This window comes from Urtica dioica, chromosome 11 (assembly GCF_054948205.1).
Source record: "Urtica dioica subsp. dioica isolate 48M chromosome 11, U.dioica_male_clone48M_v1_H2, whole genome shotgun sequence".
Taxonomy (NCBI): domain Eukaryota; kingdom Viridiplantae; phylum Streptophyta; class Magnoliopsida; order Rosales; family Urticaceae; genus Urtica; species Urtica dioica.
Genome location: NC_142766.1, coordinates 9048021 through 9161904, shown reverse-complemented (window position 1 = coordinate 9161904; position 113884 = coordinate 9048021). Strand labels below are relative to the sequence as shown.

Sequence of the window (113884 nt, the reverse complement as noted above, 5' to 3'; positions counted from 1 at the left end):
TGAGTGCCTCAGCGGTTTGAAGTTCCTTCATGAGCTCGGTAACAGTGTACTCCAGCTTGTTCATGGAGTAATTCAGCTTGAAGGTATCAAAAGTTTCGGGGAGAGTTTCCAAGATCATATCTATTTTAGTCTCCCCATCAATCTCAGATCCAAGGATCTCCATTTCGTTTAGATAGCTAATAATCAGCATCATATGATCTCTAACGGGAGTCCCAGCCTTCATGCGACAGTTCATAAACTGTCGGACCGCTTGTTGCCTAGCTTGACGCCCTTGCCCTCCAAACATCTCATGGAGATTGTAGAGCATATCGGTGGCAGTTTCGTAATCACGATGTTGTTGTTGCAACACATTGTTCATAGATGCCAGAATATAGCACCTCGCAATCTCATCGGATCGAAGCCAGGCCGCCAGGGCGTCTTTTTCCTCTTGCGTCGAATCTTCATTCGTTTGAGGACAGGGGGTGGTGAGAACCAATTTGTGCTTGTCGACAGTAAGGACTATGTCGAGGTTACGTTTTCAGTCGACGTAATTGTCGCCTTCGAGTTTATTCGAGGAAAGAATGGTTGAGAGACATTTTGCCTATAAAAGTTGAAACAAGTTTATGATTAGTCTTTGGTTTAGGATTTAAGTTTTATTTAAGACTTGATAAAATCCAAAGGTGTTATAAACCAAACGATAATTTACTCCCTCAAGAGAAGGCCGCAAAAAATCTCCATTTATAAGTAAATGACACATCATTAATGCTTAGCAAAGATGTCAATACACCAATTTTGACTAGCCACCTTTTAAATTGGTTTGATCACTCACATCATTTCGCAGAGCCTCAAGGGAGGATTACTAGGGATTGAGCCTAAGTGTGCAACCAACCACTTAGTCCAAAAGGTCAACTTTGAAAAACAATCCCCCAAGGGGAGGCCTTGCCTTCATTGTATCACTCTCGGACGTAGCTCATTGAGCAATGATCGAAGCAAAAACGCCTTAGAGTACTCCCATTTAAGAGAGGGTCGCAAGAGCGGCTCTTAGTCCCACGTTAATTGCTTCTTTCATTAGTGTTGGGGATCGTGGGTTACAAACAACAAATATAACCCTCCCACTTAGTTTTTGGAGTTGGTTCACCGACTCTTATAAGTTCGGAAACGGATTTCCTAGTTAGAGAGCGACAGAGCGGACAACTAGAAGAGAATCCTAGATTTTCATGTTCAGAGCAGTGTTAGTGCATAAAGGCACAAGGGACATACTCGGATCTTTTCCTATTTTCTATTTCGGGAAAGTGCATGAGGGAAGTGTGAACTTCAACTCACTCGAACACTTGAAAGTTTGAGATTACACATCTTTTTATTTTTCGGCTTGTCTACAAGGAGACCTCCCACTCAAATTTTCAAGAGCATATAGATTTTGAACATATGTGATATAGATATAGTTTTGAAAACATTTTGAAAATTTATTTGATTTGGATGACAAAATATTTTCAAGTTTGAAAACGAAAACGGTTTTTCAAAATTCAAACTAGTTTTGTAAAAATTCAATTTCAATTAAACTTTCAAAAATAAAAACATTTTAATCTTTCACATCATGTTTATAATCTTATGAAAAACATTTTTTCTCAAGAAAATTTTCTCATTTAGGGTTCTATAACTCATGGTAGTGGGGCTGAAAATCCGGATTTAAAAAAAAAACTGGACTTTCGGAACTGCCGCGTACCTCGGAGTAAAATCGCCATAACTGACGGCTCCGATGTCCTTTTGACATAAAACCGGTGGAACTTGAGAGAGGACAGACAGAGCTTTAATTTGATTCAAGAATCATTAAAGTTCGATTTCGGAGCAGAGAGTTATGCCACTTTTACTGCGGGTTTTATTCCAGCTCGACGAAAAAGAAATAATTAAAGTTCGGTCTTTTTTAGGTGCGAAAAAGAATCGAGTGTAACGGAACGTTTTAGGAAGTTGTTAAAGCTTTTATTTGTGTTTTATTAGCAAGGTAATAACATGGTATAAAAGAAATAACAACAAGCATAAAACGATTCAAGTAAAAATAAGAAACTAGTAAGACAAGAAAACTAGTCACAAAATTTACTCGAAATTTTCTCAAACTTAAAAACACGTTTTTTAATATAAAAAATTAAAAACTTTTAGAACTGATTCTAATGCCATTTAATAACATCCCAAACTCATAGAAAATCAACATGATTTTTAATTTAAAGGCAAGAGCAATAAATTAAAAAAAATCTAAGAAAACAATTCTAACTTATCACAAAATTAGTAAACTTTCGAAAACGATTTTCAAGCTCACAATTTTAAATTACATGTACATGCATATCTTTGACCATAGCTCTGATACCATTTGTTGGAATTGATCTAGAGTTTAAGAAAAAGTTTAACGCTTCGGTAAGCGGCGGAATTTTAAAAATTTTCTTTTTCAAGTAAAACGTTTTTACTAACCTAGACAAAGAGCAATCACATGTAAATAAAAACTAATATGAGCATTAAAGATTACTAACCTTCTTAGAAGCTTGAACGTTGAGAAGCTTTTGGAAAAGGTTGCAATGTTCGTCTCCCTCGCAGCACGTCTCTCTTCCTTTCCTCGTTAACTCGAGCAACCACGAAAGTTTCTATCACTAAATCACTCAAGATAAAAAGGAATTAGTGTGTGGGCACTTTTAAACACTACGACTTAAGAACGAGTCTTGAAGTCGAAGAGCTAAACACTAGGTCAAATGAGGACCTAGGTGCCAAAACAAAAAACCGAAATTGAATAGGGAGAGAGAGGAGAGGGGCGGCCAAGGTTCTAGAGAGAGAGTCTCTCAAATCTCTAAAACTTGGATGATTGAAATGTGTGGAATGAGGCTCCTATTTATATGAGAGGTCTCACCTTCAATAAGGTAGTTTCCTCTTCTATAGAATATCACATATTCATGAGCCAATTTCCCCTTTTCCTTCATAGAGTCACACGGCCAAGACTTGCCAAGCAAGTCCTTGGATTTGTTTCCTCTTTTATTTGCTTCTCCCTTGACCCATATGGCCGAATTCCCTCTTGCCTCTTTGAGGAAATTTGTTTCATCTTTTTCTTTTGGCAAGTATCTTGATACATTTATGCACACAATATTCTCTCTTTCTCTTGGGTAGTAGGCACCCAACATGCTTCTAGAAAGGGCTTCTAGAAGCTTTTCCACTTGTTCATGACAACATGAAAAAGGCTCATTATGAATTTTCAATAAAAATTCTTATGAAATGAAATTAATCCACAAGGCCCAATAAGACTAATATTGGCCGAGTGATATATGTCATTAAATGACATTGTCAAAAAATTTATTGACATTCATTTCATCCTATGTCTCAAAAGACAAAAATACATTTTTTGACAATTTTCGTAAAACTTGTCTCGTTTTGTTTTGACTTAGCTTCTAGTTAAACTATTCCTACTCGATGTGATTCGTGACAGTGACCTCATGGATCCAAATGAACAAAGCTTGAGCTAAACACTTGGACTCAAAAGTTCACAAACCTTTTCCAAGTTTAGCTTAATGTCAACTGACTCCACTAAAGAGTTGACACTGAAAATCTCTCGGTCCAAATGAATTTATTTTCTACTCAAGAATTCAACCTAATTGTAATGACTGGATCCACAGAATATTATCAGTGTTTACCCTTCATGAATATCATCAGCTAGTCGGGATTTACAAAATTACCATTTTACCCTTCCAGCTGTTATTTCCTCAACTCCTTTGTAGCTTGTGAATAAGTTAGAAACAATGTATTGACGAGGAGCTAACAAGTCACATTGTTTCATCCAAAAGAGTCAAGACTCAATTTGGACACTGGCCAGTTCATTTATTCACATTCCAACGAACAAAGCATGAGGTGATATACATTGCATTTCAGCAATCTTGTACATGAATTCCATATCTATGAGAACTTCACAAAGTTACTCATGACATTCTCACAACTTAGTATTTCACCAATAGGCCTTGTTCGGAATCACATAGTGAGTCCGAACTCTGACTTTCTCAAATGAGAATACATAAGGTGTGAAATGACATGTCTCATTTCAGGATTAAGGTAAGCACGATGCAATTCATACGTAGTGAATTTGAGACATAAGAGGTTAAATGGTTTGTTCTTATCTTGTCTCTAGAAGTGCACTGGTCAATTCAGTACCTTCGGAAGATACCTAGAAGAACTATAGAGTCTCCAACTCTCAATGCCTCATAACCAGACATCATAGATTCTTCTAACAATCATACTGAGGTCAATAGTCCTATGACCCTTAGATTGCGAATATATCGTTTTAAGCAAACTAAGAAAAGTTTGTTCATGCAAATCTACATTTGTCTCTTCGTAAGTTGTTTAGTTTGTTTATGGACTAAAGACTAATGTTTTCTCATAAAGCTTCAAACAGACAAGGAGGAATGAATGAACGTTTCAACTTTTTATTAATGAATAAGCAATTACAAGCAAGAGTCTTCATGATACTTTATTACATCAAATGTACAAAATAAAGACTACAACTCTTCTTGTGGGCACCATTGACAACAGGTTAAGCCACACATATATCCATACAGCAATTTCTTGACTCCAAACTTGCTGTACAGCCCTCCCAAGCTCGAAAAAAGCTCATCCACCCTTTTCCATCTCATGAAATGAGCTTCAAACTTATCCAAAACTCCCAAGGCACCTTTTTATATCTTTAATCACCCTAAGGAACATTCCTAACACTTTCCTCACCCATCTAGGGCACCCCAACACTTTGAAAACTCTATAAAAACCCTTCATTTCACCACATGAAAGGGGCCCCAAAATTTTCATACCAAAACTCTACACAAATCACTCCTCATCCATTCTCTCTCAAACCCATACACAATTCCCAAGAAATTAGATCCTAGAAAGGACACTCTAAAAAACATTTCCTCATCCATCTCTCATCTTTCCCACATATATCTTCTTGCATACCTTATATCTTACCCATTTCTTCCATATCTCACATCATCATACCTATTTCACGCGCCCAAATACCACCATCTACACCTATCATTTACTATTTTTGCTACAACTTCCTTTACAATTACATCACTTATTTACCATTTACTACATGTTTCTACATATTTCTCTGCATCTCTTATCTAGTAATTTCTCTACATCTCTTCTCTACCATTTTTACTACATATCTCCCTACACATCTCTCTTCATCTCAAACCACAAAAAGAGAAATATTCTCTTTCATTTCTCTCTTGAATTGGAGGAGATTCACTCTCAAACCTACTTTCTCCACATATTTCTTCACATATATAGGCTCAATGCCATATTATATGTCCTCTCATGGTGTCTAAGGGCTAGTATAAATCTATTCTCTAGTTCTTCACCTATTTGAGACGCATATCCCAATATTCCTTGTCTAACTTTTTGACTTAGGAAAGAAGGAGCCAAATCACCAAAGAAGGCCATTTGGAAGTTCATCGCCAAAAGGACAGTCTTTTTCAAAGCTCCTTGAAAATCATGACCCATTGTTGGGCATGTTCCCATAGTCGTGGTTCCTTGCGACCTAAGAATCGACATCCTCCACCACCACCACGGTTGACCGTTCCGAAGGAATCATTGGATTTGTTGCCTTTATCAGGTCTCGATCCCATAACGACATCTCCTTCGAGACCGAAAGAAAAACAACCGCCCTTTTTCATGGCGTACGTACTCGGGCTCCATCGCAATGCGTGCGTCGCAAATGTGATGCAAAAAATCGCATCAACACAAAGTTTGAGAAACGTTGAATGAAATGGAAACCCTTTATCTATATCAACAAAACACCTCAGGACGCCGAGACTCACTTGCCATCAAGAAGGTTGTCCCGGTGGTAGTTATATCCTCTTGATAACTTTGACTATAATTCCAGTGATACATTATCACAATAATGACTACACAACCACTAAGAACAGTCCTCTCAAGTCCAAATCAATTTGAAAGATTGACTAAACGGGCTATAGAACTTAACGAGTATATCATTGAGTATGAGGGGAGAACCTTCGCTAAGTTAATCAAACTCCCAAGTGAAAGCTCGGAAATTTCAGCCTCAAGAGAGAAATGGACATTAAATGTAGATGGAACCTCTTCAGAGCACATATCAGGGATAGATATATGGCTTGTCTCCTTAACCAGGGAAGTAATTGAGCAATTTTTATTACTTGCATTCAGTGTCTCCAACAAGGATGTTAAATATAAGGTCCTCATCACTGGGCACAAGCTTGGTAAAATCGCTGGAGCCAAAAAGAGAGTGTATTTTTACTCATATCTCGTGCAAACCAATTGATTGACGAGCTTGAAACAAAAATAAGTACGAATGTAAGCGTACCTAAAAGTAGTTCGTGACCTTGCCAAGCAATTCAAACAATTCAAATTAACTTCCATATCACCATGAGATTATACGTCTACACACGCATTAGCTGTATTGGCTTCTACCTCATATTTTGAACTTAAAAACGTCATACTGGTAGAGTTCATAAATCATCCTAGCATTTCAATCAAAATAACTTGATTGACATTGAGGAAGCACATTGGAAAAACTTAACCACATATCCAAGATAGATAATTACCCCAAACAAGCAATGAACACAAAAAAATGAAAACTACAAGCGCAAAATATTACATTATAGACTTGAGGTTGTTCAATCGAAGCATTTCAGGACCATATGTAAGATGCCTGAATGAAAATGAAGCACATTACAGTCCAGGTAGCATCCACAAGGGAGAATGTGGAAAACACCCCATCTTACGACCACCAAAAATTTATGCTCGATCTCACTCTTTATCCATTTATGAAATAGGCAATGGACATAGTTTGAGCTATGTCTGTAGCCATTGGTAGAGTGAGGTTTCTACTAGTATTGACAAACTACTTTTCGAAATGGATCACAATTGAGGCATTTTCTCTTATGAAGGATGTTCATGCGGAAACACATCATCTTTTGCCACATTGTCTCAAGGAAAATCGTGGCTGATAATAGCTTGCATTTTATCTCGACGCGATTTGAAAACTTATGCGTAAAGTGAACGATCGAATTTAGTAAATCTACATCAATATTTCCTCAAGGGAGTGATCATGTCAAAACATCTAACAATATTATCACCAAATTTTTATAATAATGAAATTTCTAAAATAAAAAAAAAGGTGAAATCGATTTTCACAACTTACGACCAAGGATTAAAATCTCGCATCTCGCGGTCGTACCGCACTTTCAATTTTGGGGGTATCTCGTCTCGTACCGTGGTATTTGATGAACGTTCGGGGTATTTCGTACCGTGTGGTAAACAACATTTCGCGGGATATACCGCCCAAAAAAGGATATTCCGCGAGGTATTTAAACAACTTTTTAATTAAGATTTTGTTTAAATTTAGGATACACAAAAAATTAAATTTTAAAATAAAGTTTTCAACATTTCACACATAGAATTCTAATTGAGTACAAATCAATACACATTTAGATCAAATTAATTATAAATTACATCTTAATCAACAAAATAAATATTTAAATTCGGATTAAAAATAAACTATTTCAAAACAACATCAACATTAACAACAACATCTAATTATTCAAATAACTACCTAAATTCGGATGATAAAAAAATCCATATAAAATCAAATGAACAAGTACTCAAAAATCAGAATCTATGTCTTCTCTTCGTACATCATAATTTCATTAAAAACCATTCAAAAATCAACATTTAAAGTCTAAATCGGACAGAAAATCCATTCAAAAATCAACTAAAAAACATTAAAAATAAGACATGAACACTTACCTCGCGGAAATTGCGGAAAATGGCGAGATTTGCGCAAAAATGAACATCCGGCGGGCGGTAAATGAAGATCTCGCGCGAGATCAAGGGAGACGCGAGAAATATGGCGAGATTTCGCGAGATTTAATATACTTCGCGAGATATTCACGTACCCTTCTCGCACTTCTTAAAAACGCGAGATCTCTATCTCGCGCGAAATTTTAATCCTTGCTTACGACTCACAAGTTGGGACGGAGGCAGCATAGGCCTATCAGGGTCTTAATTCTCCCTCAATTTATTTATTTACATTTTTTACTTAATTTTTTTTTATTATTTTTTTATTTTTCTTAAAAATTTACAAATTTGTCCTCTATAATAATTTTTTTAACTTCAGTCCACCCACCACCCTAAGGATTTTGGAGACGTTAGCTCCGTCTACTTAGAAAAGTAAAATTATCCCGCTTTTCACGGCGGTTGACCACAACAAGTAAAATTATCCGGCTCTTCACGGCAGTTGACCCCAATACACCCCTGTGTAATTCACGTCGATGTTTATTTTATTTATTAAAGAAAACTGAAAATTTGTCGTGTGAGAGAGAGAGATGGAAGCGAGAGAAGACTTGAAATCGATGTTGCCGTACTTGCCGGTGGTGGCAAGGTCTTCGACGCTGTTCTGGCCTCCGGCGACTGTAGAGATTCTCTCGTGGCTGGAGAGAGGGCCACGCCACAGCCGCGTAGACTCCGGCGACCTCCTCTCCGCCGCCATTTCCGACCTCCGTCGCTCCCTTACCATCACTCCCGACTCTCTATTTTTTAGTGCGGGTCAAGGTTACGCTCTCTATTTCGACCAGGTAATCCATTTGCCAGTCATATATACTGTCTCTGACATGCAAAATTTTGATTGATCGCATACCGAATGACTGTGATCGCCGTTTTCGACTAGAATCTTGAGAGCGGACTTTTGAATTTCATAGAACTTAATGTTGTTCCGAGGTTGATTTATGAGACCAGATTGTTAAACACAAAAATTAAATCACAGAGAATTGTTGTTAGGTGAGTATATGATACCTGTTTAAGCCAGGAATGTGGAAGTTCGACAAGTAATTTGTCAAACCTGGGAACTGAAACAATGCATAATTGTTTTAAAAAAAAAATATGCTTATTCATTTTTCGCAATTGTACCCCACGTTATTTTTTGCAGTTAACTATAGTAGGGTATAATGTCCAATTAGTATTGTTGCTTGAATGGATTGACATCCTTGATGTCCAAGAATCTGAAAAACCCTCTGATGTCTGATTCGTAGTTAATATCTTCAGAAGAGTCGAACAAGTGGTTTGACGAGGTTGTTCCAGCACTGGCAAAGTTACTACTGCGGTTACCTACTTTGTTAGAGTCGCACTATCGGGATTCAGATGGCCTTGTAAATGGAGTTGAAGCCAAGTTTGGTCTTCGCATTCTCAAATCTCAAGAATCTGGCGTAGTGCTCCTCAGCCAGGTAGCTTTATATATATAGTTTGCAAATTTGTCGTCAGTTTATGCCAAGTGGGATTGTATTTTATTCTAACTTTAGATTGTTTATTTATTATTTATTTTTAAATGTCTGGATTTATGTTCTATTTGATTTAGTTAAGATGCTTATTTCTATATTTCTTTTAGGAATTGATTGGTGCACTTCTGGGATGCTCTTTCTTTTGCTTGTTCCCAGTTACTTTCAGAGGTCACGAATTTCCAACAATCAACTTCGATCACTTGTTCGCGTATGTGAGCTTAACTACAATTTTGATGGGGACCAAAGGGGTGATTTGAATATGAGTATGATATTCACAGCTATAGTTCTCATATATATATATATATATATATTTTTTTTTTTCAAAAGTAACTATAGTTCTCACATAAGATATTCCTATAGTAATGATCCTTGCGGCCTAGGTCGAATCATCAGACTCATGGTTTGCTCCCATAAGCTACCTACCTAGTTATAGACATGAGTTTTATCCATCAAACATTGAAGGTTTTGATGGATGGGCATATTTAAAAAGAAATATATATTTCGGAACTTTTTGTCTGCTGGAAGAATTTACTTCTATCAAGGAAAAGGTCGTTATTCTCATTTTTTTTTTCAATATGCTCATTGGGCTCAAAAGAGAGCAATAATTCTAAATTGAAATTATACAAATGAAACAGGTTAATGGTATTCTAGTGTTTTGGTGTGTTTCTCTTTCCCAATACGGATTGGCTAATAATATATATGATTTATCTTTATGCGAACTATTGTCATTTGTTATTTAGTACTTCTTTTTAATGTTTCAGAACTAATGTCTAATTTTTGTATGGCCGTAGGAGTCTACATGCGAGACATGACCAAAAACAGCAGAGTAAGATAAGATGCATTGTGCACTACTTTGAAAGAATATGTGAAACAATACCAGTGGGCTCTGTGTCATATGAGCGAAAGGTTCTTCCTCTGAAGCATCGTCATTTAGGAATTTCATTACCGGATGCTGATATCTGGAGAAATTCTCAAGTTCCTCTTTGCCAATTTGAGGTAATGATGAAGTAAAATTGGAACGACCTAGATGTCAATAAGAAACAAATCATATCTTGTTGAAGTCTGATAAGCGTGTAGTATTTCATGTTACTTTCGTTATTCTGAAATACCAGTGCGCGTGCCTGTATTTTTTTCATGATATTTAATCTCCTGTTTTTCTAATTATTAACATATTTATTCTCTTAATAATAAAAAACAAAAAAGATTACCTGCGATCCTCTTACTAACCTATCCACAAGTATGCAGGCCCAAAGTTCAGGGTTGATAGAAGATCAATCCAGGGAAGCTCTTGAAGTTGATTTTGCTAACAAGTATCTTGGAGGCGGTGCTCTTCAGAGGGGTTGTGTGCAGGTCAGCTGCGTAAAAAAAAAAAAAAAAATCAGAAAATAGAACTTTTTATAGACCACTCAGAGGTCCTTATTTTACTTGCTCGTACAGTATCTAGATTTCTCCGCAATCTGATTTGTATAATAATTTCATGTAGGAGGAGATCCGTTTTATGATTAATCCTGAATTAATTGCTGGAATGCTTTTCCTGCCCGCCTTAGCAGATAACGAGTCGATAGAAATAGTTGGCTCAGAAAGGTTTTCAGATTATACAGGGTAAGAACTCATGTTCTATTTCTTACATTCTAACAATACTTCTATCGTGTGAGGTTCGCCAACATGTCAAGTCAAGGATAGGAAGGAACAAAAATCAATATATCTACTATTTTGAGAAAATAGCTTGGAGGCATACATATCACTTAGATCAGATTTGTGCTGATACCATCATAATCTTTTGCATGTATATAGAAGTTAAAAAAAAAAAATAAAATTTGCTAGCTTTCTATGTTGTAATTAAAACATGTGAACATTGTTTTGCACCTCTTTCCTTTGCAATTTTATTTTATTTTTTTGAAACAGTTTTCTGTTGCAATCTAATGACCATGAAACATCTCTAAATATAGCTATGCTTCTTCATTCCGTTTTTCTGGTGAACACTTTGACAAGAAGGAAATGGACTCTTTCAGAAGACGTAAAACCAGAATCATTGCAATTGATGCACTATGCTTCCCGGGAAAGGGACAATACAGAATAGAAAACCTACTCCGGTATATTTACTATTATTTTTTAGTTGCCACCTAGCAAAGTTTTCTGTGTGTGTCTGTATTCAAAGAGCGATTTGTCAATATTTATTCTTCTGGTTGTTTATAGCCTGGGTTCATTTCATATTATCAGGAAGGAAAGCTCAAATACGTTACCTTACCACTCTTCTCAAAATATTTTTTTAGCTAATGACCCCAAGCGTTATTTACGTTTCAAACCAAAGCCAATTAAATCTTGAATAAAGCATTAAACCAAACATGATCAATAGCTTTCTAAATCACAAGAATTATATTATATCTCGTCTTTGCTCCCGAACTCACAACCTTAAATACCCTCAAGCCTAAAAACTTAAGCTTTATTAAATGCCTTCTGCAGTTCTTCCCCCCTTCTTTTTCGATTTTTTTCTTTCTTTCATGGTAGGGTATCCTAAATTTAATCTCTGAGTTATACGCAGGATATGTTAGTATTTTATTTATAAAATTGCTTTTTCGATTCTTAGAATGTTGAGTAAACTATCACATTTAAGTCTCTACAAAGGAAGAAAAACAAGAAGAAAGAAAGTAAACAATATTGCATAAATGTTTTAACGGTTGTAATTTATTGGTTTCAACAGGGAGTCTAACAAGGCTTTTTGTGGCTTTTTTGATCAATCCAAGTATCACCAATATGCAAATCTATTTCACAAGAACGGGGTTGACGGAGGCCGATCTGACCAAGATGTTAAAGATCCAAACAATACCAATACTCTAACAGTAAAGTTCTATTGCATCCCTTATATTTATTTATGTTTAAAAAGCATTCTTATTTTTCCTTGGGCTCTTCTCGGCTTGCTAAATGAACTAGAATCATTAAAGATCCAAACAATACCAATACTCTAACTGTAAAGTTCTATTGCATCCCTTATATTTATTTATGTTTAAAAAGCATTCTTATTTGGGTTATTAAGTTATATAGCCACACGGATATAGTGGATTGAGATATAGCCCACCTTTGGTTAATTTCTTGTAAATAGCCAAGTAAACTTATTAACAGATTAATAAAAGCCTTATTTAACACAACCAAACATATATTTTAGGTAGTTAATAGGCTGCCACGTATGCAAGTTGGCTATTTACAAATTATTTACCAAAGGTTGGCTAATTTACAATTCCTATAGTTTAAGTGGTTTACGTAACCAATTTTTTGTTCTTATTTTTCCTTGGGCTCTTCTCGGCTTGCTAAATGAACTAGAATCATTAAAGTTTTAGGTTAGGTGGAACAATTGATATTTGAACCACAGTTGACTATGAGCCTAGATTTTTAAGCTCGAGATGAACTTATATTATTCGACTATTATGTACACAATTTGTAACTGTACTCGATAGAATGCCCTTGAAATGAAACATGTCTAAATGTCATTCCGATTGAATCAGATCTTTATCTATTTGTGCCTATAAAGAGTTCAATTAATTTTTATAGCATGCCTAATAATCTTTTGCTATTTTAAAAGGTGAATGAAGCTACGTTGGGCTCTCAACATTTTATGTACGAGGACAATATCGGGATTGCAACTGGAAATTGGGGGTGTGGTGCTTTTGGGGGAGACCCTGAGCTTAAGGCCATTATTCAGTGGCTTGCAGCTTCTCAGGTACTTACTTATATAGCATATCTGGTACCATTTCTCACAGTTATCTTGTTTGTAGTTTATTCATGATCTTTCAAGGGTCTTTCTCTTTCAGGCACTTAGACCTTTTGTTTCCTACTACACATTTAGTCTGCCTGCTTTGAAGAACATTGACCAGGTTACTTGCTTTTCATTGTGTGCTTATTTCTGTGACTAGCCCGGGTATATTAAAATTCACAAAACGCCGGAACTGATTCAAGATGATTGTCTTAGATGTTATCTTCTCTGAATTATTTTTTAAAGTTTATATTCTGGTACAGTTGCTTCTGAGCTCAGCTCAATGACTTCTAATAGTTTCTGTTTTCATTGTTATAACATTCTGGGGTGATATAGGTGACTCGATGGATTATGTTGCACGAATGGACGGTTGGAGATCTGTGGAATATGATGGTCGAGTACTCGCTACAGGTCGTGAACGGACAAACGCGAAGCGGATTCTTTGCTTGGCTCCTTCCGTCTGCATGATTTTTGGCCGTGATATGTATGATCTAAATATTTCCAAAACTAATCGCAAAATTGCTTCTCATTGTTTTATAAAAAAGGAAAAATGATATGAAATAGCCAATTCAAACTATGACTTTTGCAAAATAGCCATAGTTTCATTAGGTATAGCAAAATAGCCAATTGAGAGTACTACGACTTTTAATCCTGCCTCGATTAATTTTAATCCAGCCTTCATAAAGCTTACATTTTGTCTTTATAGTTCGTTGGGATTAAATTTAATACAGCCTAGATTAATCTTACTTTGACTAGTTTGCTTATAGTTGGCAAACTATGGTTATTTTGCAAAAGCTTAAGTTCTATTTGGTTATATAGCCGCTTGACCCTATAAAAAAAGTCCATACGAGTAAGGAAATAATTTTATGGCTGCTACTTGTTCTCTTAATGTGTAATATATATGATGTACATAAATTAGATGAACAGATTTTCTTTGCTCTATTTCTGAGATAATTGTTGTATAATTCCCTTTTAACGAATGTGATTAATTGTATCAAGTGTTGCCCATCAAGCATCAACTAATGAAGTAGCTGATTTCTTAAAGCTCTCCGTTCCCCAGACTCCTACATGGCAACACTAGATTTTTTAACTCACGAGTCAAACAAATTTACGAGAGTTATTTGTATTTGAATTGTTGTAACTTGTTATTATAGCCATTTTAACGTAGCCAGAGGACCCAAAAGTGCACATATTAAAATGAATTGATTTGATTTGATTTGATTTTTTTTTTTTTATTTTTTATTTTTTATTTGGTGAGTTAAACTAAGATAGATATATTGAATGTGCAATGTCATAACACTGTGAAAATTGATGGAGAAGTGCGTAAATTCAGTGTTCACGTTCTACTTAAAATTTTAAGATCTATACACAATGGAATTGAAATTCTGTTCAGAGTGAAAGACAAGATGTCGTACACAATGTGTAGTCAATGTGTCGGACAACTTGCTTTAACACAAATAATGGATAAACAACAAAGAGTGTGCGTAAAAGTAAAGGACACACAATATGGTTACCCAGTTCGGTGCAACGTTACCTACGTTTGGGGGCTCTCAGCCAGTGAAAAAGATTTCACTATCAAGTAGTCAATAGTACAAACATGACTTATATGAATACAACAAATATCAATGCCCTAGAAACTATTACTACTAGTGATTACCAAGGACAGGGACTCCCCCTGAATTTGAGACCCCTCTCAATTCCACTCTTCAAGCACGTGCCTATGCTTGGTCGACTTCAATCTCAACGCACGTGAAGACTTCAATCACGTAATCACAAAACCGTAATCTCACAAACACTCAGACTTCTGGAATAGTGTTTAAGGAATAACACCGCTCTAAACAAAACAACTAGTTTCCCAGTTCGCCGATCGAGCACGTCTAGAAACGAGAACTGAAGAAAACAGCAGATAAACAACAATCACCACAATCTGAACATAGTCTGAACAAAACATACCAGAGAAGTAGCAGAGACTGAACACAAATAGAAGTCAGGGTGTTTCACACCAAAAGAAAATAAAAGCCACAATTCAAAAGTTACAGACCACATAAAAAACAGACTAGAGGGCAGCAGTCTTGGAGGAGTCATCATCACTCTCATCTTCGAAACCGTCCGAGTCACTGCAGCCAGAAACCTCATTATCTTCATCACCACCAGTACCTTCAGCATCACTGTCTTGAGACGTCTTTTATAGCAGTCATACATCTCTGGAAGTAAATCTGGGGTTTCCTTACCCATAAGCGCGAGAAGATTACTAAGGAAAGTCTTCAGCGATACGATCTGGCAAAACAAGAAACTTGTTAGAAAAACAGTCTACGCACAAGGAGAAGGATGTCTCGACAGATACTGAAGCACGTAGACCGACATCTTTCCTTAACAACTTGCACTAAAAAATAATGCGAGACCTCGAACGTAACAAAAATCTCCCCCTTTGGCTATTTTTTTAGGAAAGCACTTCCAGAGCAGTTCTCAGTCAGATAAAGTCATAAACAGAATGGGCCAAAATAAATGACCAAATGATGACCTGTCCCCCTGATTGCCTAAAAAACATACCAAAGGCAATGATAGACCAAGACAAGGGGAGGAAACAAAAATCCGAGCACAGAAACGAGAACTGAAGAAAACAGTAGATAAAAAACAATGACCACAATCTGACATAGTCTGAACTAAACATACCAAAGAAGTAGCAGAGACTGAACACAAATAGAAGTCAGGGTGTTTCACACCAAAAGAAAATAAAAGCCACAATTCAAAAGTTACAGACCACATAGAAAACAGACTAGAGGGCAGCAGTCTTGGAGGAGTCATCATCACTCTCATCTTCAAAACCGTCCGAGTCACTGCAGCCAGAAACCTCATTATCTTCATCACCACCAGTACTTTCAGCATCACTGTCTTGAGACGTCTTTTATAGCAGTCATACATCTCTGGAAGTAAATCTGGGGTTTCCTTACCCATAAGCGCGAGAAGATTACTAAGGAAAGTCTTCAGCGATACGATCTGGCAAAACAAGAAACTTGTTAGAAAAACAGTCTACGCACAAGGAGAAGGATGTCTCGACAGATACTGAAGCACGTAGACCGACATCTTTCCTTAACAACTTGCACTAAAAAATAATGCGAGACCTCGAACGTAACAAAAATCTCCCCCTTTGGCTATTTTTTTAGGAAAGCACTTCCAGAGCAGTTCTCAGTCAGATAAAGTCATAAACAGAATGGGCCAAAATAAATGACCAAATGATGACCTGTCCCCCTGATTGCCTAAAAAACATACCAAAGGCAAGGATAGACCAAGACAAGGGGAGGAAACAAAAATCCGAGCACAGAAACGAGAACTGAAGAAAACAACAGATAAACAACAATCACCACAATCTGAACATAGTTTGAACAAAACATACCAGAGAAGTAGCAGAGACTGAACACAAATAGAAGTCAGGGTGTTTCACACCAAAAGAAAATAAAAGCCACAATTCAAATGTTACAGACTACATAGAAAACAGACTAGAGGGCAACAGTCTTGGAGGAGTCATCATCACTCTCATCTTCGAAACCGTCCGAGTCACTGCAGCCAGAAACCTCATTATCTTCATCACCACCAGTACCTTCAGCATCACTGTCTTGAGACGTCTTTTATAGCAGTCATACATCTCTGGAAGTAAATTTGGGGTTTCCTTACCCATAAGCGCGAGAAGATTACTAAGGAAAGTCTTCAGCGATACGATCTGGCAAAACAAGAAACTTGTTAGAAAAACAGTCTACGCACAAGGAGAAGGATGTCTCGACAGATACTCAAGCACGTAGACCGACATCTTTCCTTAACAAGTTGCACTAAAAAATAATGCGACCTCGAACGTAACAAAAATCTCCCCTTTTGGCTATTTTTTCAGGAAAGCACTTCCAGAGCAGTTCTCAGTCAGATAAAGTCATAAACAGAATGGGCCAAAATAAATGACCAAATGATGACCTGTCCCCCTGATTGCCTAAAAAACATACCAATGGCAAGGATAGACCAAGACAAGGGGAGGAAATAAAAATCCGAGCACAGAAACGAGAACTGAAGAAAACAGCAGATAAACAACAATCACCACAATCTGAACATAGTCTGAACAAAACATACCAGAGAAGTAACAGAGACTGAACACAAATAGAAGTAAGGGTGTTTCACACCAAAAGAAAATAAAAGCCACAATTCAAAAGTTACAGACCACATAGAAAACAGACTAGAGGGCAGCAGTCTTGAAGGAGTCATCATCACTCTCATCTTCGAAACTGTCTGAGTCACTGCAGCCAGAAACCTCATTATCTTCATCACCACCAGTACCTTCAGCATCACCGTCTTGACAAGGCTGAGAAGTAGAAGCTCCATCTTTTCCAAGAGAGGATGTCATCTCTTTGACAAGCCCTTCACAAATAGACTTCATGCGAAATGTGGTCTCTATGATCTCTTTGAGAGCATCAATCTCTTCATAAAGTCCCTTCAGTAGATTGCTCAGCACAACATCTGAGAGATGAGCCATTCTTCAGTGTGCTGCCAGTGGCGACAGATGCCACAACATAAGGCCTGACAAGATCACCGGCATGTTTCCCTTCAAAGAGCTTGTGACTAAAGGTAATGGCGCTAGTCTTTTTCCCTGCAACATCAGTACTCCGCAATATGTTCTGGTTTTTCTTGAGCAAAATACCTGTGATGATCGAAGGAAAACCATTGGGAAGCTTCACAACATATGACTTGGCGTGCTTTGCCAAGAGATCAAAGACAAACTCTCCAAAGTCAAAGGAGGAGCGTGTACCTATCTGGTAGATCAAACAAGCCAGCTCTGCCTTGATGCTAGAACCATGCGAAGAAAGAGCCCAATTTGCAATGCCGATGCGATAAAGAACCGAGTACTTTGCAGAAAGATTAGAAGAAGGCAGTGTACCTTTGGTAGGCCAGACCTTGGTCTCATCACCAGAGTTTTCCTTACCAATGATGTCCAAGGAAGGAACACGATCTGCAGTGATGATTTTTCATCGACCAATGAAGTCGTTAATAACATCAGGAGAAATCTCAAAACAGTGACCTCTGACATACACTTTCCTAAATTCAGCGTCATCAGAAACATCGAAGGATGATGAGAGATTGACTATGAACTCTCTCGCCAAAGTGGGGTAGTAGACGCCAATATCAGTGACCATTTTGATCAACTGAGCATCATGGAGAAATTCCATAATGACTCCAATCTTCAGAGCTTCGTTGGATAGCTCTTTCTCATGAAAGAACGCACGATGATAAACCGCCACTTGAGAACACCATCTTCCTTGTGAAAGGAAACATTGTCCAGGGGAGCAGCCAAGACATTCTTGGGAAGCTTCTGTCCTCCTACATACCTTCTATTCTCAAGGGAGCGAGAAAAAAGAGGTACCTCTTCTTCAACATCTGCAGAGTCGTTAGAGGGATTGACCACATCCTCCATTATAGCTTTCTTCATCAATTTCTTGTTGAGGCCGACCTTGGCCTTCTTCTTCTTCTTGGACTTAATAGGGGCGTCCTTAGGCAGAAGAGCAGCAATGCACACATCATCGTCATAGACAACTTTTTCTTTCAGGGAGGCAAGAACAGCCTCACATGCAAATTTCTTATTTAAGCATCCATCTCAGCGACCTGAGCAGAAGATGTCGGAACAATGCTCTCGACATGTTGACCCAGCCCCGAAATTCCCCCGATCACATCTACATTTGGGGGTTCATGATCAACAAGGAGGGATTCCAAATTCTTACTATCTCTTAGATTCTCATCTACAATATCAGAACGCGTGAGAGGAGCAGGGTTACCTTGAATCAAGACATGAGGGCTTTCAAGAGGAGAGACATGTATGATTCCGATGGCTTCTGCTGTTTTGAAGAACGATGATAACGTTGAATCAAGACATGATGGCTTTCCTTGAATAGGGTTACCTTGAATCAAGACATGGGGGTTACCTTGAATAAAGACATGATGGCTTTCCTTAACAACTTGCACTAAAAAATAACGCAAACTCGAACGTAACAACATGTATGATTCTGATGGCTTCTTCTGTTTTGAAGAACGATGATAACGTTTTGTATTATATGAAGTACACAAATCGTAAGAGATTTCCACTTTGTGTAAGCTTGGTACCGAAAGAAATCATAGCATCAAGTGCATATAGAGGAGTAGGTAAAGAGAAAAATGTGATGATTGGAGAATTGCCTTGCTTCCATCATTTAGCTTGTACGTGCCCTACTTTGTTGCAATATTCGCCAAAAGGACACTCTGGTCGTTTCGCTGATCGGTTGGGCTCAGATGTGGTGGTAAATAAAGCCGCGGTTTCCATTGGGAAGAAACTTTCATTACCTCCTGATCCAAACATGATGTGGCGACTACTTTCCTCGCGGCGAACCTCAACAAAGACTTCTCTTGTATTGTGAAGGGGTTCAGGGTCTAGGATCCTGCCTCGCACTTAATCAAGTTCTTTATTCGGGCCCACTAATTGGTTATCCAAAAAGTTGCATAAAAACCTGGACTTTTGAATGCAGACTATTGAATGCGACTTTATGACTTTTAGATGCGACTTTTGTCATATCCAAAAGTGTTATTTGTCCTATCTTATGGACAACTCCATTCGTAGTTGCTGTAGAGATCCAACTCTTGCCACATCTTCTTGAGGTTGGTGTAGTATTGTGTAACACTCTTCTCTCCCTGTTTAGCTTTTCATAGGCAAGTCTTGATCTCGAAGAGGTGACATGCATTACCATAAGTTTCCTTTTTTTAAAACAAGAATCTTACATTAATAAGCTGAATGCCAATTTACAAAAAGAGAGAGCAAACCACTCTCCAGACCGAATCATAACCTCTCACAATAAACGGGAGGTTGGTCAGTAAAGGTACCAAAATTACAAAAGAAAATCCTAAATATTTATATCCAAAAGAGTTCTATATGAATTAAGAGATCTATATAGCACTACTCTAGTCTCTCTGAAGGTCTGCCAATGAGAAATTTTTAAACTCCTTGCAAGCATTGTGAAGCCAAAGAGCAATGTTCTGATTGAGAATTTCCAGGACACCTTCTTGACACCACCCCTCGTTCTCAAAAACATATTTGTTCCTGCTTAGCCACAGAGCCTAAAAGCCTGCCAGCATCCCCGTTTTAACCGCTGCCTTCCAACGATTGTTCTTTCCCACTGTCTCGTGAAGCAAGAAAAAATCAGATAGGAGAAGTATCGATGATGCATTAATGTTTAGCTTCCCGAAAAGCCAATTCCATATGCTTGAGGCTGCTGGCATTCTAAGAAAAGATGGTGAATGTCCTCCGCTGCTCTGGGACAGAGGATACAGTAGCTCGGGGAAAGGGCTCGGTGAGGATTCTGCCTTTCAATGACGTCCGCTGTGTTTATTCTTTTGCATGCTAGTTTTCACCCGAAAATTTGTATTTTTTCTGGGGCAGCGCACTTCCATACTGTTTCATGGAATGACACTGAAATGATCGGTCTCGGAGACGCGAGTGCAGCATGCATAACTTTTACCGAGAACTCATCCGAGTCATCCAACCAAGCCTTCCAATCCTCTACCCCGTCCCCGAGGGAAACTGACTCTAGAGAGTCGATTAGCTGCGCATATTCCGAGGCCTCTCTATCTGTTAAGTTTTGTGGGAAGTTGAAATTCCACTCGATAGTAGGGATGGCAATTTCGTATTCGTGTCGTAATCGTGTCGTGTTAATCGTGTTTGTATAAATAATTGCTAGAACCAAATCCGACCATTTATTAATCGTGTTTGAGATCTAGATCCAAATCCGACCGTTTAATTTTTTTACAGATCCATAACCGTTTAAATTAAACCGTTTAATAGTCGTGTTAAATGGGTATTTAACCGTGTTTTAACCGTGTTTAGACATTCGAACTCAATTAGTTGCGATATAATTATAAAAAACATAACAGTCATAAGATCATAATTGTCCTCTTTCTTTTTGTACTAACTTCCGATACATCGACACTGTTTGTTCAACTGATTTAGAATCACAATTCATTTATAGCATGTAAAAAAATAAAAATAAAAACACTTACACCCACAACAAACACACTTTAAACTCAAGCCAAAATCAGAAGTTCAACAATACCGAAAATCAAAAGCTCAACAAGTACATAATCAATACCAAATTCACATTCACATATTCAACAAATACACTACGAGTGACTCTTTAACCAATACTAATACGATTTAAAGAAACTGAATATGATACGTTATAATGAGACTATAATTATTGTGACTGTCAATTATAAATTATGATTTTTCAATATGAATTAAATTGAATTGAAATCAAACAAAATTAAATATGATACGTTATTATGAGACGATAGTTATTGTGATTGTGAATTGAATTGAATTAAAATCACATAAAATTGAATATGTACGTTATTATGAGATTATAATTATTGTGATTGTAAATTGTAATTGTTCGATATGAATTGAATTGAATTGAAATAAAATAAAATTGAATATGATACGGTATTATGAGACTACAGTTATTGTGACTGTCAATTTCAAATTGTGATTTTTCAATATGAATTTAATTGAAATCCAATAAAATTGAATATGATACATTATTATGAGATGATAGTTATTGTGATTGTGAATGAAAATTGTTCGATATGAATTGAAATAAAACAAAATTGAATATGATACGTTATTATGAGACTATATTAATTTTGATTGTTCGAAAGAAATTGGGATTCTTATTGCTCCCGTTAAGTCAATTGGTATATTATTGACTATATGTTATCATACATGAATTGATATGTATACGAATATACTTTATTTATTACATCATGTTTTCTAATATCAATTTTATGTTTATAATTATAATTTTATGTTTATAGTTATAAATTTATAATTTTACATATATAATATTAATCGTGTTTAAATGGATCGTAATCGTGCTATTACTCGTAATCGTGTTAATTGGATCATATTCGTGCGGGTCGTAATCGTGTTTCGTGTCGACCATTTAATAATCGTGTTATTTGGCTTTTTATCGTGTAACCGTAATCGTGATCGATCCAATTAAGAATCGACCATTATTGAGATCCAAATCCGCTATAAATCGTGTCGTAACCGTTTCGTATTTCGTGTCCGGACCAAATTGCCACCCCTACTCGATAGTACGTGTAAGAGGGTTAGAGACCATTTGTAATTGACACATTTTTAAGAGAGCATAAACGAAATAAACCAGTGAAGCGTGATTCCAGAGCCTCACTACCGCACCAAACATCCTCCCAAAACTTGACCTTATTACCGTCTCGTACTATCCACGTTTATCGCTTAAAAAATTATTCTTGGACAGAGAAAATGGATTTCCAAGGACTCCTTAGGGTGCATCCTGTTGCAGGCCCCGGATCCCATCTATTTTATTAAATACCGTAGATTTCTTTTATCACCTTATGCCGCATCTCGTCCGGCTCAATTGGAAAGCGTCAAAGCCATTTCACGAGCAAAGAATTATTTTTCGCAACTAGTCTCCAAATCCCCAAACCTCCCACCTCTTTTGGCTTGCAACACTAATCCCAAGAGACAGTTGCCCGCCTTTTTTGGTTTTCGAATCCTTCCCAGAAGAAACATTTCATAATTCTCTCCATTTTGTCGGGTACCCTTATGGGCATTTTAAAAACTGAAATGAAATAGGTCGGTAGGGTAGATAACACCGATTGTATGAGGGTCAATTTCCCGCCTTTTGAAAGAAAGCCTCGCTTCCAGCCAACGAGTTTCTTTGCAACCTTAAGAAGCATGGGGTCCCAGAAAGATTTGCTCCTTGGGTTGTCTCCAAGGGGTAATCCGAGATAGGTGATCGGCCAATCCAACCGAGAGAAGTTGCGAGACTCTCACTTTCCTCTGCTTCGCAGTTAATACCAACCAAACTACTTTTCTCAATATTGACTTTAAGGCCCGAGTCTTTGCAAAAATCACGAATGATATCGAAAAGGTTTGCCCAACTTTGAATATCGAAATCTCCAAAGATGAGAGTGTCGTCCGCGAATTGTAGATGAGAGAGACTCAATCTCGGGGAGCCTACCTAGAGGGGTCTAAAATATTCATTTTCCACACCTCGAAGTATTCTTCTGGACATCGCATTCACAACTAAGATGAAGAAGAAAGGCGAGATAGGGTCTCCTTGGCGCAAACCTCTCGAGCTCGAAAAATGATTCTATCTTTCCCATTTATGATGATAGAGAATGAGACCGAGGAAAGACATCCTTTAATCCATTTTCTCAATCTTTTGTCAAAACCTTTCATTTCCATCACAAAGTCGATAAAGTCCCATTCCACCCTATCGTAAGATTTCTCGAAATCTATTTTATGGACTGCTCCTTTCACCCCCGACCTCTTGGTTTCCTCAACCACCTCGTTTGCAATAAGGATCATATCTACGATTTGACGTCCTTTAACAAAAGCACCTTGGAAAGGGGAGATAATTTTGTCCAAATTTTTTTTTAATTCTTTCCGCCAATACTTTTGCGAAAATTTTGTATAATCCTGTAACCAGGCTAATTGGTCAGAAATCCTTGGCTCTACTGTCATTGAGCTTTTTGGGTATCAAGCATATGAAAGTCTCGTTTACACTTTTGTTTATTATGCCCGATTCCCAAAACTCACTAAGGAATTGAAGCACCTCGGCCTTGAGAATCTCCCAAAAATCCTAGAAAAACGCCATGGAGAAACCATCTGGTCCGAGTGATTAATTCCTCATACAACCAAAAACCGCTCTTCAGCGATTTCTGCCCCGTTGACTGTAATGGTCTCGTCCGCCTTTTTCAACTTCCAATTGGAATTCTTTGCCTTTCTCACACTTAGGAGAGAATGGAAGAGACTCGCGTTACCATCTCCATGTTTGGCCCATGCAACTTTCGACTTTATGCTTGCTATCATCTCCTTATTCTCGAGAATACTATCCAATTGTTCTTTCAAAAAGGCCCTTTCGAAGAGGTTTTCTTCCGACCGGTCGGGACCAGCCTCATTTCTATCTAAAATGTGAATCTCTCTTTCGATTTTCAATTTTTGGCATATCTTTCTTTCCTTTTCACTAGCCGCCCATGCCTTGAATTTCTTTTTTAATCCATAAAGCTTCCCCATAATACGGTGACCTGTCCAAGCCTTCGGGACAGGTTCCAACCACGAACTGGCGACCAAAGCCTTGAAATCGGAGTGTTCCATCCTTTCATTGTCCAATTTGAAGGGGCCCGAGCCCAATTTGACCGATTCCGTAGTAATCGTGATTGGGCAGTGGTCTGAAACACCCCTAAATTAGACCTCTTGTAAACAGAAAAGGGAAGATACCCCTCCATCCTGTTGTGAAGAGGAATCTGCCTAGACGTGAACATGAGGGGCTTTCCCTGAAATTTGACCATGTGAACTCTTTGTTGTGGAGCAGAGGATCAATCAGGGAAAAGTCGAAGATGATCTCGTTGAAAAGTATCATGCTTCGTCTAGCTCTTACTGGTTTATTTTTCTCCACCGCGAATCTGATGACGTTGAAATCCCCTCCGAGACACCAACAGGATCCACATATCTCACCCAGCCCTACTAACTCATCCCAACAGTCCGATCTTCCAGCAGATCGACTCGGTCCATATATCCTAGAGAACCACCACGGAAGGTCGCCATTCTCTATATTAATTGAAACCGAAAAATCCCCTACCAAGCTCTCCAATACCAACACTTTTCTTGAATCCCATATAATTACGATGCCGGCCGCTACTTTGATTGACGGAAGAAAGACTCATTGTTTGAACCTAGAACTCCACACACTTCCTACGAACCGTCGATCGATGTTAGATCTTTTGGTCTCCAAAAGAACAAGAATATCCGGGTTGATCTTGCATACCAAAGATTGTATTCCTCGTCTCTTATCGGGGTGACCAGTCCCTCTGACATTCCATGAGACGATCCTCATTTACAACTTGGCTTCCACCCTGAGCTTATAGCTTTACCAAAGCTCATATCGAATTTCAATTTCCTCAGTTCTCTTTTTTCCTTTTTGAGATCTTGGAACTACTTTTCTTTTGAGTAGACCCTCCAACCTGATAATCGTTATTATGTCGCTGAACTCGTCCACCACTTCTTGCACTAGAGGATAGTATAACCAAAGTAGATAGGAGAGGTGATACCTGAGAATTTAGGTTCGGTTCCATGGGAGGCGAGCCTTCGGACGATGACGTTGAAGAACCCGATCCGAGCATTTCAGAAATACCTTCTAGCCATTGCGAAGAGTCATCGCTCATGATATCCTCGGAGGGACCGATAGACTCCTTTGAAGAGCCTTCTGTCGGAGACGAGACCACGTCCTGAGATTCCACAAGACTATCTTGTATTTGTTCAATTTTGTCGTCTTCGTCAAGACCAAGAGGCGGAGGATGGAAAGCCGACTCCACCTCCTAATTGCCGAGCCACCATCGATGCAAAAAAGTCTTACCGAAAGCTTTTTTTTCCTGCCTTCCACCTCACTGTCGCTAAAACAATCGAGGCAATCCCTTCTAATGATCGACGATCTCTTCTTTTGAGTCGTATAAGCGTTCCACCTATCGATAACCCTTTTACAGAAAAATGCTCTTTCTTTTGGACGACATGTCTTTGCGTAACTACCCGTACTCCTCGCTCTTACGAATATGGCGGAGACCACTTCTACTAGAGAGCAACTTAGTTCAGAATGGATTTCTTTTGGAGCCTCCACGGAGATGGCCGAAGTTTTTGGAGAGAAGGATTTGACAAAAGATTTGCAATCGGTTGTGTGAATGCGTGCGATTTGGTTAGCTATGCATGAATGAAGGTCTTTGGAAAACAGCCCAAATCGAAACCTATTAGGTTAGCAGAATAGTCAGCCTTGTTGTGCACCGTAACCTCATTTGACTTCGCCTCGACGAGGGAATTCTCTTGATTTGACGCTGTCTTTTCTTCATCCGTTTTAAGGTTTTCACTCGACCTCGAGCCACTCGACACCTCTTGAACTGAAGACTTGCTGATTTCATTTCCTTCCATCTTCTTTTTTCCTTTATCCTCTTGGTTTCTCACCGGTTGGAATGGCTTTTTCGGAGAAGAGATGATCGGAAAATCCGTCTGGAGTACAAGAAGAGGATGGAATGTTGACACCAATAGGGCCTCTCGGCGACTCCTCTAAGTTGAAGAGGCCAACGTGGACCGAGTGCTCTCTGTAAGGCAGCTCCAAAGAGTGCGCGATGAGACCACTCTTAGGACCTTCGATCTTAATTTTCGCAAATCTGATATCTGAGAGCTCCAACGTCTCCTTTACGATTTGAATCGTCCCTCCGCATTTTGCCCCAATTGTCTTCAGCGCGTGAACATTCCATAAATCCAAAGGAAGGCCTTCGATACTAATCTAATCGTTATTTACCTTCAATAAGTTACCTTCCCATTGTTCCGAGGCCTTCCATTCTAAGAGAAACGCCACGTTCATCCTGTTGATAAAGATCAAGCCGATTTTGAGGATTGCATTTTTTGCTTCCAAATCTCAGCAACAAATCAAGCCTTTTTTTCCGGAGAAAGTTGAGGTAATCACTTCATGTGAAGAAAATTTGAGTATTGTTCTATGAATCTCCTCCCAGTTGTTAAAACCGTTAAACCTTCGGACCACCACGGTCAAAGCCACCGTTTTGGGGTGATCTAGTGTGACAACTGAGGGTGTTTATTCCACAGCCTCATTTCCATTCTTCTTCCGGTACCCTTTAACCACTCCACTTTAACTTGGCCTTAGGTTGTACGTTGAAGTTTCTTCAACTTTGCGTTCGCCGACCTTTTGGTTTGCAGACCATCGTCCAAGGACTGCATCCAAAGATCTCGAAAAAATCTTCCACCCTTGCCTTCTCTCGCCCTCCGAAATCAGTATCAGTCGTCTTTGTCTCTGTGCGATCTTCGGAATTCTTAGACAAGAGCTTCTTTTGTTGATCAATACATCCACGATGATTGAGAAACCGTTTCCCACGAACCTCCTCCATAACATGTATTCGGGAGAGTAGCTGAGACTTCCATCGATGACTTTTGCGAGCTATACAGCTGTTTCCCTGTTTAAGAATAAGCTGAAAGAGGACCTCTTAATTTCCTCCAGAAGACGGACGATTCCACCATCTCGGCCAAGAGACACCGAGAATCGCTTGTCTTCTATGAAAAAGCTATCTAGAAAAACGTTTTCTTTTAGAACAACCATGATCAAAATCCATGGTGGGAGCTAAGGAGAACAAATGTATCAACGTTATCAACTATGGTCAGAATCCCAACTTAACCTCTACTGCAGAACCTGAGAGCGCAAACCAGTATCGACGTTCGAGGAAAAGGTCGAGAAGAAAAAGACGAAGCAGTGGGAGTCGAAAAAATCGAAAAAAATCAATCGGGGGTGGCGCGTGGCCTTCAGGTGCGGCAGAAGATGAGGTGCATGGGCCGCGTGTGGTGGCACCTGGGTTGACGCCCGGGCCTGAAACTGACACAGACCTAGTCGCAAAAGTAAATCCGGTAGATCTAAGGGGGTGGTGAGACGTGAAAACCGTTCTCTCCGACCATTTTCGGTGTTAGAAGTGAGAAATAGGTTTAGGGTTTAAGAGAGAGAACAGAGAAAAATAGAGCCGTTAGTCTCTTCCTGCTGTGTTTTAAAGGGGATAAATGACAGTGTGAGAGCAAGAAAAATATCGGAATAAGTTTCCTTCACTGCAGACCAGATTGCACTTGCCGTCGAGAGGAATAAGTACGTCCTTCCCAGACTTGGCTCCATTGAATCTACGAGCCATGACATGATCATGTAATTTTCAGCTTCCCATTTATCGTAGCCTTCATCCTCAGCTTTTGGTTTGATCACAATTCCGGAGAGAGAGAGCCAAATTTGTACTTCCCTTGGACATATAGCTTAACGGACTGCGATCATTCCATGAAGTTACCCCCATTAAGTTTATGAGAGGTAATTGAGTAACTTTGAAGGGATATAGATTGAGAAGAAGAAAAGATATTTGAACTGTTCGTTCGAACAGATTCACAAGTAGAACTGGTACTAGTATTACTCGGATCTGCCATGAGAAATTGACAAGTTCCATATATATTGGTGTATAGCTCTAAAACCATAATAGCAGAAATAATATTGCGGAATAATTTTTCTCATTACTGGATCCCATCAGATAACAATATGCTAACTACTCAATAAAAGATATTATTTCTGCCTAATAAATAAATATAAATAATAATAATAATTAACACTAACAATCAGGAACTAATTCTGACTAGTTACACGTGTGTTTGACTAACTAAATTCCAAGTATTTCAACAATTAGGTACATATTTTATCAACTAGAAAACCGCATTTATATGTAAATGCTTCAATCATGCAAGGAAATCTGCTCAAGCAAATTGTATTCTTGAGGGAAAAATAATTGTATCACACCCACCCCAATATCAGTTATTTATTTATTTTATCTGTAACTCTTGCAATCAGCCTATATAAATGTGAAGTTAATAATAAGGATATCAGAATTTCCTTTCCTCTCACAACATATGTCTTCTGCGATTCATTGACTTAGTTGAAAAAAAACAAGGGAGAATACAAAAGAGAAATTTCATTTTCTAGACCTAAAAACAATGAAAATATCAAGATTAAACCCATTAGTTTAATAATATCTGAAATTGGACTTTTGGACACTTTTCGGACAAAAATACCATTGAAATTCAAATAACCCATATTCCTCTCATTTTTAAATCATCTTCATCACAATTCTTGTCACCTTCGAATTAGTTGCGCTATGATTAGAACTTTCGGTGGTCGAGCTTCAAATAATCCATAGTTTTTGAGGGTTTCGAAAACTCGTCGGAACGTGTCAGAATCCATCGGAACTCGTCGGAACGTGTCGGAATCCATCTTTGGAGGTGAATTTTTTTTTTTTTTTTTTTTTTTTTTAAATTTGGGACTTTCCGATGAAGATCATCGGATTCGGTCGGATCCGACCGAATCCGATGGATTCCGATGGTCTTCATCGGAAATTTCCAGATTTAAAAAAAAAAAAAAAAAAAACTCACCTCCAAATCTCATTCAAATCAACCTTAAAAAAATAAAAAAACTCACCTCCAATTCGATCGAATTTGGTGTGGTGGGCGTTGAAACTCGTCGGATTTGGTGTGGTTGGGCGTTGGAATGGGGCTCACGTCGGATTTGGTGTTCTTTGGTGTGGAGAGAAAGTGAGAGTGAGAATGAAAGAGATGAAAATAGATGGAGAGATGGTTTATTTTGAATTAAGGGTATTTTCGTCCAAAATTGGTACAAAAGTCCAATTTTGGATATTTTTTAACTAACGGGTCTAATTGAGATATTTTCATAACTTTTGCGTCTAGAAAATGAAATTTCTCATACAAAAGATACTCATTTATTTCTTTATTAATGAATGACGTTTTTGACCCATCACTTAATTTGCCAAGATAAATATATGTATAGTAATACTTGACTTGTATACATGATATAAGGCAAAAAAACAATGCAATAAAATCTTACTAAATCTTGCTTCACTTTCTGCTCATAGTCCACTCCAAGTATCTCTCGACCATATCCAAACCGCAGAGCTCCTTGACAACCGGCAATGTTGCAGGAACATCCAAATGCTGGAACTTCACTGAATCAGTTTCCTTTGCAACGCCGCCCCATGAAAGGTACTGCCTCCGAGCTTCTTTGACCGCGGCTCTTGTGGCACAATGAACCGAACTTGCTAGAAGTAGTGGCGGTTCACCAGAAGCTGCGCACACAACACACTTTAGGTTATTCATCGAGACAGACCTCAGTGCTAAGTTGAGATCTAAAAGGCAATATGCGTAGTATACTGAGAGCCAAGGAGCCCTACGAATTTGGAATTTAAACAATATGAACCAAATTCTCATGTAAGGAGCTATGATTTTATCATCCATGTCACTACTTCGGTTTCAACTCAATTGTTTACTCTAGCGACTACTTTGAAGATTGAAAAACAACAATTAATTGAGTAAATAAGTCGAACTCTAAATGGGTAGCTAAAAACATTTTGAAGAGGCAACATGTGTAGTATACTAAGAGCTAAGGAGCCCTATAGAATTTTATCATCCGTGTCACTATATTGGTTTAACCTACATGGTTTACTGCAGGCTGTAGCGACTACTTTAAAGATTAAAAACCAGAAGCAATATATTTGGTCAAAATATTTCGTTTCACCTTTTGAAGAGAGAATGCGTTTTTTGTGATGACCACTATTCAGAACTTCGACGTTGAACTGTCGTGGAATGTTGTCCATTGAAGGTATCTTATACGTCCACGTGCTGTCAGAAACTACCAATCCCTTGGAATCTGTCACATACTCTTCGTGCATGAAAAACCCGATTCCTTGAACGAAAGCTCCCTCAATCTGGCAACAATTCCGCCAACCGGATTACAAATTATAGCACTGAACTCATTCATAACATGCTGTCTATGCATAAACGGATAAAAGACAAATCATGCTCACCTGTCCCAGATCCACCGCAGGGTTTAGACTCTGTCCACAATCATAAATGATATCTACTTGCAATATTACAGTTTCCCCAGTCAGAAGATTCACCTTAACCTGTGAAGGGTAACATTATTCAGGTATCAGTGATTACAACCAGTTGAATATTTACTGCAAAAAGAAGTGGATGAACAAAATGCTGTAATGATAGTAGGCTTGCCTCGCTCACTGCAGCACCATAGATTAGGTATTGCATGGAAGACGAATCAGGGACGTATAAAGAATTTGCTGACATGTTCACAGATGTCATGTGACCCTGCATGAGTGAAAAAGGAATCAGATAGCTTTAATAATATCAGTAGTTGAAGTATTTAACAAACATATGTATAATTTTTAATTTCAGTAGCTCATTAAGGCACTTGGATTTAAATAATCGCTGAAGACGGAAGAACCGAATTGTTTTAAGTACATGCATGTCAATTCAATATCACAAATTAGTTAAGAAACAAAAAATAAATAAGTGTAAAACTTAATCAAACATTCAAATCCTGTAACCTGAGCGACAAGAGCCTCCCATTTGACAGAGCCCGTTTGCTTCTCCATGCTTTCCTTGAGAGGTATTAACCTTTCAACAAGGGCATTGCAACAGAGTCGAACCGCCTCGCAGCTCGATTCGGAAGTAGTACTGCCGGCCGTATAACCTCCTTGAATCAAGCTCAGCGTATCAGCCTGTATGACCCGCACTTTATCTAACAAGTCATTGCTTCCGTCGCAGCCGATCAATCCGAGAGCATAAGCGGCCGCTTGTTTCACCTTTGTCCAAAGCCCCTGCCCGATCTCGACCCCCCCGACCTCAACAGCCACGGACCCGTCGTTTAGAATGCTAACTTTTCCTGGAGTCGCTCTGAGAGTCACTTGATGCACGATCGGTACTCTAGATATACCTCTTTTCACCCATTTACTACAATTATTAAATTGATCCACGAACTGAGTCCGTTCTTCAAAGCTTGTAGACACGGCCAGCTTATCCCACATCGAAGGCAAAGTGTACTCGGGGGATTCTCCGGCGCTACCCCCATAGAAGAGCCTGAGGCTCTCAAAGGAATGAAGATTTCGGTGCCTGACTGAGTCGACTTCCACTGATAGGAAAGAAGCAACGTGTTCGATTATGCTTTCGGCGATGAACGATCCCTGTACCTCACCCGGGGCCCGCATCGAGGACTTGCTCGAGAGGTTTGTCTTGCAGACCTTTATATCGAAGGAGAGAGCGCCCCAGTCGTATTTCTTGATCGTACCCATCATATTGGACGGCATTATCGGGCTTATATCGGGAGAGAAGCCCGCGTTGATCAATATTTTCAGGTCCAATGCCGTGATCTTGCCGTCTGATTTGAATCCGACGGTGTAGGTTATTTCCATGGGATGTCTTCCTGAGGTCATTATCACATCAGACTTGCGATTCACGTATGTCCTCACTGGGCGCCCTAATTTATGTGCTGCAAGTGCACATGCTGTTGCAACCTGAATAAATGTAAAATTAATTAAATAAATATAAATTATCATGAATGAGTAGATGCATTTCCTGACAGCGCATATAGAAATACTCATCGAACTTTGTTTTTCTTCTTTTGTGAGGAACAATCACATACAATCCATCAAGCATCGGTATCGCAGGTGATGGGTATGAAACAAACAGGAACAACAAACCTACAGTATACAGCGGTTCAGAGTGAACCTTATTCTTGTCTAAAAAATAACCCATTTTCACAATAAGAGAGCCAAGACTCTGAGACTTCATTTTATTTTTTATTTTTTGAAGGGGAACATTGGGTGTAAGTGGAGGTGCTCACCACCTGAGCTATCCCCCATTTGGTCTAAGATTATGACTCTCAAACAAATGCTTGAATTAAGAAGGTCAAGCTCATTATTTTCTTAGTTTAAAATTTATAATGACGAACGATAAGCCTAAAAATCTCAACTAGTATTACTAGAAACGCTGGGTTTTACTGAATACTTACAGGCATGGACTTTACGGCCTTCCCACCAAATCCACCACCAACCCTTCTTGTTATAGTTCGGACATTATGTTCAGGTATTGCCAAACATTTTGAAACGATGCGGTGCAAATATTCAGGAGCCTGACTCGAAGTATAAACCACCATACAGTTATCTTCATCTGGTATAGCAAGGGCACTTTGCGTCTCCATGTAGAAATAGTATTGTGAGCCGAGTTTGAACTGAAATGTCACCAAAAAAAAAAAAAAAATAGCATACATTGATGTATGAGCAAGAGAATGACCCAATAGAAATAGAAAAACTAAAGAAGCAGTTAACAAATACCTGGGCAGAGACAATTTTGTGTTCGGCTTCAGCAATTCCTTTCGATACATCGCCAACTGGTTTTGGCATTAGATAAGAAGGGACCTCGAAAAAGCTTGATCTTTCAACTGCCTCTTCGACGGTTAAAATGGGCGTTTGTACATTTTCAAATCCATACTCAACCACCGCTAATTTTGCAGCCTCATCCGCATGTTTTTGGGTATCCGCAACCTGATAAAGTTGTTATCCTCATAAAATAAAAGACTAAGGGATAATGACCATTTAGCAAGGAATGACTCTGTCTATAATATTACCAGAAGAGCAATAGGCTGACCAGCGCACTCAGTGATGTTGTCAGAGAACAATCGTTCAGCGCCAAACATCGTCAGAGATCCCACATTCTCTCCGGCTTCAGGAATGTCTCTGAAAGTAATAATCTCAAGAACGCCACCTGGTTGGTCTTTATGGTTCAAACTTATACCTTTGACTCTTGCAACAGGTTCCGTGCTGTAAATAAACGATCCGTATAGACAGCTCGGTGGGGAAGGAATGTCATCTACATACACAGCTTCGCCTACACAGTGGAAAGAAATGTGTTACATGAATGTAGTAAATAACAGCAGTCATCGAGTCATCATATAAAGAAAGTTTTGCCAGACAATTTTTAGACGCGAAATCATAAACTACAATAATGCAACGCCTTGTGAGTACTTGTTCTATGACTAATAGTAGAGGAAATCATGCTCTTAATTAAGTTGATACAAACCAGAAGCTTGAAGGGCTGCTCCGGATTTAGTGACCGGCTCTCCTACAGGATAATACTTGCTGCTTGATCCGATAACTTGTTTTCCCGATGATAAGAATACGTTATCCTCCTTTGGTATAATCTCAGCTGTACCATCAATGACTGGACTGAACAACTCAAACAGATAAGCCACGGCCAAGCTCGACCTGTAAGCAGGATTGGTAGTGCCTTCTTCGGGAACAACAGAAGCTCTTACTAAATTACACGCTTCGTATAAGGTTTCGTGGTTCAAAACTTTTCCAGACAAAAACTCCTCGACCTCTCTTGCTCGAATCGCGTGGTCCGTTCCGTATGCTCCAAAAGCAAGCCGACAGCTTGTCACCATCGAGACTCCTTCGTGGTTTCCGCACGGAGAGACTTCGGCCAAGAAAGCGGCGTTCAAATATGGCAGCGCGTTCCCGAGGGGTCTCGGGGCAGCACGATAGGTTTCGAACAGCAGAGAATCCTTTTCGGATGAATCCCAGTTCGGAATCTTGACACTCAGAAGAACACTATCCAAATCCAACGGAGGGCTTTCTAGAAACTCCTCCAACGTGATTCTTTTATGCCCGGGACAATTGCCGCTCGTCATCACCTCCACTGTGGCGTCTGCTGCGAGAAGTATCGTAGCGAGATCCGAAGGAAATTTCCTCCTCTGAGCCATCACCAAGTTCCCTCCGATGCTAGCAGAGTTTCTGACAAAAGGCGAAGCAATCTTCTCCATATGGCGACGAAGTTGACGAAACACCGTCTCACCCCCAGAGCAAAATTCACCTTGTCCATCGCTCTCTCTCAATGCCTCAATGACTTTGGCGATCGAAACCGCCGATCCGATCTCGAACCCGGATGAATCCTTCCTTATGGTCGAGAGCTCAGGCAAATGCTTCAAATCGATATACCTCTCGTATCGCTCTATCTCCTTGTAGTAACCAGTTCCCGTGTTACCGACCACAATCTTAGTCTTCGTCCCTATCGAGGCTGATAGTGCGTTCTTCAGTTCATCGATGGTCCGAGGAGATAACCATCGATCCGTTCCGAGAGCCACACCAGTTTCTTCCTTCAGAAACTCCGGGAACGCAGGTACCGGTTTTGAACGGTCGTAAAAGGGCAGGCTTTTCGCTTTCTCATCCTTAGACTGGTCCTTTGTCCAAAAGGCGTTAAAGCCCAAATCCTCGATGTCGAGATCGGCGGCGAAGCTCTTGCAAACATCGGCGATGGAGCGATAGCCGGTGCAACGGCAGAGATTCCCAGCGTTGGCTCTCTCGGCCTCTGAGACGGTGAGCTTAGAGAAGCCATGGGGAGGCTCGGGACGGTCTTCTTTTCTCTCGGCGGCAGCGATGGCGGAGACGAGGGAAAGGCACATCCCGGGAGTGCAGAAGCCGCACTGGGACGCGTGGAAGCCGGCGAACCTCTCGTGGATTGGATGGAAGCCGTCTCGGAGGTTTCCCAGCCCCTCGGAGGTGGTGATGGAGCATCGGTTCACGCTCCGCACCAAAGTCAGGCACGAGCTCACCGTAAAGTCTTCGACCTTATCGCATTTCGGGTTGTATTTCGACACCAGCACCACACACGCACCGCAACCCCCTGGAACGGAAAACACAAATCAATTACATTCACATAAAAACAAAGGTAATCTCAAGGTTCGATGGTCAGAACTAAAGGGTTTTGTTTCTATATTAGCAAGTGATTTAGGAAATAGACTGAAAGACAACATGACTCTGTGTGTTAGTAAAAGTCAAAAACTCTCCTTTCCTGCTGGAAAGAATCATCAGGAATAAGTAAAGCAGAAGATTAGAGAACAAAGCAATGGTTGGATTGGATAAGAGTGTGAATGAGACGATTAAGAGTCAAATTCTCACAATTTCATAACATCGAACAATTATGACCATCACAGAACGAACTTACAAGCAAAAAATACAGCCATTACACAGGATAAGATTAACAAACGGCCAATTGAGAGAGAGAGAGAGAGAGACCTTCACCACAGCCGAGCTTGACACTCTTGAAGCGAGTGCGAGTGCGCAGGAACTCGAAGAGAGTGGTGGAAGGGTCGAGATTTGGAAGCTCGAACCTCTCTCCATTAACAGCAAAGATTAAGCCTTCACAAGCTGTTGATTCTGCGTCGACGTCCATTATCGAAAGTAAACCGTGTTGAAGCAAAGAACTCCAGAAAAAAATAACCACCGCTTGAGTCTGAGCTTGTACATCATTCTTGATTTATAGTTGTTCTACATATATAAAGCTCGCTTCGGAGAATGAGTATCTAATGATTGTGACCTCATCTTGATTTGCGTCGCACGAGCTAGACATCGTTATCACAGTGCCAAAAAAGTCGGGCACGACTCAACTACAAATAAACGACCCATGTCTATTTTTCTTTCCAAAATTAAATTTTACTTTTGTCACTGTCCGTTGTTGTCTACACGTATTTCGTACGTTCGTGATTAAAGCGAATTTAGAGAGCGTATATTTCCAATTGAGCAAATTGCGTAAAAAAATATCTACATTTTTTGTTTGGATACATTTAAATATCTATACTTTTTTTTTTTTATCGGGATAAATACCTAATGTTAATAATTGGTTCCTCCATTATTACCAGTTCTGTTAAGTATAAACGTAAAGACACGTGTCTAAATCCTATGAAACCAAACATTTGTTTTACCAAATATGTTATTAAAAAAGAGGAATGAATTAATTGTTTGTCTGAGTCTTAAATAGGAATCGAATTTATTTCATACCTACTCAAATATTAAAAGCCCCAAACTTCTTCTCAGAAATCGTCTAACGCCAAAAACGCCCAAAACACCCAAAACGCTAGATCGAAAGAAATCATATTCTAACCAGAATCTTCAACTTCAAAATCGTGAAATAGCTCTTGTTGGAACCGTAGATCGATTTCGATTTATCTCAATCTTCTTCTAACCAGAATCTTCTTCTCACTCGTCTTCTTCATATTGAAATCGCGAAATCCTCATGGAAGAGGAAAAGTGGAGGTATGCGTGTGACTATAGCGTTCCGCCGGTTGTGTGTTGTTCATGGACCAATGCAAACCCTGGTATGAGGTTTTATATGTGCAAGAAGAAAAAGGTACACAATTTCATTCTGAACCTGATTGTGGAATACTTTCATTTTTTTCTTCTTCTTATTTGTTTAAGTTTTGGTTCGTAGAATGAAAGCGGGTGCACTTTTTTTCAGTGGAAAGATTCTGAAATGTGTGCAAGATCCAAGTAGATAATTCTTGGATTGCTCAAGAACAAGAACAAGCAGGAGTGTGAGATTAAGTTGCTTCGAACTAGGATTTTCAGGCTACAATTGGTTTTAATTATTGTTGGTCTTTTGAGTGTGGCGTTGTTTGGATTTGCTTGAGTGTAGTACCTTTTGTAATGAATGTGAAATGAAGACTTGGTTTTAATATGAAGGCTCTGTACTGTGAAATGAAGACTTGGTTTTAATGTGAAATGAAGACTCGGTGGAAATGAAGGCTGTGGACGTTGTTTATGTATTGAGGAATGAAATGAATTATATTTTATTATGTAGTGTGATATGTGTTGAATCTAAAAGAGGAAATCTAAATTATGTGTTGTAAATGAATTATATTTGATTATGTGTTGAATCTGAAAGAGGAATGTATGTTGAATCTAAATTATGTACTGTAATATGTGAACAAACTGCACAATATTTTCCAAAAGAAACTGTAATAGTGCACAACTCTTGGCACTAATTTTTGTCCAAAACAATCTGCACAATTTCACAGTGTACATTTCCAAAACAAAACAGCAGTAGTGCACTAATATTTTCCAAAACAAACTGCACAATTTCAGTGCACAACTCCGAAACAAAGTGCACAATTTCACAGTGCACTAATATTTTTTGCATCTGAAATGAAGTATCAGGGCATGGACGTGGCTGAGAAGATGAGGCGTTGGACTTGGATTTTTGTCTCGCCCGTCATTCATTTCTTTTCACAGTCTCTGGGGTAGGGTTACTCTTGGGTGGTCTTCCTCTTTTCTTTGTTTCTTTTACCTGCGACGTATTATGCTATGTGTTATGAGTGTGAACAAGTCAAGTGAACTGTGAAATATGATACAGGTTACCTTCTCGATACTCGCATTTTTGCAAGTTGGTCTTGAATGTCCAGCTTGTCCACACTTGCTACAATTGATGACTTGTCCCTTCCTAGTATGCTTCTTATCAGAATGCCCAGGAGGTGGCTCGTCGGAAGCCTTGGTCCTCTTTTTTTTTTTTTTGGTCTGCTCGGTAATGCTGAATCCGGTGGTGGTAAAATGTGATTTTTTCCAGGTTCCGGCCATTTTTCCGGACTGCTCATGGGCTCTATAATGCCACTATACGCTGCAGTGAACGCCTCCTTTTTATACCAATCGTCGATGAATGCCATGATATCTAGTCCGGATGCCCAAATACAAGACAACGCATGAGGGCAAGGAATGCCATTTAGTTCAAACCCCCGACAAGTGCATTGTTTGGCCCTCAAGTCAACGACAAAGGTCTCGGCTCCAAGAAAGGTGACCTGAAATTTGGCATTACCTACAATATCCAAGATTATTATCAAATAATTAACTCAACTAAAAAAAACCAAAATTAATTATACTTTCAACAATACTAACTCAACTACTAACCTGCTAATGTAGATTGACAATGTCTTGCAATATTATTGTGCTTCTCAATGATCCTCGCTTGCCAACTGGGTGATGCCATTTCTCAACTAAGTTTCTTTTCGTTGCAAATCGACACATCAACCAAAATCTGATCTTCTCAAGGAGAGTCACTATCGGCTTGTCTCTTGCAGGTATAATAACTGAGTTGAAGCTTTCACATAAATTGTTTAAAAGCATATCACATTTCACTGTTGTCCTGAAATGTCATAAACCTTTACATCCTCTTCTTTGATAGCATTCATTTTGTGATTGAAATCTGGCTTTGTTGTTGCTCGTGCACAAGACCATAACATTTGTTTTAACAGCAGCCCATTATGCTCGTTTTTGAAGTTTGCATGCAAATGACGAACACATAACCTTATCTCAGCACCGGAAAAAACGTCACCTAAAGCTTTCTCCAATCCTTTTTGTCGGTCACTCATCATAGTGAACCAACTTTCATTCTGAACTTCAAGATCCTCATGAAGAAGCTTCATAAACCATGTTGAGGTCTCTGTGTTTTCCTTCTCAATCACTGCAAATGCTACAGGATATTGAGAACTATTTGGATCAATCCCTATTGTAGCAAGTAACATACCTTTATAGTACCCTTTCAAGAAACATCCATCGAAGCCTAGCAACGGTCTGCAACCCTTGTTGAATCCATCTTTACATGCTTTGAAGCATATATACACTCTCTCGAACACCCTTTTCCCGTGATCGAGATAAGTCTTCAATAATGCAGTAGTACCTGCACATATACACACCAAAATTAAACATAACATATTATGTGTGACTTAAACATAACATATTATTATCTAGCTTAATAATACCTGGGTTAGTTAGTGTTAATTGCTTGCAATAATCATCTAAAATGGCGTATTGATCCTTCACCGATCCCTCTAATGCTTCTCTAGCTTTGTTTTTTGCTCTATAAAACTTGGTCTTGGAGACGTTGCTGAAATTCTGTGCGCACACCATACTCTTGAAACTTGTGTAGTCCATATTCAGATTGAGACGAAAATACTCCAAAAAATGCGACGCTAACCACCGACTTGTCACAAGGTTGTTATCGAACACAATACCACAGTCATGTTTGTCTACTAAGGTATTAATCCTAATGGTCTTGTTATCAGAATTCTTAACCTTGGCATATATCAACCATTGACAACCTTTTCCTCTACACTTTGCTCGTAATCTATTTCGTTCATTGAATACATACTTGAAGTCCCTATTGTTCTAAATAAATACTTCTTTCAGAACCTTCCTCACATGATCCATTGATGGAAATTCCATACCTAGTTTGAAATTAAAGTCCTCTAACCTTGACCGTGGATTGTACTCTTTTTTGCTCTTTCGGCTTGTCTCAGCTTCATCGTCGCTACAGAGACTATCCAACTCGCTCTCATTCCACGAACCGTCTGACTCTTCCTGGGCATCGTGGACAACGTTACAAACCTCGTTCACCGACGACCACCATTGATGATGATGAGTAGTGTTTTGAAGGTCGACCTCGTGCTCACCATCGTCTTCATACTCTTCCTCGCCGAGTACGAATTCCTCTTCGCCATCACTACACCCCTCTTCAACCATCGTCGATTCGTGTTAAATTTTCAAATTTCTGATTTGGGGCTTTAGGGTTCTGATATATCTTTTTGTTTGTTTTCGGAAATGAATAATAAATAAAATTATTATAAACAACCAAAATAATAAAAATAAATAACGCAATAACGGATTTTTATTCTCAAAGTAATCTAGACCGTCCATTCAGAACTGGTAGTAACAGAGGAACCAAATGTTAACATTAGGTATTTATCCCGACGAAAAAAAAGTATAGGTATTTAAATGTATCCAAACGAAAAATATAGGTATTTTTGCCGCCATTTGCTCTTTCCAATTTAAGTGAAAGATCAATTCGATTATTAATACATTCTAATTAATATTTTATATTAGTTATTCATGCACATCTTAAAAAGACAAATACACACCGTCTGCTAATTCCTTTCTTTTTATTTTCTTAAAGAGTTCTTTAATATTTTTGTTTACATGTCATTCTTTACCTCTTTTTTTTTAGACATACTTTTATATATTGCCTACGCATTTATAGTGTGATGTGTCTGGTCTTATTCTAATAAACGTATTTTATATGATGTTGGAACTTTTTTCTAATCTGTTGCCTAATATTTCGGTTCATTTGTTTAGTGCATTTAAGACTTTCCGTGTAGGGTTAGCAAATGGTTGAAGAGCGTCATGGGATAATAGGCCTTGTCACTCTAGTACTAGTAAAGATAAAGTATTTAACGCATTTACTAGTATTTATTATTTTTTAAACCTAATTTTAAGAAGAAAAATTAGTCGAACTAAGCCACCTGAAACGTTGAAATTGTAATCTAGCCAACGTTTCGTCCAAATTTTCACTCTAGCAAAAAATGATGACGTGTCTTAATTATGTAAGATGTTAATTACTATAATATCCTCTACTAGAATTTGGCTTAAAAAACTTGTAGCCCACGTTTGATCATTCAAAATTTTCGAAGTTAATACACGTGTATATATTTCGAATTAAAAAAAAAAAATCTATATTTGGCAAAGTTAGTTATTGAGCGTTTATTTATTTAATGAACATTATAGCCGTGTAAGCAAATACAGTGTAAATGTTTGTAAATTTTTGTTAATCTCCGCTGCTTTGTTAATTTCTGTTAATTATGGTAAATTTACATATGTGCAGGTAGAGCCGATTTCTTTCATTTCCTTTAATACGCATTTAATACGGTCTTTTTGTTTTCCAAATTTACTTTCAATTTTTGAACGGGTCGAGTAATTACGTGTATTCATTATCCTGTTTGACTTATTCAATCAATAAATATTTCCTTTCCCTTTTAATTACTCACCGAATCTCCTGTTATGAATTAAAAAATCTGAAATTAAATTGTTGTATACAATATAAATACGTGTATATATTTCGAATTTAAAAAAAAATTCTATATTTGGCAAATTTAGTTATTGAGCGTTTATTTCTTTAATGAACATTATAGCCGTGTAAGCAAATACAGTGTAAATATTTGTAAATTTTTGTTAATCTCCGCTGCTTTGTTAATTTCTGTTAATTATGGTAAATTTACATATGTGCAGGTAGAGCCGATTTCTTTCCTTTCCTTTAATACGCATTTAATGCTTTTTTTTTGTTTTCCAAATTTATTTTCAAATTTTGAACCGGTCATGAGTAATTACGTGTATTCATTATCCTGTTTGACTTATTCAATCAATAAATATTTCATTTCCCTTTTAATTACATCACCGAATCTCCTATTATGAATTCAAAAATCTGAAATTAAATTGCTGTATACAATATAAATCGGTCAAACGTGGGCTAGTGCTTTGATCACGTAAGTATAAGAAAATGGGTAAATTAGGTATTTTACAGCCGTAAATTTCAGTAAATGGCTAGATTGCAAAATTTACCAAACGTTGGCTAGATTTCAAAAGCCAAGTTTCAAAATGGCTACGTTGCTAGTTTGCCCTTTTAAGAATCAAACATAAATTTCGTAAAATAACCTACATATTTGCGCAAATGTAATGTGAAATTTGTTGTACCTAGCCAAGTTTACTATTCTTATTGAGAGAATAGCCCAAGTTTTATTTTATTAAGCAAATAGCCCATATTTTTTGCTCATACCATAATGCCCTCGCTTCCTTCACGAATCAGTTAATTAATTAACGTACTTGAGTGAGTTAGGTTAATTAATTAACTGATTCGTGAAGGATTTGAAATTCACAAAAAATTTACAAAAATAAGAACTTAAGTCAATTGATATTCAAAGCATTCAATTAATTAACCTAATTCATAATTCAATCATTTAGTAAATTAACTTTACTCACAAAAAAATCTAAACCTAAGCTAATATTCAACCAATAAGTTAATTAATTAACCTAACTCAACAGCCAGTTAATTAAATTAACTGATTCGCGAATTTACAGTGAATCAACAAAATCGGCGAATCATCTTCTTCTTCTCCACCATCAGCGAACCCGAACCACAATTTAAAACAGAAAACCCTAGAAAACCCCTAATCATCGCCGGACACTCTGTCGGAGGCTCGATCGCTGCATGAAACGCGAGGCGGTGGAGGCGGAAAATCTATCGGCATCGTCGTTTGAGTCGGTGGAGGCGGCGAGTCGACCGTCACCGTCGTTTGCGGCGGCGGAGGCGACGGAATCTTTTGAGTCGCGTTCGATGTGGCCGGCGCCTCCGACGGAGCCTCCGGAGGTTGAGGAGACGTGTCGTTCGCCGGCGGAGAGATAGTCAGAGAAGTAGACGACATCATGAGAGAGAGAGAGAGAGAGAGAGAGAGAGAGAGAGAGTGAATTTGAGTTGGGTGAGTAGGATTTCAAGGGTAATTTAGGTAGTGTACAAAATATGAGATATTCCCTTAATTAAATGAAACTTTGGCTATTCTCTTAATATTAGTAGGTTGATTGAGCTAGTTAGCAAAATAGATATGCTGTGAAGAACAATTAATTTAATTTTATCTTCTAATTAATTTAATTTACTGCAAAGATAATTTAACTTAATATGTAATTAATTTAATTTTTTACAAAGTTAATTTAATTTACTAGTGGTGGTTGTGGTTGCGCGAGAGGTGAAAAATAGAGGAGTTGGCATCGGAGAAGAGCTAATTTAATTTACTCTTCCAATTAATTAACTAATTGCAGATGGCAGACCTGATGGTGGTGATAGATTTGCGCGGATCTGGTGCTCAAGTCTCGCTGCGAAATTTGGCAAACCTTCGTCTAACTTCAATTCCTTATATATTTGTGTATAACTCTGATACCATAAAAGCAGATATAATAGTACGGAATAATTTTTCTCATTACTGGAATCAGTATATATATAGTACACGCTCAAACTAAATCCCAGAGAATTAAGATCAGATAACAATATGCTAACTACTCAATAAAATATATTATTTCTGCCTAATAAATAAATATAAATAATAATAATTAATACTAACAATCAGGAACTAATTCTTTTTTTTTAAAACAAGAATCTTTATATAAACATGACTGAAAGCCTAATAACAAAAGCGGGCTGCGAAAGCACTGCCGAACCGCGTCTTACCTCCCACAAAGAACCAGGAGGCCGGTCAAGAATGGAAATAAAATTTACAAAAAAGGGTCCTTCAAAAGACCTTAGAACCGGACCTATATAACACTAGTCCAATCTCTCCAGAGGTCCGCCATGGAGAATGCTGGAACGTGTAACGAGCCCAATCCCTTTCTTTGAAGCAGTCAAGGAAACTGCGAACTAATTAGGACTAGTTACACACGTGTGTTTGACTAACTAAATTTCAAGTATTTCAACAATTAGGTACATTTTTTATCAACTAGAAAGCTGAATTTATATGTAAATGCTTCAATCATGCAAGGAAATCTGCTCAAGCAAATTGTATTCTCGAGGAAAAAAAATTGTATCAGGATTTACACCCACCCCGATATCAGTTATTGACTGCGTTTGGTTGAGATTAAAATGCCATGTTTTTGTTTTTAGAAAAAACTAAAGTACTTATCTGGTGTTTGGCAAAACTGTTTTCACAAAAAAACTTCAAAAGAGATTTTAGATTTTGTACATAAAATGGAAACGCAAGATTCTTAGCTTTTTTGGAAAAAGTGTTTTTAAGTTTACTATACAAATTACCGTAATATCCTCGTACAAAGTGTTTCTATCTAAGAGTGAAACTTGTTCAAAAAATATTTGTGCATTTTATTGGAATGTCGTTGGCCGTTGGAGTCCAATAGTAATTTAACTTTTTACGTTATCTTTTTTCTCTTTGATTTTTTTTAGAAAAAAAAATATTTTTCATATATATGCATATAAATAAATATATTAATAATTATTATTTAATTTTTAAGAACATGTCTATTTTAGTATTTTTACTATAATATATTTATTTTAAGAAACGCTAAATTAACTTTTGTTATCAGCAACTGTTTTATAAACAGTTTACCAAACACATGTCAGTTTTTGAAAAAAACAATTTTTAATGGGCCATTTATTTATTTTACCTGTAACTCTTGCAACCAGCCTATATAAATGTCAAGTTAATAATAATAAGGGTATCAGAATTTCCTTTCCTCTCACAACATAAGTCTTCGATTTATTGACTTGAAAAAAAAAAACTAAGTGAGAATACAAAAAGATAATCATTTATTTCTTTATTAATGAATGACCCATCATTTAATTTGCCATGATATATATGTATAGTAATACTGGACTTGTATACATGATTATAAGGCAAAAAACAATGCAATAAAATCTTACTAAATCTTGCTTCATTTTCTGCTCATAGTCCACTCCAAGTACCTCTCGACCATGTCCAAACCGCAGAGCTCCTTGACAACCGGCAATGTTGCAGGAACATCCAAATGCTGGAACTTCACTGAATCAGTTTCCTTTGCAACACCGCCCCATGAAAGGTACTGCCTCCGAGCTTCTTTGACCGCGGCTCTTGTGGCACAATGAACCGAACTCGCTAGAAGTAACGGCGGTTCACCAGAAGCTGCGCATACAACACACTTCAGGTTATTCATCGAGACAGACCTCAGTGCTAAGTCGAGCTCTAAAAGGCAATATGTGTAGTATACTGAGAGATACGGAGCCCTAAGAATTTGGAATTTAAACAATATGAACCAAATTCTCTTGTAAGGAGCTAGGATTTTATCATCCATGTCACTACTTGGTTTCAACTCAATTGTTTACTCTAGCGACTACTTTGAAGATTAAAAAACAATTAATTGAGTAACCAAACCACCAAAATTTAAAGATTTGCTAAATAGTCATTCTTTTCTTAATTTTAAGTAAATAGCCATTATAGTGATGTCGCATTGTTTTGACGTTTTTAGCATTACATTTATGCCCTTAGAGTTTGATGGTTATTTATAGTTATTAATGAATATTTACAACTATTAATGTCTTTTTAGTTTTGTTAGTAAATCTCGTGGCTATTTACTTAAAATTTATCAAAATTGGTTATATGACAAAACTAGAGTTTTCATATGGCTATATATCTAGAAAGCCCAAAAAACAAAAGCAATATTTTTGGTCCGACTATTTTTTGTTTCACCTTTTGAAGAGAGGATGCGTTTCTTGTGATGACCGCTATTCAGAACTTCAACGTTGAACTGTCTCGGAATGTTGTCCATTGAAGGTATCTTGTATGTCCATGTACTGTCGGAAACTACCAATCCCTTGGAATCTGTCAGATACTCTTCGAGCATGAAAAACCCGATTCCTTGAACAAAAGCTCCCTCAATCTGCAACAATTCCACCAACCGGCTTATAAATTATAGTATTGAACTCACACATAAAATACTGTCTGCATACACGGATAGAAGACTAAAATATGCTCACCTGTCCCAGATCCACCGCAGGGTTTAGACTCTGTCCACAGTCATAGATGATATCCACTTGCAAAATTGTGGTTTCCCCAGTCAGAAGATTCACCTCAACCTGTGAAGGGTAACATTATTCAGGCTTCATTGATACAACCATTTGAGTATTTTACAAAGGAAGTGGATGAACAAAATGCTGTGATGATAGTAGGCTTGCCTCGCTAACTGCAGCACCATAGATTAAATATTGCCTGGAAGACGAATCTGGGGTGTATAAAGAATTCGCTGACATGTTCACAGATGTCATGTGACCCTGCATGAGGGAAAAAGGAACCAAATTTCTCTAATCAAATCAGTAGTTGAAGTATGTAACAGATAGAATGAAAAATACTTGATTTTAGAGGCTGCTGAAGGCACTTGAAGTTGAATAATGACACGGAAGATGAAAGAACCGAAACTCTTAGAAGTACAGAACAATAATAAATAAATATAAAAATAAACTTATCAAGCATTTGAATTTTGGGAAGATTTCATTTTTAGCTGATTGTAGTTACCCGAGAGATAAGAGCCTCCCATTTGATGGAACCCGTTTCCTTCTCCAAGATTTCCTTGAGAGGTGTTAACCTCTCAACAAGGGCGTTGCAACAGAGTCGAACCGCCTCGCAGCTTGCTTCGGAAGCAGTACTACAGGCCGTTAAACCTCCTTGAATCACGCTCAGCGTATCAGCCTGGATGACCCGCACTTTATCCAACAAGTCACTGCTTCCGTCGCAGCCGATCAAGCCGAGAGCATAAGCAGCCGTTTGTTTGACCTTTGTCCAAAGCCCCTGCCCCATTTCGACCCCCCCGACTTCAACGGCCACGGACCCATCTTGCAGAAGGCTGACTTTACCAGGAGTTGCTCTGACGATCACTTGATACATGATTGGCACTCTAGATATACCTCTTTTGATCCATTTATTACGGTAATTAAATCCATCAACTGACTGGGTCCGTTCCTTGTACCTCGAAGACACAGCCAACTTATCCCATATCATGGGCAAAGTGTACTCAGGAGCTTCTCCGACGGCACCCCCATAGAAGAGGCAGAGGCTCTCAAAGGAATGAAGATTCCGGCACCTAACTGAGTCGACTTCCACGGAGAGGAAAGAAGCAACGTGTTCGATTATGACTTCGGCGATGAACGATCCCTGCACATGTCCCGGGGCCCGCATCGCAGACTTACTTGAGTGGTTTGTTTTGCAGACCTTTATATCGAAGGACAGAGCGCCCCAGTCGTATTTCTTGATTGTGGCCATCATCCTGGACGGCATTACCGGGCTCATATCGGGAGAGGAGCCCGCGTTGATCAGTATTTTCAGGTCCAACGCCGTGATCTTGCCGTCTGATTTGAATCCGACGGTGTAGGTAATTTCCATGGGATGTCTTCCTGCGGTCATTATCATATCAGACTTGCGATTCACGTATGTCCTCACAGGGCGCCCTAATTTATGCGCTGCAAGTGCACATGCTGTTGCAACCTGAATAATAAAATGTTAAATTAATTAAATGTAAATATAAATTATGATGAATGCATACATGCATTTCCTGATAGTATCGAATGAGATGGGTATGAACCAAACATCATTGACAAAGCATCCTCTTTTTGTTACAGAGTGAATAATATAACATCTTAACATGGACAACAAATCTACAGAATACACAGCGGTTTAGAGTGAAGCTTGCTCTTATCTAAAACAAACTAACCCATTTACGCAATAAGAGAGCTAGGATTGTGACTCTTATCAAATGCTTCCATTAACAAGGTCATGCTCATTATCTTTCTTGAGATAAAAATCAATAAAGTATAATTATGAATAATAAGACTGACAACCTCAACCCGTTTAATAAAAACCTGTTGATTTTCTTGGGCTATAACTGAACACTTACAGGCATTGATTTCATGGCCTTTCCACCATATCCGCCGCCAATTCTTCTTGTGATAACACGGACATTGTGCTCAGGTATTCCCAAACATTTTGCAACAACCATGTGCGAATGCTCCGGACACTGACTTGAGCTATAAACCACCATGCAGTTGTCTTCGTCTGGTACAGCAAGCGCAGTTTGTGTCTCCATGTAGAAATAGTATTGTGAGCCGAGCTTGATCTAAGATGTTACAAAAAAAAGTTTGAAAAGTTAAAAATATCATAGCATGCATTGATGTATGTTCAAGAAAATGACTCGATAGAATAAAAAATAAAAAATAAAAAAACAAACAAACAAACAAACTAAGCACTTCAAAAGTACCTCGGCAGAGACAATTTTGTGCTCGGCTTCAGCCATTCCTTTCGATATATCGCCAACTGGTTTTGGCATTAGATAAGCAGGGACCTCGAAGAAGCTCGATCTTTCAACTGCCTCTTTGACGGTTAAAATGGGTGTCCGTAAATTTTCAAATCCATAATCAACCACCGCTAATTTTGCAGCCTCGTCCGCATGTTTTTGGGTATCTGCCACCTGATAAAGATGTTAATGTTAGGGACCTCACGTTGAAAAGAGATTGGTAAATCACCCCCACCATGACTGGCAAGATAACTGGGAACCTCAAGCGGGACTTGAGACTACTACCACGAAATCTGACCGAAAGATAGGTAACAGAAGCATTCGAGTTATTGGAACGTCGCAAGGGGATCAGTTTCTCCTCAAAGTCACTTGGCTGGACGCCGCCGCCAATTTCTCCTCAAAATCTCTGCGACGGAGCCTACCTCTGAGCGTCATGTTCCTTTTGCGGAGCTACTTTGGAAGTCCCTGGAACCTAAGGAAGTTCAAATCTTTGGCTGGTTGATAGTCTCTAAGAGAGCAAAAACAATGGATCAGATCCAATGCCGAGCTGTTCGACCATCTTGAATTACTCTCTGTTGATGGGCTGGAAGTGGAGTGCAGCGGCAAAATTCGGTAATCACACAGGACTTTGGAATATTTAGAGCGTTCAGGTTCTTTCAAGACGAAGACTGAGATCTCAACAGGCTCATTGACAACATCAATTTAAATATTGCACTGTGGTTGTATTCCGCTTGTAACGGTTTTAACTTCTTCTCTGTCGGAAGGAAGGTCTTCAGACATGTTTTCTATGTCGGTTCCTTCTTAAACTGGGCTGGCGTGCTGTCCAGATCTTTGAAATAGGCCAGTTCACTCTGCTTGTAATTATCAATTTTGATAAATTAATACATATACAGTTTCTTAAAAAAAATTAGAATTAAGAAGGGTTTATAAGGTCATGAGTTGCTCCACTTCGGCCAATTGGTTTTGAGATGATACTTAAAATGGTATCAGAGCCCACAAAACTCAGATGTGAACCGGTCCAAAAATAACATGGTATCAGAGCCAAATATGATTGAGCGCAAGAGCCACCATCTTGAGAAGATATGTTAAGGATCCCACGTCGATAAAGTAGAAAGACTTAGCAAAGATTATACCTCCTCTAATTCTCATTGCTAATTGGTTTTGAGAAGGAACCCACAATACTCAACGGTTATCCTCAGAATCTCAACCACAATACCCCATAAGGAAACTAAGAAATAATCTCCTGGTTTTTTCTGGGAGGTAAGACACGGTCCGGCTGCGCTTTTGCACTCTCTTTTGTAAAGTTTTTTTTTTATTTTTTATTTTGACCGGCCTCTTGGTTCTTTGTGGGAGGTAAGACACGGTCCGGCTGTGCTCTCGCACGTCGCTTTTGTAATTAGGCTTAATGCCCTGTTAATATAAAGAGTCTCGTTTCAAAAAAAGAAACTAAACTACGAAATAACAATCGTCTAGCAAAGAATGACTCTGGCTATAATATTGTTCAGTTGAAGCAGGGAATTACCAGAAGAGCAATAGGCTGACCAGCATACTCAGCAATGCTGTCAGAGAACAAAGGTTCGAAGCCAAACATGGTTAGAGATCCCACATTCTCTCCGGCTTCAGGAATGTCTCTGAAAGTAATAATCTCAACAACTGGTTGGTCCGTATGCTTGAACCTTATACCTTTGACTCTCACAAGAGGTTCTGTGCTGTAAATAAATGATCCGTATAGACAGCTCGGTGGGGAAGGAATGTCATCTACGAACACAGCCTCACCTACACAAATGAAATTAAAGACTGACGACTGCTTGTTTTATGACTAATAGTTAAGGATATCAAATTTATACGAACCAGAAGCTTGAAGGGCTGCTCCAGATTTAGTGACCGGCTCTCCCACAGGGTAATACTCGCTGCTTGATCCGATAATTTGTTTTCCCGATGATAAGAATATGTTATCCTCCTTTGGTATAATCTCAGCTGTACCATCAATGACTGGACTGAAAAACTCAAACAGATAAGCCACGGCCAAGCTCGACCTGTAAGCGGGACTGGTAGTGCCTTCTTCGGGAACAACAGAAGCTCTTACTAAATTACAAGCTTGGTATAAGGTTTCGTGGTTCAAAACTTTTCCAGACAAAAACTCTTCGACCTTTCTTGCTCGAATCGTGTGGTCCGTTCCGTAAGCTCCAAAAGCAAGTCGACAGCTTGTCACCACCGAGACTCTTTCATGGGTCCTGCACGGAGAGACTTCGGCCAAGAAAGCGGCGTTCAAATATGGCAGCGCGTTCCCGAGGGGTCTCGGGGCAGCACGATAGGTTTCGAACAGCAGAGAATCCTTTTCGGATGAATCCCAGTTCGGAATCTTGACGCTCAGAAGAACACTATCCAAATCCAACGGAGGGCTTTCTAGAAACTCCTCCAACGTGATTCTTTTATGCCCGGGACAATTTCCGCTCGTCATCACCTCCACCGTGGCGTCTGCTGCGAGAAGTATCGTAGCGAGATCCGAAGGAAATTTCCTCCTCTGAGCCATCACCAAGTTCCCTCCGATGCTAGCAGAGTTTCTCACAAAAGGCGAAGCAATCTTCTCCATATGGCGACGAAGTTGACGAAACACCGTCTCACCCCCAGAGCAAAATTCACCTTGTCCATCGCTCTCTCTCAATGCCTCGATGACTTTGGCGATCGAAACCGCCGATCCGATCTCGAACCCGGATGAATCCTTCCTTATGGCCGAGAGCTCAGGCAAATGCTTCAAATCGATATACCTCTCGTACCGCTCTATCTCCTTGTAGTAACCAGTTCCCGTGTTACCAACCACAATCTTAGTCTTCGTCCCTATCGAGGCTGATAGTGCGTTCTTCAGTTCATCGATGGTCCGAGGAGATAACCATCGATCCGTTCCGAGATCCACACCAGTTTCTTCCTTCAGAAACTCCGGGAACGCAGGTACCGGTTTTGAACGGTCGTAAAAGGGCAGGCTTTTCGCTTTCTCATCCTTAGACTGGTCCTTTGTCCAAAAGGCGTTGAAGCCCAAATCCTCGATGTCGAGATCGGCGGCGAAGCTCTTGCAAACATCGGCGATGGAGCGATAGCCGGTGCAACGGCAGAGATTCCCAGCGTTGGCTCTCTCGGCCTCTGAGACGGTGAGCTTAGAGAAGCCATGGGGAGGCTCGGGACGGTCTTCTTTTCTCTCGGCGGCAGCGATGGCGGAGACGAGGGAAAGGCACATCCCGGGAGTGCAGAAGCCGCACTGGGACGCGTGGAAGCCGGCGAACCTCTCGTGGATTGGATGGAAGCCGTCTCGGAGGTTTCCCAGCCCCTCGGAGGTGGTGATGGAGCATCGGTTCACGCTCCGCACCAAAGTCAGGCACGAGCTCACCGTAAAGTCTTCGACCTTATCGCATTTCGGGTCGTATTTCGACACCAACACCACACACGCACCGCAACCCCCTGGAATCGGAAAACACAGTTTCAATCACATTCAGATAAAAAACATAATCTCGAGTTTCAATGATCAGAACTAAAGGGTTTTGTTTCTATTTTAGCAAGTGATTTAGGAAATAGACTGAAAGACAACATGACTCTGTGTGTTAGTAAAAGTCAAAACTCTCCTTTCTTGTTGGAAAGAATCATCAGGAATAAGTAAAGCAGAAGATTAGAGAACAAAGCAATGGTTGGATTGGATAAGAGTGCGAATGAGACGATTAAGAGTCAAATTCTCACAATTTCATAACATCGAACAATTATGACCATCACAGAACGAACTTACAAGCAAAAAATACAGCCATTACACAGGATAAGATTAACAAACCAATTGAGAGAGAGAGAGAGAGAGACCTTCACCACAGCCGAGCTTGACACTCTTGAAGCGAGTGCGAGTGCGCAGGAACTCGAAGAGAGTGGTGGAAGGGTCGAGATTTGGAAGCTCGAACCTCTCTCCATTAACAGCAAAGATTAAGCCTTCACAAGCTGTTGATTCTGCGTCGACGTCCATTATCGAAAGTAAACCGTGTTGAAGCAAAGAACTCCAGAAAAAAATAACCACCGCTTGAGTCTGAGCTTGTACATCATTCTTAATGATGGTTGATATACATATATAAAGCTCGCTTCGGAGAATGAGTATCTAATGATTGTGACCACATCTTGATTTGCGTCGTACGAGCTAGACATCGTTATCACAGTGCCAAAAAAAGTCGGGCACGACTCGACTACAAATAAAGACCCATGTCTATTTTTCTTTCCAAAATTAAATTTATTTTTGTCACTGTCCGTTGTTGTCTACACGTATTTCGTACGTTCGTGATTAAAGCGAATTTAGAGTGAGCGGTATATTTCCAATTGAGCAAATTGCGTAAAAAAATATCTATATTTTTCGTTTGGATACATTTAAATATCTATATTTTTTTTTTCGTCGGGATAAATACCTAATATTAACATTTGGTTCCTCTGTTACTACTAGTTCGGTTAAGTATAAACGTAAAGACACGTGTCTATATCCTATGAAACCAAACATTTTTTTTTACCAAATATGTTATTAATAAAAAAAAGGAATGAATTAATTGTTTGTCTGAGTATTAAATAGGAATCGAATTTATTTCATACCTACTCAAATATTAAAAGCCCCAAACTTCTTCTCAGAAATCGTCTTACGCCCAAAACCCTAGATCGAAAGAAATCATATTCTAACCAGAATCTTCAACTTCAAAATCGTGAAATAGCTCTTGTTGGAACCGTAGATTGATTTCGATTTATCTCAGTCTTCTTCTAACCAGAATCTTCTTCTCACTCGTCTTCTTCATCTTGAAATCGCGAAATCCTCATGGAAGAGGAAAAATGGAGGTATGCGTGTGACTGTGGCGTTCCGCCGGTTGTGTGTTGTTCATGGACCAATGCAAACCCTGGTAGGAGGTTTTATACGTGCAAGAAGAAAAAGGTACACAATTTCATTCTGAACCTGGTTGTGGAATACTTTCATTTTTTCTTCTTCTTATTTGTTTAAGTTTTGGTTCATAGAATGAAAGCGGGTGCACTTTTTCGGTGAAAAGATCCTGAAATGTGTGCAAGATCCAAGGAGATAATTCCCGGATTTCTCAGGAACAAGAACAAGCAGGAGTGTGAGATTAAGTTGCTTCGAACTAGGACTTTCAGGCTACAATTGGTTTTAATTATTGTTGGTCTTCTGAGTGTGGCGTTGTTTGGATTTGCTTGAGTGTAGTACCTTTTGTAATGAATGTGAAATGAAGACTTGGTTTTAATATGAAGGCTCTGTACTGTGAAATGAAGACTTGGTTTTAATGTGAAATGAAGACTCGGTGGAAATGAAGGCTGTGGACGTTGTTTATGTATTGAGGAATGAAATGAATTATATTTGATTATGTTCTGTGATATGTGTTGAATCTAAAAGAGGAATGTATGTTGAATCTAAATTATGTGTTGTAAATGAATTATATTTGATTATGTGTTGAATCTAAAAGAGGAATGTATGTTGAATCTAAATTATGTACTGTAATATGTGAACAAACTGCACAATATTTTCCAAAAGAAATTGTAATAGTGCACAACTCTTGGCACTAATTTTTGTCCAAAACAATCTGCACAATTTCACAGTGTACATTTCCAAAACAAAACAACAGTAGTGCACTAATATTTTCCAAAACAAACTGCACAATTTCAGTGCACATTTCCAAAACAAAACAGCAGTAGTGCACTAATATTTTCCAAAACAAAATGCACAATTTCAGTGCACAACTCCAAAACAAAGTGCACAATTTTACAGTGCACTAATATTTTGCATCTGAAATGAAGTATCAGGGCATGGACGTGGCTGAGAAGATGAGGCGTTGGACTTGGATTTTTGTCTCGCCCGTCGTTCATTTCTTTTCATAGTCTCTGGGGTAGGGTTACTCTTGGGTGGTCTTCCTCTTTTCTTTGTTTCTTTTACTTGCGACGTATTATGCTATGTGTTATGAGTGTGAACAAGTCAAGTGAACTGTGAAATATGATACGGTTTACCTTCTCGACACTCACATTTTTGCAAGTTGGTCTTGAATGTCCAGCTTGTCCACACTTGCTACAATGGATGACTTGTCCCTTCCTAGTATGCTTCTTATCAGAATGCCCAGGAGGTGGCTCGTCGGAAGCCTTGATCCTCTTTTTTTTTTGGTCTGCCCGGTAATGCTAAATCCGGTGGTGGTAAAATGTGATTTTTTCCAGGTTCCGGCCATTTGTCTGGACTGCTCATGGGCTCTATAATGCCACTATACTCTGCAGTGAACGCCTCATTTGTATACCAATCGTCGATGAATCCCATGGTATCTAGTCCGGATGCCCAAATACAAGACAATGCATGAGGACAAGGAATGCCACTTAGTTCAAACCCCCGACAAGTGCATTGTTTGGCCCTCAAGTCAACGACAAAGGTCTCGGCTCCAAGAAAGGTGACCCGAAATTTGGCATTACCTACAATATCCAAGATTATTATCAAATAATTAACACTACTAACTCAACTAAAAAAACTAAAATTAATTACACTTTCAACAATACTAACTCAACTACTAACCTGCTAATGTAGATTGACAGTGTCTTGCAATATTCTTGGGCTTCTCAATGATTTCTAATACTCGCTTGCGAACTGGGTAATGCCATTTCTCAACTAAGTTTCTTTTCGTTGCAAATCGACACATCAACCAAAATATGATCTTCTCGAGGAGAGTCACTATCGGCTTGTCTCTTGCAGACATAATAGCTGAGTTGAAGCTTTCACATAAATTGTTTAAAAGCATATCACATTTCACTGTTGTCCTGAAATGTGATTTGCTCCACTCTTTCGGGTCTTTCTTCAACAGCCACTCATAAACCTTTACATCCTCTTCTTTGACAGCATTCATTTTGTGATCGAAATCTGGCTTTGTTGTTGCTCGTGCACAAGACCATAACATTTGTTTTAACAGCAGCCCACTATGCTCTTTCTTGAAGTTTGCATGACGAACACATAACCTTATCTCAGCACCAGGAAAAACGTCACCTAAAGCTTTCTCCAATCTTTTTTGTCGGTCACTCATCATTGTGAACCGACTTTCATTCTGAACTTCAAGATCCTCATGAAGAAACTTCATAAACCATGTCCAGGTCTCTGTGTTTTCCTTCTCAATCACTGCAAATGCTACTGCATATTGAGAATTATTTGGATCAATCCCTATTGCAGCAAGTAACATACCTTTACAGTACCCTTTCAAGAAACATTTATCGAAGCCTAACAACGGTCTGCAACCCTTGTTGAATCCATCTTTACATGCTTTGAAGAATATATACACTCTCTCGAACACCCTTTTCCCGTGATCGAGATAAGTCTTCAATAATGCAGTAGTACCTGCACATATACACACCACAATTAAACATAACATATTATGTGACTTAAACATAACATATTATTATCTAGCTTAATAATACATGGATTAGTTAGTGTTAATTGCTTGCAATAATCGTCTAAAATGGCGTATTGATCCTTCACCGATCCCTCTAATGCTTCTCTAGCTTTGTTTTTTGCCTTATAAAACTTGGTCTTGGAGACGTTGCTGAAATTCTGTGCGCACGCCATACTCTTGAAACTTGTGTAGTCCATATTCGGATTGAGACGAAAATACTCCAAAAAATGCGACGCTAACCACCGACTTGTCACAAGCTTGTTATCGAACACAATACCACAATCATGTTTGTCTACTAAGGTATTAATCCTAATGGTCTTGTTATTAGAATTCTTAACCTTGGCATATATCAACCATTGACAACCTTTTCCTCTACACTTTGCTTGTAATCTATTTCATTCATTGAATACATACTTGAAGTCCCTATTGTTCTAAATAAATACTTCTTTCAGAACCTTCCTCACATGATCCATTGATGGAAATTCCATACCTAGTTTGAAATTAAAGTCATCTAACCTTGACCGTGGATTGCACTCTTTTTTGCTCTTTCGGCTTGTCTCAGCTTCATCGTCGCTACAGAGACTATCCAACTCGCTCTCATTCCACGAACCGTCCGACTCTTCCTGGGCATCGTGGACGACGTTACAAACCTCGTTCACCGACGACCACCATTGATGAGGATGAATTGTGTTTTGAAGGTCGACCTCGTGCTCACCATCGTCTTCATACTCTTCCTCGCCAGGTACGAATTCCTCTTCGCCATCACTACACCCCTCTCCAGCCATCGTCGATTCCTGTTAAATTTTCAAATTTCTGATTTGGGGCTTTAGGGTTCTGATTTGTTGTTTTTTTTTTTTCGGAAATGAATAATAAATGAAATTATAAACAACCAAAATAATAAAAATAAATAACGCAGTAACGGATTTTAATTCTGAAAGTAATCTAGACCGTCCATTCAGAATTGGTAGTAACGGAGGAACCAAATGTTAACATTAAGTATTTATCCCGACGAAAAAAAAGTATAGATATTTAAATGTATCCAAACGAAAAATATAGGTATTTTTGCCGCCATTTGCTCTTTCCAATTTAAGTGAAAGATCAATTCGATTATTAATACATTCTAATTAATATTTTATATTAGTTATTTATGCACATCTTAAAAAGACAAATACACACCGTCCGCTAATTCCTTTCTTTTTATTTTCTTAAGAGTTCTTTAATATTTTTGTTTACATGTCATTCTTTACCTCTTTTTTTTAAGACATACTTTTATATATTGCCTACGCATTTATAGTGTGATGTGTCTAGTCTTATTCTAATAAACGTATTTGATATGATGTTGGAACTTTTTTACAATCTGTTGCCTAATATTTCGGTTCATTTGTTTAGTGCATTTAAGAGTTTCCGTGTAGGGTTAGCAAATGGTTGAAGAGCGTCATGGGATAATAGGCCTTGTCACTCTAGTACTAGTAAAGATAAAGTATTTAACGCATTTACTAGTATTTATATTTTTTTAAACCTAATTTTAAGAATCAAACATAAATTTCGTAAAATAACCTACATATTTGCGCAAATATAATGTGAAATTTGTTGTACCTAACCAAGTTTGCTAATCTTATTGAGAGAATAGCCAAGTTTTATTTTATTAAGCAAATAACCCATATTTTTTGCTCAGACCATAATGTCATCGCTTCCTTCACGAATCAGTTAATTAATTAACGTACTAGAGTGAGTTAGATTAATTAATTAACTGATTCGTGAATGATTTGAAATTCACAAAAATTTACAAAAATAAGAACTTAAGTCAATTGATATTCAAAGCATTCAATTAATTAACATAATTCATAATTCAATCATTTAGTAAATTAACTTTACTCACAAAAAAATCAGAACCTAAACTAATATTCAACCAATAAGTTAATTAATTAACCTAACTCAACAGTCAGTTAGTTAAATTAACTGATTCGCGAATTTACAGTGAATCAACAAAATCGGCGAATCCTCTTCTTCTTCTCCACCATCAGCGAACCCGAACCACAATTTAAAACAGAAAACCCTAGAAAACCTCTAATCATCGCCGGACACTCTGTCGGAGGCTCGATCGCTGCGTGAAACGCGAGGCGGTGAAGGCGAAAAATCTATCGGCATCGTCGTTTGAGTCGGTGGAGGCGGCGAGTCGACCGTCACCGTCGTTTGCGGCGGCGACGGAATCTTTTGAGTCGCGTTCGACGTGGCCGGCGCCTCCGACGGAGCCTCCGGAGGCTGTGGAGACGTGTCGTTCGCCGGCGAAGAGATAGTCAGAGAAGTAGACGACATCATGAGAGAGAGAGAGAGAGTGAAGTTGGGTTGGGTGAGTAGGATTTCAAGAGTAATTTAGGTAGTGTACAAAATATGGGATATTCACTTAATTAAATGAAACTTTGAATATTCTCTTAATATTAGTAGGTTGATTGGGCTAGTTAGCAAAATAGATATGATGTGAAGAACGATTAATTTAATTTTATCTTCTAATTAATTTAATTTACTGCAAAGATAATTTAACTTAATATGTAATTAATTTAATTCAAAATTAATTTAATTTTTTACAAAGTTAATTTAATTTACTAGTGATGGTTGTGGTTGCGCGAGAGGTGAAAAATAGAGGAGTTGGCATCGGAGAAGAGCTAATTTAATTTACTCTTCCAATTAATTAACTAATTGCAGACGGCAGACCTGATGGTGGTGATAGATTTGTGCGGATCTGGTGCTCAAGTCTCGCCGCGAAATTTGGCAAACCTTCGTCTAACTTCAATTCCTTATATATTTGTGTATAACTCCGATACCATAAAAGCTGATATAATATTACGGAATAATTTTTCTCATTACTGGAATCAGTATATATATAGTACACGCTCAAACTAAATCCCAGAGAACTAAGATCAGATAACAATATGCTAACTACTCAATACAATATATTATTTCTACCTAATAAATAAATATAAATAATAATAATTAATACTAACAATCAGGAACTAATTCTTTTTTTTTTTAAAACAAGAATCTTTATATAAACATGGCTGAAAGCCTAATTACAAAAGCGGGCTGCGAAAGCACTGCCGAACTGTGTCTTACCTCCCACAAAAAACCAGGAGGCCGGTCAAGAATGGAAATAAAATTTACAAAAAAGGGTCCTTCAAAAGACCTTAGAACCGGACCTATATAACACTAGTCCAATCTCTCCAGAGGTCTGCCATGGAGAATGCTGGAACCTGTAACGAGCCCAATCCCTTTCTTTGAAGCAGTCAAGAAAGGAAACTGCGAACTAATTAGGACTAGTTACACGTGTGTTTGACTAACTAAATTCTAAGTATTTCAACAATTAGGTACATTTTTTATCAACTAGAAAGCTGAATTTATATGTAAATGCTTCAATCATGCAAGGAAATCTGCTCAAGCAAATTGTATTCTCGAGGAAAAAAAATTGTATCAGGATTCACACCCACCCCGATATCAGTTATTGGCTGCGTTTGGTTGAGATTAAAATGCCATGTTTTTGTTTTTAGAAAAAACTAAGCTACTTATCCAGTGTTTGACAAAACTATTTTTACAAAAAACTTCAAAAGAGATTTTAGATTTTGTACATAAGAGGGAAAAGCTAAGATTCTTAGCTTTCGGAAAAAGTGTTTTTAAGTTTGCTATACAAATTACCATAATATCCTCGTACAAAGTGTTTCTATCTAAGAGTGAAACTTTTTTTTAGTAGGAGCAATATCAACCAGGATTACATGATATATTAGCAGTGCAAAGCGCAGGTGGCACTATCGGCCAAGATTACATAGTAGGTGGCATTATTGGCCAAGATTACATACTTTTTAGAATAAATCCTAGAGGGACATGCATTTCTACATCTCATGGGGGCTTGAACCCATGACTTCTCCGTCGAGGTGTATGTGAGATTACCGCTAGACCAAGCTAGCTACCACTATCTAAGAGTGAAACTTGTTAAAAAATGATTTGTGCATTTTATTGGAATGTCGTTGGCCGTTGGAGTCCAATAGTAGTTGACTTTTTACGTTATCTTTTTTTTCTCTTTGATCTTTTTTAGAAAAAAAAATATTTTTCATATATATATCCATATAAATAAGGGTTATTAAGTTATATAGCCACACGGATATAGTGGATTGAGATATAACCCACCTTTGATTAATTTCTTGTAAATAGCCAAGTAAACTTATTAACAGATTAATAAAAGCCTTATTTAACACAACCAAACATATATTTTAGGTAGTTAATAGGCTGTCACGTATGCAAGTTGGCTATTTACAAAGTATTTACCAAAGGTTGGCTAATTTACAATTCTTATAGTTTAGGTGGCTTACGTAGCCAATTTTTTGTATAAATAAACATATTAATAATTATTATTTAATTTTTAAGAACATGTCTATTTTAGTCTTTTTACTATAATATATTTATTTTACCAAACGCTAAATCAACTTTTGTTATCAGCAACTGTTTTATAAACAGTTTACCAAACACTTGTCAGTTTTTGAAAAAAACAGTTTTTTTTTTCTTTCAAAAACTGAATGTTAAAGCACTTTAAAAAAAAAAACAAAACAAAACTATATGCCAAACGGGCCATTTATTTATTTTACCTGTAACTCTTGCAACCAGCCTATATAAATGTCAAGTTAATAATAATTAAGGGTATCAGAATTTCCTTTCCTCTCACAACATAAGTCTTCTGCGATTTATTGACTTGAAAAAAACTAAGTGAGAATACAAAAAGATACTCATTTATTTCTTTATTAATGAATGACCCATCATTTAATTTGCCATGATATATATGTAAAGTAATACTGGACTTGTATACATGATTATAAGGCAAAAAACAATGCAATAAAATCTTACTAAATCTTGCTTCACTTTCTGCTCATAGTCCACTCCAAGTACCTCTCGACCATGTCCAAACCGCAGAGCTCCTTGACAACCGGCAATGTTGCAGGAACATCCAAATGCTGGAACTTCACTGAATCAGTTTCCTTTGCAACACCGCCCCATGAAAGGTACTGCCTCCGAGCTTCTTTGACCACGGCTCTTGTGGCACAATGAACCGAACTTGCTAGAAGTAACGGCGGTTCACCAGAAGCTGCGCATACAACACACTTCAGGTTATTCATCGAGACAGACCTCAGTGCTAAGTCGAGCTCTAAAAGGCAATATGTGTAGTATACTGAGAGATACGGAGCCCTAAGAATTTGGAATTTAAACAATATGAACCAAATTCTCTTGTAAGGAGCTAGGATTTTATCATCCATGTCACTACTTGGTTTCAACTCAATTGTTTACTCTAGCGACTACTTTGAAGATTAAAAAACAATTAATTGAGTAACCAAACCACCAAAATTTGGAGATTTGCTAAATAGTCATTCTTTTCTTAATTTTAAGTAAATAGCCATTATAGTGATGTCGCATTGTTTTGACGTTTTTAGCATTACATTTATGCCCTTAGAGTTTGATGGTTTTATTTATAGTTATTAATGAATATTTACAACTATTAATGTCTTTTTAGTTTTGTTAGTAAATCTCGTGGCTATTTACTTAAAATTTATCAAAATTGGTTATATGACAAAACTAGAGTTTTCATATGGCTATATATCTAGAAAGCCCAAAAAACAAAAGCAATATTTTTGGTCCGACTATTTTTTGTTTCACCTTTTGAAGAGAGGATGCGTTTCTTGTGATGACCGCTATTCAGAACTTCAACGTTGAACTGTCTCGGAATGTTGTCCATTGAAGGTATCTTGTATGTCCATGTACTGTCGGAAACTACCAATCCCTTGGAATCTGTCAGATACTCTTCGAGCATGAAAAACCCGATTCCTTGAACAAAAGCTCCCTCAATCTGCAACAATTCCACCAACCGGCTTATAAATTATAGTATTGAACTCACACATAAAATACTGTCTGCATACACGGATAGAAGACTAAAATATGCTCACCTGTCCCAGATCCACCGCAGGGTTTAGACTCTTTCCACAGTCATAGATGATATCCACTTGCAAAATTGTGGTTTCCCCAGTCAGAAGATTCACCTCAACCTGTGAAGGGTAACATTATTCAGGCTTCATTGATACAACCATTTGAGTATTTTACAAAGGAAGTGGATGAACAAAATGCTGTGATGATAGTAGGCTTGCCTCGCTAACTGCAGCACCATAGATTAGGTATTGCCTGGAAGACGAATCAGGGGTGTATAAAGAATTCGCTGACATGTTCACAGATGTCATGTGACCCTGCATGAGGGAAAAAGGAACCAAATTTCTCTAATCAAATCAGTAGTTGAAGTATGTAACAGATAGAATGAAAAATACTTGATTTTAGAGGCTGCTGAAGGCACTTGAAGTTGAATAATGACACGGAAGATGAAAGAACCGAAACTCTTAGAAGTACAGAACAATAATAAATAAATATAAAAATAAACTTATCAAGCATTTGAATCCTGGGAAGATTTCATTTTTAGCTGATTGTAGTTACCCGAGAGATAAGAGCCTCCCATTTGATGGAACCCGTTTCCTTCTCCAAGATTTCCTTGAGAGGTGTTAACCTCTCAACAAGGGCGTTGCAACAGAGTCGAACCGCCTCGCAGCTTGCTTCGGAAGCAGTACTACCGGCCGTGAAACCTCCTTGAATCACGCTCAGCGTATCAGCCTGGATGACCCGCACTTTATCCAACAAGTCACTGCTTCCGTCGCAGCCGATCAAGCCGAGAGCATAAGCAGCCGTTTGTTTGACCTTTGTCCAAAGCCCCTGCCCCATTTCGACCCCCCCGACTTCAACGGCCACGGACCCATCTTGCAGAAGGCTGACTTTACCAGGAGTCGCTTCGACGCTCACTTGATACATGATTGGCACTCTAGATATACCTCTTTTGATCCATTTATTACGGTAATTAAACCCATCAACCGACTGGGTCCGTTCCTTGTAGCTCGAAGACACGGCCAACTTATCCCACATCGTGGGCAAAGTGTACTCAGGAGCTTCTCCGACGGCACCCCCATAGAAGAGGCAGAGGCTCTCAAAGGAATGAAGATTCCGGCGCCTGACTGAGTCGACTTCCACGGAGAGGAAAGAAGCAACGTGTTCGATTATGGCTTCGGCGATGAATGATCCCTGCACATGTCCTGGGGCCCGCATCGCAGACTTACTTGAGTGGTTTGTTTTGCAGACCTTTATATCGAAGGACAGAGCGCCCCAGTCGTATTTCTTGATTGTGGCCATCGTGCTGGATGGCATTACCGGGCTTATATCGGGAGAGAAGCCCGCATTGATCAGTATTTTCAGGTCCAAGGCCGTGATCTTGCCGTCTGATTTGAATCCGACGGTGTAGGTTATTTTCATGGGATGTCTTCCTGCGGTCATTATCACATCAGACTTGCGATTCACGTATGTCCTCACAGGGCGCCCTAATTTATGCGCTGCAAGTGCACATGCTGTTGCAACCTGAATAATAAAATGTAAAATTAATTAAATAAATATAAATTATGATGAATGCATGCATTTCCTGATAGTATCGAATGAGATGGGTATGAACCAAACATCATTGACAAAACATCCTCTTTTTGTTACAGTGTGAATATTATAACGTCTTAACATGGACAACAAATCTACAGAATACACAGTGGTTTAGAGTGAAGCTTGCTATTATCTGAAACTAACTAACCCATTTGCGCAATAAGAGAGCTAGGATGGTGACTCTTATCAAATGCTTCCATTAACAAGGTCATGCTCATTATCTTTCTTGAGATAAAAATCAATCAAGTATAATTATGAATAATAAGACTGACAATCTCAACCCGTTTAATAAAAACCGGTTGATTTTCTTGGGCTATAACTGAATACTTACAGGCATTGATTTCATGGCCTTTCCACCATATCCGCCTCCAACTCTTCTTGTGATAACACGGACATTGTGCTCAGGTATTCCCAAACATTTCGCAACAACCCTGTGTGAATGCTCCGGACACTGACTTGAGCTATAAACCACCATGCAGTTGTCTTCATCTGGTACAGCAAGCGCAGTTTGTGTCTCCATGTAGAAATAGTATTGTGAGCCGAGCTTGATCTAAGATGTTACAAAAAAAGTTTGAAAAATTAAAAATATCATAGCATGCATTGATGTATGTTCAAGAAAATGACTCAATAGAATAAAAAAAAAAAACAACATAAGCACTTTAAAAGTACCTCGGCAGAGACGATTTTGTGCTTGGCTTCAGCCATTCCTTTCGATACATCGCCAACTGGTTTTGGCATTAGATAAGCAGGGACCTCGAAGAAGCTCGATCTTTCAACTGCCTCTTCGACTGTTAAAATGGGTGTCCGTAAATTTTCAAATCCATAATCAACCACCGCTAATTTTGCAGCCTCGTCCGCATGTTTTTGGGTATCTGCCACCTGATAAAGATGTTATTGTTAGGGACCTCATGTTGAAAAGTGATTGGGAATCACCCCCAGCATGACTGGCAAGATAACTGGGAACCTCAGGCGGGACTTGAGACTACTACCACGAAATCTGACCGAAAGATAGGTAACTGAAGCATTCAAGTTATTGGAACGTCGCAAGGGGATCAGTTTCTCCTCAAAATCACTTGGTTGGACGCCGCCGCCAATTTCTTTTTAAAATCTCTGTGACGGAGCCTACCCCCTCTGAGCGTCATGTTCCTCTTGTGGAGCTACTTTGGAAGTCCCTGGAACCTAAGGAAGTTCAAATCTTTGGCTGATTGGTAGTCTCTAAGAGAGCAAAAACAACGGATCAGATCCAATGCCGTAACCCGGCCCTGACCAGCTGTACATGAGCTGTTCGACCATCTTGAATTACTCTCTGTTGATGGGCTGGAAGTGGAGCGCAGCGGCAAAATTCGGTAATCACACAGGACTTTGGAATATTTAGAGCGTTCAGGTTCTTTCAAGACGAAGACTGAGATCTCAACAGGCTCATTGACAACATCAATTTAAATATTGCACCGTGGTTGTATTCCGCTTGTAACGATTTTAACTTCTTCTCTGTCGGACCTATCCAGGGAGTGGGATGGCGTACTCTGATTGTAAGGAAGGTCTTTGTTACGGCCCGGGATCTTGATCTCGTGACGGGAGGACCCGTGATGAAGGTAATTACGAAAATTAGAGTGTTTGTCTCTCTGCTAAACCTAATCTCTCCTCACGTGAGAGAGATTAGATTATTTGGCTGAAAGATAATTTTATTAATGAAAAAGACCTATTTATATGTAGGTCAACTTACAACCGGGCTTTTCTTAACGAGGCCTAAACAAAATAAAAGACATAATAAAAAATCCATAAATAAAAGATTAAGGCCTTAACTTAAATACTGAAAACAGTAGCTTAAATAATAAAAACGAAATTAATTAACCTCGGCCCAATTAGGCCTTCGGACCACGCGGCCCACCGACCGCTGCACCGTTACGACTCAGTCGATGGTATTGTTTTCCATCGAATGAGTCTGTAACATTACTCCCTCCCTCCAAATCGAGGTTGTCCTCAAGCTCGAAATCTGGATAAGCTTCAGTGAACGTGTCAAACTCTTCCCAGGTGGCATTATCACGGTCGTCGTTGCTCCATTGGACCAGCACCTGTCGCCTTCCCTTGAACAACCGAGCGCGGAGGACCGAGTGTGGTGGACTGGGCAGCGTACGTCCGTCAAGGATTAAAGGCAGCTCTGTTGTTGAAGATGGTAGCTCGCCGCGATGTGGTTTCAGCAATGAGACATGGAACACGTCGTGGATGCGCGATCCCTCTGGAAGTTGTAGACGGTAGGCTACCGATCCGATGCGGCCAAGGACACGAAAAGGCCCGTAAAAACGTGGTGACAGCTTGTGAAGCGCAGATTTTGACACCGACAATTGGCGATAGGGCTGAAGCTTCATCCACACATAGTCACCCACCGCGAATTCGACGAGGCGATGTTTGCCATCGTATGTTGTCTTCATACGGTGTTGTGCTTGTGCCAAGCGATCGCGTGCTTCGCGGAGTAGTACAGTACGGTCTTCGAGAGCGCGATCGACAGCTTCCACTCGCGCGGTTCCCGCCGTATAATCAAGTAGCCGCGGAGGGTCACGACCATAGACCAACTGGAACGGAGTGGCCTTTAGAGCAGTGTGGTAAGAGGTATTGTAGCAGTACTCCACCCATGGTAGCCACTGTAGCCATTTTCTGGGTTTATCCCCTGTCAAACATCGTAGATACATTTCAAGAGTACGATTTACCACTTCCGTTTGCCCGTCAGACTGCGGGTGATAGGCCGTTGTGAAGGCTAAGGACGTCCCGGAGAGACGAAGAAGCTCACGCCAAAACTTACTCCGAAAGACTGGATCCCGGTCTGTGACGATGGATATCGGAAGTCCATGTAGGCGAAACACCTCGCGGAAGAATGTGTCGGCTACCGAAGTTGCTGTGTACGGATGGGCCATCGATAGGAAGTGTGCATACTTCGAGAAACGATCCACGACGACTAAGATGACCGTTTTTCCTCCCGACTTTGGAAGGGCTTCCACGAAGTCCATGGAGATGTCAGCCCAGATGGCCGTCGGAATAGGAAGCGGTTGTAGGAGCCCTGCCAGCTGAAGAGTTTCCCACTTGTATTTTTGACAGATTTGACATTGCGCAACATACTCTTGGACAGACCGCTTCCAACCCTTCCAATAAAAATCACGACGTATGCGCTCCATAGTCTTTTGGACTCCTTCATGCGATGAATTGTGAAAGTCTGCGACTATCCTCGCCACTAAATGTGAGGTGGCTGTTAGATATGCTCGTTCCTTGAACAAAATAAGGCCATCTCGAACAACCCACGCGCTCCCCTCTTCCCCGCGAATTACGTTGTCTCGCAAGGTGCGTAGTGACTCATCGGTTTCGATCTCTTTGCGGAGCTCATCGAAAACGCTAATTCTGGTAGTGGATATGGCGAAGAGCGCTGCTCCCGCTGACTCCGAGTCCTCCTCACCGCGCCGTGACAAGGCGTCTGCCGCACGGTTTAAGGCACCCTGTCGATATTCAACCGAGAAGTCAAAACCCATCAACTTGCTTACCCATTGTTGTTGTGGCGAGGTCGTTAGACGCTGTTCGAGGAGAAACTTGAGGCTGAAATGATCTGTTTTGATCGAGAACTTATGCCCCCATAGGTACGGTCGCCAGTGTGTCACGGCTTTTGCCAGCCCTATGAGCTCTCGCTCGTAGGCAGCAAGCTTATGGTGTCGCTCGGCGAGTTTTCGGCTGAAGAAAGCAATTGGGTGCCCTTTTTGCTGCAACACTGCGCCAATCCTGCTTCCCGATGCATCGCACTCGACAACGAAGTCCTCCGAAAAATCTGGTAAGGCGAGTACGGGGGACTCGGAGAGAGCCTTTTTTAGAGCGAGGAAAGCCGCATCTGCCGCCTCATCCCAATGGAACCCGTTCCGGCGAAGAAGTCGAGTTAAGGGCGTTGAGATGATGCCATAATCTTTGATGAACTTTCGGTAATACCCAGATAATCCCAGGAAACCACGGACAGCCCGAGTTGTACGTGGTATCGGCCAGTCCACGATCGCCGTGATTTTACTTGGATCAACGGCGACTCCCGTGCGTTGGATGACGTGACCCAGGTATGCCACTTCTTGAAGGCCAAAGGAGCACTTAGCACGCTTGAGGTAAAGTCTGTTCGCTCGCAGAAGAAGCAGGACTGCTCGGACGTGTTGGAGGTGGTCCTCCATGGTACGACTGTATATCAGAATATCATCGAAAAAGACCAAAACAAAACGCCGTAAGTGCTCGCGGAATACCTCGTTCATCAAACTTTGAAAGGTCGAAGGAGCATTCGACAATCCAAATGGCATGACGAGGAATTCGTAGTGACCATGGTGGGTACGAAAGGCTGTCTTCTCGACGTCGTGGGGATTCATGCGTACTTGATGATAGCCCGATGTCAAGTCGGGCTTCGTAAATAACGCAGCTCCATGCAGTTCGTCGAGCAACTCGTCTACTACGGGAATTGGGAACTTGTCCTTCACCGTTTTCGCATTCAACTCTCGATAATCGACGCAAAACCGCCAAGAGTTGTCTGCCTTTTTCACCAAGACAGGCGATGAGAATGGTGAATGACTCTCGCGGATGATCCCCGTGCGTAACATCTCAGCGCATTGTCGCTCGATCTCGTCTTTTTGCATGTGGGGGTAACGATAAGGTCGTACTGCCACCGGATCGGTCCCCGATAGCAGCCGAATTTGGTGATCACAAGCGCGGGGAGGAGGAAGGCATGTCGGTGTAGCAAAGATATCCTCGAACTCCTCGAGAAGCAATCCCAAATCTGTACGCTCGTCGGACAAATGGAAAAGCTGTTTGTTCTTTGGCCGTCGATCAGGCACCTCGCCGTGTAATGTGATTGTTTCACCATTCAGCGTGAATTCCATCTCGCGAGCTACGAAATCCCAAACTATCCGACCGAGGCGGTTCAACCAGCGAATGCCGAGGACGATGTCGAAGCCGTCTAATGGGATCGCGAAGAGATCAGCAGAAAACTCGTACCCCTGGACATATAAGGAAATGTCCCTGCAAATTCCGCTGCTGTCCAATCGACCTCCGTCGGGGAGAGCCACGCATATGCCCGGCCGATGTTCCACGGTTAAGCCGAGCTCTTTGGCGGCGCTGTTTTTTATGAAGTTGTGGGTGCTCCCGGTGTCGAGCAGCGCCCAAAAGGTCTTTCCGGAAACCATTACCCGCACCTGAAAGGTTTGGGCGTTGTGTTCACCTCGAATCGCGTTCAAAGAGAGCTCGAGGTCGTCGTCGTCGTCCTCGCAATTCTGCCCGTCTTCGACCAAGACGATGTGAAAAAGGGCTGGCTTGCAGCGATGACCCGGCGCGAACAACTCGTCGCAGTTAAAACAAAGTCCCTTGGCTCGTCGTTCAGTGATCTCCTCGCTCGTTAGTTTCTTTAAAAACCTTCGCGGGTTTCCTGATGGAGGTCGTGGTGTCTGGCCGGTCACTCCTCCTTTTAGCGTGCTCGTGTTACTGACGACAGGTGGTCGCGAGGTGCTCGCCGGAAGGCCTCCAAAAGTGCGAGGCCGTCTGTCGTCGATGAGCTTTATCTCATTTTTCCGGGCCAGCTTCATCGCCGCGTAGAGAGATTCTGGTCGGTGGTACTCTACCTCGCGGCGTATCACATCACATAGGCCGACGCAAAAGAACCAGATACTCTGTTCAGTCGTCACGCGCACTTGTCGACCGAGGCACGCCTCGAAACGTACACAATAGTCCTCGACCGAAGCCACTTGGCGCAGGAAAAACAGCTCCCCCAACGGGTTCGCGTGTTCCTCGGGGCCAAATCGGTCCATGCACATCTCGGAAAATTCGGTCCACGTTAACGGCTGGTCAACCATCCTCCTGAGGTTGCGATACCACCCGTGCGCCGGTCCCGTCAACACGAAAGTGGCTTGTCGCACTTTGGATTCTTCAGCCGTCATTTGATCGTCGAAGAAATCCTCGCACTTCTGAAGCCATTCGGCTGGTTCCGTGGTGCCGTCATAAGGTAGGAAGTCCATCTTGGTGAAACGTGGAACTCGATTTTCGCGGCTTGTCTCCCTGGCAGCAACCACGACTCCTCCACGAGCATCGCCGAAATCTCTTTCGTCGGCGCCGTACATGTTGGCTCTTGGCTCGGATGCTCGAAAATCTTGGCGAGATTCGCTGAATCCGATTCCTGGGAGCCGTCCCCGTCCTGGCCATACTCCGCTGCTGCTGCCGCGTGCTCGACCCCGACCTGCGACTCCGCCGTGGCTGTTGATTGTTCTGCTCCAGCCTCCCTCACCAGCAGAACGCCCATGGCCCTGGCCGCCCAACCCGGATTCCCCGTTTTGAGTCCGAAAATCTTGACTCGGTTTGAACCCCTCGACTCGCCCCACTTGTTGATCCGGCAGTTTGCCCTTCAATCGCTCGTCTGTTGGCGATGTGCGCTCAGCATCGTTGAACTTGTCATCCTCATCACTTCCCCTTTGTTTTTCTGATCCTAAACCTTGTGCCGACTCTGCCTCGAGTGATGTTGTCAGATTCACCATCGCGGTCAGCTCTGCCAGTTTCTGCTCCACGCCGGTCAGAGCCGCAAGCTTCTGCTCCAACGCGTCCTGCCTCTTCCGTCCCTCTTCAGCAATCTGTTCCTGCCGAGCCATGAAGGATCGTAGCTCCTCCATCATGCTTCCTGGTGCGTCTCCCATCTCGAGCCGCTCTGATACCAAAGTTGTTACGGCCCGGGATCTTGATCTCGTGACGGGAGGACCCGTGATGAAGGTCATTACGAAAATTAGAGTGTTTGTCTCTCTGCTAAACCTAATCTCTCCTCACGTGAGAGAGATTAGATTATTTGGCTGAAAGATAATTTTATTAATGAAAAAGACCTATTTATATGTAGGTCAACTTACAACCGGGCTTTTCTTAACGAGGCCTAAACAAAATAAAAGACATAATAAAAAATCCATAAATAAAAGATTGGCCTTAACTTAAATACTGAAAACAGTAGCTTAAATAATAAAAACGAAATTAATTAACCTTGGCCCAATTAGGCCTTCGGACCACGCGGCCCACCGACCGCTGCACCGTTACGACTCAGTCGATGGTATTGTTTTCCATCGAATGAGTCTGTAACAGTCTTCAGACATGTTTTCTCTGTCGGTTCCTTCTTAAACTGGGCTGGCGTGCTGTCCAGATCTTTGAAATAGGCCAGTTCACTCTGCTTGTAATTATCAATTTTGATAAATTAATACATTTACAGTTTCTTAAAAAAAAATTAGAATTAAGAAGGGTTCATAAGGTCATGAGTTGCTCCACTTTGGCCAATTGGTTTTGAGATGATACTTAAAATGGTATCAGAGCCCACAAAACTCAGATGTGAACCAGTCCAAAAATAACATGGTATCAGAGCCAAATATGATTGAGAGCAAGAGCCCCCATCTTGAGAAGATATGTTAAGGATCCCACGTCGATAAAGTAGAAAGACTTAGCAAAGATTATACCTCCTCTAATTCTCATTGCTAGTTGGTTTTGAGAAGGAACCCACAGTACTCAACGGTTATCCTCAGAATCTCAACCACAATACCCCATAAGGAAACTAAGAAATAACAATCGTCTAGCAAAGAATGACTCTGGCTATAATATTGTTCAGTTGAAGCAGGGAATTACCAGAAGAGCAATAGGCTGACCAGCATACTCGGCAATGTTGTCAGAGAACAAAGGTTCGGGGCCAAACATGATTAGAGATCCCACATTCTCTCCGGCTTCAGGAATGTCTCTATAAGTAATAATCTCAACAACTGGTTGGTCCGTATGCTTGAAGCTTATACCTTTGACTCTCACAAGAGGTTCTGTGCTGTAAATAAACGATCCGTATAGACAGCTCGGTGGGGAAGGAATGTCATCTACGAACACAGCCTCGCCTACACAAATGAAATTAAAGACTAACGACTGCTTGTTTTATGACTAATAGTCAAGGATAACAAATTTATACAAACCAGAAGCTTGAAGGGCTGCTCCGGATTTAGTGACCGGCTCTCCCACAGGGTAATACTCACTGCTTGATCCGATAATTTGTTTTCCCGATGATAAGAATATGTTATCCTCCTTTAGTATAATCTCAGCTGTACCATCAATGACTGGACTGAAAAACTCAAACAGATAAGCCACGGCCAAGCTCGACCTGTAAGCAGGATTTGTAGTGCCTTCTTCGGGAACAACAGAAGCTCTTACTAAATTACACGCTTCGTATAAGGTTTTGTGGTTCAAAAATTTTCCAGACAAAAACTTCTCGACCTCTCTTGCTCGAATCGCGTGGTCCGTTCCGTAAGCTCCAAAAGCAAGTCGACAGCTTGTCACCACCGAGACTCCTTCACGGGTCCCGCACGGAGAGACTTCGGCCAAGAAAGCGGCGTTCAAATATGGCAGCGCGTTCCCAAGGGGTCTCGGGGCAGCACGATAGGTTTCGAACATCAGAGAATCCTTTTCGGATGAATCCCAGTTTGGAATCTTGACGCTCAGAAGAACGCTATCCAAATCCAACGGAGGGCTTTCTAAAAACTCATCCAACGTGATTCTTTTACGCCCGGCACTCGTCATCACCTCCACCGTGGCATCTGCTGCGAGAAGTATCGTAGCGAGATCCGAAGGAAATTTCCTCCTCTGAGCCATCACCAAGTTCCCTCCGATGCTAGCAGAGTTTCTGACAAAAGGCGAAGCAATCTTCTCCATATGGCGACGAAGTTGACGAAACACCCTCTCACCCCCAGAGTAAAATTCACCTTGTCCATCACTCTCTCTCAATGCTTCGATGACTTTGGCGATCGAAACCGCCGATCCGATCTCGAACCCGGATGAATCCTTCCTTATCGCCGAGAGCTCAGGCAAATGCTTCAAATCGATATACCTGTCATACCGCTCTATCTCTTTGTAGTAACCAGCTCCCGTGTTACCAACCACAATCTTAGTCTTCGTACCTATCGAGGCTGATAGTGCGTTCTTCAGGTCATCGATGGTCCGAGGAGATAACCATCGATCCGTTCCAAGATCCACACCAGTTTCTTCCTTCAGAAACTCTGGGAACGCAGGTACCGGTTTTGAACGGTCGTAAAAGGGCAGGCTTTTCGCTTTCTCATCCTTAGATTGTCCGTTTGTCCAAAAGGCGTTAAAGCCCAAATCCTCGATGTCGAGATCGGCGGCGAAGCTCTTGCAAACATCGGCGATGGAGCGATAGCCGGTGCAACGGCAGAGATTCCCAGCGTTGGCTCTCTCGGCCTCTGAGACAGTGAGCTTGGAGAAGCCATGGGGAGGCTCGGGACGGTCTTCTTTTCTCTCGGCGGCAGCGATGGCGGAGACGAGGGAAAGGCACATCCCGGGAGTGCAGAAGCCGCACTGGGAGGCGTGGAAACCGGCGAACCTCTCGTGGATTGGGTGGAAGCCGTCTCGGAGGTTTCCCAGCCCCTCGGAGGTGGTGATGGAGCACCGGTTCACGCTCCGCACCAAAGTCAGGCACGAGCTCACCGTAAAGTCTTCGACCTTATCGCATTTCGGGTCGTATTTCGACACCAACACCACACACGCACCGCAACCCCCTGGAATCGGAAAACACAGTTTCAATTACAGGCTTTATCATTCAATGGTCACTACATTCAGATGAAAAAGTAATCTCAAGTGTCAATGGTCAGAAGTAAGGGTTTTGTCTCTATTTTAACATGTGATTTAGGAAACAGACTGAAACACAACATGATGTAACACTCCTTCCTGTTGGAAAGTATCATCAGGAATAGGTAAAGCAGAAGATTAGAGAACAAACTCTGGTTGGACTGGATAAGAGTGTGAATGAGACAATTCTCTTAAGACGTAAAGGAAAAATCAAAGTGCTTAAGAGTTTCAAATTCTCACAATTCCATCACATCGATCAACTATCACCATCACAGAACGAACTTACAAGCAAAAGCCCAACGATTACACAGGGGAGAGAGAGAGAGAGAGAGAGAGAGAGAGAGATAGAGAGAGACCTTCACCGCAGCCGAGCTTGACACTCTTGTAGCGAGTGCGAGTCCGTAAAAACTCAAGGAGAGTGGTGGAAGGATCGAGGTTTGGAAGCTCGAACCTCTCTCCATTAACAGCAAAGATCAAGACTTCACTTCCAGTTGATTCTGCGTTGTCGTCCATTTTCGGAAGTACCGTGTCGAAGCAAATAGCTCCAGAAAATATAAGTACCAATTATTCTCTTTTACTATTCGCTTCCCGCGAGTTGATATTGTTTACTTTGAGGATAGTGAAGCCGTGGTTGGTGATGTGGCGTTATGATGGTGTCTTATTGCTTATATATTAGTGTGAGTGTGATCTTATTAGTACGGGGGCAAAATAGCTGAAATTTTTCAACATACCTTACTCACAGTTGTCGTCTTCATTAATGCAAAAAAATGACAAAATAAGGATACTCTTACCGAATTAATCAAATTGAAATGTTGAACTTAATAGCATGTAAAAACGATTTTGACCCTATCTAAACACCGCTCATTTTAATTTATTAATTGTCAAAAAATTTTAAAAAAATCCCAACAAATATGTAACTGTCTTCCTACAATTCAATTTTACTTTTTGAAAAAAAAAAATATTGTAAAACAAAACGATAAACACATAAAAAAACTTAAAAAATAAATTAACTGAAAAAAACCTGTAGTCGAAAATGAACACGACCACGTATTAACAATAAATAACCATAACTTTACGAAAATTTACAGTAATTAACTATGCAAGATTTAGAAGTAAAAATTTGGGAAAATATGGCATATAGCATTAATTAACATTAATTAATAGAAAAAATTATGGACGATTCCGATGCGGTTCTCCTCTCTTTCTCAATCAATGCACGATTCTTCTGCACCTCCGCTGGCCAATGAAGAGTCCCGCCACTCTTGGAGCCCAGATCAGGCCGCGCGACGCTCGAAAGAGAAAGAGTTTCGCTTCGGAGCCCAGATCCGGCGGAATTCAACGACAACAGACAAGATGTTACAGCCAACACATTGGGTATATCTTGAAGCCCCCGTCGCCACGAATTTATAAGACTTGGAATCAATCGAGAGAGACAGAAAGATCAAAATGAGATGGTATAAAAAAACTGTAATTAAAAAAGAAAAGAAAAAGAGAGATAGGAGAGAGAATGAGAGATCTTACCAATTCGAGATTTAAATTGCATTTTTCTTTATTTCTGTAGAAAAACAGCTCGTCAGCTCGTCTCACCTCGTCAGCTCGTCTCACCCCGTCAGTTCGTCTCACCTCGTCAGCTCGTCTCACCATCAGTTCGTCCCTCAGTCCATAATCCATCTCAGCTCACTCCGAACTGATCTCACCATCTTGGAACCAGCCGGTTCCTTGGAACTCATCTCACTTTGGGAAAAGTGTTGCATTCATTGTTCATTCCATTTTCTATGTCTTGTTCTCTGTGTATATTTATTATTCTCTATTTCCTAGTAGTAGTTATTACATACATTTATTACACTAATCATGTATCTAACCTAGTCTAATGTATCAACCATATCTATAAATAGGTGATAGAATTCATATCAATACATAAGAAAATATTTCAAAGTCTCGGAACACTCTCTCTCTTCTCTGATTCTCTCTTTCTTTATCTTTTCAACATGGTATCAGAGCCCAGAAAATCAATCACCATGAACACTACTTCGACCACCTTTCAGACCTCGCCCACTCAGTCTCAATCTGAATCCTTCTCCCAACATATCACGAGCCACAAACTCAATGGTCACAACTTCCTACAGTGGTCTCAATCCGTGCTCATGTTCATATCGGGACGAGGTAAAGATGACTACCTCACAGGCGTGGCCACATCTCCTGAGATCGAAGATCCGACCTTTAAGAGTTGGAAGGCTGAAAACAACATGGTGATGTCCTGGCTCATAAACTCTATGCATCCCGAAATCGGAGAAACCTTCCTCATTTACTCAACGGCAGCGGAAATCTGGCAAGCAGCTAGAGAAATCTTCTCCAACTCCGAAGATGTGTCCGAGCTGTTTGAGACTGAGAACACTCTCCACGACCTACGTCAAGGAGAGATGTCTGTTACTCAGTTCTTCAGCTCGCTCACGCATCTATGGCAGAAGATCGACCTCTACGAACATCACCAGTGGACCTGCTCCGAAGACTCAAAACTCTATCGCATGATAGTAAAGACCAAACGTGTGTTTAAACTATTATCCGGGCTCAACCAAGACCTCGATGAGGTCAGAGGTCGGATACTCAGTACTAAACCACTACCATCTCTCCGTGAATCCTTCTCTGCGGTCAGACACGAGGAAAGCAGAAGGAAACTCATGCTTGGAGTTAACCAATCTAGTTCAATTCCGGGCTCATCCTCAGATTCGTCCGCCCTCACCACGCATGGAGACGAAGCACTTGCAGCTCGTGTCTCAATAGAGAGACCTCGCAAACCTCGCCCCTACTGCGATCCTTGCAGACGACCTGGACACCTCCGAGAAACCTGCTGGAAGCTGCATGGGAAACCACCGAGCTCGAAGTCAACCCGAGACACTAAGGATCCAAACTCAGCCGGAAACTTAGTATCCACCTCGTCCGCTGCCTCGACCTCGACCTCGGACTCCTCTCCCTTCAGCAACGACCAGCTCGCTATTCTCCAAAAGCTTATCCAACAAGTCCAACTCAGTGGAGAACACTCGGGCATTGGTTCTCTAGGTAACTCTCCTAGAGCCCTCCATGTAAGCTCAGAGAATCCCACAGCATGGATTGTCGACTCCGGTGCCTCTGATCACATGACTGGTAATCGAAGTCTATTCACAACTACTCTGCTTGTAATAGAAGCATATTAGTCACCATCGCCAACGGAGCCAAGACTCAAGTAACTGGTATTGGCACCGTGGTCTTGACAAAGTCCATGAGGCTAGACTCGGTGTTCTTTATTCCTCAACTACAGTGCAATCTCTTATATGTGCATAAGTTCAACCAAGACTCTAAGTGCCGAACTATATTTTATGAAAGTTCATGTGTGTTTCAGGAACAGGTCACGGGGAGACAGATTGGTAATGCCGAGCTGAGTACCGGACTCTATATCATCAAACCAGATCAGCCCGCCATGTGTTAGCTCGCCCAACATTCACCTCAGTACAAAGAGATCATGCTCAATCACCTTAGACTAGGGCATCCAAATTTCATGTATCTCAAAAGAATGTTTCCTTCTTTGTTTATCAATAAAAATATCAATTCCATCCAGTGTGACATGTGTGAATTCGCCAAACATTCTCGAAGCTCGTATCACCCCACCTCGTACAAACCATCTCGTCCATTTGCCACAATTCACAGTGATATATGGGGGCCTTCAAAAGTTCCCAATATCACTGGAGTTCGATGGTTCCTTCTCTTTGTTGACGACCACACTAGACTCAGTTGGATATACATGATGAAACAAAAATCCGAAACATCCAATCTATTCAAAACCTTTCACAAAATGGTCCAAACACAGTTCGACACCTCCATTCAAATTGTCCACACCGACAACGCTCGAGATTACTTTAATTCTGAGCTCGGCGATTTCTTCAAAACACATGGCATAATTCACTCCAGATCGTGCGTTCATACCCCGCAACAAAATGGGGTAGCCGAGCGGAAAAATCGACACATTCTCGAGGTCGCCCGAGCCATCATGTTCTCCTCAAACGTTCCATCTCATTTTTGGGGAGAAGCAGTCCTCACAGCCACATACCTCATAAACAGAATGCCATCTCGGGTCCTTGGTTACAAAATCCCGGCCCGAGTCCTTCTAGAGACATACCCATTCTCGTCTCATCTCAACTCTACCTGCGAAAGTATTCGGCTGTTCAGTCTTCACCCATTCTTATGACCACGGTAAATTGGAACCAAAATCGCTCAAGTACATCTTCCTTGGCTATTCAGCAACTCAGAAAGGCTACAAATGCTATGAACCCCGGTCACGAAAATTCATAGTCTCCATGGATGTATCTTTTCATGAGTTCAGCCCTTACTTCGCCAATCCAGTTCGTCAGGGGGAGAATAATGAAAATGACTTCCCAAATTGGCTCATCATAAACCCAGAATTCACCTCGCCACTTAGTCCACCTAGTTCGCTCCTAAATCCGACCTCACCTGTTCAAGAAATTCCCAGCTCGCCCCACAGTCCGACCTCACCTGTTCAAGAAATTCCCAGCTCGCCCAGTCCGACTCTGATCCCCAGCTCGCAAGCCTCTGAACCCTCTCCATGCGAACTGAACATCACCCAGAGTCCGGTACAAGCTTGCGAACAAAATGTCCCTCTGAACCTGAACCACGACACTATTGAACAAAGTAACATCTCATCTCCAGACTTACCAATTGCAGTGAGAAAACCTGCTCGGTCGTGTGGTCAATACAGGATGGAGGATTACGTGTATTATGGGAACCTATCTACGGGCTACCAAGCCTATGTGGCGAAGTTAGATGAAGGTAAAGTGCCACAATCCATCGAGGAAGCCCTTCAAAGTCCTGAGTGGCGAGATGCGAGTCATGCCGAGATCCAAGCCCTCGAACAGAATGATACGTGGGATATCGTCGAGCTACCACCAGGCAAGCGAACGGTTGGATGTAGATGGCTCTTTACCATCAAACATAATCCAGATAGGACAGTGGAGAGATACAAAGCCCGCCTTGTCGCGAAAAGGTACACTCAAGCATATGGCATTGATTATCAAGAGACGTTCGCTCCAGTTGCGAAGTTCAATACCATCAGAATCCTCCTTTCACTAGCAGCCAACTTAGATTGGCCTCTCATTCAGCTCAATGTGAAGAATGCGTTTCTAAATGGCGAACTGGAAGAGGAAGTCTACATGCAACTCCCACCGGGATTTGACAATGATCAAGGAGCCAACAAAGTCTGCAAACTCAAGAAGTCTCTATACGGTCTAAAACAATCCCCACGAGCATGGTTCGGGAAATTCACCAATGTACTCGAGCGTTGCGGCTACGAGCAGAGTCAAGCCGATCCAACACTCTTCTCAAAGATCTCAACACAAGGCAAGCACACCATCCTGAGTGTGTATGTGGACGACATAGTCATCACCGGAGACGACCTAGAAGAGATCAGGAGACTGAAGCAAATTTTGTCATCTGAGTTCGAAGTCAAGGACCTCGGCAGCCTACGATACTTCCTCGGCATGGAGGTAGCTCGATAGGAAAATGGCATCTCTGTTTCCCAGCACAAGTACACTTTGGATCTCCTCAAAGAAACTGGCATGCTTGGCTGTAAACCAGTTGACACTCCGATGGATACCAATCTGAAACTTCTAGCTCGCACCACCGAGGCCGCCACCGACAAAGAAAGATTTCAGCAGCTCGTAGGAAAACTCATCTACCTAACTCACACGAGACCAGATATTGGATTCGCAGTGAGTATGGCAAGTCGATTCATGAGTAATCCCTCGAAAACTCACATGGACGCAGTTATGAGGATTCTCTAATACCTCAAAGCTGCCCCAGGGACTGGTCTCTCCTTCAAGAAAAGACGAAGTCGTGGTGTCGAAGTGTTCACAGATGCGGACTGGGCCGGATATATTCCAGACAGACGATCAACATCAGGCATGTGCACATACGTCTGGGGAAATCTTGTTACCTGGCGAAGCAAGAAGCAGTCTGTTGTCTCAAGAAGTAGTGCTGAAGCCGAGCTCAGGTCTTTAGCAAGCGGAGTATGTGAAGGCATCTGGCTGAAGAGAGTTCTCGACGACCTCAAGATTATCATCGAAGGCCCAATCAAGCTTTTTTGCGATAATCAAGCTGCTCTCAGCATAGCTAAAAATCCAGTCCATCATGACAGAACGAAACATATCGAGATCGACCGACACTTCATCAGTGAAAAGATTGAAGCAAAAATTATCGATATGGAATACATTCCGTCAGGTCTTCAGCTCGCCGACATTCTCACCAAAGCCCTTCCTCGAGCAACCTTCTCCGAGCTATGTAGCAAGCTTGACCTCCTCAACATATACAGTCAAGCTTGAGGGGGAGTGTAGAAAAACAGCTCGTCAGCTCGTCTCACCTCGTCAGCTCGTCTCACCCCGTCAGCTCGTCTCACCTCGTCAGCTCGTCTCACCTCGTCAGCTCGTCTCACCATCAGTTCGTCCCTCAGTCCATAATCCATCTCAGCTCACTCCGAACTGATCTCACCATCTTGGAACCAGCCGGTTCCTTGGAACTCATCTCACTTTGGGAAAAGTGTTGCATTCATTGTTCATTCTATTTTCTACGTCTTGTTCTCTGTGTATATTTATTATTCTCTATTTCCTAGAAGTAGTTATTACGCACATTTATTACACTAATCATGTATCTAACCTAGTCTAATGTATCAACCATATCTATAAATAGGTGATACAATTCATATCAATACATAAGAAAATATTTCAAAGTCTCGGAACACTCTCTCTCTTCTCTGATTCTCTCTTTTTTTATCTTTTCAACAATTTCGAACAATAAAATATAATTAAGAAATTAAATAAGGGTAGTAAGGATTTAAAAATTATACCACGTCAGCCATTTGGTTGTTTGTTAAACATTTGTGAATCATGGCTATATTGAAATTCTTAAGTTTGAAGCAAGGTTCTAATAGTCGACGAAATTCGTCGATTATCGGCGTCAGCGACGTTGCCAGGAGGGTGAGCGGCGGACGACCACTATGTTTTTCGTTTCATCATAGAAAGCCTAGAGTTTCGCCGAAACGACAAATCATTTAGGTACAAAAACAAACTCCCATTTTCGGCCATGTATAGAAAAAATTAACATATTTTCCATTAAAAAACGCTGAAAATCGCCGAGAAAGCAAACAATTCACCCCATTTTTGTAAAAACTCGCACCTCACCATTTCTGCGATTCTCGTCAAACTGTCATGCCTCTTTTTCCATATAAGCATCGTTGTATAGAAAACTATATTTGCTTCGACAAAGTTTGACGACTTCCAGCAAAAATAAGTTAGTTGCTTTTCAGATGTTTTTTTTTTCTTCTTCTTTTCTACTACACTCACCGAGAGAAGAAATAAAGAAATGGGGTGTTGCAGTGCAGTAGAATAGAGAAGAAGACTATGTACACATGTGTGAGAGAGAGAGATAGAGATAATAATTATTATTATTATTAGGGGTGGCAATTTGGTTCGGACACGAAACGGTTACGATACAATTTAGTGCGAATTTGGATCTCAATAAATATGTTGGTTCTTAATTAAGTCGAACACGCTAACACGATTAAATAAGGTTAAAACGACACGATAATGGTAACACGATTAAAATCCAATAAAAACGATGATTAAATGGTCGACACAAAACACGATTAAGACTCGCACGGATATGAGCCAATTAATACGATTACGACCCAGTTAAACACGATTAATATTAGAAAAATTAGTCGAACTAAGCCACCTGAAACGTTGAAATTGTAATCTAGCCAACATTTTGTCCAAATTTTCACTCTAGCAAAAAATGATGACGTGTCTTAATTATGTAAGATGTTAATTACTATAATATTGATAGGTGCGTTTATTACGCGTAAAACTCCTATTTCCCGGACTAAAAACTAACGAGTCCTCAAGTGTTTTTGATAGTTTTTGTGTGTTTATGAGTAATTTTCAGGTTTAAGAGGTCAATTGGGTCTTGAGGAGGTTATTAGCGCATCATGTGACGATGCCGAACAATTTCAAGGAGATTCATACACATTTGGACAACTTGGAGCGAAACAAGGAACGACATCCTCTTCTGCAGGATTTTTGGATTTTTTAACTGATGATTTTGGATGATCCACTTCATAAATTGATAGATCTCTCTCCTAGCTTTCCAACGCATGTTTATTTGCAGAAATCGGACGTCGGAGCTAGGAGTTACGACCGTTTAAAAAACGATGTGCAACGAGTAGGAAACGCGCGGCGCGCGGACGAAAATTTCGCCTCCACGTTTTCGCCTCCAGAGTCGTACGCGCGGACCGCGCAAAGCCGAAAAAATGGACTGCCCGCCGCGCAGACAAAAGGGCGCACCGCGGGGTCCCAAAATCAGCATTTTCCAATGTTGCGTTTCTCAGCGGATTTTGGCCATTGGATCAAAATGAAAGGTCCATATGGTTCCGAAAATAACCTCATTCAGCCTAAAAACATAAATACAATTAGATTAAGGCATGCAATCCTTGGGAGATCTCATCTCATGTGAGAGATAGCTTTTCTTTGTTCTTCATTTTTCCTTAGAGTTTCTCTTGGTTTTGCTTTGGAGAAGAAGGAGATCGGAGTGTCATCTCACCGGAATTCGTCCAGCCACCACCACCATAGTTTTATCCTCTTCCTCTATCTCTTGAACTCCATTTATTCATGAAGATTATGTTGGTTTCATTTTTCTTGATTTATGTTTGCTTTGTTCTTCGTATCACCATGAACTAAGCCTCCATAGGGCTATGGTGTAGCGAGTTCTTGACGGTTATGGATTTCTAATGCTAGATTGATTTTATTGTTGTTGTTCTTGTCATGTTGCTTAGTTCAAATCCATGTTTAATGCCTTGTATGAGATTAGCTACCTTATGCATGTTATGTGATCTATCTAATGCTTGAGAAAGATTAGGTAATTGTGCTTTTGATTTGGGTTACTAAAATACATTCCTAGGCTAGAGATAGCTAGGTTGTTTTAGGCTCGTGTGTGTACTCTTGTTGTGAATGCTTGTTGTGTCTTTTAGGAGTTGAGATCGAGAGATAAAACTCCGGCATTGAGTTTAGGTTGCTAGATGCTCGAGAGAGATTTAGTGATACGATTAGCGTGAGTACGAGTAATAATATATGAACAACAATAATCGTGCGTACTTGTTAGATAATTTTGTGACAAACCTTCTATCATTATTTTTGGGTTCTCATTCAAACTTGTGAATCTTGAATATTCAATTTAGCTAGTTCTCGTGGGATCGACTCGCACTTGCGAATTATTACTATTGCGACCACGTGCACTTGCGTGTGCGAGAAAATTCGCAACAAATATCCTCAACTAGAATTTGGCTTAAAAAACTTGTAGCCCATATTTGATCAACCAAAATTTTCGAAGTTAATACACATATATATATTTCGAATTTAAAAAAATATTCTATATTTGGCAAAGTTGGTTAACAAGCGTTTATTTCTTTCTAATTTTTGTTAATCTCCGCTGCTTTGTTAATTTCTGTTAATTATGGTAAATTTACATATGTGCTGGTAGAGCCGATCAATGCCCACCAGTTTGAAGTTGTCAATGGTGTTATCAATTGATATTTCTTTCCTTTACTTTAATACGCATTTAATAATTTTCGAAGTTAATACACGTGTATATATTTCGAATTTAAAAAAAAAAATCTATATTTGGAAAAGTTGGTTATTGAGCGTTTATTTCTTTATAATTTTTTATTAATCTCCGCTGCTATGTTAATTTCTGTTAATTATGGTAAATTTGCCGATCAAATTTTCAATACGCATTTATTTAGTTGACTTCTACAATCAATTAATATTTCTTTCCTTTCTTATTACATTAACGAATATCCTTTTATGTATTCAAATTAACCAAATTTCAGTCACGTGTAGATTAGAATTCCCTCAAACGTTGGCTATTATTTTCTTCAATTAAATTTGATCACAAGGGTATATTAGGTAATTCATAGCTGTAAATTTCATTAAATGGTAGATTAAAAAATTTACCAAACGTGGGCTAGAAACCAAAAACCACGTTTCAAAATGGCTACGTTGCTAGTTTGCCCTTAATATTATATATGTAAATTTATTAATTTATAATTGTAAACATAAAATTGATATTAGAAAATATGATGGAATAAAATAAAATATATTTGTATCAATGTCAATTCACGTATGATAACATATAGTCAATAGTATAACAATTGACTTCACGAGAGCAATAATAATCTATCGAACTAGTTGTTTTCAATTACCAATTTAACTAGTATGTCTAGTGGTGTTCTCATAATTCACAATTTACAATCACAATAACATTAGTCTCATAATAAGTATCGTATTCAATTTTATTTTATTTCAATTCAATTCAATTCATATTGAACAATCACAATAACAAGTCTCATAATAACGTATCATATTAAATTTTATTTGATTTCAATTCAATTCAGTTCATATCTACAATCACAATTTACAGTCATAATTACAAATAGCCTTATATTAACGTATCATATTCAACTTTATTTGATTTCAATTTTAATTCAATTAACAATTTACAATCACAATTACTATAGTCTCATAATAACGTATCATATTCAATTTTATTTTATTTCAATTTTGATTAAATTCATATCAAACCATCAAAATTCACAATCACGATAACTATAGTATGATAATAATGTATCATATTCATTTTTACTTGATTTCGATACAATTCAATTCATATCGAACAATCACAATTCACAATTCACAATCACAATAACTATAGTCTCATAATAATGTAGGATATTCAATTTTATTTAATTGCAATTAAATTCAATTCACATCGAACAATCACAATTCACAAAATACTAGTCTTCAGAAAGTTAACATTTCTCTTTCTCAAAATACTCCAAATGCAAGCAAGGCTTTCTATTTTGGCTGCACCTAACCCATTTAGCTCTTTTTCCTCACAAAAATACTTTTAAAAAATCCCGCATTCTCCTATGTTTTCTCTCAAACCGACTCTCTTGACTTCCACTGATGCTTTTTCTTCACATCCACGCACGACTTCAACGTTTTTCTTCACACCTTCACACTTTAAAGTTTTATCAATTTCTTCATCTAGTTTTGGAAGATTTTTTTACGCAAATATCTCTTTTATAGTAAGTAATTTATAATTTATTATTATATAAATCTATATTTTCTATTTTTGAAGTGTTCATTGATAATACAGGTAAGATTTAACATTTTTTTTAACAAATTTCATCGTGCGAAAGAATAAATTCAAGAAAAATTATATTAAGTAGCCAACTTGAAACATTGGAATCGCAAACTAGCTAACGTTTCAAAAAAATTGGCTAAATAGCCAATTATGATGATGTAGCAATTAAATAATGAATTTACCTCCAATTTTACCCTTTTATTTAACTTTTCGAAATGAAAAAAATATTAAAGGAAAAACCAGTTCCTGATTGATATTGTCATTAAAACCTTCAATTGTGGAATCAAATCAAAATTGGACCAAGCAGACATTAAAATCTTCATCTCTCTCTCTCCATCTCTCTCTTCTCGAAACTCGTCTCTCTTCTCTCGAAACTCATCTTTCTCCGGCCACTACTGAGCTGCCGACCACATCTCCCAGACCAAGGGTGTCTATGGTTCACGACCATCACAACAACCGAACACATTTTCTTTGCGCGACTACTACCGGACCGTCGAAACACATCTCGTCGGCCTCAAAACCTACCGCGGTGGCCTCTTCTTCACGCGACCACCATAGATGACCATTTTCTCCGATTGTGCTCCGCAGCCGTGGTAATCACCTTCATAGTTCGTTGTGCCTCCACGTCGCCACCAGATCTAACCACCGCGACGAGTCACCTTAGCCTCCACTCTCCAGACTATTTGAGCCTCAACTTGGCTGATCATCAATCCAGAATTCAGCTCGGCTACAAGCTCACCTCAAACACTCACGAACCCTCCAAACACTACTGTATAACCTTCCGAGCTCATCTCAAATACTTTCGATCCTTCCAAACACTGCTCCTATGTCCAGTCCTCCTAGCTTGGAACACTCAAACTCCAGCTCGAAAGTCCTTTGTGGTCCAAACATCACCCAAAGTCCGGCACAAGCTCGCATCCATAAAGTCTATCTCATCCTGGACACTGGAAACAATGAACAAGGTAACATCTCGTCTCTCTCATACATACCTATTGCCTTGAGAAAACCTACTCGGTCATGTGGCCCCTACATGATTGAAGATTATGTGTACTACGGAAATCTCTTAGTGAACTATCAAGCCTATGTGACGATAATAGACCAAGAAAAAGTGCCAAGCTCCATCAGAGAAGTTCTCCAAATTCCAGCTTGGCGAGCTGAAACTCATGCAAAAATTCAAGCCCTCGCACAAAATGACACTTGGGAGATGATCGAGTTGCCACCTTGAAATTTGCTACACTTTTTAGGTATGGAGGTCGCTCGGTCTGAGAAAGACATTTTTGTATCTCTGCAAAAATACACACTAGACCTCCTCAAGTAAACAAACATGCTCGATTGCACACTCCGATGGATCCAAATGTGAAGCTCGCAGCTCACACAACTGAAGTCGTCACCGACAAAGAAAGATTCCAGCAGCTCGTGGAGAAACTCATCTATCTCAATAACACCAGATCCGACATCGGATTCTCTGTGAGTATGGTCAGTAGATTCATGAGTAACCCCTCAAAAGCTCACAGCCGTCATGAGAATTTTCCAATACCTGAAATCTACCCCATGAATAGGTCTGTGATTCAATAAAAGAAGTAGTAGATAAATTATGTTCAAATCGAAGATCTACATCTGGGATGTGTACCTATGTTTGGGGTAATCTCATCACCTGTGGAAGCAAGAAACAAACCGTACTTGCTCAAAGTAGTGCAGAAGACGAACTACGGTCTTTAGCAAACAGAGTGTGATTGTGGTTGAAGCGGATAATGGATAACCTCAAGATCAAGTTTGTAGGTCCTATTAAGTTCATATGTAACAACCAAGCTAGCCTAAGCATTGCAAAGAATCTAGTTCATCATGACCAGATTAAGCATATTGAGATCGATCGACACTTCATCAGTGCGAAAATAGAGTCAAAGGTTATTGAAATGGAGTACATTCCGACCCGACATCAAGCGGCAGATATTCTTACCAAGTCTCCCCATCGAGCTAGTTTCTCCGAGCTATGTAACAAGCCTAATCTTCTTAATATTTACCATCAAGATTTAGGGGAAGTGTTGCAATTCAGCTCATCTTCCCAGCTCGTCTCCTCTTCAGTTCGTCTTCCCAACTAGTTGGAACCAAGGTTCTAAAAGCCGCCGAAATCTGGTGAATTTCTCCGACGCCGCCGCTGCCGATGGACTAGAGGCCGACGAATGAACCATTTCTCGTTTAATCATCATTTTTCGTTCGAATTTTGGAGAAATGACATGTCGCTCGAGTGAAAAACGTCTGGTTTTTTTGTTTCATTAATAGCAAAAAAAACTCTTCTATCTCATCAAATGTAGAAGAAAATCGAAGAAAACGGAGGGCTTAAGCAACTTTCGTTCTTTCATGTCCGCGTGTGTCTTTGTTTCACTGAGGAAGCCTTTTTGTGGTTTCTTGTCTTGCTTTGCGGGAGAGAAATGTGTGAGAGAAGATTTCACATTTTCTCTTTTTTGTACTTCTGTGAGTGTTTGTATAAGAACAGAGTAGAAGAAGCTTTTTTTTCCCTTCTTCTATCGATGGGCTCGTGTTGAAGAAGAGTAAGAGATATTTTCTATTCATTTTTTTTTTGTGGCTCCAACCAATGGAAGAGAGAGAGCATGAAGCTTCATGTTCACCCTTTTGTTCTCTTTTCCGGGTGAATGTATATATAATATGTGTCAAGGATGAAGATTTTTTTTCTCAGTGGCTCTCTACTCGAGAGAGAGGGTGATGGAGTAGGTGAAGACTTTGTCTTCCTTCCCTTTGCTCTCACCGTGTCCAAAATGAAAAACCATCCTCATTGGTTTTTATTTTCTTTTAATATTTCTTTCTTTGTCTCAAATTCATGGGCCCAATTGTTTTTGGGCCACATAAAAGTAGCCTATAATATTATGTGAAATTGCCCTAAATAGGAGTAAAAAAAAAGGTTTTGACTTTTTTGGACTTTTTTTCAAAAATGTCACAAATAGGACCTTAGCCATTTTTTTTATGTAATTACAATTTTACCCTTACTTTTACTTTTTAATAACAGTTCCCTATGTTTTATTTCATTTTTTTTTCTTTCCTTTTATTCCTTCTTACTGCTCACTTTCTCTCTCTCCGCCATTTTTGTTTCCACTGAGTTTGTTTCCACGCAAGTCATGAAGTGGCACAGAATCCCTCCGGCGAGGACAAGTTAGCCGAGAAAATAAAGAAGAAGAAGCAGAGAAATAAGAACGATCAAGGCCGCGAGGTTTTGATGGATTCGCAGAGTCGGTTTCGAAGTCGAGGAAGAAAACAGAGGATGGTTTGAGTGTCTTCACGGAAGAGGAATTAGGGCTTAACAAGTCTGACGCTGGAGGAACATCGCTTTGTCCATTTGATTGTTCGTGTTGCTTTTGATTCAGATTCTTTTTTCCTTTTACTTTTTCCTGTATTACTTCATGTTGTATGACATAATGTATATATGAATTTTTACTATAACGAGGATCAATAGTTTACTGGCATTCATCATGTTATGCGTCAAAACATCAAATGGTAATTGAGTTAAATCCATTTCAAGTCAACATTGACCATTTTATCGTCATCACTTCTGAATCTCTGATTCAGATTCTGTGTATCACTTGCAAAGTTAAAGCAAGGATTCTCAAGGGTAATAATAAAATAAAAGTCTCTGTTATGATTATGGATTTAACAAAAGTACAGTAATGAAGACTTTTGGGCGGTCTTAATACAAATCTCAGAATGTAAATGAAATGACTTCAGGTCAGTGAAATGAGACACTTGGTCAGAGTTGATATGGTTTTTGGGTCCTCATTCGACCTGTGAAAGACCACCACTTCCTTCGGCTTTTGTCCTGAAGAAAAAAGCACCGCAAATTTGGTAATCACAGTTAAGATTGACTTGGATTAAACATTAGGTGAGAAAAGAGAAGAAATAGACTTACTTGTGACAACGAAAATTCATATATACATTATGTCACAAAATTCCAATTTTTCTTGACATAGAAGTCACAAATTCCCATTTTTTCGTGACAAAGATGTCACGAATTCCCGAAATTTCATGACAACGAAGTCACGAAGTCCGAGCCAATTACGTGAAACATGCTCTCTTTCGCTCCTTTGATCTCGTTTGGTCCTCCTAAACTTGCTTCTAGACTGTTAAATGAGTTGATTTGGAGGACTAACAACGCTAATACATGAGTTAACAATAAATTCCCACATTAAGGATAAGTTAGTTGAGAAAACAGCATGACGTTAAACCTCATTAACCTATGTTCATTTGTTTAGACTACTTGACATTCTTTTCCCATTTGAAACAATGAAATTGTACAAATTAATGTATGTCAACAACACTTCACAATACAAGACACATTCTTTCCTCAAGATCTTCTAGGTAAGTAGGGCTTGACTTACCATGTAGATTTTCAAAAAAAAATTTGTTTATTTATAATAACCATTGGTCCCCTACGACGTATTTAATGAAATAAACAAGAGATTTATCATTAAATTCTATCAAAGTATCTCATTCGTGACTGGTATGTCACGAAAACGTACTGTTTCGTGACTTAAAGAGTTTTGTTTCGTGACAGGAAAGTCACAAAATCTTCATTTTTCGTGACAAATAAGTCATGAAATCCCCATTTTCCGTGACAAATAAGTCACGAAATTTCAATTTGTTATGACATAGAAGTCACGAGTTCCCATTTTTTCGTGACAAAGATGTCACGAATTCCCGAAATTTTGTGACAAAGAAGTCACAAAGTCCGAGTCAATTACGTGAAGCATGCTCTCTTTCGCTCCTTTGATCTCGTTTGTCCTCCTAAACTTGCTTCTAGACTGTTAAATGAGTTGATTTGGAGGACTAACAACGCTAATACAAGAGTTATCAATAATTTCCCACATTAAGGATAAGGTAGTTGGGAAAACGGCATGACGTTAAACCTCATTAACCTATGTTCATATGTTTAGACTACTTGACATTCTTTTCCCATTTGAAACAATGAAATTGTACAAATTAATGTATGTCAACAACACTTCACGATACAAGACACGTTCTTTCCTCAACATCTTCTAGGTAAGTAGGGCTTGACTTACCATGTATTTTTTCAAATAAAAAAATTGTTTATATATAATAACCATTGGTATCCTACGACGTATTTAATGAAATAGACAAGAGATGTGTCATTAAATTCTATCAAAGTATCTCATTTGTGACTGGTATGTCACGAAAACGTACTGTTTCGTGACTTGTAGAGTTTTGTTTCGTGACAAGAAAGTCACGAAATCCTCATTTTTCGTGACAAATAAGTCACGAAATCCCCATTTTTCGTGACAAATAAGTCACGAAATCCCCATTTTTCGTGACAAATAAGTTCATTTACCTATGTTCATTTGTTTTAGACTACTTGACACTTTGTCCCATTAATTTGAAATGATGAAATGGGACAAATAAATGTATGTCAACGACACTTCACAATACAAGACACATTAGTTCCTCAATATCTTGTAGGTAAGTAGAGATTGACTAACTATGTATTTTTTCAAAATTTTAATTTTTATATTTATAACAAATATTTGTCACCTAAGACGTATTTAATAAATAAAAGAGAGATTTCTCATTAAATACCATCAAAGTATCTCATTTCGTTACTGGAATGTCACGAAAACGTACTGTTTCGTGACTTAAAGAGCTTTGTTTCATGACAGATAAGTCACGAAATCCTTATTTTTCGTGACAAATAAGTTACGAAATCTCAATATTTTGTGACGTAGAAGTCACGAAATTCCTATTTTTCGTGAAATAGAAGTCACGAATTTCCTTTTTTCGTGACAAAGATGTCACGAATTCCCACTCAATTACGTGAAACATGCTCTCTTTTGCTCTTTTGATCTCGTTTGGTCCTCATAAACTTGCTTCTAGGTTGTTAAATGAGTTGATTTGGAGGACTAACAACGCTAATACATGTGTTATCAATAAATCCTAACATTAAGGAGAAGTTTGAGGGGAAAACGACATGCCAGACGACATTACAGTAAATCTTATTTACCTATATGTTCATTTGTTTTAGACTACTTGACACTTTGTCCCATTAATGTGAAATGATGAAATGAGACAAATAAATGTATGTCAACGACACTTCACAATACAAGACACATTAGTTCCTCAATATCTTCTAGGTAAGTAGAGCTTGACTAACTATGTATTTTTTCAAATTTTTATTTTTATAACAAATATTGGTCACCTAAGACGTATTTAATGAAATAAAAGAGAGATTTCTCATTAAATTCCATCAAAGTATCCCATTTCGTGACTGGTATGTCACGGAAACGTACTGTTTCGTGACTTAAAGAGCTTTGTTTCGTGACAGATAAGTCACGAAATCCTTATTTTTCGTGACAAATAACTTACGAAATCTCAATATTTTGTGACGTAGAAGTCACGAAATTCCTATTTTTCGTGAAATAGAAGTCACGAATTTCCGAATTCCCACTCAATTACGTGAAACATGCTCTCTTTTGCTCTTTTGATCTCGTTTGGTCCTCATAAACTTGCTTCTAGGTTGTTAAATGAGTTGATTTGGAGGACTAACAACGCTAATACATGTGTTATCAATAAATCATAACATTAAGGAGAAGTTGGAGGGGAAAACGACATACCAGACGACATTACAGTAAATCTTATTTACCTATATGTTCATTTGCTTTAGACTACTTGACACTTTGTCCCACTAATTTGAAATGATGAAATGAGACAAATAAATGTATGTCAACGACACTTCACAATACAAGACACATTAGTTCCTCAATATCTCCTAGGTAAGTAGAGCTTGACTAACTATGTATTTTTTCAAATTTTTATTTTTATAACAAATATTGGTCACCTAAGACGTATTTAATGAAATAAAAGAGAGATTTCTCATTAAATTCCATCAAAGTATCCCATTTCGTGACTGGTATGTCACGGAAACGTACTGTTTCGTGACTTAAAGAGCTTTGTTTCGTGACAGATAAGTCACGAAATCCTTATTTTTCGTGACAAATAACTTACGAAATCTCAATATTTTGTGACGTAGAAGTCACGAAATTCCTATTTTTCGTGAAATAGAAGTCACGAATTTCCGAATTCCCACTCAATTACGTGAAACATGCTCTCTTTTGCTCTTTTGATCTCGTTTGGTCCTCATAAACTTGCTTCTAGGTTGTTAAATGAGTTGATTTGGAGGACTAACAACGCTAATACATGTGTTATCAATAAATCATAACATTAAGGAGAAGTTGGAGGGGAAAACGACATACCAGACGACATTACAGTAAATCTTATTTACCTATATGTTCATTTGCTTTAGACTACTTGACACTTTGTCCCACTAATTTGAAATGATGAAATGAGACAAATAAATGTATGTCAACGACACTTCACAATACAAGACACATTAGTTCCTCAATATCTCCTAGGTAAGTAGAGCTTGACTAACTATGTATTTTTTCAAATTTTTATTTTTATAACAAATATTGGTCACCTAAGACGTATTTAATGAAATAAAAGAGAGATTTCTCATTAAATTCCATCAAAGTATCCCATTTCGTGACTGGTATGTCACGAAAACGTACTGTTTCGTGACTTAAAGAGCTTTGTTTCGTGACAGATAAATCACGAAATCCTTATTTTTCGTGACAAATAAGTTACGAAATCTCAATATTTTGTGACGTAGAAGTCACAAAATTCCTATTTTTCGTGAAATAGAAGTCACGAATTTCCTTTTTTCGTGACAAAGATGTCACGAATTCCCACTCAATTACGTGAAACATGCTCTCTTTTGCTCTTTTGATCGCGTTTGGTCATCATAAACTTGCTTCTAGGTTGTTAAATGAGTTGATTTGGAGGACTAACCACGCTAATACATGTGTTATCAATAAATCCTCACATTAAGGAGAAGTTGGAGGGGAAAACGACATGCCAGACGACATTACAGTAAATCTTATTTACCTATATGTTCATTTGTTTTAGACTACTTGACACTTTGTCCCATTAATTTGAAATGATGAAATGAGACAAATAAATGTATGTCAACGACACTTCACAATACAAGACACATTAGTTCCTCAATATCTTCTAGGTAAGTAGAGCTTGACTAACTATGTATTTTTTCAAATTTTATTTTTATATTTATAACAAATATTTGTCACCTAAGACGTATTTAATGAAATAAAAGAGAGATTTCAATTTAAATTCCATCAAAGTATCCCATTTCGTGACTGGTATGTCACGAAAACGTACTGTTTCGTGACTTAAAGAGCTTTGTTTCGTGACAGATAAGTCACGAAATCCTTATTTTTCGTGACAAATAAGTTACGAAATCTCAATATTTTGTGACGTAGAAGTCACGAAATTCCTATTTTTCGTGAAATAGAAGTCACGAATTTCCTTTTTTCGTGACAAAGATGTCACGAATTCCCACTCAATTACGTGAAACATACTCTCTTTTGCTCTTTTGATCGCGTTTGGTCATCATAAACTTGCTTCTAGGTTGTTAAATGAGTTGATTTGGAGGACTAACAACGCTAATACATGTGTTATCAATAAATCCTCACATTAAGGAGAAGTTGGAGGGGAAAACGACATGCCAGACGACATTACAGTAAATCTTATTTACCTATATGTTCATTTGTTTTAGACTACGTGACACTTTGTCCCATTAATTTGAAATGATGAAATGAGACAAATAAATGTATGTCAACGACACTTCACAATACAAGACACATTAGTTCCTCAATATCTTCTAGGTAAGTAGAGCTTGACTAACTATGTATTTTTTCAAATTTTTATTTTTATAACAAATATTGGTCAACTAAGACGTATTTAATGAAATAAAAGAGAGATTTCTCATTAAATTCCATCAAAGTATCCCATTTCGTGACTGGTATGTCACGGAAACGTACTGTTTCGTGACTTAAAGAGCTTTGTTTCGTGACAGATAAGTCAGGAAATCCTTATTTTTCGTGACAAATAAGTTACGAAATCTCAATATTTTGTGACGTAGAAGTCACGAAATTCCTATTTTTCGTGAAATAGAAGTCACGAATTTCCTTTTTTCGTGACAAAGATGTCACGAATTCCCACTCAATTACGTGAAACATGCTCTCTTTTGCTCTTTTGATCGCGTTTGGTCATCATAAACTTGCTTCTAGGTTGTAAAATGAGTTGATTTGGAGGACTAACCACGCTAATACATGTGTTATCAATAAATCCTCACATTAAGGAGAAGTTGGAGGGGAAAACGACATGCCAGACGACATTACAGTAAATCTTATTTACCTATATGTTCATTTGTTTTAGACTACTTGACACTTTGTCCCATTAATTTGAAATGATGAAATGAGACAAATAAATGTATGTCAACGACACTTCACAATACAAGACACATTAGTTCCTCAATATCTTCTAGGTAAGTAGAGCTTGACTAACTATGTATTTTTTCAAATTTTATTTTTATATTTATAACAAATATTTGTCACCTAAGACGTATTTAATGAAATAAAAGAGAGATTTCAATTTAAATTCCATCAAAGTATCCCATTTCGTGACTGGTATGTCACGAAAACGTACTGTTTCGTGACTTAAAGAGCTTTGTTTCGTGACAGATAAGTCACGAAATCCTTATTTTTCGTGACAAATAAGTTACGAAATCTCAATATTTTGTGACGTAGAAGTCACGAAATTCCTATTTTTCGTGAAATAGAAGTCACGAATTTCCTTTTTTCGTGACAAAGATGTCACGAATTCCCACTCAATTACGTGAAACATACTCTCTTTTGCTCTTTTGATCGCGTTTGGTCATCATAAACTTGCTTCTAGGTTGTTAAATGAGTTGATTTGGAGGACTAACAACGCTAATACATGTGTTATCAATAAATCCTCACATTAAGGAGAAGTTGGAGGGGAAAACGACATGCCAGACGACATTACAGTAAATCTTATTTACCTATATGTTCATTTGTTTTAGACTACGTGACACTTTGTCCCATTAATTTGAAATGATGAAATGAGACAAATAAATGTATGTCAACGACACTTCACAATACAAGACACATTAGTTCCTCAATATCTTCTAGGTAAGTAGAGCTTGACTAACTATGTATTTTTTCAAATTTTTATTTTTATAACAAATATTGGTCAACTAAGACGTATTTAATGAAATAAAAGAGAGATTTCTCATTAAATTCCATCAAAGTATCCCATTTCGTGACTGGTATGTCACGGAAACGTACTGTTTCGTGACTTAAAGAGCTTTGTTTCGTGACAGATAAGTCAGGAAATCCTTATTTTTCGTGACAAATAAGTTACGAAATCTCAATATTTTGTGACGTAGAAGTCACGAAATTCCTATTTTTCGTGAAATAGAAGTCACGAATTTCCTTTTTTCGTGACAAAGATGTCACGAATTCCCACTCAATTACGTGAAACATGCTCTCTTTTGCTCTTTTGATCGCGTTTGGTCATCATAAACTTGCTTCTAGGTTGTTAAATGAGTTGATTTGGAGGACTAACCACGCTAATACATGTGTTATCAATAAATCCTCACATTAAGGAGAAGTTGGAGGGGAAAACGACATGCCAGACGACATTACAGTAAATCTTATTTACCTATATGTTCATTTGTTTTAGACTACTTGACACTTTGTCCCATTAATTTGAAATGATGAAATGAGACAAATAAATGTATGTCAACGACACTTCACAATACAAGACACATTAGTTCCTCAATATCTTCTAGGTAAGTAGAGCTTGACTAACTATGTATTTTTTCAAATTTTATTTTTATATTTATAACAAATATTTGTCACCTAAGACGTATTTAATGAAATAAAAGAGAGATTTCAATTTAAATTCCATCAAAGTATCCCATTTCGTGACTGGTATGTCACGAAAACGTACTGTTTCGTGACTTAAAGAGCTTTGTTTCGTGACAGATAAGTCACGAAATCCTTATTTTTCGTGACAAATAAGTTACGAAATCTCAATATTTTGTGACGTAGAAGTCACGAAATTCCTATTTTTCGTGAAATAGAAGTCACGAATTTCCTTTTTTCGTGACAAAGATGTCACGAATTCCCACTAAATTACGTGAAACATACTCTCTTTTGCTCTTTTGATCGCGTTTGGTCATCATAAACTTGCTTCTAGGTTGTTAAATGAGTTGATTTGGAGGACTAACAACGCTAATACATGTGTTATCAATAAATCCTCACATTAAGGAGAAGTTGGAGGGGAAAACGACATGCCAGACGACATTACAGTAAATCTTATTTACCTATATGTTCATTTGTTTTAGACTACGTGACACTTTGTCCCATTAATTTGAAATGATGAAATGAGACAAATAAGTGTATGTCAACGACACTTCACAATACAAGACACATTAGTTCCTCAATATCTTCTAGGTAAGTAGAGCTTGACTAACTATGTATTTTTTCAAATTTTTATTTTTATAACAAATATTGGTCAACTAAGACGTATTTAATGAAATAAAAGAGAGATTTCTCATTAAATTCCATCAAAGTATCCCATTTCGTGACTGGTATGTCACGGAAACGTACTGTTTCGTGACTTAAAGAGCTTTGTTTCGTGACAGATAAGTCAGGAAATCCTTATTTTTCGTGACAAATAAGTTACGAAATCTCAATATTTTGTGACGTAGAAGTCACGAAATTCCTATTTTTCGTGAAATAGAAGTCACGAATTTCCTTTTTTCGTGACAAAGATGTCACGAATTCCCACTCAATTACGTGAAACATGCTCTCTTTTGCTCTTTTGATCGCGTTTGGTCATCATAAACTTGCTTCTAGGTTGTTAAATGAGTTGATTTGGAGGACTAACCACGCTAATACATGTGTTATCAATAAATCCTCACATTAAGGAGAAGTTGGAGGGGAAAACGACATGCCAGACGACATTACAGTAAATCTTATTTACCTATATGTTCATTTGTTTTAGACTACTTGACACTTTGTCCCATTAATTTGAAATGATGAAATGAGACAAATAAATGTATGTCAACGACACTTCACAATACAAGACACATTAGTTCCTCAATATCTTCTAGGTAAGTAGAGCTTGACTAACTATGTATTTTTTCAAATTTTATTTTTATATTTATAACAAATATTTGTCACCTAAGACGTATTTAATGAAATAAAAGAGAGATTTCAATTTAAATTCCATCAAAGTATCCCATTTCGTGACTGGTATGTCACGAAAACGTACTGTTTCGTGACTTAAAGAGCTTTGTTTCGTGACAGATAAGTCACGAAATCCTTATTTTTCGTGACAAATAAGTTACGAAATCTCAATATTTTGTGACGTAGAAGTCACGAAATTCCTATTTTTCGTGAAATAGAAGTCACGAATTTCCTTTTTTCGTGACAAAGATGTCACGAATTCCCACTCAATTACGTGAAACATACTCTCTTTTGCTCTTTTGATCGCGTTTGGTCATCATAAACTTGCTTCTAGGTTGTTAAATGAGTTGATTTGGAGGACTAACAACGCTAATACATGTGTTATCAATAAATCCTCACATTAAGGAGAAGTTGGAGGGGAAAACGACATGCCAGACGACATTACAGTAAATCTTATTTACCTATATGTTCATTTGTTTTAGACTACGTGACACTTTGTCCCATTAATTTGAAATGATGAAATGAGACAAATAAGTGTATGTCAACGACACTTCACAATACAAGACACATTAGTTCCTCAATATCTTCTAGGTAAGTAGAGCTTGACTAACTATGTATTTTTTCAAATTTTTATTTTTATAACAAATATTGGTCAACTAAGACGTATTTAATGAAATAAAAGAGAGATTTCTCATTAAATTCCATCAAAGTATCCCATTTCGTGACTGGTATGTCACGGAAACGTACTGTTTCGTGACTTAAAGAGCTTTGTTTCGTGACAGATAAGTCACGAAATCCTTATTTTTCGTGACAAATAGGTTACGAAATCTCAATATTTTGTGACGTAGAAGTCACGAAATTCCTATTTTTCGTGAAATAGAAGTCACGAATTTCCTATTTTCGTGACAAAGATGTCACGAATTCCCACTCAATTACGTGAAACATGCTCTCTTTTGCTCTTTTGATCGCGTTTGGTCATCATAAACTTGCTTCTAGGTTGTTAAATGAGTTGATTTGGAAGACTAACAACGCTAATACATGTGTTATCAATAAATCCTCACATTAAGGAGAAGTTGGAGGGGAAAACGACATGCCAGACGACATTACAGTAAATCTTATTTACCTATATGTTCATTTGTTTTAGACTACTTGACACTTTGTCCCATTAATTTGAAATGATGAAATGAGACAAATAAATGTATGTCAACGACACTTCACAATACAAGACACATTAGTTCCTCAATATCTTCTAGGTAAGTAGAGCTTGACTAACTATGTAATTTTTCAAATTTTTATTTTTATAAAAATATTGGTCACCTAAGACGTATTTAATGAAATAAAAGAGAGATTTCTCATTTAATTCCATCAAAGTATCCTATTTCGTGACTGGTATGTCACGGAAACGTACTGTTTCGTGACTTAAAGAGCTTTGTTTCGTGACAGATAAGTCAGTAAATCCTTATTTTTCGTGACAAATAAGTTACGAAATCTCAATATTTTGTGACGTAGAAGTCACGAAATTCCTATTTTTCGTGAAATAGAAGTCACGAATTTCCTTTTTTCGTGACAAATATGTCACGAATTCCCACTCAATTACGTGAAACATGCTCTCTTTTGCTCTTTTGATCTCGTTTGGTCCTCATAAACTTGCTTCTAGGTTGTTAAATGAGTTGATTTGGAGGACTAACAACGCTAATACATGTGTTATCAATAAATCCTCACATTAAGGAGAAGTTGGAGGGGAAAACGACATGCCAGACGACATTACAGTAAATCTTATTTACCTATATGTTCATTTGTTTTAGACTACTTGACACTTTGTCCCATTAATTTGAAATGATGAAATGAGACAAATAAATGTATGTCAACGACACTTCACAATACAAGACACATTAGTTCCTCAATATCTCCTAGATAAGTAGTGCTTGACTAACTATGTATTTTTTCAAATTTTTATTTTTATAACAAATATTGGTCACCTAAGACGTATTTAATGAAATAAAAGAGAGATTTCTCATTAAATTCCATCAAAGTATCCCATTTCGTGACTGGTATGTCACGGAAACGTACTGTTTCGTGACTTAAAGAGCTTTGTTTCGTGACAGATAAGTCACGAAATACTTATTTTTCGTGACAAATAAGTTACGAAATCTCAATCTTTTGTGACGTAGAAGTCACGAAATTCCTATTTTTCGTGAAATAGAAGTCACGAATTTCCTTTTTTCGTGACAAAGATGTCACGAATTCCCACTCAATTACGTGAAACATGCTCTCTTTTACTCTTTTGATCTCGTTTGGTTATCATAAACTTGCTTCTAGGTTGTTAAATGAGTTGATTTGGTGGACTAACAACGCTAATACATGTGTTATCAATAAATCCTCACATTAAGGAGAAGTTGGAGGGGAAAACGACATGCCAGACGACATTACAGTAAATCTTATTTACCTATATGTTCATTTGTTTTAGACTACTTGACACTTTGTCCCATTAATTTGAAATGATGAAATGAGACAAATAAATGTATGTCAACGACACTTCACAATACAAGACACATTACTTCCTCAATATCTCCTAGGTAAGTAGCGCTTGACTAACTATGTATTTTTTCAAATTTTTATTTTTATAACAAATATTGGTCACCTAAGACGTATTTAATGAAATAAAAGAGAGATTTCTCATTAAATTTCTTCAAAGTATCCCATTTCGTGACTGGTATGTCACGAAAACGTACTGTTTCGTGACTTAAAGAGCTTTGTTTCGTGACAGATAAGTCACGAAATCCTTATTTTTCGTGACAAATAAGTTACGAAATCTCAATATTTTGTGACGTAGAAGTCACGAAATTCCTATTTTTCGTGAAATAGAAGTCACGAATTTCCTTTTTTCGTGACAAAGATGTCACGAATTCCCACTCAATTACGTGAAACATGCTCTCTTTTGCTCTTTTGATCGCGTTTGGTCCTCATAAACTTGCTTCTAGGTTGTTAAATGAGTTGATTTGGAGGACTAACAACGCTAATACATGTGTTATCAATAAATCCTCACATTAAGGAGAAGTTGGAGGGGAAAACGACATGCCAGACGACATTACAGTAAATCTTATTTACCTATATGTTCATTTGTTTTAGACTACTTGACACTTTGTCCCATTAATTTGAAATGATGAAATGAGACAAATAAATGTATGTCAACGACACTTCACAATACAAGACACATTAGTTCCTCAATATCTTCTAGGTAAGTAGAGCTTGACTAACTATGTATTTTTTTCAAATTTTTATTTTTATAACAAATATTGGTCACCTAAGACGTATTTAATGAAATAAAAGAGAGATTTCTCATTAATTTCCATCAAAGTATCTCATTTCGTGACTGAAATGTCACGAAAACGTACTGTTTTGTGACTTGAATAGTTTTTTTCGTGACAACTACGTCACAAAATCTCAATGTTTCATGAGAGGAAAGTCACAAAATCCCAATTTTTCGTGATAGAAAAGTCACTAAATCCCCATTTTTCGTGACAGAAAAGTCACGAATCCAAGTGTTTCGTTACATGAAAGTCACGAAATCTTATTGTTTCGTGTTATTATTTCATATAAATAAATACAAAATTTGTCTGTTTTATTAATTATTTATTTGTGCACTATATTATTTTCATGGAAATTAAATCGAACTAATTTCATAAAAATAAAAAATGTGTCTATTTTATTAATTATTTATGTGTCTACTTTATTATTTTCATGAAAATTAACACAAAATTATTTAAAAAATAAAAAATGTGTCTATTTTTTTAATTATTTATGTGTGTACTTTATTATTTTCATGAAAATTAACACAAAATTATTTTAAAAAATAAAAAATGTGTCTATTTTATTAATTATTTATTAAAAACTAATTTTATAAAAATAAAAATAAATGTTTCTATTTTATTAATCATTTATGTGTGTACTTTATTATTTTCAAATTTTTATTTTTATATTTATATTAACCATTGGTCCTCTACGCCGTATTTAATGAAATAAACAAGATTTTTATCATTAAATTCCATCAAAGTGTCACGAAATTCTAATTTTTTCGTGACATAAAGGTCACGAATTCCCATTTTTCGTGATAAATACGTCACGGAATCTCAGAATTCTCAAAAATCTCAGAATTTCGTGATAAAAAAAATGTGTATTTTATTAATTATTTATGTGTACTTTATTATAACATATAAAGACAAATAATAGAGAGAGAAGGGAATATGTGAGAGTGGGGTCCATGAGACATTGACATGTACAAAAAGTAAATAAAGAAGGATATAATGGTAATTACATAAATGAAAAAAGTGTCAGAGGTCCTATTTGTGACCTTTTGAAAAAAAAGTCCAAAAAAGTCATTTGCATTTTTTTTACTCCTAGTTTTGGAAAATTCCCTATTAAATTCATGGTTTCAAATGTCCACAAAATTCGTTGAAATTCGGAAAGAAATTTGTTATAATACAGTTTGAATATAAGATCTATAAATTGAGAATTTTAATATAAAAATCAATATTATTTCCCTTCGGTTTTTCATGGAAAACAGAATTTGAAAACGGCATATCAATTATCATTTTCCACATTTTTTCGTTCGATTTTTCATCGGCATGTAAGATTTCCGTAAATCGGGAGGCTCGAAACGGCAGTGAAAAAAGAATTTCAAATGTTGGTTGGAACAGTCACCATCAACATTGAGACTATAATATCAGAGGTTGTGTATATTTATCACCTTGTCTTTTCCGATGTTGTTAGTTGGGAATGTTCTCACTTTATTCATTGTTTTCCGTAACTTTATATATAAGGGTTATTAAGGTATATAGCCACAGGGAATTGAGATTTAGCTCACCTTTGGTTAATTTCTTGTAAATAGCCAAGTGGACTTATTAACAGATTAGTAAAAGACTTATTTAACCTAGTCAAATTCTCGCTCATTATTTTCAGCCCATTAATTTAAATGGAAAACAAATATTCGGACATAACTATTCACGCAAATCGAGGGAGCATCATTAACACCGAAAATCAAACATCATACCCAATCATAATCTTCACGCGACCCAGAAAAAAAAAACAAAAAACAAAAAAAAAACCTCTCGACCGAAATCCTAAAATCCATTAAAAGTTCTAAGCAAAATATCGACCGGCGATTGAAGAACAAAGAGATTTGAACCCCGACGGCGAAGAACAAGGTAAGAAAGAGCCATTAACGTTCGGGCGAATTTTTTTTTTTTTAATATGTTGGTGGTTCCAAGAATTTTTGTCGATCAAAAAACATTTTCGTTATATCAAAATGGGTTTTCAGAATTGGGTTTCAAAAAATGGAAAATGACTGTCATTTATGGTTGTGTAAATTAGCGGGTGAAAGTGTTAATGGTTTTGAATATTTTGTTTCAAGTGAAAGATATTAATGGTCGAATGGGTTTAAAATCTGGAAAAAAGAGAAAAAAAAAATGAGTCTTTGGATTTTATTTCTCTATGCATAGTGTTTTTGAGTGGAAGTGTGTTTGATATTTTTTCTTATCCTTTATTGTTTTTCAAGTTTTGATTTATTTTGCATGCGTGATTGTTTTGGTTTTCCAGACCGAGATTATTTACACAAATAAGAAGAAATGGCAAAAAAGTCTCCCGCCAAGAAAAATGTCAACACCGAAATCAAAAAATGGAAGGAGATGAAGTAAATGTAGATACATTGTAAATGTAAGCTTATTTACATATATGTTCTTGTGTCATGGTGAATAGACGGTTATGTAAAACAGTGATAAAGAAATTTGGACGTTCACCGAAATCAGTAAAGAGAAGGAGATGAAGTAAATGTAAATACATTGTAAATGTAAGCTTATTTACAAATATGTTCTTGTACCATGGTGAATAGACGGTTATGAAAAACAGTGAGAAAGAAATTTGGACGTTCAACAATATGGAATTATCAAACACGCTGAAGGGAATACAATTTGAATGTAAAATTGGCGGCCAAAAAAAGGGATCCGGAAAAATGCGGCCAAAATAAATATCAGATTCTCAATAAATGGAAAATATTGAAATATTGTAATTTAATGCTATAACCAAAAATAGAAACCACATCAACTAGAAACATGCGGTTGGAACTTTCAAAATCTGCTGAAAAATTCAAATTCCACGTTTGAAAACTTGCCTAATCTGTTTGAATATTTGATTCAAATTTTTTAAAAAATAATTGTCTAATTTAAAAACTTGGCCGAAATTATTAAGGGCAAACATGTAAAAAAAAATAGGCAGTTAATAGGCTGGCAACGTATGCTAGTTGACTATTTACAAAGTATTTACAAAAGATAGGCTAATTTACAATTCCTGTAGTTTAGGTGGCTTACGTAGCCAATTTTTTGTATATATAATTATGAATTTATTATTTTTAATAACAAGTAGAATATTATCAGAATCGAAACTCTCTCCTTCCTTATGAATTCTCTCTCAAATTCTACAGATAAATTTATAATCTTTGTTCTATCAAGCTTTAATACTTATTTCAAAGCGTTCTCTGTTGAAAGAGCTAAGATTTAACTTGGTTTTAAAAAAATTTGAAAAATATTTCACATAGAAAAAAAAAATCATTGTTGAGAGCAACTGAGCGCAATCCACATTATTGATATTTAAAAAAAAAAAAAAATGCCATGAATTTGACCATAGTTAACATTAATGGACTTTAATTGACTGCAGTTGACCAAATCAAATAAGCCTTTATTCATGACATTTTTTTAAAAAAGATTAATAATATCAACAACGATCAACTGAGATTAATAGAACGAACTCACTTGGAATGTACTGTTTATTTGAAAATTATTTATCAAGGCCATTCAAGTAAATATGTACATATATTTTTAATTTTTCACGACTAGTTATAACATACAATATGAAATTTATATATAGTGAGTCTGATTCAATTTATATGGGTTAAAAATTAAAAATTCTGAAAGTAACTATAATGTGACAATAATATTATTTGTTCGTCACTTACCAAAAAATTAACTATAACTTAAATATTGACACATTTAGTATCAAATATCGGTTCGTGACCAAATGTGTCACGGAATCAACACGTTCGTGATCAAATATGTTACGAAATTAACCAATTTATGATCGATTTGGTATTAAATGCGTTAATATTTGAGTTTTAATTAATTTTTAGAAATTGTCAAGCAAATGGTATTATTAGAGACGTAGTTTTCAAATAAAAAATTTCAAACCCTAGAACATTCAGTGCTGCAATTGATTATGGTAAAATGTAAACTACTGTCAATAGCACTATGGTCGAAGGGTTTTTTTTTTTTGTCAAAAAGCACATATTTTTTATATTTATGACGTCTCTTTTAGAAATTGAATGAGAAATTTCATTAATTGGGCTTAATAATCCATTAAATATCAAGATTAGACCCTAATGTTTAAAAATATCTAAATATGGACTTTTGACCCAAAATCGGACAAAAATACCCCTCTGAACCATATACATCTCTCACTCTTCATTTTTATCATTTCAATCACACTCAAATCCACTCAAATCCTATCTACTTAAGCGGTTTTCAAAAGAATCATGGGTAAGATTACTAACTTAATCATTTTTACAAAGTTTATGATTGTATATGATAGAATGTAGTAATAAAAATCGATCAGATCTGAAAACATAGTCCAAAATCTGAGTTTTAACTTTTTTGTACGATGGTATACGATATGGTAGGATGAGATTTAACTTTTTGTACGATGAAATTTAGAAAAAAAAAATTGCGCTCTGTACGATGTTGTACGATGATGTACGATGCTGTACGATACAACTATGTACGATGTTGTACGATGCTGTACGATGCGATACGATGATGTACGATGCTGTACGATTCTGTACGATGTTGTACGATAGATAAGCTAATTTTGCATAGTTTGACTGTTTTTTACAGTTTTTGTCATGGTTAACGGCACTTGGGAGAAGGAAGGACACCAATGGATGTTCACTAATGCAGATACGCGTGCATTCGTAGTTCCGAAAGAGGTAACATACACGGAGTTAGTAGATTTTTTATACGAGAAGTTCGAGTTTGACAGATTCGCGTTCGACTTAAAACTCGAAGTCCCATACACAGTCGGTACAATTCCGCTGGGTCCTGCCGTATTGAAGGACAATGGTGATGTTTCGCATTTTATGAAGCACAAATATCGTAATAGATTTTCACTTTGTGTAAGTTTGATACCGAAACAGATCATTGCGCCTATTGCGTATCGAGAAGTATGTAAAGGGAAAGATGTGGAAGTTGGAAGGGTGTCTCGCAATGAACCGAAGAAGAGACGGAATACTCTTGTTATCGAGGATCGACAAAATGATCCTATAATTGAAAACAAAGACGGTGGCTGTGACGATGACTTGTTTAACGAGTACAAGGGTGCCGAAAACGGTGACGAAGTATACAGGCGTGATAGAGATTGTAATCACAACAGTGACGAATATGATGGACACAATAGTGACGAAGGTGATGACTACGAAGGTGGCGAAGGTGATGAATACGAAGGTGGCGAAGGTGATGAAGAGAATAGTGACGGATATGATGGAGATAACAATGGTAGAGGTGAAGAATTTGAAGAATTCGCCAATCTAGAAGAATATGAAGAGTTTGTGGAAACGTTTACAGTACCAACGGGTCATTGTGAACCATCGGGTCAATGTCAGCGTGAGCCTCCGACGATCGGATCAACTATCGTTCCTTATTCATGGAAAGCACCCGAGTTCACCGCCGATGATGTTGTGAAGGAAGAACCGAGTCATTCTTCTACAGGTAATTTAAGTGGATTTAAATTTTCAAGTATAATATGTTAAGTTATTGTTTAACTAACCTTTGAAATTAACAACTAGCTCAGAAGAAATATATATTGGGCAGCAGTTTGAAAACAAACTTGAATTGAAGAAACATTTCCTCCTGTATGCGTTGAAAAATAATTTCGAACTTAGAGTGAAATCTTCTTCGAAAAAGAGATGGTATGTTCTATGCAAAGACGAGAAATGCACATGGAGGTTGAGGGGTGTCGTGCAGTGGTCTGAGATGTGGGAGATTACGTCGTACGAGGGTAAACACTCATGTGCGCGCGTTGTTCGAACAGAGGGCCATCGAGGAGCTGCACCATGGGTCATCGGTCACGTAATTAAGGACAAGTACTCAATTAACTCTATGGCGGAGTATTCGGCGCATAACGTCAGAGAAGAAGTGAAGACAAGATGGGGTGTGAACATATCGTATCTGAAAGCTTGGAGATCCAAAGAGAAAGCTATTGGGTACGTGCGGGGTACACCGGAACAATCCTACCAGAAGTTACCGTCTTGGTTGTACATGTTGAAGCAAAATAATCATGGGACGTTAACAGACTTTGTACAAGATGGTGACATATTCAAGTATGCTTTCTTTTCTATCGGGGCGTGTCGTAGAGGCTTCAAAGCATGTCGGCCGGTCATATCATTGGACGGTGCATTTCTGAAGACAAAGTCAAGTATGCTTTCTTTTCTATCGGGACGTGTCGTAGAGGCTTCAAAGCATGTCGGCCGGTCATATCATTGGACGGTGCATTTCTGAAGACAAAGTACGGCGGACAGTTGCTTTGCGCAATTGCAATGGATGCGAATTCACAATTATATCCACTTGCATTTGGAGTTGTAGATAGCGAGTGTCATGCTTCTTGGATTTGGTTTTTGAGAAGATTACGAGAAGCTATCGGTGAAGACGTACCAAATTTGGCGTTCATATCCGATCGCCACGTTAGCATCATACATGGTGTCAAGGTTGTATTTCCTGGTATCCCTCACGGAGCATGTTACCATCATTTACAACTGAATGTCCAACACAAGTTCAAGACAGACCATTGTCGCTTTGAACTTTACGATGCTGCTTACGCCTTTAGTAAAACAGCATTCGAAGCTAATTTTAGACAGTTGAGACGGAATGATGTCGAGATGGCAAAGTATCTCGAAGAGGTTGGTGTCGATCGGTGGGCCAGAGCTTTCTTTCCTGGAAAACGGTAAAAGTCTAGAACTTGTTTTGTACTGAATTTTAATGTGGTTGATTATATAAACGTCGTTGGTTTTATATAGGTACGACCTAATGACGAACAACAACGCAGAAAGCTTCAACAACAAAACAAGGAATGCTAGGACGTTTCCCATTACGACGTTGCTCGAGTTTATTCGATTCACACTCCACAGTTCGGCAAAATGATCTCGCACAGCTAAATAATAAGGCACAGTTCGTCAATGCGTACGGGCTTGGTCTATATGAATGTCATGTCAAAGACGCAAGAGGTGATTTCGATGTAGACCTTATGGCGAAGACATGCACTTGCGGACTACCACAACAATTGAATATCTCATGCGAGCATTCTATCGCAGCAGCCCAACATCGAAGCGTGGACGTGTACTCGTTATGCAGTGACTTTTATTTGAAGGAGACGTGGATTGAGATGTACAAGGAAGCCATATATCCGGTTGGAAATGAAGATCAATGGGATGTCCCGGATGAGATAAAAAACATGAAAGTTTCGGAACCTGTTGAAAAGAAGCAAGCCGGTCGACCGAAGAAAAGTAAACAAGGAAGAAGAAGGATTAATCGATACCCATGTCAAGGCGAAAAGATTGTTATCCAGCGAAAATGCGGGATATGTGGTGGTAGGGGACATAACAGAAAAACATGCACTTGGAGGGATTGAAACTTTAGACCTGGTGTTATTTTTTAAGTTTAAAACTTTAACGTTTATTTGAGTGACTTTTTTATTTTGTTTAATGGAGTGTCATCCGTCTCATGACTCGTTTCGTCCACAAATCTTCTCGAGTTCCAAAACCTTTTTTGTTTTTGTGTGAAATTTGTGATGGCTTTTTATTTGGTGTGTGAAGGGCTTTCATTGAATATTGATCTAGTCTTTGTATAGGGAATGATGATAAAGTCAATAGTCAAAAAACCATCTCGATAAGGTACTATTACATACATACAAAACAAAAAGATTTTAAAAAAACATCCGAAAATACAAAATCACGGGATAAGGTGATTGTAGAATAAGTCCACGCACCATTTCTTCCTGAACGTTCTCATATTGACACTTTGAAGAGTGTCAAATGATTCGTTCAATACTATGTGCTCGACATAATTCACTGCGAACATCCCGCAATCACCGCTACAACACAAAAATAAGTAAAAGAATTTGTCAAACTTGTCAAAAAACATGTCTAAAAAAATTTGAATAACATAACTTGTAAAAAAAAACAAACTTCTAAAATAACTTGTCAATAAAAACATAATTGTTTAAAACTTGTCGAAAAAATAAACAAACTTGTAAAAAAGAACTTGTCAATAACTTGTAAAAAAAAACAAACTTCTAAAATAACTTGTCAATAAAAACATAATTGTTTAAAACTTGTCGAAAAAATAAACAAACTTGTAAAAAAGAACTTGTCAATAACTTGTAATAAACTTGTCAACTTTTTTAAAAGAACTTGTCAAAAAACATGTCTAAAAAAATTTGAATAACATAACTTGTAAAAAAAAAAAAATAACTTCTAAAATAACTTGTCAATAAAAACATAATTGTTTAAAACTTGTCAAAAAAATAAACACACTTGTAAAAAAGAACTTGTCAATAACTTGTAAAAAACTTGTCAACTTTTGTAAAAGAACTTGTCAAAAAACATGTCTAAAAAAATTTGAATAACATATCTTGTAAAAAAAAAAAAATCTAAAATAACTTGTCAATAAAAACATAATTGTTTAAAACTTGTCAAAAAAATAAACAAACTTGTAAAAGAGAACTTGTCAATAACTTGTAAAAAAGAACTTTCAAAAAATCTTGTAAAAAAAAGTTGAATATCATAACTTGTAAAAAAAAACTTCTAAAATAACCTGTCAATATAAACATAATTGTTTAAAACTTGTCAAAAAAATAAACAAACTTGTAAAAAAGAACTTGTCAATAACTTGTAAAAAATCTTGTCAAAAAAAGTTGAATATCATAACTTGTAAAAAAAAAAAAAAACTTCTAAAATAACTTGTCAATAAAAACATAATTGTTTAAAACTTGTAAAAAAAAAACAAACTTGTAAAAAAAACTTTTTAAAGAACTTGTAAAAAATTTGTAACAAAAAATGTAAACATGTTTACCCGTATGCACATTGTGGGACATTTTGATCGACGAGCCACGTCGGGTAAGTGAACTTAATTTCACCGTGCTCACTCTCCCGGTAAGAGTTGGGATGGTTCTTGAAGAAACCACCTATGGCCACAATCCTAGCGAATGCTCGAGTCCAAGTCTGAATAATAAACATTTTAACAATGTTAATTAACCCTTATAATTTAATTAACCACAAATAAAGGTAATAACTGTGAATAACATAACATTTTACGTACCTCCATCATCTCTGTGAAGTCCTTTTGATTATTCGACGACTGCATGAGATCCTTTTGGCAATCGAGGACGGTAATGGTCCAGGCCTGGATGTCGATCCGAAATGTGAACCAATGAAGGTTCTTGAAGTTCACGACGAACAGGATCTCGCGAGCACCATCCCAAGGCAAAATATCGGTGTCCCTATACCCAGTCATCGGGGTAATAGTTGTTGGAATTGATCTAGGGTTTAAGAAAAAGATTAAACGCTTCGGGAAGCGGCGGAATTTTAAAAAATTTCTTTTCAAGTAAAAACAGTTTTTACTAACCTAGACAAAGAAGCAAGTACATGTAATTAAAAACAATATGAGCTAAGAGTTTTCTAACCTTTCTTGAAGCTTGAACTTTGAAGAAGCTTTTGGAAAGTTTGCAACGCTCATCTCCCCTCGCAGCACGTCTCTCTTTCTTTCTTCGGCACCTCGAGCAACCACGAAAGTTTCTATCACTAAATCACTCGAAAAGAAGGAATCAGTGAGTGGGCACTTTTAAACACTACGACTTAAGAACGAGTCTCGAAGTCGCAGAGCTAAACACTAGGTCGAGTGAGGACCTAGGTGCCAAGACAAGAAAAATCGAAAATAAACTAGAAAGAGAGAGAGAGAGGAGTTCGGCCACAATGTCTAGAGAGAGAGTCTCTCAATCTCTAACTTGTGTGGAATGAATGGAATGAGAAGAATGAGGCTCCTATTTATAGGAGAGGTCTTACCTTCAATAAGGTAGTTTCCTCTTCTATAGAATATCCCATATTCATGAGCAAAATAACCCTTATTTCTTATTCCATTTGGGCGCCCAAGGCAGCCTTCTAGAAGGCTAGGATTTGTTTCCTTTTTTGTTCCTTGGCTTGCCTATTACTCTCTTGGCCGAAATACCTTGTGCATCCTTATGCAAATTTGTTTCCTCTTTTTCTTTTGGCAAGTATCTAAATACATTTATGCACAAAATAATTTCCCTTTCTCTTTGGGTAGTGGGCGCCTATTATGTCTAGAAAAAGGCTTCTAGAATTTTCTTCACTTAATCATGACAACATAAGAAAAGGCCCATTTAGAATTTTCAATAAAATTCTTATGAAATGAAATTAATTCACAAGGCCCAATGATCAAGTCATGGCCGAGTGACATTAAGTCATCAAATGAACTTGTCAAAAAATTTATTGACATTCATTTCATCCTTTGTCTCAAAAGACAAAAATACCCTTTTAACTATTTTCGTTCTTGTTTTGACTTAGCTTCCAGTTTAACTATTCCTATCGATGTGATTCGTGACAGTGACCTCATGGACCCAAATGAACAAAGCTTGAGCTAAACACTTGGACTCAAAAGTTCACAAACCTTTTCCAAGTTTAGCTTAATGCCAACTGACTCCACTAAAGAGCTGACACTGAAAATCTCTCGGTTCAAATGAATTTATTTTCTACTCAAGAATTCGACCTAATTATGATGAGCGGATCCACTGAATATTATCTATGTTTACCCTTCATGAATGTCATCAGCTAGTCGGGATTTACTAAATTACCATTTTACCCTTCTAGCTGTTATTTCCTCAACTCCTTTGTCGCTTGTGAATAAGTTAGAAACAATGTATTGATGAGGAGCTAACAAGTCACATTGTTTCATCCAAAAGAGTCAGGACTCAATTTAGACACTGGCCAGTTCATTTATTCACACTCCAAGGAACAAAGCATGAGGTGACATACATTGCATTTAAGCAATCTTGTACATGAATTCCATATCTATGAGAACTTCACAAAGTTACTCATGACATACTCACAACTTAGTACTTCACCAATAGGCATTGTTCGGAATCACATAGTGAGTCCGAACTTTGACTTTCTCAAATGAGAATACTAAGGTGTGAAATGGCATGTCTCATTTCAGGATTAAGGTAAGCATGATGCAATTCATACATAGTGACTTCGAGACATAAGAGGTTAAATGGTTTGTTCTTATATTGTCTCTAGAAGTGCACTGGTCAATTCAGTACCTTCGGAAGATACCTAGAAGAACTATAGAGTCCCCAACTCTCAATGCCTCATAACCAGACATCATAGATTCTTCTAACAATCATACTGAGGTCAATAGTCCTTTGACCCTAAGATTGCAAATATATCGTTTTAAGCAAACTACGAAGAGTTTGTTCATGCAAATCTACATTTGTCTCTTCGTAAGTTGTTAAGTTTGTTTATGGACTAAAAGACTAAGGTTTTATCATAAAGCTTCAAACAAAGAAAGAATGAATGAACGTTTCAACTTTATTATTAATGAATAAGCAATTACAAGCAAGAGTCTTCGTAAGACTATATGACATCAAATGTACATAAATAGACACTACAACTCTTCTTGTGGGCACCATTGACAACAAACTCCCACTTGACTCAAAGAAGATATGAGTAGTCCTACATGCCTAATCCCTCTCGAAGTTGGTCGAAGACCATGTTCGCTAGGGCCTTGGTGAATAGATCTGCCAGAGATCTACTTCACCTCCACGTCTCCATGTTGCGCGATCTCTCGAATCAAATGGTATTTCCTCTCAATATGCTTAGAGCGCTTATGGCTTCGAGGTTCCTTTGAGTAAGCAACAGCCCCACTATTATCACAATAAAGGGTCATGGGCTCGTCGACGTTTGGAACAACTTCCAAATACTTAAGGAATTTTCTAAGCCTTACAGCCTCTTTGGATGCTTCACAAGCAGCCACATATTCTGCTTCCATTGTGGAGTCAGCAATGCAAGATTGCTTAAAACTCCTCCACACAACAGCCAGGGGCGGAACTAGGAATTGAAGTTGAGGGTGGCCAAGAAAAAAATTATATAAATTAAATATCATAAAAAAAAATGTATCCTAATACATAATTTAATTAAAATAAAGAGCGTCTTGATTCCATATCACGAAAATCATCTATTGTTATCGGCCCGACGAGGTCCGACGGCTCGATCGACATTTCGGGCGGCCGAGCAGGCTCACTCGGCCATTGGCCGAGGGAAACCCTACTCCCAGCCCACACTCGGCCGGCCCATCAACTCACTCGGCCAATGGCCGAGTGAGCCTTCTCTCGGTCCAAGCCCATCACTCGGCCAATGGCCGAGTGAACTTCTCCACATGTTCACTCGGCCAATGGCCGGACGAGGCCCACCATTCCTTCACTCGGCCCATGGCCGAAGGAAGCCTCAGACGTCCCAACGTGTTCGCCCGGCCAAGGGCCGAATGAAGTCTCCAGCCGGCCCACCATGCTCGCTCGGCCGATGGCCGGGTGAGGCCCCGGGCGGCCCAGCACGCTCGCTCGGCCGAAGGCCGAATGAAGACCCCAGCCGGCCCAACAGCTCACTCGGCCAACAGCCGAGTGAGTCTCCTCTCGGCCCAGACTCTTCGCTCGGCCATCACTCGGCCGATGGCCGAGTCAAGCTTACCCGGCGCCCATTCCTTCACTCGGCCATTGGCCGAGTGAATCTCCCTCGGCGACCATCATCTCACTCGGCCATCGGCCGGTCCAACCTCACTCGGCCGATGGCCGGCTCAGCCTCACTCGGCCAAGGGACCCTCAGCACGTCTCTTGGTCGCCTATAAATAGAGGAGTCCATTCTCTAATCCAGGTAATCCGAATTTGAGTACTGAAACGCTGCCGAACTCACAACTCGCTCGTTTCTCTCAACTCTCGACCCCAAAACACTAAACCTCTATCAACCACCTCAATCCTACTAATGTTGAGCGTCGGAGAGGTAAACAGAGGCAACCCCTCTGTTTCCCCTTTGTAGTTCACACCTTTTCGCTTGTGTTTCAGGTGCTTGGACGAGATCGACATTGCAGACAGCTAAGGGACGACTTGAGATATCAAGTCCGACACGCTCGAGCCGGAGTGAGACCACTTGGTCCGGCCTTGGGTCTAACCATTTCCGGTTCCTAAATCGTTGTCCGAAAAACTGCGACAACATTTTGGCGCTAGAAGGAGGGGGCTCTCGACCTTGACGACGCATTCCCTCTACCAGTTTTCTCCCTTTGTTCTCACGACTCTCGAGAGATGAGTCACATTCCCACTACCTCCGCGGGTACCCGAGCGATTGGCTCGAGGTACGGTCTTCGGCACCTCGCACATCGTCTTGAAGGGCAACCTCGCGATAGCGAGAGCCAGCCCCAAGACCCGATGGTTGACCCCGAGGCCGCGCTCCGAGAGGACACGGCCCGGCGGCTTGCGGAGCTCCTTGACCGCCCCGGCGTCGATGGTTCGCTCATAGCCGACCTCCTCGGCTATGACGTTGAGGATAGGTCCGCCAAAGACTACTCCGACTCCGAATATGTGGGGGAGTCGAGGACCAACGAGGCAACGCCTAGCCTCGCCCCTTCGCGGCCCGAGAGGCCCAACGACGCTTTGGCCGGACCGTCGCACATAGTGCGGCAGCAGGCACGGTCACATTCCCGGGGACTCGCCCCCTCGGTTTCAAGAGGTGGCCGGACACGGCCCCTCGCCGAGGAGAGAGCGACTCTGGTAGATGATGGGGCCGACAGCCGAAGCGCCCGCCGGACGGCCCGACCAAGGGCGACCTCACCTCGCCCCGCACCGAGTGCGGACCTTAGAGAGCGCTTGACGGTGCAGAGAAACTCCCGAGGGGAGGATCTCCGCCAAAGGCTAAACTCTCGAAGGGACGCGCTCCCCGCCGCAACTCTCGGCCGACCACAGGCCAATGTCGTGGACCAAGCGTCCAACGAACGCCAACCGGTGACTCCCGTGGCCCCGACAATCGGCCCCGCTAACGGGCTCGACATGGTCACGATGATTCAAAGTCTCCAGAATCAAATCATCGAAATGAGGGAGTCGGGGAGGCAAAGGCCGTACGGAGGGATCGAGGAATCATACTCTCCCTTCGCCGCACAAATCCTCGCGCAACCATGCGTGGGGAACTTCAAGCTACCGTCCATTCCTCCCTACGATGGACGTACGGACCCCCACTTCCACGTCCAACACTATGAGACGTGGATGGCTATGCAGGGGCAGGCGGACGCCACCCTCTGCCAAGCCTTCAGCCTGACCCTCACAGGCTCGGGGTTTGAGTGGTTCCGAAGCTTGAGACCGGGAAGCATCCCGTCTTTCCGGGCCTTGCGAGAGGCTTTCCTCGCCCGATTCGCCACCCTCGTGGCGCAAAAGAAGCCGAAGACCCACCTCCTCTCTATCCGACAAGGAAGAGACGAGACGCTGAGACAATACCTCGCTCGCTTCACCGAGGAGTCTCACAAGGTCGAAGGGTTCGACGACAGGGACGCCATCACGGCGATCACCGAGGGAGTGCGCACGAGCGACTTCCTCAAGTCTATTGTTGGCCAAGTCCCGCGTGACATGGCGGAGCTGATGACAAGAGCCCGCACATACATGGGAGTCGAGGACTATCTCGATGGCCGAGATGGCCGAAAGGCAGGAGGACAGGGGAGTCGCCGCCGCGACGATCGA

General features: G+C 39.0%; 4 protein-coding genes and 2 pseudogenes across 6 annotated transcripts; 1 reads left to right on the top strand and 5 right to left on the bottom strand.

Moving 5' to 3' along the window:
- Positions 1–8183: 8183 nt before the first annotated feature.
- LOC149381054 (poly(ADP-ribose) glycohydrolase 1-like) lies at positions 8184–13825 on the top strand. Of its 3 annotated transcripts, none has more exons than XM_089602078.1 (11): positions 8184–8609; positions 9063–9254; positions 9416–9516; positions 10100–10304; positions 10554–10658; positions 10792–10910; positions 11258–11401; positions 12010–12148; positions 12886–13023; positions 13123–13177; positions 13393–13532. In XM_089602078.1, exons 1-10 carry the CDS (start codon positions 8361–8363, stop codon positions 13147–13149), a joined length of 1419 nt encoding a protein of 472 aa, XP_089458204.1. In that variant the 5' UTR covers positions 8184–8360; the 3' UTR covers positions 13150–13177; positions 13393–13532. The 3 variants fall into 3 exon arrangements, with proteins under 3 accessions (XP_089458204.1, XP_089458203.1, XP_089458202.1); XM_089602077.1 differs by having other exon boundaries at positions 8188–8609; positions 10103–10304; positions 13115–13177; positions 13393–13825; XM_089602076.1 differs by having other exon boundaries at positions 8189–8609; positions 13115–13177; positions 13393–13825.
- A 15607-nt stretch (positions 13826–29432) lies between these two features.
- On the bottom strand, positions 29433–35935 carry LOC149381053 (abscisic-aldehyde oxidase-like). The gene is made up of 10 exons (XM_089630192.1): positions 35611–35935; positions 33617–35218; positions 33165–33424; positions 32872–33081; positions 32550–32768; positions 31087–32052; positions 30752–30847; positions 30550–30648; positions 30261–30450; positions 29433–29811 (listed from the first exon to the last, which is right to left on the bottom strand). Exons 1-10 carry the CDS (start codon positions 35765–35767, stop codon positions 29585–29587), a joined length of 4026 nt encoding a protein of 1341 aa, XP_089486318.1. The 5' UTR covers positions 35768–35935; the 3' UTR covers positions 29433–29584.
- Positions 35936–37351: 1416 nt separating this feature from the next.
- On the bottom strand, positions 37352–39882 carry LOC149381052 (uncharacterized; annotated as a pseudogene).
- A 4589-nt stretch (positions 39883–44471) lies between these two features.
- Positions 44472–52167, bottom strand: LOC149381051 (indole-3-acetaldehyde oxidase-like). The gene is made up of 10 exons (XM_089630128.1): positions 51844–52167; positions 49855–51456; positions 49526–49779; positions 47968–48177; positions 47608–47826; positions 46233–47198; positions 45896–45991; positions 45698–45796; positions 45411–45600; positions 44472–44846 (listed from the first exon to the last, which is right to left on the bottom strand). The coding sequence occupies exons 1-10, from the start codon at positions 51998–52000 to the stop codon at positions 44620–44622; spliced, it is 4020 nt and encodes a 1339-aa protein (XP_089486254.1). The 5' UTR covers positions 52001–52167; the 3' UTR covers positions 44472–44619.
- Positions 52168–53776: 1609 nt separating this feature from the next.
- Positions 53777–56215, bottom strand: LOC149381050 (uncharacterized; annotated as a pseudogene).
- A 3965-nt stretch (positions 56216–60180) lies between these two features.
- Positions 60181–73258, bottom strand: LOC149381049 (indole-3-acetaldehyde oxidase-like). The gene is made up of 10 exons (XM_089601006.1): positions 72971–73258; positions 70952–72544; positions 70623–70876; positions 63651–63860; positions 63313–63531; positions 61944–62909; positions 61607–61702; positions 61409–61507; positions 61122–61311; positions 60181–60555 (listed from the first exon to the last, which is right to left on the bottom strand). Exons 1-10 carry the CDS (start codon positions 73125–73127, stop codon positions 60329–60331), a joined length of 4011 nt encoding a protein of 1336 aa, XP_089457132.1. The 5' UTR covers positions 73128–73258; the 3' UTR covers positions 60181–60328.
- Positions 73259–113884: the final 40626 nt, after the last annotated feature.

Bases quoted from the DNA above. Each gene is read 5' to 3' on its own strand.
- LOC149381053 (XM_089630192.1), bottom strand. From the start codon at position 35,767: ATGGACGTCGACGCAGAATCAACAGCTTGTGAAGGCTTAATCTTTGCT. The intron at 30,649-30,751 runs GCAAGCCTACTA...TACCCTTCACAG, and splicing joins ATGGTGCTGCAGTGAGCGAG to GTTAAGGTGAATCTTCTGAC. The intron at 30,451-30,549 runs GTGAGCATGATT...AATTGTTGCCAG, and splicing joins CTGCGGTGGATCTGGGACAG to ATTGAGGGAGCTTTCGTTCA.
- LOC149381054 (XM_089602076.1), top strand. From the start codon at position 8,361: ATGGAAGCGAGAGAAGACTTGAAATCGATGTTGCCGTACTTGCCGGTG. The intron at 10,911-11,257 runs GTAAGAACTCAT...CTCTAAATATAG, and splicing joins AGGTTTTCAGATTATACAGG to CTATGCTTCTTCATTCCGTT. The intron at 11,402-12,009 runs GTATATTTACTA...TGGTTTCAACAG, and splicing joins AGAATAGAAAACCTACTCCG to GGAGTCTAACAAGGCTTTTT.
- LOC149381051 (XM_089630128.1), bottom strand. From the start codon at position 52,000: ATGGACGTCGACGCAGAATCAACAGCTTGTGAAGGCTTAATCTTTGCT. The intron at 49,780-49,854 runs GTTCGTATAAAT...TCATTTGTGTAG, and splicing joins AGCAGCCCTTCAAGCTTCTG to GTGAGGCTGTGTTCGTAGAT. The intron at 47,199-47,607 runs GTAAGTGTTCAG...TTTATTATTCAG, and splicing joins AGGCCATGAAATCAATGCCT to GTTGCAACAGCATGTGCACT.
- LOC149381049 (XM_089601006.1), bottom strand. From the start codon at position 73,127: ATGGACGACAACGCAGAATCAACTGGAAGTGAAGTCTTGATCTTTGCT. The intron at 70,877-70,951 runs GTTTGTATAAAT...TCATTTGTGTAG, and splicing joins AGCAGCCCTTCAAGCTTCTG to GCGAGGCTGTGTTCGTAGAT. The intron at 61,312-61,408 runs GTGAGCATATTT...GAATTGTTGCAG, and splicing joins CTGCGGTGGATCTGGGACAG to ATTGAGGGAGCTTTTGTTCA.